The following is a 131,887-nucleotide window of genomic DNA, read 5'->3' as shown; positions in this document are numbered from 1 at the left end:
CCCATTCCTGACGGCCAGGATGAAAGAGGTGTATGGAGAACTGTTCACGGGGAGATTTTGTTGGGACGGGCCTGTAAATGATGCACTCCTATGTAAATGATTTTCACTCCTACGACATTGTTCAGTTTTCGGTCACATTGCCGTAACCGTCTATAAGGGAAGCTGGGAAATATAGCCTCTCTATAGCCCAGAAGGCAGGTGAAATGGAATTTAAGACATGTCGCAGGGCACTTAGTACCATTTCAACCGAAATAGCCAATAAGTTATCGTAAAACAAACAGGTTCCTCCTTTAGAAGCATGGTGTAGCTTGCTTATGTCGCTTGGATAATTTATACATGCTCTTAGATCAGTCTCGAATATCCGTTCTTTTTTTCTATTTCTTCATACACCCTAAAGAGTTCAAGTTCAGCTAAATGTTTCTATCCTCATAACACCATAAATGATCATGCACTGTAGCATTTGCAGCTTCCTCGTGTATATTCCCAGTGCACTTGCTTGTAACTTCCGATTTAGCTCTTACAATATTATGCACTAATTATTTATAGTTATTTGCTCTAGAACTTGGGTGTGCTCTTTGAACTATAAATAATTTTATTAAATTATTCCTCTAAATGATATTGAATCAGCAAACATACTTGATTGGTAGAAGGATCTTATTCAATGAGTGATGAATAATGACTGAGTTATATAAAAATTTTTTCTAGCAATTTCTATTCGAAATCTAAAATATTTGCATTCAAATGAATGGCTCAGGGAAGATGAAAGTAGAAATTAGTGGCAAATAATCTCTCTTATATTTGCAACCTGACTTCATACCTTGCATGTAGTCATTAACACAAATGGGCATTTTCAGCCAGTACCAACGAAAAGTGGACATTGATTAGCATTTACTCTGGGAATTAGATAGTAGCTGACTATAAATAATAACAGGGTTATCTAGGAAGCTTTGTATCTCTTCCTAGAACTGTTTGGTTTAGCACCGGGATATGGTATCAATAGAGTGAACTATTCCTTTGCGAAGATCTCTGAAACTATATCACATAGCAGAATTTTGGCTGTCTTTTCTGGAATAATAATGAAAATAGCTATAAATGGATGTCAACCTGCAACTGTCTAACTAGAAGCTGACAGTGAGGCACCACATCAGAAATATTTTCACGGAAATGTCAGTTGGAATCAGATCTCCTTTCTGATAGGGGCAGCAGAAGTCCTCTCAGGAATGCAGGGAGATGGGTTCATTGGATGGGCAAACGGCACTGAGTGGGTCACAAATGGGAAAGTCTTACCAGCTGATTTCATCCTTTCTAGCTTGGCTATCCTTACCAGCTACCAGAATCACTCAACAGTGGGTCACTGTTTGATTCATTTATGAGGGGGCTGTCTCCACATCCATATGTCACTGGTAAACTAGCTAAAGTGATTACTATTCTTTGGGCACGAACTGATCACTTAGTTACCTGGTTTGCCACCTGCCTAAGCATTTCCTGCTTCCTTAAGGTAGCCAAGTTCGTCCCACTTCTTTTTCATCTGGCTGAAGTGGAGAGAGAACAGAATGGGTCTCGTGCTTTTCCTGGAGCCTTTGTTCTTGTAGTCTGGTAACCTCTTAATGCAGGATGAGTCATGGTGAGTTGTGGATGATCACCTTTAAAGTACATGAACTTGGCATTAAGACATAAGGAAAACTTTCTGTCTTAAATGGCATCTGCTTCCTAACTTGACCTAAGTTATCCCTTTCTCTTGTCCCTGACCTCCTTGCTCCTTTTATTTCCGTTCTTGGTGAGACACTGAGAATTTGCAGCTCAACCTGATGGGCTTGAGGGACTCCAGCAGAGGTCTGTCAAAGGGGCATGAAAATGGTGACAATCTTCTTCCTCCTCTTCATCATTTACTTATTCCCACTCGAACAGCAAGTTGGATCTTTCTTAAGGTGCATAGATATCAATCAGGCCAAGATGTTTGTCGTGGTGATTTCAACTATCTTTCACTCAGGCCGCTCATTCTGATTCAGGGAAACAGCAAGCTGAGACAGATACCCGAGACTACTGTGGCATCTGAAATTCTCTCTGAGAAAACTAATACGTTTAGCTTTATAGATAAGATTGAAAGCAGTTTCTGTATTCTAAGAGAACATACCTTCACAGAAAGACCTAGTAGGTTCATTCTGAATTTCAACATTTCTTTGATCAGGTCCCTTCAGATGTGAAAAAGCACTGAAGTTTCCCTTACACCATGCTGTTACCTAATCCTATTTTCTCAAAGTGATCTGATAGAATGTTTGATTAAAGGAAATATCTCTGCATAGTAACACGTGCTGGTAACAAAAGATGCTTTGAGACACAAGGAAGAAATGTTATAAAACTATATAATGGAATATTAACAAATGTATATCATATACAATGCAATATGAAGAGATATATGTAATCGCAGTCATAGGAAGGGAAAAGAATAACAAAATTTTTTGAACTTCAGATAAATTAAAAATTAGAATAGAAAAAGGATTACAAAATATAAAATGTTAATATAAGCATAATTATAGTTTATATAAATATAAAGGTATAAACATTAGTCTGATGTCACTAATTTTGGAAAGGGTCCGAAGCAATGGGATATTTCACGCAGTATTCATAAGATTATAAACTGGAAACAACCACTTTGTGCGGTAGGGAGGAATTATGTAATCAAAGTGAAGATGCATTTCCTAAGACATATTAATCACACTTCGATTCAAAGCCCCATAATCTTTGGTACTTGTGCACCAGGGTATATATATATGCAAAAATGTACATATTACTATTTTTCTTAATAGCTGAAATTGAGAGGTCATACAAATGTCCATTATGACAAAATGGGTAAATAAATTATGGCATACTGATACAAGAGGATACTATACAACAGGGAAAATGAACAAATTGGATCTATGATGTTTTTAGCTGTTTTTTAGAGCAAAAAAAAGACAGTCCTGAAAAGGTAAATTTGTAAAGCATAATACATATTCAGTGTAGTGTTTGGCTATGTTTGTATGTATGTAGTGCTACTTTGACTGCTGTAATAAAAGAACCTAGATTTAATCACAGTAGCATGCAAACAAGCAGGTGGTAGAATTTTGCTTGCTAATGATGCTATTAAAATATGAAGGAAAGATTGTATGTTGTATTATTATATAGAGGCTATATACGTGTCCATAGGAAAGTGCCATGTTTGTTTTTCCATAATTTTTTCATAGGGCATTTTTCCATAATTTTTAGAAAGAAGTAAAGGAAAAACTAGCAAGCAAATCACCACAAATATGTTTAGTTTTTAGTTATTCTTGATTAAGTAGTAGGTAAAATGTTTTTTCAAACAAGTCTCGATTCTGAGAATGATACAAGAAGTATCATAAGACCATGGAGAATATTGGTAGCACTATCCCATCACACTGAACTCTGTCACTTGGAAAACTGGATGAAGAAGGACCTATCAGTTAGAGTTCTCCCATTTAGCCACCACCACCACCATCGTTATATATCTCATTTAATGACTTGTATTTGACATGTTTACATACGTAAGTTGGATGACGTCTAAGTAATTTCCTAAAGATGGCTGCAGGTAACTTACCTCAGTAAATGGCAAAGTTGAAGTTCAGCTGAATACCTTCATAAATTGAGTGTTCTTTAGTTTAGGTGTATTACTTGAGCAAATTATTTACAGTTGCTTTGAAAACCACAGAGTAAATGCACAGAGACCTATTTCTAACATTAGAAGTAAAAGGACTACTGAAAAATGAAGCCTTGTAAGAGGATGGTGTCCTTGTGACTATGTATTATATTTTGCTTATTTGAGTGGCATTTGGAGATCCAAGTTCTGCTTCTTGACTTTCCTCATAAGGACCGCCTCTGGTGATGACCCAGAAGTAGATAAGCTGCCATCCAAGGAAAGCTACTCACATGATAGTCATTACCAGTTCCTTTCAACTTGGAGAATGACTAGACCACGATTTTATCTATTTTGTGACCAAGGTTTGGGATAATAAGGAATTGTTACCATTTTTCTCTCAACACTACTGAAAAGAAAAACTTTCTTTAAGATCAAAATATTATGAATATTTTATTCAGTTTCCCCATAGAAGATACTTTTAGAAACAGAGCAAGAAATTCTTCTTATCACTAAAACCGTAAGACCGACAAAATGAATAATCAAGACAAAAAATTCAATACACATATTTAACAACCAGTTAAGCACAGTGGAATAGAGAATTAGTGAAAGGGAAGATAATATCCAGTATAGAGCATAAAGGGCCAAATAAATGGAAAATCCAGGCTAGTGGGTGGGTAAGACACAGGAAGGTTACTGTCAGAAAGTCTAACACTGTCTGGAGTTCTGGAATATATAAGAGAGAAAACGGGTGGAAAACAATATTGCTGAGTTTCCCCAAAATGAGTAACATGTTTCAATCCATTGATTAAGAAATCACTGAACCCCGGACAAGACAACAAAAACAATCTAACTTACAAACACCACAAGAATCCAAAGATCAAGAGAAAACCTCATAAAGAGCCAGAGGAAAAGAGTAAATTATATTGAAAGAAACAGCCATTTCAATGATTTTTAAACGAACTCTGTATATATCTGGGGACCAGGTACAGTTTGTTTGGTTGTCAGTTTCGGTTGGATATTGCTGGGAAAATTTGATTCCATGAAGTGTCTCCTCCCGGAACCGGTGCACCAGCCTGTTCATGTTCTTGTGGTGCTTGAACAAGAGCAAGACTGGGCTGGAGCCAGCGTAGGAGCCATTTCAAATCTTTACTGTCTCAATCTATTAATTCTCAATTCATCAAAGCAATTTTCCATGATCAAGCTCCAAGCCAACGGGCAAGGTGGTTCCCTCACTGATAGTAGAAGATACTGCAAAATTACTATCCAAAGGGTATAGCTACAGTGAGGGTTAAATAATTTCTGGAAAATGAGGTAAGCCACCCTGGTTTACCTTGGGTAAATTATTCAGGCTCCTCCCATGTACCATAGAGGCTCATTCCTAACTGACTATTCTCCAAAGTCCAATGCAGTTCAATGCAGTTAGAGCATTATTCTTGAATTCTAGGATCTTATAATCTACATCCTGTTTGGCTATGTCTCTTCTTAATTTGGTAATCAAAGAGTTTAAGAGACAAATTATTTACCTGGTAAAGATGTAACACAGACAGCTGAAATGACAGGATAAGCACGGCAAACAGCCCCGTTCAGATAGAGGAATAATAGAAAACATAGTGCAATTATGGCTCCTAGAAATTTTGAAGTCATGTGTGGAAAATATTTTCATGACCCTTTACTTTTTAAAAAATTTACTGATTGATTTAAATTTGTTTCCAGCTTTATTGAGATCAAGTTGACAAATAAAATAGTAATATGTTTAAGGTATACAACATGATCTTTTTATATACAAAAGAATTCCCACAATCAAGTAAATGAATAGATTCATCATTTCAAATGGTTACCTTTTCTTTGATGAAAAAGTTTAGGATCTATCTTATTAGCGAAATCAATTACACAATACGGTGTTATCAATTCTACAGTTGATACATGTTATATTTTATATCCTCAGAACTTGTTCATCTCATAACTGAAAGTTTGCACCATTTTAGCAACCTGTCCTCATTTCCCCCACCCCCAGGCCCTGCCAACCACTTTTCTGCTTTCTGTTTCAAAGGATTTGCCTTTTCTTTTTAGATTCCTCGTAGAAGTGATAGCATACATCATTTACCTTTGTCTGGCTTATTTCACTTAGCATAATGCCCTCAAGGTCCATCTACATTATGACAATTGGTAGGATTTCTTTCTTTTTAAAGGCAGAGTAATATTCCATTATACATATACTTACCACATTTTCTTTATTCACTGATGTGTTAACAGATGCTTAGGTTATTTCCATACCTTGGCTATTGTGAATAATGTTGCAGTGAATATAAGGATTTTGTTTCCTTTGGATATATACCCAGAAATGAGAATGCTGAATATTATGGTAGTTCCATTTTTAATTTCTTAAAAAAATTTTTTTTAACGTTTTTATTTATTATTGAAAGACAGAAAGACACAGAGCATGCACAGGGGAGGGGTAGAGAGAGGGGGAGACACAGAATCTGAAGTAGGCTCCAGGCTCTGAGCTGTCAGCACAGAGCCCGACGCGGGGCTCAAACTCACCAACTGTGAGATCATGACCTGAGCCGAAGTCGGTCGCTTAACCAACTGAGCCACCCAGGTGCCCCTATTTTTAATTTCTTGAGGAAACTCCATTCTGTTTTACAGTGGTCTGTTTTCCATAGTGGCTGTACCAGTTTACATTTCTACGAAGTATATAAGCATTCCTTTTTCTCTATATTCTTTCCAGAACTTATCTATTGTCACTTTTTAAAGTTTATTTATTTTGAGAGAGAGAGAGCACTCGTGTGCTCACACACGTGGAAGGAGCAGAGAGAGAGGGGGAGAGAGAGAATCCCAAGGAGGCTCCGCGCTGATGTGAGGCTTGAACTCATAAACTGTGAGATCATAACCTGAGCCAAAAGTGAGTCAGATGCTTAACAACTGAGCCACTCGGGCACCCCTCTTGTGATTTTGATAACACTTCTAACAGGTGTGAGGTGATATCTCATTGTGGTTTTGATATGAATTTCCCTATTGATTAGTGATGTTGAGCACCTTTTCAACCTGTTAAAATGGACCTGTTGGCCATTTGTATGTCTTCTTTGGGAACAAAAAAAAGGTTTATTCAAGAGCTTTTTGCATTTTAAAACCAGATTATTGATTTGTATGAGTGCCTTGGATATTTTTGATATTAACTTCTCCTCAGATCTGTGACTTCTCTCATTTCATAGGTTGTCTTTTCATTTGTTGATGGACTCCTCTGCTGTGCAGAAGAGTTTTAGTTTTAGATAGTCTCACTTGTTTCTTTTTGTCTCTGTTGGCTTTGTTTGGTCTCAAATCCAAAAAATCATTTTGCTAAGACCACTGTCAAGGAGGTTATTCTCGATAGTTTTTTTTCTTTTCCCCTCCAGGAGTTTTGTGGTTTCAGAGTTATGTTCAATATTTAAGCCATTTTGAGTTAGTTTTTATGTATGGTGTTAGATTGGAGTCTAATTTTATTCTTTTGCATGGAAATATCCTGTTTTTCCCACGCCATTTGTTGAAGAGACTTTCCTTGCCACATTGTATATTCTTGGTGCCATTGTCCCCAATTAATTCTCCATAGATACATGGGTTCCTTTCTGTGCTCACTATTCTGTTCTGTTGATCTATGTGTCTGTTTTCATGCCAATATCATTCTATTTTGATTACTATCATTTTCTAATCATGTTCATTCCAAGCCCTTGACCACTGAGCCATACCATTGGGCATAGCCCGTGAATGAGTATATAATTGAATATCTGTCCATTTCTCCTTCCAAGCAAAGGTATACATAATCAGATACATTGCTTGGAATCTTCTCACTGGGAGGGTTTCTTTCACTGCAGTCCTTTAGGGATACCAAGAAAAGGGTTGTAGTGTCACAGGTGTCCACTTTTGGGTGGTACCTGCACATCAGATAGAATCATTGGTAAACCAAGCCCAAGTCCTTTCTTCCTCTGGCACCTGATCAGAGAGAACTTCCTATGAGGCCAGAGGTGGAAGCTGGGAGACAGAGGGAGTGTAGCAGAGTGGGGACCATGGGCATTGGCCACTTTTTCCTGTAACTTACTTGTGCCGTTGGGACCTGCTTAGGCCCTGTATCACATATATATCACTTCCATAATATGATGAGTGTCACTGTCCATGGCCAAATTTATGGCCCAGTGGGTCAGATAACACCCATTCATGATAGGAAGCTCAGGTCACATGGTAACTTGGTTGCTCATGGTTAAGCATTCAGTCTGTACTAAGGCCCAGTGGCAGGCCCAGAATTGTTTCTCAGGGCTTACACTATTTCCTCCTATAGGTGGCCTTTCTAAGGCTCCAAATGGCATCTCTATCTTCCCCTGCCACTTCATATAAGAGACTTTATAATCTATTTTATTAACATTCCTAGAGGTAGGTAAACATTTCATACCCATACGAACAAGCAGAGGCTTGTGTCAATTGCAAACAGAGACAGAGGGCTTGTTTCTTGGTACAACATCAGCCCCAGGACAGAATAGATACAGAAGACACAAGCTCACTAGCACAGATTTCAAATTCACTAATACAGACATTCTCCTCTCCTTTATGCAAGATACATTCTTGCATAAACAGACAAAACAGATAGATGAAAAAAAAAAAACCTAGCAAACCAAACCATGGAACCTGTCTCACCCGAGAGAAGAAAGATCTTCTGTATCAAATAGACCAACACACCAAATTCTGAATCACTGTCACTGTATTCACTTGTGAGTTCTGTGCAACAGATGACCGGAAACTTAGTGGCTTGGATTTAAAAAACCACACGTACACACATTTATTATGTCACAGTGTTTTGGGGTCAGGAGTCTGGGCAAAGCGTAGCTGTGTTCTCCGCTTCAAGATCTCACCAAGGTGAAATCAACATTTTGACGATACTGTGTCCTCATCTCCAGGCTTGACTGGAGAATATTCCACTTCCAAGTCCATTCATGTTGTTGGCAGAATACCTTTTTCTTGTGGCCCTTTCCATAAGCACTTCATCACACGGCTGCTTACTTCTTGGAGGCCAGCAAGAGTGTCTCACTCAAGGGAGGCCCAGATAGTCTTTTGAAGCTTAATCTGATGACACCAGGCCCATAAAGGATAGTGTCCATTTCAATCAACTCAAAATCAGTTGATCTGGGAATCTTAAGTATCCACATGTCTTTATGCTTGCCGTATTCTGCAAGCTAGAAATAAGTCACACACTTAAAGCCACACTCAAAAGGAGGGAATTACGCAGGATGCAAACAGGGAAGAGAAATCATGGGGGCCATGTAAGGATCTGCCCACCACGGCTGCCACAAATAAGGAGTAACATATTGGCAGAGCACAAATTGGAACCAGAACCAAATTCGGCCAACATTCAGAATCGTAAATAAGAACACAGATTCAGGAAGAAAAGAGAAATATAGAGTTGTTGGAAATCCAATTCTATTGCCACTCAGGAATTAGGGCCTGGACAAGACATGCCTGGGCTTGAAGAGCCCAAAGCAGACTTTCCTTGGGTCACGTGGTATAGCTCACTGGCTGTAGCCCGTGAGTCCACTTGGGCACCCACTGGCCGTGATGAGTCAAAATTTAACTTTTAAAAAGTTGAAAGCACGACACACCTACAACTATAAAGGTGGAATGACTTATTTAACTCATGGATGGAAAAAAACAGCAGATGGTAAGTCTTGATTCCCTATCTCTGACTTTTTGTCTGGAGTCAGATTCCTTCCGCTTGAGAAGCGCCCTTTATGTATTTATTTATTTCTTTTTAACATTTCCAAAAATATTTACGGAGAGTTCTTTCGTTTGGGAGACAACGACAAAATGAAATGAGCGGCGTAATAGTATTTTTAGAACAGCACAGTGGTAGCAAAAAATCAAACCAGGAACATGAAATGGAGAAAGACAGAGGATCCTTTCTCTAGGGCTGACGTGAGTCCAAGAGAGCCAGAAGCACTGCCACAATTAAAATTTAACCATGTCACAAATATCTGCACGCACTGAGCAAATAACCCTTTTTCACGTAGCCTTAAGTTGCACGCCTGATGCAATACACCAATTAATTTTTTAAAAAGTTCATTACCAAGTTGACTGTATAAAATACAAAGCAGAATGCATATACACAAAATGCTGCTGTTTAAGTAAATAATGGGGGGGGCATCTGGGTGGCTCAGTCTGTTAAGTGTCCAACTTTGGCTCAGGTCAGGATCTCATAGCTCCTGAGATTAAGCCCCCCCCACCCCCCGCGGCCCCCCACCCCCCAGGCCACCTCGGGATCTGAGCTGGAACCTGGAGCCTGGTTTAGATTCTGTGTCTCCCTCTCTGTCAAAAATAAACAAACAAACAAAAAACACATTAAAAAAACAACAGGATCGAGTTCTAGAATAAAATAATTTGGTACCAAAAAAGGATATTGCACTCAGATCACTATCAAAAAAAAAATTTTTTTTTAAAGGATATTGAAATGTCTTGGTTCAGAAGAATAACTATCAAGTGTTTGCTTTTACACCATCGTCAAGTGTCTTGCTGGCCGAACACCAGTTGGCAGATGGACAGTGTCTCGCTTTCCGCCCCCCCCCCCCCCCAGAAGCTTCATGAAAGTCATCGCTGAGACGCATACTTAGAAGCCTAGTCCGGTGGGCCGTGCACTGGCTGGGCAGCCGGAGGCCATGGCATCAATCCAGATATGCTTCTAGGCTGCGTGTGGAAACAAGGTCACCCGGGATGAGGCCGCTCGGCCTTCAGGGAAGAATAGCCAGGGGAAGGGTCTGGAATAGGTGCCAAGTGTACCCTCTGCGTAGCGGAACCAACTTCTTTTTTTTTCAGAAAGGAGGGCATATAGTTTCATTAGTCCACTAGAAGTAGTAGTATTGAATGTATTTTGCTGAATGTGTTTTGCAGAATACTGAATGTATTTTGCTGATAACGGACAACTGTCCCTGAAGATTTTCCGTACAAATCAGAAGTAGACCGTGTCTTCGATGAAATAAAACCCTTGCCTGGATTTGGAAGTATGCCGCTTCTTAGATTTATCCCAGGCGTGGATCCAGACGGCTTCAAGTAGTGCTGCTTGGCATTGGCTCTCAGGGCTGCTGTGTCTCATCTCTGACAGGAGGTCTGGGTAGGGGGCGCCACTTCCAGTACCGGGGCGCAGAGGGCTTCAGGTCCAAACCACTCTCAGTTCTGCAGAGGGTCTCTCTTCACTCTGTCTCTTCCTGTTTTTCAGGGCAATCCTGGTGAGGGATAGACTGTAATCTAAGTCATCCAACCGAGTCAACCCAGTCATCAGATTCCTTTGCTGACCAGGAGGCAAGACCCACCTTCTCCTACTCTTTGGCTTGATCTCACCATTTTTGTGTTCCAGGCCAGCTCGTATTTTTGACTGGGGATTCTTGGTATGGAGGGACAGGAAGAGCAACGGGCTTGGCTTGTCCACCAGAAGGTGGTTCGAGTGATCTGGCCTGGGAGCCTCTGCTTTGTGGGGGGTACATGAAATGCCGAGAAGGCTGGCGGGCTTGATGCTGCCTTGAAGAAATCTGTGCACTTGGCTTGGGTGGGATCTGGGTAGCGTGGACAGGCTTCATGTGAGAAGGTGGGCCTACCTTTTCCAGGACATCCTTCTGTGGTTTTCCCGAATCCTCAAGGTTCTATGCAATGTAGCCCAGTGAATGCCTGGTCCGCAAGTAAGGCTGTTGAAGGGCCTGACTTAGCTGTTGGCTGTTTCTTGGGATCCCTCTGCAGCTTGTCTCTCAGGAGTTGAACGGCTTTGCCGCTAGCATTTGGAATCAAGGTCTTTAAGTTACTGGGTACCTTCTGGGGCCAGTGGAAGTCCATCGCACTTGAAAGTTGGTAGCCTTCGGGCCCATTGGTCTTTTTCCGGGTCCCCAACAGTTGGCAAGTTTTGAAAATTGTGTTGATTTCACTGGCCCCAGCGAAGAGTGGCCTGAGGGTGCACACTTCTGCCATGATGCAGCCCACAGCCCAGATGTCAATGGAGGAGCACAACTGGTAGACCTCAGGAGCACTTCTGGAGCCCTGTACCTTCTGGTAGATACATAGTCTGTGTATGGAGGTCTTGATCGGATTTCTCCCGCCAACCTGAAGTCTGTATTTTCACAAGTTCTGGGCTGGTGCAGAGAAAGTTCTCAGGCTTTAAGTCCCGCTGGAAGAAGCCATGTTTGTGAAGAAATACAAGTCCTTGTAATATCTGATACATGATATTCCTTATAGCTGATTCAGGAAACCACTTATTTCTTTCTTTAATGAGCTGGTAAAGCTACTCCTTCATGTCCTCGAAGATAAAATAAAGATGATCATTTTCCCTGATAACTTCTTTTCATTTAACGACATTGGCATGGTTGAGCTTCTTTGAAGACTTAACCTCCCAAAGGTTCATGCATTCCTTCCTCCCAGGAATAAAACTTTCTTTTCATTTTTTTAAAAATGTTTATTTATTTTTGAGAGAGACAGAGACAGAAAGCGAGTGGGTTGGGGCAGAGAGAGAGGGAGGCACAGAATCCGAAGCAGGCTCCAGGCTCCGAGCTGTCAGCACAGAGCCCAATGTGGGGCTTGAACTCACAAACCATGAGATCATGACCTGAGCCGAAGTTGGACGCTCAACCGACTGAGCCACCCAGGAGCCCCATCTTTTCATTTTTTAAAAAGCAATCAGCTCGGGGCACCTGGGTGTCTCAGTTGGTTAAGCGTCCGACTTGAGCAATCAGCTCCCCGGACTCAATGCTTCCTCCCAGTGGGACAGAACGGTAGGTTGCATCCCTGAGTTGCTTGACTCATGGTGTGTCTGCTCAGGCGGACCCTCATCCTAGGGCCCAGGCGGTGCTGTCCTGCAGAGGCAGCAGGCCAACCCGCAGTGTAACCAGATTTTTTTCACGGCAGCACCAGCACAAAGTATTTAATAGAACGTGACTATCTCCCAAATACGTATTTTCAAAGATCAGTCTTCTACTGGCGCTGCAAACACAGGCGGGGGCCCGCGGTGAGCACTGCACCTCCACGACTGGGGCGCAAGAGCCCCCTCGGGAACTGGGGGTGCAGGTAATCCCTGCTAGGACAGGCCGAGAGGTCCCGCAAGTTTCATGGTGGAGTTGAAAAGTACTCTTTAGAGTTTCCACTGGTGAGGTTTGTTTCTCTGAAAATATCTATTTTGCCCTTATTTTTATCTATTATCTATCTATCTATCTATCTATCTATCATCTATCACATGCTTACTTTATTTATTTGTTTTAAGAGAGAAAAAGAGTGGGCACGATTGGGTGGGGGAGCAGAGACAGAGGGAGAGAGAATTAAAGAGCCCAAGGGTGGGAGTTGGGATGGGGGGTGTGCTTGAACTCACAAACCATGAGATCATGACCTGAGCCCAAATCAAGAATCACAGGCTTAAATGACTGATCCACCCAGGCACCCCTATTTTTTTATTTTTATTTTTAACATTAACCCTAGTGAGGTATAATTACATATAGCATAATATGCTCATTTTACATATGTAATTTGATGACCTTTAACTATTATATACCTCCTTGAAACAATGACCATGATAAAATATGGAACAATTTTACCACCCCCTCAGTTATTTTGTGTCCTTTTTTGGATCAGATTCCAGACAACTACTTTTGTGGTTTTTGCCTTAGTTTTTTGCTTGTTTTAGAAATCATACTATATGCACTCTTTTTTGTCCACCTCTTTTTTTCAATCATAGTTTTTTGAGATACATATCGTTGTGTATACGAGTAGTTTATTTCTTTTATTGCTAAATGGTATTTTATTCTATGAATATGCCACGATTTGTTCATTCATCTCCCTGTTGATGGATATTTAAACTGTTTCCAGTAATGGACTCTATTGGGTAAAGCTGGTATTAACATTCTCGTGAAAGTCGTTTTGTGAACATACGTTTTTATTTATTTTAGGTAAATAAACACACTAGCGGAATAGCTGAATAGTTGGCAATACGTATGTGAGGCTTTGTTAGAAACTGTCAATCAGTTTTCCAAAGTGGCTGTATTATTTTTCAGCAGAAAAATATGAGAGTTCTAGTTGCTTCACATCATTGCCACAATCTAGCGTGCTCAGTTTCTTGAACTGTCACATTCCAGAGGGTTTGAAGTAGTTTTATTTTGCATTTCCCTTATGTGCAATGTTGTTGAACACGTTTTTAGTGGTTTATCACATCTTCTTTTGTTAAGGGTCTTTCGAAGTCTTTTGCTTATTTTCCTTAAATTGAGATGTTTGTTTTCTTAGTATTGAGTTGCAACAATGTTTAGTGTATACACATATATTTAAAAAACAGTCCTTGGTTACATCTATATTATATATATTTCTCCCATTTTATGGCCAACATTTTGATTTTCTTGATAGTGCCTTTTCATTCATCACTTTTATTCTTTTTTGTTTAGCTTTTCGCGTGTGTGTGTTCATGTGACTGTGCATGTATATGTTCTAGCTAAGAAATTCCAAAGTCACAGAAATAGAATCCAATTTTCTTCTAGAATCATTATCTTTTATTTTTTTTAAGATTTAAAAAAATTTTAAAAAATTTGTTTTTAACGTTTATTAATTTTTTGAGAGACAGAGAGGGACAGAGCATGAGCGGAAAGGGGCAGAGAGAGGGAGACAGAGAATCCAAAGCAGGGTCCAGGCCCTGAGCTGTCAGCACAGGGCCCGACGCAGGGCTCGAACTCACAAACTGCGAGATCATGACCTGAGCCGAAGTCAGATGCTCAACCAACTGAGCCACCTGGGCGCCCCTAAAAAATTTTTTAATGTTTATTTTTGAGAGAGAGAGAGAGACAGAGAGCGAGTGGGGGAGGGGCAGAAAGCGAGGGAGACACAGAATCTGAAGCAAGCTCCAGGCACTGAGCTGTCAGCATGGAGCCCCACGCAGGGCTTGAACTCATGAACCATGAGATCATGACCTGAGCAGAAGTCGGATGCTCAACAGGCCGAGCTAGCCAGGCGCCCCTATCTTTTATATTTAAATCTAAGATCACCTCACATTAATTTTTTATATGGTGAGAGGTAAAAATCGAAGTTCATTTTTTTATACTGTTATTCAGTTTTCCAGCATCATTTGTTAAAGAGAATTTTATTTCTCATGAAATGGTTTTGGTTCCCTTGTCAAAATGAACTGACCATGCATGTGTGGGTCTGTCACAAGATACTATTTTCTAATCCACTAATCTGCTTGTATAAGCAAACAACAGTACCACATTGACTTAATTACTGTCGCTCTACAATCATGAAATCAGACTTGTGTTTTATAGAGCAAATATTTTCAATTTTGATGTAGTCCAATATGTTAATATTTAAGTTTTATGCATCATGCTTTTGGTATTGCATCTAAAAGGTCTGCTCAGCTTTCAAAAGTTTCCCCTATATTTTATTCTAAAACTTTCATAGGCTTAGTTCTCACATTTAAGTCTTTCAGCAATTTTAAGTTAATTTTTGCATATGGTATGAAATAAGGGTCTAAACTCAGTTTTATTCATGTGGATATCCAATTTACCCAGCATCATTTGTTAGACAAATGAGACGTAATTTCTCCCATTGAATTTTGAAATCAGTTAACCATAAATATTAGTGCTGATTTCTGAACTTCAGTTGTGTTTCACTGATATATATATATATATATACACACATATATATAATTTTGTGAGTACCACACTATCTTGATTAATGCAGCTTTCTAGCAAGCGTTGAAATCAGGAACTGTAATTTTCCAAATTTGTTCTTTTTTTAAAAAACAAATTCTTTTGGTTATTCTGGGTGCTTTGCATTTCTGTATACATTTTAGGAATAGTTTTTCACTTCCTGCAAGAAATCTTCTAGGAGTTGATAGGGCTTGCATTTGAATACATAGATCATCTCTTCACCTGAAAAGATTCTCCTCTTGATGGATTTTAGTTCGGCTGGTTCTCCTTCCTTGCACAGCTCTGTGATGTATTTGAAACATAATTTTGACAATTGTTTGCCCTAATCCCAGGTGTTACAGGAGGAAATCTGGCCTTTTTCAACCTGCTACATTGTGTTCATAAATGGAAGTTCTTGTCGGCAAACAATGAAGCATCTAATCACACAGGATAAAATGAACCACAGTCCTCCACACTTATTCTGTACCAGAAAGGTTAGAACTGAAAGCACTCTACACAAATAATGTACTAACTCCTCACAAAAACCACCCGAAGAGGATACAATCATCTGCATTTTGGTTGATGATTTTACTGAGGCAGAGAGTAATATTAAAATAGATTAGAAACATATAATGCAAAGAATCTAGGTTTTTCTTTCCTGGCAGTCCGGCTCTAAGATCCTCGGCTAGAAATAATTATAGTACAAAAACTGAAAGCGAAAAAAATCCATGGGTAGAGGCTAATTTTTATATCTATTAATCTTAAAATATTAAGTAGCCCAAAATGAATTAAATGTAAAATGAAACAATATGTATGGATAGAGAAATGCAGACTCTACAATGGAAGACCATGTTCTTTTGAAGTTTTCAAGGGACGTTTAGAAAGTTTCTGAATGTTTTAATTAAATATTTAAATATTAAGTAGGCTCAAAAGAGAAACTTTATTAAAGGCTTAAGCATGAGAGATATGTTTAGTAGCTACTAAAATGGGCTGAAAAACCTCAATGAGAGAAAAGATGAATTTAAAGCTGGATGGTTTTGGGGCGCCTGGGTGGCTCAGTCAGTTAAGTGTCCGACTTCCGCTCAGGTCATGATCTCGTGGTCCATGAGTTCAAGCCACGCGTCAGGCTCTGTGCTGACAGCTTGGAGCCCAGAGCCTGCTTCTGATTCTGTGTCTCCCTTTCTCTCTCTGCTCCTCCCCCACTCACACTCTGTCTCTCTCTCTTAAAAATAAATACATATTAAAAAAATTTTTTTTTAAATTGCTTAAAAAAAAGCTGGATGGTCTCCCTGAGATTCATTTTTTTTCATTTTGAAAATTATAAGACATGCACGGGGTTCCTAACTGGCTCAGTTGGTAGATCATGCCGCTCTTGATATGGGAGTTGTGAGTTTGAGTCCCACGCTGGGCATAGAGCTCACTTAAAAACAAAAGAAAATTATAGGACAATAATTCCTGTATTTATGATGCATGTGTGTTTGTGCACACGCGTGTGTGTTTATGCACTTGTAAACAATAAAAGTGTGCATAAATGTTAGTCATCGAGAACCAGCCTTTGGGGAGTATTGGCACATGACCTCCCCCCGCCCCGCCCCATACCCTGAATGTTTTTGATTGGAAAAGCTTAAATTCTTTCTGCATAATTGCGACATTAAAAAAAAAAAAAATCCAGGACATCTGAGTGACTCAGTGGGTTGAGTGTCTGACTTTAGCTCTGGTCGTGACCACAAGGGTCTTGAGTTCGAGCTCTGCAATGAGCTCACTGCTGTCAGAGCAGAGCCTGCTTTGGATCTTCGGTCCCCCCTCTCTCTGCCCCTTCCCCACTTGCGCTGTCTGTCTCAAAAATAAATCTTAAAAAAAAAAATCCATAATGATGGTAATCTTACTTCCGGCCAAGCTCTACCTAACAATTAAGACACTCTACAGATGTGTTTTGGATTTTTCAATTTTCTGTACAACAAATAAAGTTGATAATACAAATTACGTAGAGGTCAAACAAGGAAAAAATCACAAAACACTGAAAGACAATACGGTTTTATTTGCATGCTAGCAAATGAGAATTCAGCTTTCAATTTCAGCATGTGTGATGAGTATTCTAGCCCACAGCAAGGATATAAAGTCAATGAATAGAAGTTAATTTGAGCTGTTTGAGGAATAACAATGGTTTTCATCAAGACAGCACTGAGCTCATCTACTGGCCTACCCTGGTGCTTTCCTGCTTGACATTGGTCACAGAATTTAAAAGAAATGAGAACTTTACTGCACACTTAGGGATCAGGTGCACAACCAGTGACATCAGACATTAGACTTAGATTTTTTTGTTTGTTTTCCTTTCTAGACATGGTAACCGCACTACCGAGCATTTTTTCCATCGCGGTAATAATAGAATTTCTCCTAGGAAATTTTGCCAATGGCTTCATAGCACTGGTGAACTTCATTGACTGGACCAAGAGACAAAAGATCTCCTCAGTTGATCACATTCTCGCTGCTCTGGCTGTCTCCAGAATTGCTTTGCTCTGGGTAATGATAATAAATTGGTATGCAACTTTGTTCAGTCCAGATTTCTATAGCTTAGAAGTAAGAATTATTTTTCAAATTGCCTGGGCAGTAAGCAATCATTTTAGCATCTGGCTGGCTACTAGCCTCAGCATATTTTATTTGTTCAAAATAGCCAACTTCTCCAGCCTTATTTTCCTTCGCCTCAAGTGGAGAGTTAAAAGCGTCGTGCTTGTGATGCTGCTGGGGTCTTTGTTCTTACTGTTTTCTCATGTTGCGGCAGTGAGCATATATGAGAAAGTGCAGACTAAGGCATATGAAGGGAATGTCACTTGGAGGACCAAATGGACGGACATGGCACACCTCTCAAATATGACTGTATTCACACTAGCAAACTTCATACCCTTTGCTACGTCCCTGATGTCTTTTGTGCTGTTGATCTTTTCCCTCTGGAAACATCTCAAGCGGATGCAGCTCTGTGGCAAGGGATCCCAAGATCCCAGCACCAAGGTCCACATAAGAGCCATGCAGACGGTGGTCTCCTTTCTCTTGTTCTTTGCCGGTTACGTTCTGAATCTAATTGTTACAATTTGGAGTTTTAACGGGCTGCAGAAGGAACTGTTCATGTTTTGCCAGGTACTTGCCTTCGTGTATCCTTCGATCCACTCGCTGATGTTGATTTGGGGAAACAAGAAGCTAAAACAGGCCTTTCTGTCTGTTTTATACCAGGAGAAGTACTGGCTGAAAGAACAGAAACACTCAACTCCATAGATAAATAAGAGCATTGTGTCTTTCTTGGCAGAAAGTTAACTAATGTAGACGGTAACATTATATACCTCCTGCGGGTTTTTCCCTAGTGTGTGTAATTGAATAATTTTCAGTTTCACTTACAGAAGTCTTACCTAAGCCTAGCCCATAAAACTATATACATGTATGTATGAAAAATATAAGGAAGATTGGAAATAATCTACCCTCACCGGTTTTCTTAATCAGGTTAAACAATCTAATTATACATAATATGGAAAGAATTTCCTGAGAATTATGAAGCTGTGTGTATTTCACATATGCTATGTATCATCTTCCAATTAAAAAATTTGTCATCTATATTTATGCATTTTTCAGAACTGACAGGCAATCTCAGGGCATCATTGTTATTTTCCATTGTAATTGGTATTACAGTGTGCTTAGATTTCATTGTTTGAATCTCTAGTCTTTGCATGGTAATGGTATTCAATTCTAAATCACATACTGAGGATGAATGTTTGGGGTAGATAATTATTCCATCATAAATTCTTACTTCACGGTTAATAGAGAGTGATTAGGGCTGTGATGAATAAAGGTGTGCACAATGCAATTCATAAATGACCAACATATTGCATGTAAATTTTATATATGTGTACAATAAACTCTACTGATGAATATTTGATTTAAAGAAGTAGGCAGAAAGCTTAGCAAACACTGAGTTCCACAACAGGGAAAAAGATGAAAGAAACATGATCATGAACTCTTTAGAATGTTGTTGTAAGTTTCCACATGCAGTTAGGAACGTCATTTCTTCTGGTTTTTGAGTTTAGATAGACCATTTTTGAAATTGAGACCTGATTTCAAATATGTCAGTTGTCTCTTAAACCACCTCTGGGCCTCAAATCGCCAAACGTCCGAAACATCTTCCACTTTTAAAATTCTTTCAAAATATAAGGTAAGACTCAAATCTTTTGCATCTAAAAAAAAAATGCTCACTATTAGAATAGTGAAGGAATTATGGTATATAACTCAATAAACCTTTCTGCATACATTGAGTGGCATCTATTACGTCTACACAATAATCATAGGGGATTTCTCAAAGATATATTTTATAATAATCTTTTGATAAGAATGAAATAGAATAATGTGTGTTGGCATATTCATTGATAGCAAGTTCTATTATAGGAAAGAAATGCATAATCTTGTTCAACAACCGAATTCTACGCGACTGTTAATTTTGGTTTTAGGCAATTTAACAATTTTGTAAATCTGAAGGCAATTCATCTCCACACCTGCTGTATTTGTTTATCATCTATCTCTCCCAGTACACTTCAAAGAAGTGAGGATCGTATTTACTGCTGCCTCCCAAAACCTGCAAGCCGGCCATAGAAGAGTTAATAAAAAACAATCTTTTAATGAGTAAGTCAATGCATGAATGAGTGAATGAACTTTTTGAAAGCTGGGAAACCAATGAAAAGAAAATGTATCCCAAAACCTGCAAATTCCATGAATTTCTCAGCTCTGGTTTCACGATGAGGCGACAGGCTTATCCAAGAAGCAGTTCTCAGAGCAAATGTCTGGCTGTTTCCTAATTCTAGGGCAAATATCACTAGAATATAGCCTTGGCACAGCCCTTTCACATGTGTGAAGTGGAAACGGGTGTAACACCAAAGGTAGAAGGCATTTACAACAAAAGTTTTTAAAAAGCATATAAAAGATTTTATTAATTTGTATGTATATATTTTTTCTATTTATTGTAAATGTTATCTTTTTACGTGTGACTTTTTTTTCTAGCTGGGTATTGTAGACACAAAAATTATATTTGATTTATTAAAAAACTGAGTTCATACTGCTTTACTAACTCAGCTGCCTTACTAGAATGTTATTTTTGATATAATATTTTCTGCATCCTTTCCAGGTACAAGTTTTATTGTTATAAACTCACATAAAGTAAATAAATAATAATGGTATAACTCACTGACTATCTTATCCTGGGCCTCTAAAACCTGAATGAAAGTCAGAGCTCAAAATGATGACATTTAGGGGCACCTGGATGGCTCGGGGGGTGGGGTGGGTGGTTAAGCACCAACTCTTGATTTCAGCTCAGGTTATGATCTCACGGTACCTGAGTTTGAGCCCTGCCCGGGGCTCTGTGCTGACATTACAGAGCCTGCTTGGGATTCTCTCTCTCCCCCCTCTCTGCCCCTCTCCTCCCTTTCTTTCTGTCTCTCTCTCTCTCTCTCAAAAATAGATAAATACACTTAACAAAAATAATGACATTTATGTGGGTAGGTTAAGTCTCGGGCAGCAATGGGGAGAACATATAGAAAGGAGGCAAGAGAAGATGTGGAAGGAGGTGCTGTGCTGTGTTACTCTGCTGGCTACCAACTCACAATATGTTGAGAGACAATATAGTAGTCATCCTGTGTGTGCACACAGCACACAGCTTTTCCAGGAGGGTTCCAATGACAAACCACATGTAGCATTAGAACATGGAAGAGAGAGAGGAGGAGGGATGTATCTAATTACCTCCTATCTGTCTTCTAGTTCCCATTGGCCAGGGTTTAGCAAAGTGGGACTAATACCTCTGCTCATCTAGCCCCTTAGTGGTCATTTGGAAAGTGGAATCTCACCCCCCACAGGGTAGGGTTGCTTTCAAGTCCAAAATGGAAGCATAATCTGGCTTATACTTCGTGCTGAATAAAAGAATAGGAGACAGTGAAGGGACTCTGAGGAAGCACACAAATTTGGGTCCAATATAGTCCACCCCTGTGTCACTCATATGTATTCATGCCCTTCAGTCATGGCGGCTCTTTGAACGTGTGACCTGTGCAGTGGCACAGGGCTTCTGGTGAGAGGGGCCCCCTGCCTCGTGTGATGCTGTGCTCTTGCCATTTTTTTTTTTTTTTGCCAACAGATAAATTAAACATTTTTTAGAAGGTTTTCAGAATCATGAAGGTGCTTAATTCAAATGATCCTTTCCATACTATTAATTTCACAATCAAGAGTTCTTGATTACATTTACCATCATTAAAAAAATATATAATTTAAGGGTGCCTGGGTGGCTCATCAGTTAAGCGTCTGACTCTTGGTTTCGGCTCAGGTCATGATCCGATGGTTCGTGAGTTCGAGCCCCACGTTGCGTTCTGCGCTGACAGTGCGGATCCTGCTTGGGATCATCAGTCTGTCTCCCTCCTTCTCTCTGTCTCTCTGTCTCTCTCTCAAAATAAATAGATAAACTTTAAAAAAAGAATATATAATTTATATTTGGAAATAAATTGTATTTGCCAGCATAGTTTTTAAGTATGTAACACAATTCACTTTAATTTTAATGTGTAAGACTGCCAAATCTTGGGGGTGATGATAATCTTTTAACTGTATGTAACTTTCTGGGAGGTTGGTGTTTTTGATCTATTTTATCAAGTACTCCTATTTAGCTGGTGACTGGAAAGCAACCAGATTACAGTACAGAAATTCAGACCAACTTTTCTGAGTAACGAACCCATAATCAGCATGAACGTTGAATATGTGTCTATGTTGTTAATATTGGTTGGATGATAGCAATGACAGCTAAATAAAACAGGTGAAAATTTTAGAATAAATTAAGTTCAATGGGTGGAGTAAAGAGAAGGAATCATGGTCATGCATTCTGTGTGGAATATTGTTAAATCTTGAATTTGATAGAAACTGTATATTTTTAGAAATGTATTCTTTTTTAAGTTTTTCTTTAAATTCCAATAGTTAACATGTAGTGTAATATTAGTTTCAGGTGCACAATTTAGTGGTTCAATACTTGCATACAACACCCAGTGCACATCACAAGTGCCCTCCTTAAACCCCATCACCTATTCAACCTATCCCCCCGCACCTCCCCTCTGGTAACCATCAGTTTGCTGTCTACAACTAAGAGTCTATTTCTTTGTTTGCCTCCTTCTCTCTTTTTCCCTTTGCCTGTTTGTTTTGTTTCTTAAATTCCACATGAGTGAAATCATATGGTAATGGTATTTGTCTTTCTCTGACTTACAGAAATGAAAAATTCTTGACTCATGGCTTACATTCACAACGAAATCTCTTCAAAGTACAGGCTTTGTGTTTGAAATAGATTGTCTTGTTCCCCTAGCATGGGATCATTCAGTCATTCACTTATTGGTTGAACAAGTATGTGTTGGACGTGTTTTCTATATGCATTTTGGAGACGTTTTAATAAGAGACATAAGCTACAAAATAAAATAAACAATGAGCGTATGTAACAGGTACCCACTAAAAAGAAGAAGCTATAATATTCATGTCTCAGTTAATCTGTATACCTCATAACTTGTTAATATTTCCCATGTGCATAATACTGTTTTTCATGTGAAGAAACTGAGGTCCTGACACATTACATGACTTAACCACTTGGTGCTTATATTTAATGTGCTTAATTTTATCTGTGATATTTAGTACTTGCTCAATATGTCTATAAAAAGGTCATTGTTTTTATTTACCTGTTTATTGTGTTAGAAGCCAGTTGCCTTACTAAACGGTCACATGTGTTCTTTTAACGCTTATTCTCTTGTCTTTTGCAGATCAAAAATGATATCTTTTGTATGTAATGATTATTTCACTTCTTCCTTTTAATTATTTATAATAATTTTTTTTTGGTGTTGGTTTGTGTTATAAAATGCCTCAAACCTTCACAATGCTAAATAATTGCAGTGACAACTGGCATCTTTGTGTGTAAATGAGGAGTTTTCTAGTGTTTCACCAAAGCATTACACTGACTTTAGCTTTGGGGTAAAAACTTTAAAAATCATCTCTAAAGACAATCTTTCTCTTCCTATGTTTCTGTGTGTGGTACTCAAATAAAACCTATGTGAGAAGTATCAAACGTGCGTTTGGTTATTTAAGATGATTTGTCGGACCAGTTAAAATAATACATGTGAATAGTGGTCCACAAAACAATGGTACAACTTCCAGTCTATTCTGAATTCAATAGAACATCGCATACGCTGTCACATTTATATGTATTGTAGAAAAATTGCAACCATCAAGGGCAAATTGAAATTCAGAAAGTAATTACCAAGTAATGAGAGGTAATCTCCAAAGGGGAATAGTCAATTTAAATAACATGAAAAATCTCATCCAAAAATAAGATGTCAGAAGGCAACTGATTCCTATTGTCAGAGTGTTGAAAAGTGTAACTGCAATCCTTAATTCTTAGTGAAAACTTTGTCCTGGGGATCTAATTAAATCAATATATTTCCAAGTAAAAAATATTGGGGCTAAAAAAAAAAAAAAAAGAAAAGACAGGCTGTTTACTACACATGTCCTACTAATGGATCTACTTCAGTAAGATTGCTATGGACTGAATTACGTTCCTCCAAAAACCAGATGTTGAAGGCTTAATCCCTAATGTGGTTCTAATGTGGCTGTGTTTGGAGATGAGGTCTTCAAGGAGGTTAAATGAATTCAGGTTGAATGCATGAGGGTGGGGCCTTAATCTAATAGGGTTGGTGTCCTTATAAGAGGAGGAAGAAATGCAGGAGTCTTGGAGGAAAGGCCATATGGAGACACAGTGGGAGGTGGCTGCCTGCAAACGAGGAAGAGAGTTCTCTCCAGAAACCAACCTGATGCTTTCTTAATGTTTATTTACTTTTGAGAGAGAGAGAGAGACAGAGTGCCAGTGGGGGAGGAGAAGAGTGAGAGGGAGACACAGAATCTGAGGCAGGCTCCAGGCTCTGAGCTGTCAGCACAGAGCCTGACATGGGGGCTCGAACTCATAAACCATGATACCTTGACCTACTCATAAACCATGAGACCTTGACCTGAGCCGAAGGCGGATGCTTAACTGGCTGAGCCACCCAAGTGCCCCATGATGGTTTCTTGGTCTTAGACTTCCAGCCTCCTGAGCTGTGAGACAACAAATTTCTGTTATTGAAGCCACCCAGTCCCGTATTTTGTTATGGCAGCCTGAGTAGACTAAAGCAAAGACAAAAAATAAGTTAAAAAGGAAGAACTGGGATGGAAGGAGTAGAGCTGAGCAAACAAAAGGCTAAAATAGGTTAAGAAAAAAAAAAGCACACATTGGCTGTGTATAAGTTATAACAAAATTAATATTCCATAGTTTAAAGCAGGCTGGTATTAAAATTCTAAATAACATGAATTGCATGCTCAAAATTGCAGAATTTTATTCTATATAAATTATACTCAGTAAAGTTGGTTAATAAAACGGAAAGAAACTACATAACAAATCCTGGAAGAAGGGGCACGTGCAAAGAGATTTTAACACATGCCAAGGCTTTTGCCTGTACTAAAAGGAGACAGTGGTTTAAATCAGGTCAGATTAGAAAAGGAAACATGTTACATATATTTAAGTGTGTTTTACTTAACAACAACAACAAAAAAGCAAATGTAAATAAACTCCTGGATCTGTTTATCTGGATAAACAGATAGCTAGGAAAAAGGAATAATAGGTGTCGCATCAACTCAGGACAAAGCAAAGAGAATTAGAAAAGAAAAGAAAAAGCATGGCAGAAGGCCACGAGTCAGACATTAGAAACGAGTCTAAAGTTCTCAGACATCTCACATGATCTCGCGGTCCGTGAGTTCGAGCCCCGCGTCGGGCTCTGTGCTGATGGCTCAGAGCCTGGAGCCTGTTTCGGATTCTTTGTCTCCCTCTCTCTCTGCCCCTCCCCTGTTCATGCTCTGTCTCTGTCTCAAAAATAAACGTTAAAGAAAAATAATTAAAATAAATAAATAAAGTTCTCAGACATCGCTAAACGAATCAAGTTAGTCACTGAAAGGCACACTCAAATTTTAAATTCGCAAACATGTTATATGTATGTACATATAATATTTTATAAAATAAAATCTTAACTATTTCGTATGTTTATATATTTTATATATTTTATCCTACACAAGAGTCGACCCTAAAAGAAATAAATGAAGACTGGTTGAAAATGCATGCGTAAAGATATAAGAATACAAATGGTTAAAGGACTGCCAGATGCTTTGCAATGTTTATGCTTTCCTTCTTGGTTAGCGACAAATCCCTACTATTATCTTGTGCATCTTGATGTGCAAACTATTTAACTTTTCACCACAATGTTAAAACCAAAAACTTTGGGTTGTTATTCAATGAGAAATAGACCAACTTGTAGTTAGATCATTAATACGGTTTTATTTATTTAGCTTTGTAATATGAAGCTGAATTCTGAACTAATGTACCAACCAAGCAAAAGTTGGTGGAACAGTGCTAATATCAATGAAATACTTTTTAAGATGCTAATATCAATGAAATACTTTTTAAGATGAAATTCATCAGTGTTCAAAGAGAAATATGTAGGGGGCGCCTGGGTGGCTCAGTCGGTTAAGCGTCCGACTTCAACTCAGGGCATGACCTCACAGTTCATGAGTTCGAGCCCTGTGCTGACAGCTCAGAGCCTGGAGCCTGCTTCGGATTCTGTGTCTCCCTCTCTCTCTCTGGCCCTCCCCTGCTCGCGCTCTGTCTCTCTCTCTCTCAAAAATAAATAAACATGAAAAAATTTTTTAAAAAGAGAAATATTTAAACTAATAAAAGGAAACAATACAAAAGATAATAATTAGGGACATGAGTGCTTTTAAAAATAAAGATAAATCCAATTTTTTAAAATGAACAAAAATGCTGAGTCAGTATATAGTGAAATATTAAATATTTCAAAAGCTGATAGATCAAGCAGAATTAAGTAACACAATTAAGTTTAATCTGATAGAGTCCTGTCCCGGCAGAGAATACACAATCATTTCAAAGAAACAATTTTCATAAGCATAGATGATGTAATAGGCCCAAAAGTTCTCAATAAATGAAAAAATGGCTATTACACAAAATATATTTTTATCACCACAATTCAAAATTTTAGTAAAAAAATAGTAATAGTAACAAAATATTAATAGTAATGATATTCCATAATTTAGAAAATAAATTACTCACTAATTCAATCATGGGCAAAACAAGACAAAACAAAACAAAACAAAAAACATGTTGAGTTCAATCCAAAATTTAGAACTGACCAACAGCAAAACCACTATCTAAATCAAAGCCTCAAAATTTCAGCCAAATTAGAGTCATCATGAATATATACCCTGAATAATCCTGAAATTATGAACTAATTTTAATAAAGATTAAAAAATGGAGCTTATATTTACCAAAATTCCTGCTTAAGAATATTCATGACAACATTATTGTAAGCATTTATCCCATTGACAGTAGAATGGATAAATGAGCTGTGGTAAATTCATCCAGTTCAATGTTATTCCACAACAAAAATAAATAAACTAATAAACTAATTGTAATTAGATATAACCGCATGGACAATTGTTTCACATAAATATAATTTTAAATAAAAGGAATGAATCCTCACTCCCCCTAACCCCACATAAATGACTTTAATTTCCTAAAGGCCTGTCGTAGACAAAACTAAACTGTAAAATCTAGAAGTCATATTTAGGTAGTAAAACAACAAAGCAAACTTTGGAAATTATTTCCACAAACGGTGGTGATGTCAGTTTGGGAGTAAAACATGTAGTGTAACCAGGAAGGGGCAAATAGTGAACTTTTATTTTTTTACCTGGGTGGTGTTAACACCAGTGTCCAATTTTTAAGAGCTCATTAAACTAAACGTCCTCTTTCTCTTTATCATATACTATTTCAAAAGTATCGTCCCTATTATTAGCCACTTTATTCTAGAAAAATGTGTTCCATATTTTACTTTTTCTTTAAAAAGTTTTTTTAAATGTTTATTTATTTTGAGAGAGAGAGAGACAGAGAGAGACAGAGCTTGAGAGCAGAAGGGCCAGAGAGAGAGGGAGACACAGAATCTGAAGCAGGGTCCAGGCTCCCAGCTGTCAGCATAGAGCCCGACGCAGGGCTCTAACCCACGAACCGTGAGATCATGACCTGAGCGGAAGTCGGGCGCTTAACCAACCGAGCCACCCAGGCGCCCCTATGTATTTTACTTTTGTGTATATTATAAATCCTACCATATGTTGTTTTATTTTTTAAACAATTATCTTTTAAAAAGATTTAACTTAAAAGAAAAATCTTGTTTATTTACCCACATAATTACCACTTCTGATACTCTTTATACCTTTGTATAGATTCTTTGTATAGCTTCTTACTTCCATCTGGTATCATTTTCTTTCTGCCTGGACGATGTCCTTCCTTTAAGATTTCTTGTAGTATTTCTTGTAGGGTCTGCTGGTGATGAGTTCTCTTTGCTTTTTATGTCTGAAAATGTCTTTATTTCTCCTTCAGTTTTGAAAAATATTTTGTCTGGGTAGTCTAGGTTGAGAGGTTTTCTTTTTACCTTTCCAGTACTTTAAAGATGTTGGTAGAGTAGATTCTTATTTACACACTTTCTGAGGAGACATCTCCTATCATCCTTATTTTTTTCCCTCTGAACATAATGCCTTTATCCGGCTGTTATTAATATCTTATCTTTTTTTTTTTTAAAGTTTATTTATTTATTTTGAGAGAAAGAAAGAGGGAGGGGCAAAGAGACAGGGAGAGAGAGGGAATCCCAAGTGGGCTCCACACTGTCAGTGCAGAGCTAGAGGCGGGGCTCAAACTCAGGAACCGTTGAGATCTAGACCTGAGCTGAAACGAAGAGTCAGACACTTAACCTACAGAGCCACCTAGGAGACCCAATATTTTCTCTTTATTTTATTTTTTGATTTTTTAAAATATTTATTCATTTTTGAAAAACAGAGAGAGACAGAACATGAGTGGGGCAGAAACAGAGAGAGGAGACACAGAATCCGAAGCAGGCTCCAGGCCCTGGGTTGCCAGCATAGAGCCTGACACGGGGCTCAAACCTATGAACTCTGAGATCATGACCTGAGCTGAAGTTGGATGCTTAACTGACTGAGCCACCCAGGCACCACCCCCCTCCCCTTTTTTTTCTTTAAAATTTTTGTAACACTCATTTTTGAAAGACAGAAGATTTTCTCTTTAAAACTACTTTTGAGAAATTTAATTATGAGGTGTTTTGGAGTAGTTCTTGAAATCGAAGTATAGTTGACATACAATATTATATATTATATTAGTTTTGAGTGTACAACGTAGTGTTTCAGCTTTTATATACATTACGAAACGATCAACGCAGTAAGTCTAGTTATCATCTGTGACCTTCAAAGCTGTCATAATGGTCCTGACTATACTCTCTATGCTGTACTGTATATCTCTAAGACTTAACTAGAAGTTTGGACTTCCCGATCCTTGTCATTCTTCTTGTAGTTTCTGTTCGTTTCTTATGTGTGGGGTATACTGAGCTTCTTGGGCTGTTTGAGTTTATGGTTTTCATCACATTTGGTCATTGTGCCTTCTACCCAGCCCCACAGCTTAGACCTCTCTGCTTATACATTCGTTAGGCCCCTTGAACTTCTCCAAAGATCAATGATGCTGTTTTTTCCTTTTTCAGTTTCAGAGCCCACTCCATTATCTCATCTTTGTTTACACTTTTGTGTGAATTGGCGTGTTCCTCAAATTCAGCTCAATGTCCTAGAAGATGGCACACTTGTAAGACCCATCCCATGGTGTGTTGGGGCTTCTACCCTTGAGAATTTTTTCTTAAAATTTTCCGTTTTTCCCTTTCACCTCCTTGATCTGGATTCCTCCAAATGGGAGGGCAATATTGACAACGTTACAGTACAGAGTTGGTTTAGTTCATTATGTCAATATTGCTGGAAAAAAAATTTTTTTTAAGTTTATTTCATTTTTGAGAGAGAGAGAGAGACAAACCACGAGGGGAGGAGGGGCAGAAAGAGGGAGACACAGAATGTGAAGCAGAATGTGAAACTCACGAACCGTGAGATCATGACCTGGGCCGAAGTCGGACGCTCAACTGACTGAGCCACCCAGGCGCCCCTCAATCCACCTAAATTTAAATGGCCATGTGTGACATGAGGCTAGTGGCTGTCATATTAGACAGCACAAATTTGGTCTTCTTGGCTCATGTCTGGTAGCTGGGATAAAAAGACTTAAAATCTGGGCTCTGATGGGACTGTTCTCCATCACCGGGACATAGGTAGCCTCTCCATGTGGTTCTGGAATTGTGGCTTCAGTGAGGCTGGATTACTTGTATGTGGCTTAAGGCTCTAAGAGTAAATGTCCCAGTGATGGAGAACAAAGCTGCATGGCTTTTTATGGCTAAGCATCTGAATGACCATAGTGTCGTTTCTGTTATTTATTTATTTTTTTATTAGTTGAAGTAGTCAGAAACCAAGGAGAGAGGACATATACTCCAAATGTTAATAGAAGGAGTGTCAAAGAATTTGTGGCAAATATTAAAACTACCACAGGTTCTAACAAGATTCTGGTATTACATGAAGGAGCAAGGTGTTTGCATTTTCTTAAACCCGGGGTATTTTATAAATACTGGTGAGGTTGCTAACAAAGATATATGTTGATTGTAAAACTTTAGGTATAGCTGCATTCTAGATTGGAGCTTAGGGTTTCTGACCCCAGAATGGGGAATGAGTCAAATGGATAAAGGGATCGAATTGAATTAACTTTTTTTTTTTTAATTTTTTTTCAACGTTTATTTATTTTTGGGACAGAGAGAGACAGAGCATGAACGGGGGAGGGGCAGAGAGAGAGGGAGACACAGAATCGGAAACAGGCTCCAGGCTCTGAGCCATCAGCCCAGAGCCTGACGCGGGGCTCGAACTCACGGACCGCGAGATCGTGACCTGGCTGAAGTCGGACGCTTAACCGACTGCGCCACCCAGGCGCCCCTGAATTAACTTTTAAAGATGACATTGCAAAACTGTAACAGAGAACCTATCTCCATTTTGCATGTTCACAAATGGGGATTTACATTATACAAATTCTAAGGCACAGCTTTACATGTAAAATATAACCTGTGCCCAAAGCAACAGGGAATATAATAATCTCTGTCTTGAAAGTCACTGGCCGATATCTGAGAAAAATGGGTGTAGATTTTACAGTTTAACTGAGAACATTTTTTGGAGTATGCCTTGGGGCTTTCCAGACTCTGGTAGTGGCCATCAATAAAACAGAAATAAGACATTCTGAACACATAAATCTGTAACAGTGCAGTTATAATCAGTCAATGGTTATCTGAAAGCAGAGATTTCCTATCAACAGACATGCCAAGCATGATGGAAACCTTATTTTTAATCATTTCTGCCATAGACTTTATAATATGGATTTTTGGAAATGGACTCATTGTATTGGTAAACACCATTGACTGGATCAGGAGCCAGAAGGTCTCCTGATTGATTTTGTTGTCACCTGCTTGGTCATCTGCTGGATATGTTTCTGTGGGTGTTGACTTTAGCTAGCTCTTTTAATATGATTGATGAGAACATATTTTACTTCAAGAAGCTCGTCAAGTTTTGACATCCTCTGGACAGGATCCAACTATTTCTGCATGATCTGTACTACCTGCCTTGACGTCCTCTATTTCCTGAAGATAGCCAACTTCTCTAATCCCATTTTCCTCTGGAATTAAATAGAAAATTCACAAAGTGCATCCCATTATTGTACTGGAGGCACTGCTCTCTTTCTATATATGTCTTCTTTTTAAAAAAATGTTATTTATTTATTTTTTGAGAGAGAAAGAGCACACACAAGTGGGGGAAGAGCAGAGAGGGAGACACAGAATCCAAAGGAGGCTCCAGGCTCCGAGCTGTCAGCACAGCACCTGACATGGGGCTCGAACTCATGAACTGCAAGATCATGACCTGAGCTGAAGTCTGATGCTTAACCGACTGAGCTACCCAGGTGCCCCTACCTATGTCTCCTTTTGAAGGAAGTATTGATTAATAGACTGATCCAAGAATGTGTAAAAATGAAAAGAAAATCGACATCCAATTTTGTAGAGAATACATATGATTTTTTAACTTCCTGGCTTTCCTTGATATGGTGGTCATCATTTTCTTGTAGTGTCTCTGATCTCCTGACTTCTTTTAATTCTCTCCTTGTGTAGCCAAACTGGGCAAGTGAAGCTACGGGATATGTATTCTAGGGATTTTAGCTCAGAAGCCCGTGTAAGAGCCAGGAATGCTAGAATTTCATTCCTACTCTTCTTTATTATGTACTCTTTGAGCAATACCATGATAATTTTGACATATTTTATTTTATTTTACTTTTGAGTATATTTGACTTATATGCTACCTTAGTTTGAGGTATACAGCATAGTGATTCAACAAGTTTATATGTTATGCTATGCTTACCATCAACAGTTGAGTGGAGAAAGAAGATGTGATATATTGGAATGGAATGGAATGCTCCTTGGCCATGAAAAGGATGAGATCTTTCCACTTGACGATGGAATACTCCTCGGCCACAAAAAGGATGAGATCTTTCCACTTGACCTATTCGATTTTAGACAACGAGGTGGCCAAGGTGTTTGCCAACGTGATTGCACTTTTCTGTCCATCTGACCATTCATTCGTACTGATTTTATGGAATAGCAAACTGAAGCAGGCCTCTCTCTGTGTCCCGAGGAAGCTCAAATGTGCCTGAGAGAAGATAATTCCTTGTTCTCATAAATATATCTGATATGGGGGCGCCTGGGTGGCTCAGTCGGTTAAGCGTTCGACCTCGGCTCAGGTCATGATCTCGCGGTCCGTGAGTTCGAGCCCCGCGTCGGGCTCTGTGCTGACAGCTCAGAGCCTGGAGCCTGTTTCAGATTCTGTGTCTCCCTCTCTCTCTGACCCTCCCCTGTTCATGCTCTGTCTCTCTCTGTCTCAAAAATAAAATAAACGTTAAAAAAAAATTAAAAAAATATATATTGGATATGAGTGATGTTTTGAGGGGAAAAAAAGGAAGAAGAAAAGGAGAACTTCTTCTATGTCCCTTTTGCCCACCTCTTCTTCTCTTTGTGCTCTATGCTTTGTTATTGAGCATTATTGAAAGTACTGCTTGGTTTAAGATGAAAGAAAAAAAGTTGTCACCTTGTTTGCATTCGATATGGAAATTATTTAGTTAATAGGCAAATTACACTATATTGATAATGCATTTTATATTAGGCACTACAGAAGATATCTTAGATTATTCCATTTGTAAATGTTATTAACAGATTGGATACATATAAAATAAGATAGAGTAGAAATACATGAGGGATTGCAATATATATTTGTGTGTCAATGTGTATGTGTAAACAGATTTACACGCACCAGCACCTACAGATTTATTTTCTAAAAATGATGATCAAATAATCACTTAAAACTAGGAAGGAGGGACATCCTGGGTGGCTCAGTCGGTTAAGTGACAGACTTCAGCTCAGGTCATAATCTCGCAGTCCATGAGTTCGAGCCCCGCGTCGGGCTCTGTGCTAACCGCTCAGCACCGGGAGCCTGCTTCCGATTCTGTCTCCCTCGCTCTCTGCCCCTCCTCCTCTCGTGCTCTGTCTCTCTCTGTCTCTCAAAAATGAATAAATGTCAGAAAAAATTTAAAAATAAATAAAACTAGGAAGGAAAACCCCAACACAAATAGCTAATAGGGCTTGCAGTTTAACAAAACTTTGAGAATACAAAACTTAAGTTAATTGAAAGTAACATGTCATTGATGGTTATTTCCAAATACAAGCCTTGTTTTTTTGTTTTTTGGTTTTTTCTGTTTTTTGAGAGAAAGAGTTTTCAAGTGAGCAAGGGGCAGGGAGGTGGGGGGGAGAAAGAGAGAGAAGCAAGGCTCACCTGACGTAGCGCTTGTGTTTTACCCAAAGCGGGACTTGAGCTTGCCTGAAGCGAGGCTCGAGCTCACCTGATGTGGGACTCAAACCCACGAACTGTGAGATCATGACCTGAGCCGACGTCAGATGCTTAACGACTGAGCCACTCAGGTGCCCCAAGCCTTGTTCTTTAAATGTTTTCAGTAAAGAACATTAAGTAACCTTGACTATCAAAAAGTGTTACAACCACCAGATCTAGACTCTGGACTCTGAATCTCTGAAACAAAATTTGAATTTTATTCAACTGGTTGACTGTTTAAGGAAGGCAAGGACTAACATTTGAAAATGAGCAGAATTTTAAGAGACAGTAGTGGTAAAAGACAGAAGCTCATTTGATGACAGCCACTAAGCAAACAGAGAAACATAAATGTTTCAAAGGAAAAACAAATCAGCGGCAACTACTCAGCTCACAGAATTAAATTTAATAAGAAACACACCTGTTAAAAGCAAATACAATTAGGAAGCAAGTAAAAAGTGGCAAGACAAGAAAAAGTATACAGTAACATATTTAGGAAAAACTATAATAAATATTTTTCATGTTTATTTATTTACTTGGAGACAGAAAGAGAGAGCGTGCACATGTGCATGAGCAGGAGAGGGGCAGAGAGAGAGAGAGAGAGAGAGTCCCAATCAGGCTCTGCACTGTCAGTGAAGAACCCCACACAGGGCTCGAACTCACGAACCATGAGATCATGACCAGAGCCGGAATCAAGAGCTGGCTGCTTAACTAACTGAGCCACCCAGGTGCCCCAGGAATACATTTTTTTTTTTTTTAATAAAATAGTCAGGAGTAGAATTTGGACAATAATTACAATGTTTTCTCTACGAAATCAAAGAAGACATTGCAAGGAAATAGTATGCTTCTCAGCAATAAAATTAGTAGACTCATTTTCAACACTGCAGAAAGTAATTTAGAAAGTCAATTAGGGGTGCCTGGGTGGCTCAGTGGTTGAGCGTCTGATTCTTTGTTTCTGCTCAGGTCATGATCTCAGGGTCGTAGGATCAAGCCCCTTGTCGGGTTTTGTGTTGACGGCATGGAACCTGCTTGGGATTCTCTTTCACTCCCTCTTTCTCTCTCCCGCTGCTCCTCGCTCCCATTCCCGCACTCTCTCTCTAAAATAAAATAAAAAATAAAAAATAAAAAACATTTAAAGGTATAAGTCAAGTATATCATCATCAGTATAATGAAAAATGAAGCCTGGAAAAGTGACCTGGATATTGCAGGCCTAAAATAAAGAGATTTTTATTTTTTTTTAATTTTTTTTTCAACGTTTATTTATTTTTTTGGGACAGGGAGAGACAGAGCGTGAACGGGGGAGGGGCAGAGAGAGAGGGAGACACAGAATCGGAAACAGGTTCCAGGCTCCGAGCCATCAGCCCAGAGCCTGACGCGGGGCTCGAACTCACGGACCGCGAGATCGTGACCTGGCTGAAGTCGGACGCTTAACCGACTGCGCCACCCAGGCGCCCCTAAAGAGATTTTTAAAGGGATGTGTAAAAATTAAGTATCTGGAGAATAGTCTATGAGGGCCTCATCTGGAAAGGACACATATAATCTCTTTAGGACAGTGGTTCTCAAAACAGGATGATTTTGCCCCCTAGGAGACATTACAAAATTGGGAACATGCTATTGGCATTTAGTATAAGGTCGCCAGATAATAGCAAATAAAAATACAGGAGGCTCAATTAAATACTAATCAGATTTTTTTTTAAATCTTTTTTTCTGTTAGTTATTTCTTGGGACAGGTCTTTATGAGTACAAGTACACATGCTATGCGGGACCAATTTTGGACCTAGGAAGACACGATAATGAGATAGACAATGCCAATTATTGGTTGCTTATCTGAAATCCAAACGTAACTGAGCATCTGGTATTTTATCTGGTAGCTGTAAGAGGCCAGAGACGTTGGTATATATTCTAGCATGAACATTATGCCCCCCAGCGAAGAATTATCTAGCAGAAAATGTCAATAATGCCGAGGCTGAGAAGCCCTGTTTTTAGAAAGATATACGAGTGAAAAGCACAGACTCGGTAAGAGTGGTTACAGTTGAAAAAATAAAATGAGTACTCAATACAATGCTGTGCATATACTGTAGCCTGACTTCCTCATCTCTGCATTGCCTAACTTACCATCATAGGGCCCTCTAGCTTCTTCACACGCAGCCCCACTCACACTGGCTCCCAACCAGGCCTTGCTTGGAGATAAGAAGGATTTGGGCTGTTCTTTACTAATTGCTGATCCCTGAACCCCTGCGATGGCCTCCAGTTAAAAGATCTGCTGGTGACAGGTGGACAACATAGAGTTTCTCTCTTTGAGGTAAGGAATAGAAATCCCCAAAGCCGTGTCCCTGTTAATAGGGTGCTCTTCATTTCTTAGCCCCCATGATTTTGTAAGCATCTTGTCCTTGGCAGTCTTTTCCTGGGAACTGAACTCTCGTTTGAAATCTCAGGGACATATGGTTATCTCTCGGAAGCTCTCAGTCTGAATTTCCAAATATTGTCTTTCACTCATTAATGTTCTACTTTTCTTCCTTTCTTTTTCCTATCGTGGTGAACGTGAATTTAAGCCGTGAAATGACATAACCTTTAAAAAACAAGAATACTCACTTTCCTTCCAGTCCTTAACACTTGCGTCGGTGATCTCAGACTGCGGGTGTTACCCCATTACAGACCTTCTCCTGCCGGCCCTCTTACCTCTTTGAATTCACCTCTCAATCCAAAACTAGAACATCTCTTCATGTGAGAGAAAGAGACACTGTTTTAAAAGCTACTCTGGATAGATTTCGGGTCCTCCAGCAAGAGATGCTACATCCGTGCTTATCTGTCTTCTTTTAACCGCCAGTAAGTTTGGGCGTAGGGTGAGATATTTGATTTACATGAGTCTGCTTTGACATTTCAATCCTGTATAGTAACATAGATGGGTAGCAGCAGCCAGATTGCCTTTAAGACCCACAGAGTCTTTCCGACAAAAAGAGACAGAGAGAGAGAAATGAAAAAATATAATAAGAATTTGATGCTGGGACGAAAACCTCTATGTCTGTACTATAAAGTAGCTAAAGATTAAGTTTGGGAGGAAATAGATGTAGACTTGGGGTCTTGGATAATTGTGTGGACAGATGATGCCAAGAAGAAGGAAAGCTAGCTGACAACACAATTCCCTACCTGTAATCAGCAACGTTACTGAAAACTAGACATTTAAAGGAGGAAACCAGAATACTGGAAGAGAAAGAACTTACCCCAGTTACCTGAAGTTTTCCCATGCTTTCTTGATTACCTGGTACCATTTTATGTTCACCTTCAAGGTAACTCACTCATGACCAGTAATTGTCCAAAGGATTACACAGGTAGTTCCTAGCAGTGATCAAGTGATCTTGGAATCCAGAGGAAAGACCTGTGATACTTTATGGAGAAACAGGTAGAATCTTGACAAATTCTTGATAGAAAGGATGCTCAAGATAATCTCTAACTCTAGATACTAAATGGAGACACTTGGTTAATAGCTGGTGCCCAGTGCCTCTAGCTGTTGCACGTTTTGTGAGCAGTCTCTTCGAAACTGAATAACTACTCACAACATATAAGGCAGAAGTTAAGCAGAATTATCCTAAACGGGGTAACTGTACCACTCCCTCTCCAAGTAACTAATTTAATACTCCTATGGAAGGAGTATTAGAAGCACTAAAAATATTATGGGTATAGGCAACCCCAGGTTGACTGTATGATGCTCAGAGGGTAGGTAATTTAGCGTCATTGTCACAGATCATGATAGACACCATGATTCAGTAGACTCCACGATGCTGAGCACCTTAGGTCAACGTGATCTTTGTAACATGTGTTGGGAGAAAATCTCCCTGGATGTATTGCACTTCTGCATGGCCTACGTCTTCTTTTCTGTGTAAAGAGTGTGCTTGATTAGCAAATGGCAAGACCTGGGCTAGAGGGAAGTAAGCAAGGTAGTGAGGGGGCAAAATTTAACAAGCTTCAGGGCCCTTTAAAGGTATACCTCCTTCAATGTTTTCTCTCTTGCCTCACTCTAGACCTGGCCCTGGCACGAAGGCTTGGAATTTTACAATGGTGTATCCCTCTTGGTCAGAGGGCAGATTTGTTTAAAGATAGAGTTTCTTTCTCTCCCCAGAGAAATTTGCTTATGCTCCAGTGTCAAGATAAGGTCTCTTTCTTTCCCCAGAAGAGAAGATAGATAAGTCACCCACAGCGATCAGCATTTATAAGATCAGAATTTCCTAATTTCAGCATTCCTCTGGCGTTGCATCTCACTGCATGCACATGTGACATTTGGCTGTCATCTTACCTCCCTGAGGGGATTGAAGCTTGGGGAACCAGTGCTCTCATGTTCCTCTGGGTGCTACTGTTTCTTCTCTTCTCTGAATGACAAATAGTCTAATGTCTTCTGTACTACAAGTGGTGGGCTACTTTACTAGCTTAAAATTATTTTGGCAATAAAGTTGGAGCACTGGCAAAGGCCTTCTAGAGACAAGGTCAAGGGCTCTGCAGACTGATTAATAGTATTTGAGGAAGTCCATAGGAATTGGTAGCTGGCATGTTGGCCAAACTGCATAGTCATTTATTCAACAAACAGTCCTCCATTTTGTGGCTTACTATTGAGTAGGATTGAGAAGTGGTTGAAAGCTGAGTGAGGTGGTAGGATTGAAGTGTGCCACTCAAATGCACTTTTTTTTTGCTCTCTGTGACAGATAGAAAGATTAAGGATTTCCCAAAGCTGGTACAGACCTTTGGGTAGACCTAAAACATTAGCTATTTATTCAGTTGAGCCATGAGCAGCCACTGCAGTGTTTGATTTTGAAAGTAAATGTGGGGGCGCCTGGGTGGCTCATTTGGATAAGCATCTGATTTCAGCTCAGGTCATGATCTCACGGTTCATGGGTTCAAGCCCCGCATTGGGTTCTGTGCTGAAGGCTCAGAGCCTGGAGCCTGCTTCGGATTCTGTGTCTCTCATTCTCTCTGCCCCTCCCCGACTCACACTCTGTTTCTCTTTCCTTCAAAAATAAATAAACATGAAAAAAAAATTTTTTTTAAAAAGAAAGAAACCATGAAGACCAGGGGAGTAGCAGAATACTTTTAAATTATTAAAACAACTATCAATCCAGGATGCTATATCCAGTGAAAACATCCTTCAGTACTGAAGAGGAAGAGGAAATCAATCAGTTCCTCAGATGAAAGAAAGCTAACAGAACTTGATGTCAACAGACTTACCATAAAAGAACAGATGGACTTACAGACATATACAAAACATTCCATCCAAAGGAAACAGAATACACATTCTTCTCAAATGTACATGGAATATTTTCCAGGATAGATCAAATGTGGGGCCACAAACAAGTCTCGATAAAATTAAGAAGATTGAAATCATGTCAAACGTCTTTTCTGACCACAGTGGTATAAACCTAGAAATCAACTGCAAGATGTGCCAATACTTTGGCATAAAAAATAAAGAAACAAAAGCTTGCCATTTGCAACAACCTTGAATACTCTGGGATGGTGGTGGACTCTAGACAAGTGGTGGACTCAGGGGAAGTGGTCAATTCATGGGCGGTGGTTGACTCAGGAGCATTGGTCAACTGAAGAACCGTGGTTGATGCTAAGGTAGTGGTCAACTCTGGAGCAGTGGTTGAGTCTAGAGAAGTGGTCGACTTTAGGGCCGTGGTTGACTCTTGAGAAGTGGTGCATACGGGAGCAGTGGTTGACTGCAGGACAGTGGTGGACTCTGGACATGTGGTCATCTCAGGGGGGGTTGGTCAGCTCTAGATCCATGATCAACTCTGAAGGGCAGTGGTCAGTTCTAAGGCAGTGGTCAACTATAGGGCATTTGTCAACTCTGGGAAGGTTGACTCATGGTCATTGGTTGTCTGTAAAGTGTTGGTGAACTCTGGGCTGGTGGACAGCCCTGGGTCTGTAGTTGGTCCTTGGGTAGTAGTTGGCCTTGTGGTGGTGGTGGGCCCTAGGGCAGTGGTCGATTCTGTGGTTGTGCTCAAGTTCTCACATGTTGATATTTGTTGAGTGATAATAATTTAGTTGTTGATTATGTGTAGATAAGCAAAAAAAAAAAAAAAAAGAACAGGTCAAATTACTTTCTTGCAATAATATCTTCACCATCTTTATATTGTTCCCATTCCAAGCTAAATCTTTTTTAGAGAGGTATATCTGAAACAAAAAGCACACATAGAATCGAATATGCTCTCACCACAAGTCTCTAATCTGCCAAGTGCAGAAAGTCTGGAAGATCTCACAACCAGGAGTATGCTCGGAGCCCCCTACACCACCTTTCTTTGAGGGTGTCAGGGAGAATTCAATACTGTGCCTTTATATGTGAACTGGTCAGACTGGAACAGAATAAAAATTCCAAGGACACTCCCTCTATAAGCCTTCCAGGTCCAAGAAAACTAAAAAGAAAAGCCGAAAGGGGGCAAGGAGCTAGGAAAATAGCTATTTCCAAGGTGCATAAACCAGAATGGAATCAACTCTGAAATGGGCTACTCCTTCGATTTTTTCACTTAATGGGTGAAGTCTAGAACCTGACTTTTCAGTCTCTCCCATAGAATGCACAATCCAGACATTTGGGGGCTTGCTCACCAAAGAACATTATAACCATGTAGACCTGATGAGCATATAACCAGGGTCTTTTTGAGTTACAGTGAAAGATACCCAGTCATTGTGGCTGCCTAGCCTAGGTGACCAGGTTATGGGCATGCTGCCAATGAGGCCAAAATCATTCGCTCTCTATTTTAGCTACTGTGCTTTATCATTCATTCATATGCAGTAAAGAACCTCAAACCTAGCATCTGATAAGTTGAGAGCCAACAGAAGGAGCACTGGGAGGAAGAGAATGGCGGTGGGGGGGGGGAGGGGGGAAGTAAGAAAAGAAGTAAGAAAAAAAATAAAATAAAATCCTGGACCATGCAATGAGATGCCCCTAGAGAGAATGCAAGAAGAAGAAACTGGGAGTGAAGAAGCAAGGAAACATTGAAAAGGTCCTTTGTGAAATTGTGTTGCATGGACTTCTTACCATAAGCACCATTTATCCACCTTTCAGAGGGGGCAGGGGAGAAAATCTAGTTTCACTAGATGGTTGAAGTGACTCCTCTCCTGGCACAAGGTTGCAGGTTTGTCATCTGGGCAAGAGCCAAACAATGCTTTACTGAACCCTCAACACGCTGTTTTGTGTCCGAGCACAGGACTGAATTTCAGACCAAGTATCATGGTGAGTCATGAAGCGTTAGTCCAGGAGACCCCTAACCACGGCTTCAGTTCCTCAAAAGCCCTTTGAGCCTGCTGGCTATTCTGAGTCAAAGGGAGCATCTTTCTGCAAACAGTATCCTAACCCCAGCAGGGTCCTGAAGGAGAATTGTAGGTAATAGTAATAAAATCAACAACTATTACTACTTCTATCTCCTATTACTACTATGAATATCCCAAAGCATAGGGTTTCACATGTGCTACTATCTTGTTTGGTTCTCACCACAATCCTGTGTGTGAGGCATTATTGTCCCCATTTTTTTTTCTGGTGAGGAAAGGAGAGGCTGAGAGACTAGGCGACTCCAGATTCACCTCAAGATATTCATGCTCTGAGGGGTCATTAACACAAAGTACTTCCTGGCAGAGCAGACCTGGTTCCTGCTAGCGACTTCCTCAGTCCTCTAGGGGGCAGTAGTAAGTCGCCATGGGCTCTTGGGTGAAGCGCTGACTGGAACCCTCACAGGAGATGCAAACTAGATAGAGGACGGAGAAGACTGTGGGGCTGGTTTGCATAAACCATCCTGGGTGCTCAATTACTAAAACCAAAAAGCTAATAGATAAAATGGAAGATTAAAAACAATTAATATTTTTAAAGGACAGGAAATGAAGAGCAGTGGAATCAAACCCAGAGGGAATGAATCTGAAAAGTAATAAATTGATATATTTAAAGACTAATATACTGACACATTTAATATAAATGGTCTAAACAAACCAAGAAAGAAAACAGAGATTGTCAGATTGATTAGAGGAAAAACAAGATCCAACTATGAGCAGTCTAAAAAACCTCACTTTAGGGCACCTTTTGGGATGAGCACTGGGTGTTGTATGGAAACCAATTTGACAATAAACTTCATATATTGGGGAAAAAATAAATACAAAAATAAAAAAATAAAAAACCTCACTTTAATATAAATAAGTTGACATACGTAAGTTGACAATAAAAACATGGAAAAGGTGGTACCATGAAAATGTCAATAAAGATAAACTGAAGAAGCTGTACGAATATCACATAACGCAGACTTCTGAATAAGAAAAAATACTAGGGATAGAATATTTAAAAAATGACAAAAAGTCAATTCCTGAGAAGACATAAAGGTCCTAAGTACGTACACATGTAGCTAGAGAATTACACAATACATGAAGTATGAATTGATAGCACTGAAAGGAGAAAAAAAGCAAACCCACAATCTACTTGGAAACTGCAACAGTCTTCATTCAGTAATCAACAGAGTAGGTACACAGAAAATTAGTAAGGACATTAAAGACTGAAACACCACTATTAACTTGGTTTAATGGGCATTAATAAAATATTCTCTCCAACAACAGCAGAATGCATGTTTCATTTGCACATGGAAACTTCACCATGGTAGACATATTCTGGCTCATAAAACAAGCCTTAAAAAGCAAATAAAATAATTAAAATTATACAAAGTATGTTATTTGACTGTAAGATTTAAATGAAAAAATAATAAGACAAAAAGAATCTGGATACCATAAATATTTAAAATAGAACAACATACTTCTAAATACATCAAAGATAAAGACTCAAGGGAAATTATGAACATTTTGAAGTAAAAAAAAAACATATCAAAATTAGAAGGTTGCAGTTAAACTAGTGCTTCGAGGGAAATTTATTGCAGAAAATTCTTATGTTAGAGAAGATGAAAGGTCTCATACCAATAGGCTAAGATTACAACTTAAAAAACAAGTAAATTAAAAGGGCAAATTAAGCCCAAAGAAAGTTGAGGTAGGAAATAATAATCATTTTTTAAAATTTCAGAAATCAATGAAATTGAAAACAGTAAAACAAAAGGAAAAAAACCAATAAAACAAAAAATTAGTTTTTTAGAAAATATCAATATAATTCATAAAATACTAGCTAGATTGATAAAGAAAAAAAAGGAGACACAAGTTATCAATATTAGGAATTAAAAAAGAAGATAACCTCAGACTACTGACATTAAACAGAGTAATACTACAAACAACTCTTGCCCATTATTTGACAACTTAAATGAAATGGGTCAATTCCTTGAGCTATATAAAATATGAAAACTCACTCAAGAAAAAATAGATAACCTGAAAAGACATTTATTAAAGAAGTTAAACTTATAATTTAAAATCTTTTAAAATAGAAAACTCCAAGCCCAGATGATTTCACTCGCAAATTCTGCCAAATATTTGAAAAAGGATAATAATAATTCTACACAATATCTTCCTGAAAATAGAATACAAGGAAGTATTTCCCAACTCACTTTATGAGGCCAACATTACCATTAAAAAAAAAAAAAACAGGGGCGCCTGGGTGGCTTGGTCGGTTAAGCGTCCGACTTCGTCTCAGGTCACAATCTCGCGGTCCGTGAGTTCGAGCCCCGCGTCGGGCTCTGTGCTGACAGTTCAGAGCCTGGAGCCTGTTTCAGATTCTGTGTCTCCCTCTCTCTCTGCCCCTCCCCTGTTCATGCTCTGTCTCTCTCTGTCTCAAAAATAAATAAACGTTTTGAAAAAAAAAAAAAAAACAGACATAGATATCACCAGAAAGAAATTATAGACAACAGTTACTTATGGACATAGATGCAAAAATCCTCAACAAAAAGTAAATCAAATACATCAACATATAAAAAGGATAATATATCAATACATAGTAGAGTTTATCAAAAGATGTAAAGTTAGTTTAATATTAGAAAAGTCAGGGGCGCCTGGGTGGCGCAGTCGGTTAAGCGTCCGACTTCAGCCAGGTCACGATCTCGCGGTCCGGGAGTTCGAGCCCCGCGTCAGGCTCTGGGCGGATGGCTCGGAGCCTGGAGCCTGTTTCGGATTCTGTGTCTCCCTCTCTCTCTGTCCCTCCCCCGTTCATGCTCTGTCTCTCTCTGTCCCAAAAATAAATAAAAACGTTGAAAAAAAAATTAATAAAAAAAGAAAAGTCAATGTATGTCATCATACAAAAGATTAAAGAAGAAAAATCACATGGTTATCTCAATAGGGCAAAAAAATCATTTGATAAAACCCAAGTTCTACTGATAAAAACCTCCCAGTAAACTAGGACGAGATGGACATTTCTAAACTTGATACAGAGCACCAAAGAAAAAGCCAGAGCTAAATGCATATTTAATAGAGGAGAACTGACCACATTGTCCTAATATCCAAACAAAGCAAGAAAATTCACTGTCAATACTTCTAATTAACACTATACTGAAGGTTGTAACCAATGCAATAAGGCAAGAAAAAAAGAAGGAATCCATATTCTACAAGAGGAAATAAAACTGTCTTTACTTACAGATGACATCTAAGTAGAAAATTCCATGGAATCTGCAAAACAAAAAAACAAAAAAGACCTCAAAAAAAAAAAAAACTACTAAAACTAATAAGTGAGTGTGACAAGGTTGTAGGATAAAGGATCAACATGTAAAAATAATTATATTTCTATATACCAGCAACAACAATCAGAAAGTGAAATTGAAAAAAAACAACTATCATTTGCAATATCATAAAAATATGAAATACTTAGACAAACATAATAAAAAGTTAAAAATATGTACACTGAAAATTACAATACACTCAAGTAAGTTAAAAGCTATATATTATTTATCATTGGAAAACACAGTATTTAAAAAAATTTTTTTTTTTACATTTTATTTATTTTTGATAGAGACAGAGCACAAATGGGGGAGGGGCAAAGAGAGACAGAGACACAGAATCCAAAGCAGGCTCCAGGCTCCGAGCTGTCAGCACAGAGCCTGACATGGGGCTTGAACTCACAAACCATGAGATCATGACCTGAGCCGAAGTCGGATGCTTAACTGAGCCACCAGGTGCCCCCACAGTATTTTTTCAGATGTCATTTTTGCTTAAATTGATTCAGTGCAATCCCGATAAAATTCCAGCAGACTTTTCTTGTAGAAATTAACATGCTAGTTCTAAAAAATATATGGGAATGCAAAGAAACAGAATAACAAACACAAACCAACAAACAAAAGAAAAGGTAAAACAAATCTGGAAGACTTACTCTACCTGATGTCAAGACTTACAAATCTACACAGATTGAGACAATGTGGTATTGGTGTAAAAATACACAAACAGAATAGAACAGAATAGACAGCTAAGAAAGAGACTTACATGTATTACCAATTCATTTTCAACAAACATGAAAAGACAATTCAGTGAAGAAAGATTTTCTTTTCAACTAACGTATAAGAACAATTAAATATCCATATGCAAAAGATAAAAAAACAAATGACTACACCTTGCAACATGTACAAAAGTGTACTCTAACTGGATTATAGAACCTGGATTATAGAAACCCTGTTTCAGGCTCTGTGCTGACAGTGCAGAGCCTGCTTGGGATTCCCTCTCTCCTTCTTTCTCTGCCCCTCCCCTGTTCACACACTCTTTCAAAATAAATAAACTTAAAAAAATTAAAAATTAAAAAATAAATGACTGGATTATATAAAACCTAAAATCGTAAAACTTCTAGAAAATATAAGAGAAAATCTTTATGACCTTGGATTAAGCAACCATTTTCTAGATAAATCAAATAAGTGATAATTGAACTTATTTTTAGAAGACGTTGTTAAGGACATCAAAGAGATACTTGTACCCCTTTGTTTATTGCAGCATTATTCACAATAGCTAAGATATGGAAACCTAAGTGTTTACCAACAGATGAATGGATAAAGACATGGTATATACAAATGATGGACTATTATTTAGCTATGAAAAAGAAGGCTGTCTTGTCATTTGCAACTGCATGGATGGACCTTGGAGGTATTATGCTAAGTGAAATAAGCCAGAAAGCAAAGGACAAATACTGCATGAACTTCGAGCTGTAAGATTAATAAGTTCTGGGGATCTAACGTAAAACATGGTGACTATAGTTGATAACACTGTATTGTATCATTGAAATGTGCTGAGCGAGTGGAACTTAAATATTTTCATGAAAAAGCCTCAAAAAATAGAAGTATGTGAGACGATGGATATGTTAATTAATTAGATGGGAGAAATTCTCTCACAATATATATGTATATAAAATCACCATGATGTACAACTGAAATATCTTACAATATTATTTGTCAATTATACTTGAATTGACAAATAAAGTTGAAATTTAAAAATTAAAAAAATAGGGGCACCTGGATGGTTCAGCTGGTTGAGCATCCAACTCCTGATCTTGACCAAGCTCATAATCTCAAGGTTCATGGGTTCAAGCCCTGCTTCAGGCTCTGTGCTGGCAGAGCAGAGCCTGCTTGGGATTCCCTCTCTCCTTCTTTCTCTGCCCCTCCCCTGTTCACACACTCTTTCAAAATAAATAAACTTAAAAAAAATTAAAAATTAAAAAATAAATGACGTTGTTAAGAGAATAAAGAGGCAAGCCAAAAATAGGAATCTATATTCACAATTCACTGTTACCTAAAATATGTAAAGAATTTTTAAAAAACATTTTTTGTGTGTTTATTTATTTTGACAGAGTGTGCGCATGCTAGAGAAAGCAGGGGAGGGGGAAGGGCAGAGATAGAGAAAGAGAATCTCAAGCAGGCCCTATGCTAACATTGAGGAGCCCAACTCAGGGCTTGAACTCACTAACTGCGAGATCATGACCTGAGCCGAGATCAAGAGTTGGAGGCTTGGGGCACCTGGGTGGCTCAGTCGGTTTAGCGTCCAACTCTTGATTTCGGCTCAGGTCATGATCTCATGGTTCTTGGGATTGAGCTCGGAGTTGGGCTCCGCGCTGACAGTGCAGAACCTGCTTGGGATTTTCTCTCAAAACAAATAAATAAATAAAACTTACCAAAAAAAAAAAAAAAAAAAAAAAGAGTTGGAGGCTTAACTGACTGAGCCACCCAGGCATGTCTATAAAGAATTCTTAAAACTCTCTAATAAGAAGGGCACCTGGGTGGCTCAGTAGGTTAAGTCTCCAACTCTTGATTTGTAATCAGGTCGTGATCTCATGATTTGATTCCCATATGACCATTAAGATCATCTCTATTAGAGGAATGTATTAGGAAAACAAAACAAAGAAATGAACATGTCTGAGAACAATAAGGCACAATGAATAAAGATGGTTGTTTATTTTCAGCTAGCCTCTCCCTACGTCACTATTGAGCACTGGATGTGTAGGGTGGAGAGTGGACAAGAACAGGTTATCTGTCGTTTTACTTTATAAATCTCTATATCAAAAGGTGCCAAGTCCAGACCAGAGATGTTAGAATTTGAGCTGTAGGTATTTGAGCTTTGGTCTTTGGGTTATCTTTCTTGGGGAGAGGAGTTAAATGTGCTCTACACCAATGAGGAGGGAGTGAGATTGTATTTTATGACCACAAGTGTGAACCGTGGAAGAGACATTGAACATCTCTGAGCTATCTCAGATTTCCCAGGCCCTTGCAATTAGTATGGGGTTTGCGATTTGTTCAGGCCAATGGGCTTGAAGCAAACTTATATGTCACTTTGGGACTGATTTATTTAAGAGGTTGAGCATGAACTTCCTTGTCCCTCTCTTTCCCAGGAAAGTAATTTGAAGGCCACATGTTGGGTGTTACATTCCAGTAGCCTGCATTTCTGGGAGATTACATGGAGGAGAACTTCCCCTACTCCACCCTGCAATTTTAAACTAAATTGGTTATGGAATGTGAACCCAGAAATGAAACTTGTACGAAACTGACATTTTGGATGTTACAGCATAGCCTATCCTATCATGCTTCATATGAGCAGTAAAAAGCTCCTTCATAATAGAGTCAGCAAAAGAGAAATTAATATGGCTTTTGATATTTTTATTTATAACCCAGAAATAAAGAATTTTTATTTATAGATCAGAATTAAACATAACTAAGCAAATAGGATCACTCCAATGTAGAAGAAAGTTATGAAAAATATACACAGATATTATGCTCATGGTTTATAAGGAAAACATATTATATATCTTTTTTCTTTTTTTTAATGTTTATTTATTTTTGAGAGAGAGAGAGAGAGAGAGAGGGAGAGAGAGAGAATCCGAAGCAGTCTCTGCACTCAGCACAGAGTCCAACGCTGGGTTCAATCTCATGAGCTGTGAGATCATGACTGCAGCAGAAATCAGGAGTTGGACACTCAACCGACTGAGCCCCACCAGGTACCCCTATATCCTTTTTTAAAATCTTTTATTTAGTTTTGAGAGAGAGAGAGACAGAATGTGAGCAGGGGAGGAGCAAAGAGAGACACACACACAAAATCTGAAGCAGGCTGCAGGCTCTGAGCTGCTAGCACAGAGCCTGACATGGGGCTCGAACCCAAAAACCATGAGATCATGACCTGAGCCTAAGTTGGACATGCGAAACCAACTGAGCCACCCAGGCACTCCTGTATCTTTTTTTCTTAAACAGTTTCGTTGAAATATAATTCACATGCCATACAACTCACTCATTTAAGTGTACATTTGAAAGGTTTTAGTAGTCTCACAGATACGTGCAACGCTCACCAGTCAATTTTAGAACATTTTTTCACCTCACAAAGACCTGTACCCTTTAGCTATCATCTCCCTGCCTCTTCATCATCCCACACCCACCCCACCCCAGCTCTAAGCAACCACTAATCTATTCCCTGTAACTATAGATTTTCCTATTTTAAACTTAGTTCATATTAGAATCATATAATATGTGGTCTGTCGTGACTGTTTTCTTCCACTTAGCATAATGCTCTCAAGGTTCATCATGTATCAGTACTCTGCCCCTTCGTATGGCAGAACAATATTCCATTATATGGATAGAGCACATCTGGTTTATGCATTCATCCCCTGATGAACTTTTTGAGTTGTTTCCATCATTTGGCTACTACAAATAATGCTGCTATAAAAATTCATAACACAAGGGCGCCTGGGTGGCTCAGTCGGTTCAGCATCTGACTCTCGACTTCGGCTCAGGTCATGATCTCACAGTTCGTGGCTTCGAGCCCGCATCAAGCTCGGTGTTGACAGGACAGAGACTGTTTGGGATTCTCGTTGTGCCTCTCTGCCTGACCCTCCCCTGCTCATGCTTTGTCTTTCTCTGTCAAAAATAAATAGACATGAAAAAAAATTTTTTTTTTTTTAATTCATACACAAGTGTTTGTGTGAACATGTGTTTTATTTCTCTTGGGTTTATACCTAGGTATGGAATTCCTGGGTCATGGTAACTCTGTGTTTAATCTCTTGAGGAACAGCTAGACTGTCTTCCAAAGCAGCAGGACTATTTTATACTCTCAATATATGAGGTTCTCATCTCTCCACATTCTGGCCAACACTCGCTATTACTTGACTTTTGAATTCTGGTCATTATGGTTTGAATTTGTATTTCCCTGATGACAAGTAACGTATAGTATTTACTCATGTGCTATTGATCATTTGTATGTCTTCCTTGTAGAAATGTCTGTTCAAATCCTTTGCCTATCTTTTAAGCATTGTAATTTTGTCTAACAAAAGTTACGTTATTTGTGTTGGGGGAAAGAGACAGATGGGCAGCTGGAAAAATAAAAGACTTTTTCTATCTATATGCTAAGTCATTTTGTTCTGGATACATATTGCCCTTTAAAATATCCAAAATTCTTGGGGCACCTGCGTGGCTCAGTCGGTTAAGCATCGGGCTCCAGCTCAGGTCATGATCCCGCGGTTCATGGGTTCAGACACTGCACCGGGCTCTGTGCTGACAGCTCGGAGCCTGGAGCCTGCTTCGGATTCTGGGTCTCCCTCTCTCTCTGCCCCTCTCCCACTCACACTCTGTCTCTCTCTCCCAAAATAAATAAACATGAAAAAAATAAAATAAAATATAAATAAATAAATAATAAAATATCCAAAATTTAGTGGTACAAAACAACAACTATCTTATTATGCTCCCAGATGCTGTGAGTCAGGAATTTAGACAGGACACAGCAGGACAGCCTATCTCTGCTCCAAAATGTCTGGGGCTTCAACCTCAGAAGACTCCAGCAGCTGAATGTGACTCAAATGGAAGAGGCCGGAATCGCCAAGCAGATTCTTCACTCACAGATCTGTCACTGCAGTGGGGTGATTAAAAATCCGGGCTCAGTTTGAGTGTTTAACCAGATTACCTACATGTATCCTGTTCGTGTGGGTTGGGTTTCCTCCCTGCAGACTCGTCTCAGATTTGTCAAACTTCTGACAGACCCCTCAGGACTCTCAGAGAAAATGTTCTAGTGATTAAAGCGAAAACTGCATGGCTTTTTTTTCTAGGACAGCCTGAGAGCTCCTATAATGTCATTTCCACTATAATATATTGGGCGAGGCAGTCACAAGCCCACTCAGGTTCAAGGAGAGGGATGGCAGACCCCAGATCTCAGTCAAAGGAGAGAGTTAAAGCACTTGCAGTCACATTTCACAGCTGCCCTAGACTCCGAGAAATCCTGGTGTAACTTTGGACAGCAGATTTTCTGTATTTACGTAAACTTTGAGTAATCTATACATAATATGTATTGGTGAGGTGAGTAGGTGAAGGTAAACTTTGTAAATTAAGATACTTGCTGCCTGTGGTGGTTAGGAAAATGTGCCTCTAAAAAATCTGACTCAGGGGAACCTAACCGGCTACGTAAGGGCAAATACAAATGAAAACAAGTGGCTTAATTCTCCCTATTAGAAATAAGCACCCCTATCTCCCAGTTTCAATGAGAGGACCAGAGCCCGACTTCAGCTAGTGCCTGACTCCACGTTGCAAAACTGCCTCCTGTCATAAATATATGAATTTATTTTTCCTTTGATTAAAGCCAATTAACTAACACAGATGGTCAACCCAATACCAAGTAAATTTAGGACAAACCACCTGTATTAAATAGTGCTGCCCAGGTTTCCTACTGCTGGACTAGTTATTGTTTACCTTGAGAACATGTATGTAATGGATTTTATCTGTTTGCACTATATAAAAGGGTGAGATTTCTTTCTGTTTTTGTAAATTTCCTGTGCGATGATGCATCAGATTCTGGTTTAATGCTTTGTGCGATAATGAAACTCTTTTCTTTCTCTACTTCCTTGGCAGAGAGGTTTTCTGCGTTAGCAGGAGATTTTGCTTTTAATTTTATTTCCCCAACAGCTGGCAGGCTCGTGTCCCTGTGCTCTGCAACCCATCACCCCAACCCTTTCTATGAGCGGCTCGCCGCCCACGATTGATCTGGGCAGAGATTCGATGGCAGGACCACTCCTGGGAGACTCAGGCCACCTCTGATGGGCGCCATGGACTTGCAAATTCCCACCGATTTTCTTGAACCTCTCTTAGGATAGCTCCACTACCCAAGGTCTACCTCCTTTCCTTCCTTCTCCTTCCACAGAACTCAGACTTGCGTATAGTAGAACAACTCCCCCAACCTTCTCCTGCTCACTCCTTCGTTTCCCACTGGGGCATTTCCCCTGGTAATTTGCTTGCCTCTCAGAGCACCCAGACCGAGTCACCATATTTTTTAGATTGGGTTTTCAGGTTTCTCACTCATACCTGAGGTGAGTGAATCAAAAACGTCTGAATCTTAAAAGAAGAAAAGATGTTGTAAAAAATATGTAAAAATCAAGCTCTGGTTTGTGTTTTAACAAACCAGGATTCAAATCTTAATGAATAGCTTTGCATACAAATTACAAGCAGTGCGACAGCAGCAGGTAATATGCTATTTGCCTTGAAAAATCACTAGCTCGGATCTTGAGAGGAATAAAGGTAGTTTTCCAAAAGATAACTAAGACTTTGGGAGCATCCTGGAGGCAATCTTCTCTTTGCCAGTGGATATCAAAGTACAGGAAAAAGAAACTTATTGAACATTAAAGCTTTGGATCCATAAATCCATAACACTTAATTCACAAATCAGAGGAGTATTGAAGAGAGAGCTTGACCATCAGCGGGCATGGCAAGCATATTGAAGAACGTATTTATGATACTGTTTGCTGGAGAATTCATAATGGGGATTTTGGGAAATGGATTCATTATATTGGTTAACTGTATTGACTGGATCAGGAACTGGAAATTCTTCGTAATTGACTTTATTATTACCTGCCTAGCTATTTCCAGAATAGTTCTGTTGTGCATAATAATTTTAGGCATAGGTTTAGATGTACCTTGTGAAGAAATATGGAACAAGAATAATCAACTAATAAGGTTTGAAATCCTCTGGACAGGATCCAATTATTTCTGCACAACCTGTACCACCTGCCTCAGTGTCTTCTATTTCTTCAAGATAGCCAACTTTTCCAACCCTATTTTCCTCTGGATAAAATGGAGAATTCACAAAGTGCTTCTCATGATTGTACTGGCCGCAGTCTTCTCTTTCTGCTTGTCTCTTCCCTTTAAGGATACAGTGTTTATGAGTCTGGTCAAAAACAAGGTAAACGCGGAAAGAAATTGGACAGTGAGTTTCACAATGAGAACATATGAGTTATTTTTGTCTCATATGCTCCTGAACATAATGTTCATCATCCCCTTTGCAGTGTCTCTGGCTTCCTTTGTCCTTTTGATCCGTTCCTTATGGAGCCACACCAGGCAGATGAAGGGCAGAGGTGGGGATCCTATCACAAAAGTTCACGTGAGAGCCATGAAGTCTATGATTTCATTCCTACTCTTCTTCTTTATGTACTATTTGAGCACTATTATGATGAATTTGGCCTACGTCGTCCTAGATAGTTTGGTGGCAAAGATTTTTGCTAATACACTAGTATTTTTATATCCATCTGGCCATACATTTCTTCTGATTTTATGGACCAGCAAATTGAAACAGGCTTCTCTCTGTGTCCTGAAGAAGCTGAAGTACCTGCATCTAAGGAAACCCACACACCCATAAAACATGCCTGAAATGACTGCGATTTTGTCAAGAGTGAAGATAATGAATAGAACTCCATGGGCGTTTCTTTCCTTCCTCTCCACTTCCTTTATTCTGTTTTGCGACAGGGTCATTGCATCTTACTGAAAACGTCTGCCTCAAATAAGTTAAAAGAAAAAGATTTTGCTGTGTTTCCATCGGAATAGTGATGATGTAATTAATTGTAAAATTAAAATATATCACCAAGGCAATGGGAATTTGATGAGAGACGAGAAAAGACTTGGGAAGACAGAAATTTACTTGTGGCTAGATTACAACTGTACAAAATTAAGTGTAGCAAGTCTCAGAGACAGAAAACCCCCAGAATTCATGAAATGAATATTTGGACATTCTAAAACCTTATTACCTGTGGCTGATGGCTAACCATGACTTAAAGTGGTATTTGGGAAAGGATGAACATAGAACGAACTGGCATGATGAATTTTTGGTGATGCATCCACAGCATGTGCCTAGAAGTCCTGTTGGAGAGCCCATGAGAACCCTACTATTTCTTAAATATATGCCAAAGTTGGGGGCGCCTGAGTGTCTCAGTCGTTAAGCGTCTGACTTCAGCTCAGGTCACGATCTCATGGTCCATGGGGTTGAGTCCCACGTCAGGCTCTGTGCTGACAGCTCGGACCCCAAGCCTGCTTCAGATTCCATATCTCCCTCACTCTCTTCCCCGCTCCTGCTCATGCTCTATCTCTCTCTGTCTCTCAAAAGTAAATAAAATGTTAAAAAATTTTAAAAATACATGGCAAAGGTGGTTTCAAATAAATAAATGAATAAGAGAGAAAAACACAAGGCTTAGAAAATACAAGGTGTGTTCACTTGGGCAGCCCATTTACTAGAAATTGGAATGATACAGAGATTAGCACGGCCCCTACCCAAGGTTGACTCACACATTCACGAAGCACTCCGTATTTTTTTTAAACTTCTTTCATTTGTACTGTTCATTCAAATAAAATAGCTTGGTGCCTCTTACCCCCCAAAATACAAGGCTCAAAGTCTAGGGTACTATAGAGGTTATTTTGTGTGAAAAAAATATAGAAAACACAATGCAGAATAGTTTTATATTTTTCTTATTCCCCAGGTATAGTGCCAGTTTCAGTACCAATTATTACTCATTAATTCTGGGTTATCAGGAATCTCATGTTTTGACAGAGGTTGCTTGCTACCCCCAGCCCCCAGTAAATAAAAATTTATTTTATTTATTTCACCTTTCTCTCTCATAGATGTTCTAGTTTTTAAGCAACAGGATTTAAGTTTGCTGTTTGACTTTCCATTGGTGTATGAGAAAAAATGTATTTTTTTAAAAAATAAGTTGTTTTAAAGGCCTATAGAATATATCATAGAAAAATGAATAGGGTAGAACTGATTTTTTTTTTAAAATGGAGATGTAACTGACATGTAACTGACATGTGTAAGTCTGAGGTATACAAAGCGTTGGTTGGATACATTTATATATTGCAATATGATTACCACTGTGGCATTAGCTAACACCTCTATCATGCTACATAATTATCAGTTCTTTTTGGTGTGTTGAGAGCAATTCAGATCTACTCTCTTAGCAAATTTGAAGTTTATAAATTATGCTGTTGGCTATAATCACTATGTCGTACATTAGACTTCCAGAACTTATTTATCTACTAGCTGTAACTTTGTACTCCTAAACAACATCTCCCCAGTATCCTCAACCCCAGCCCCTCTTTTCACATGTTCATCTTTTTCAGATTTTTTGGCTTTTGGTTCCTTCCTTGGGCAGTTTAATTTAGGTATGGGATGCCTACATTTTAAGAGGGTAGAATATTTGAAAAGCTTTATCTAGGTGAGATATAAATGCACCTTATTTTCAAAAAGTTGGACTTCAGTAGCATGAAAGCAGAAAGCAAATTTATTCTTTCCCCCATGGCCCCTACAACCCTATCTTGCTGAGTTCTTCTTTTGCCAGGATAAAACCTTAGGCAGATCCTACAGCAGCTATAGTCACTCACGCATACATCGCGTCCAATCCAGACCAAAACCAAAGTTTAAATCTGTCATTTAATATCCAACTTTTCTCACTTACCTTTTTCAGATCCTATTCAAGCCTGAACACCTGATGTGGGAAAGGTTGTTTCATTGCTGATTCTTGTTCTTCTCCCCAGCATTCCTGATGCTTTTGGTTTCTTTATGATTGCAACAAAGTTAAACAGCCAGTGTCCCCCTCGGGTTCTCTTTTGGCTAAGGAAAGCTGTCAATCATACCAGATATTTTAATGCAGACTCATTTTTTTGTAGGCATCTATGTCAGGGGTCCCCAAGGCCACCCTTATGTTTAATGACTCAGAGAAATGCTCAGGGACCTCAGAAAAAGCTATTATAGTCACAGTTACACTTTATTACAGTGCTACGGCAAAACAAAAAACAAAAAAACAAAAGCATTGATAGATGAATAATTGCATATGCTATGTTGATTTACTCCAATACAGATATGATGTCTGAAACCGTAGCCAGAAACTGGTTGAGAGACTGTGGATGTCTTTTGTAGCAGCCTAAGTTAGGAGTCTGATCCTGAGAATTGTAATTTTTCCTGTGGTATACGAATCAAACAGCGTTTGAAAGTTTGAAGCATTGATCTTTATTGTTGCAATCTATAACTTTCTCCAATATATCTAGCTGTGGGGTTTGCTTATTTGTTTTTTTTTTTATTTTTATTATTACTATAATTATGGGTGTTCTCTTTCTATTAAAACCTCAAGAATGTCCTCAGTTTAGCCCTTGGAATACCCTTTCAATCCAGAGTTTTATTTGGCTAAGAGTTTTCCCCCATTATTTGATTATTTCTTCTCATTTATCTTCTTGTATTTTTCAAATACCAGCAGATAGACATTTATATTATATTATTATTTTACAAGTGTCCTCATTAGTCTGTCAGAATTTTTCTTTCTTATTTCTTCTGAAACATTTTACACAAATTATTAGGCTGGAACTTCCAGCTCACTAATTTGATATTCCGAAGAGTCTCTTCTCTAATTCAGCACGACTATACTAATAATTAAAGAGACAGATGTGATTTTAAGTTCCAAGTATTCTGTTTGCCATTTTACTATGCGATAATATTATCGATATATAGTTATGAAAGCCTCTCAAATTCCTCTGATCTACCAACAGTGCTGGGTGTTATATTGATTTAGTATTCTGTGTCCTTTGCATTCCCTGCATTTTCTTGAAGGTTTGTTCTTTTGTGTGTTCAAGCTAGTATTTCTCTTTCATTGGTGTGATTTGCCTCAATGTGAATTTTTAATATCTATATGTGCAGGTGAAATCAGTGGGCAAGATTTAGCTCATGTATGTGATTTTCATTGTTGTTTTTTGTGTGTTTGTTTTTGTTTTGTTTCTTGTCTTGACTAATATACTTATACTTTCAACTATTGTGTCTCTAATTTTCCACACTTAGAACCTTCAGCAACATTACACCTTTATGTTCCCATCCAGCACATTTGATTTTATGACCTTAATCTAGGATATGCCTTGGTAGGTAGAGGGAACTAAAGTCAATTTTCTCACTCCAAGTTAAAGTCACCAGTTGCCTCATGGGTAGGAGACCCTGGGTCTGGTAATTATGTTGGACAAGGAAGTGGAGCTATGACTTTGCAGAATTTCTGTGGGGGCAGATGGACTGCTTGTTTTGGGGAAAATGGCGTCCTTTACAACTTGAAAGAAACTGAGATACTGCACAATTTTTCTTAATTTAGTTCTTGTCACAAGGTCTTGTCACAAACCTTATCCCTTTTCTAACAAGACTATTTAACTTTTTCTTATGAAACCATAAGACTCCCTTATTAATTATGAATATTATCTCTGTGTGTCACAAATGTTGCAAATATTTTCCAATAAATTATTTCTTTTTAAAAATTTTGCATATGGTATTATTTTTCATGGAATTATTTTACTGTTCTATGTGCTAAATTTCTCCCTTGTTTCTTTTATGGTTCTGAGATTTTGTTCTTTATGTTTTTCTTAATTGAGTATAATTAATATACAGTGTTATATTCGTTTCAGGTGTACAATATAATGATTCAGTATTTCTATACATTATTCAGTGTTCAACACCCTAAGTGTCCTCTTAACCCTCTATTTCATTCATTCCCTACCAACCTCTCCAGTTCTGGAATTTTGAATTCAGCTCGTAAGAGGACTTTCACATTCAATTTTTTTTTAATTTTTTTTTTTAACGTTTATTCATTTTTGAGACAGAGAGAGACGGAGCATGAATGGGGGAAGGTCAGAGAGGGAGGGAGACACAGAATCTGAAACAGGCTCCAGGCTCTGAGCTGTCAGCACAGAGCCCGACGCGGGGCTCAAACTCACAGACCACGAGATCGTGACCTGAGCCGAAGTCGGCCGCTTAACCGACTGAGCCACCCAGGCGCCCCTTTCACATTCAATTTTTAAAAAATATCTCCCTAATTTGTTTGTTTTGTTTTTTTGTTAGTTTTTTTTTTTTTTGTCTTGTACGCATGGTTTTTAACTGTTATATCTTCAATCAAACTCCTAGTTACTTTCATATACTTTGTGAGGTAGGGAATCTGACTAGTTTGAATGGACGGCCAATAAACTTTTAAGTAATGTACCTTTATGTAAAGGTAGCAAACTCCAATGTCCACAGCCGCCAGGAATGGTATAAATGTGTGAAGACATTGGTAGTTAGAGCTAAACGTGATGAACTTTTGTATGTGTTCCACATAATTATGTTCAAATTTATTTTTTAACGTTTATTTATTTTTGGGACAGAGAGAGACAGCATGAATGGGGGAGGGTCAGAGAGAGAGGGAGACACAGAATCGGAAACAGGCTCCAGGCTCTGAGCCATCAGCCCAGAGCCTGACGCGGGGCTCGAACTCACGGACCGCGAGATCGTGACCTGGCTGAAGTCGGACGTTTAACCGACTGCGCCATCCAGGCGCCCCGTTCAAATTTATTTTTTAAACAGTCACTGTCAGATCAGTCTGCCAATGTGTGGCCTCTCATTCTTCTTCAGTTTCTTATCCATTCTGCAACATTTACTCTTCTGAGGGATTTTCATAATCAACTTCTCAAATCCCATAAAATATACTGTTGGGATTCTTACTAGACTTGCACTGAAGTTATAGATTTCTCTAAAACATATTGAATTTCCTTCTCTTTTTAAAAAATGTTTATTATTTTGGAGACAGAGAGAGAGTGGGCAGAAGCTGGGGAGGGGAGAGAGAGAGGGGGTCAGAGGATCCAAAGAGGGCTCTGCACTTCCAGGAGAGAGCCTGGCATGGGGCTCAAACTTGAGAGCTCATGAGATCGTGACCTGAGCTGAAGTCGGACACTTAACCGACCAAGCCACCCAGGCAACCCTGCATTTCCTTCTAAGAATATAACATCCAAATTAGTTTCATTAGCCTTCTTTTAGGTTATTTAATAACATTTCACAGTTATTCTTTCCTTTTAGGTGTTCTGCTTTTTTTTTTATTGACTCTATTCCTAAGTCTCTTTTAAGTGTCCCAGCTAATTTTAAATATGATTTTTTTGTACTGTATTGTACTTGAGATGAGAAAAATAAAACTTTTGTTTAGAAAGCTGTTGTTAATAGATCTATGCAGTTTGATGAGCTAATGAAGAAAGGCAAAATAGTATTAACCTGGAACTAAGTTCCAAGTTATCACAATAGTGGAAATCATGGGGTAAAGAGTTTGGAAGTAAAGATATTAAAGATTTTCTGTCTGGAAGGAGAAGAGTATAGATGTTGATCAATATTCCACTGGTGACTATGAATGAATTTTTGAATGTGAATTAATAACTTCTAAAGTAAGTTAAAAAACAAATGATAACTGAGATTCATTCATTCATTCATTCATTCATTTTTATAGGAAACAGGAAATGTGCTTGCAACTCCAACATAAAAAGAATTGGTGAAAATACATAAGAAAATCACTAACACTCCTCAAATAAACAAGTTATGAATATGAACAGATACTTCACGATGGAAAAATGCCATGTTCCACTTTCCAAATTAAGTATTTTTTTATTAACTAATGGTAGTAACTTTGCACAGGCCAATAACAATTTGGATTGAAAAATATGCATCACGGGCCCGTGGGTGGCTCAGTAGGTTAAGTATCCATCGACTCTTGATTTAGGCTCAGGTCATGATCTCACAGTTCCAGAGTTTGAGCCCGGCATTGGGCTCAGCCCATCGGGCCAGCAGAGCCTGTGTGGGATTCTCTCTGTCCCTCTCTCTCTGCCCCTCCCCCGCTTGTGTTTTCTCTCTCTTTCTCTCTGTGTGTCTCTCTCAAAATACAGATTTAAAAAGAAAAGAAAATATGCATCAGAAAATGTAAAAATGCTTATACATTTAAAATCATAATCTCATGGGCTGAAGTTTCATCTAAGAGTAATATTTACATATACTTAGATAAACATTGCCGTACTGTACATAACAGAGAAAATAAAGTAGAACAAGAAGGAGACAAAAGTACCCTCATAATAAGGGATTACTTGAAATAAAAGTGTTACAGGTCCTGATGTAATGTTAGTAGGCTCTTAGAATCATTGTGGACAATTTATAAAACTCATAAAAGGCCTTAGCTTCTAAAGCTAGTAATTAAAAAGTAGACCTCAGCATTATAAAAATAGTATGATTATAACTGTGTATAATGATAACTCATGAGTAGCTAAATATTAAAATACTGGAAGGAAATCACTATAAATATTAACACATGATTGGTATTTTAATTTTTATCTACTTTTATATATGTCTAAAACTTTCTATGATTGTGCTTATTCTAATCCAGCAAATTTTATTGTTTACTATTTGTCAGGTTTTGCATTTACTGAGAGGATTTTGACAGTGAAACATCAGAATTTTGCTTCTATACAAAAAATGACAGCCCACAAAACAGTAATAATAAAGCACAAAATATACTATAATTAGAGAGATACAGGATGGAAAAAAAAAGGCACCAAATCCAATTTTAGATGAAGAGAAGATTTTTCGAAAAGTCAGTTTCTTTTTTTTTAATGTATGTTTATTTTTGAGAAAGAGAGAGAGAGAGAGAGAGGGAACGAGTGGGGGAGGGGCAGAGAGAGAGGGAGACACAGAATCTGAAGCAGGCTCCAGGCTCATCAGCACAGAGCTCGACGCGGAGCTGGAACTCACGAACTGTGAGATCATGACCTGAGCCAAAGTGGGACGCTCAGCCAACTGAGCCACCCAGGCACCTCAAGAGGGACATTTTTCTAGAAGCAACTGTATCTAAAACAATATTTGCAAGAGTCAGAAGAGGGATGAGTGCCAGGAATAAAGCATGAAAGTATCGATGCATTTGGACTTTATCCTGAAAATAGCGGTCAGGTTTTCGCTAAAGAAGACCATATACACACTTGAGGGAAAGGATTGCTATAAACGGATAAGATTGTAAGTCGAGTGAATGATAAGGAGACTATTCTTCCAGGCTGTGGCAAAAATGATGAGAGTCTGAACTAAGATAGTTGCCACAGGCTTGGCGAAAAAGGATAGATTTGAGAGCTATTAAGAGCATGAAATTAACTGGTTTTGGTAGCGAGTAACGGGGAACTCAGCTTGGCATAGATTTCCGGCTTCTGTGACTAGATGATCTGCAAAGGACTAGGAGCCATAATTGCAGAACCGATATTGGATTTGTCTGAGAAATTAAGAACTAGCCTTTGTGAATTCTCCCTAGTCTATGGAATGACTAATCCAACACAAAACAATAGAATAGAGAAAGAGATTCATTTTGGGTACACTGGAGGGTGGAGGGAGGAAAAGAGGTGTCATTAATCCCCTAAACTCTTATTTCATCCCTGGTCCTCAGGGCATGAAATACGTTCCTCCGAATGTATTTTGCTACCAACAAACAGGATGGTGAAACTCTCCTTGGACCGTGTGTAGATTGTTGGTGAGCCCTCCTTTATGGTAGATTTGTCTGTGTTTAGAGGGTGAAGTGCTAAGGTTCAATTAGTCCCAGAGCATCCTCCAACTAGCAAACTAGCTAACTAACTAGCATCTTCTTTGCACGACTATATTTACACGTCCCTGTCCCCAGGGCAGGATCTCCTCCCTTGGGTTAGTTATGTCATTATTTGAATCTTTCTACTATTAGTTTTCTTGAAAGACCCAGTCAGAAAAGTGGGGGGTGGGAATGATATCTAACTACTTTGGGTTCAACCGCATTGAAGACATTAATAAATCAAATTATTTTTTCTCGTTGAATTCAAATGATCAGAACACACATCCCTCAGGTGTTTTGTACTTAAAGCAGAAATATACACAATAGATAATCCTAAGATAGCTATACATTTTAAGCATTTGTGCCAAGATGCAGTAATCTTCATATCCTCCGGAAAAATTTCCATGCTTTAAAGCGAACATTTCCCTTTTTTTCCCTTGTCCCCCTACTCGCTCAAGAATAAAAAAAAATTGAAGATTCTTCTACACTGTCAAGAAGGCTTTTGAAGAGGGGTGCCTGGGTGGTTCAGTCGGTTAAGCAGCCGACTTCGGCTCAGGTCATGATCTCGCGGTTCGTGAGTTCAAGCCCCGCGTCAGGCTCTGTGCTGATGGCTCAGAGCCTGGAGCCTGCCTCTGATTCTGTGTCTCCCTCTCTCTCTGACCCTCCCCCGTTCATGCTCTGTCTCTCTCTGTCTCAAAAATAAATAAACGTTAAAAAAAAATTAAAAAAAAAAAAAGAAGGCTTTTGAAGAAATTAGAGAAGTTCAGTTTGGGCATGTATAGTTTGGAGTATGTGTGTTTCATTCCAAGAGATGACCAGAAAGGCTTACATTTCCTTGGGAATTATGATACCAAGGTTAGATTTCTATATTGCTTGCCAAGTTTTCTGAAAATTACAAACCCTGTGTTTTACTCTGTAATGCAGTGACCTGCACGATGAGTGTATAGTAATCAGAAATGTAGGGATTGCTAGCTTTACCTGCATGTGGAGATATTTTAATGTGGTGAAAATTAGTGTTGGGGGCATTAAAAAGAAAACCACAGGTCCAAAATGGTATGTCACTTGGGTTAAGGTCCCAAGTCAATAAACCAAGACTTAATACCTAACCTAACTGTAGTTTCAACCCACCCTAAAATATAACCTTTAACCAATCAAAATGGAATCTCCTCATCAGCCCTAGGAAATTTACTGATAGCCCCCTTCCATTCCCCTTAGGAGGGTGACCTTGCCTAAAACAATGGATCTTTGTTAAAATCTTCTTTTTTTCCACTTCCTGTCTACCTTTAAAAACATTTCCTTTTCTGTAACCCTTTGGAGCTCCCCGCTACTTGCTAGGTGGGATGCTGTTTGATTCATGAATTGATTAATAAAGCCAATTCGATTTTTAAGTTTTACTCACTCGGTTGAATTTATGTCATTTGACAGAGGTACCTATTTCACAATTTAGACTTGCAAACCAAACGAAGCAGCTCCTTGAAAGAGGAGAGGGATTTTTATTCAAAAGAGTGAAAGTTAATCCGTGCCTTTATTTACATATTAGCAAATGAGAACCTGGTCTTTCAACCGTCTCTCTACACAGGCTATTTACAGTTTCTGGCTGACATCTGGACCAAGACTGGAAATCCTCAGCAGAGCTGGTTGGAAATGTTCAATGGCTGTTACAGAGAGTGATTCCACAGCTGCATTGCACGTTACTGGGCTGCATAGCAAAAAAGAGCCACGGTAAAAAACAAATAGGATACTATTGCCTAATTAAACATAAACTCCATACCGTTATCTAGTAAATCATGTGGGTATCAGTCAACAAACTGCAGATTAGAGTCTTCCATTTGCAGCCATGTTGAATACATTGGAGAAAGTTCCCATGGGTGTAACAAGTGGGACATAATGGGTATTTTAAGGAATTGGATTCATTGGACTCGCAAGTAACATTTTCTGGCTTAGAAACCAGAAGTTATGCTTGGTTGCGTTTATTCTTATTAGTTCGGACTTTGCTAGGATCTGGGCTAGCTAGGTTGTGGCTAACAATTGTCAATTTGTGTTCAGTGCCGTTGTATGGGAAACTCCCCGATACTATGGAAAGAAACAATGTCCTAACTAGTATCTGGATACTACACAACCTCTTGAGCACTTGTTTTGCTACTTGTCCTGATGTCTTTTTTTTTTTTCCTTCCTGAATGCCTATTTCTCAGATTCACTTTCCCTTTGGCTAAAATGGAGCATTAATGAGGTAGTTTTCATGCTTCTGCTGAAAGCAGTATCTATAACCTTCCTGTTCATGAGCTTTCCTTTGCTACATAGTTTTGATGTCTTCTGATATCATCTACAAAAACAATAACAAAGAGAGAGAGAGAGGGGCGCCTGGGTGGCGCAGTCGGTTAAGCGTCCGACTTCAGCCAGGTCCTGATCTCGCGGTCCGTGAGTTCAAGCCCCGCGTCAGGCTCTGGGCGGATGGCTCGGAGCCTGGAGCCTGTTTCCGATTCTGTGTCTCCCTCTCTCTCTGCCCCTCCCCCGTTCATGCTCTGTCTCTCTCTGTCCCCAAAATAAATAAAAACGTTGAAAAAAAAATTTTTAAAAAAAGAGAGAGAGAGAGAGACTGTGGGTGCACTTGTGAGTGAGGGAGGGGCAGAGAGAGAGAAAGAGAACCCCAAGCAGGCTCCACACTGTCAGCACAGAGCCAGATGCAGGGTTCAAACCCACAGACTGTGAGATCATGACCTGAGCCAAAATCAAGAGTTGGCCTCTCCACCAACTGAGCCACCCAGGCGCCCCCAAGTAACTTTTATTTAAATAATTAGTATGCCAAAGTGGCACATTGTGGGGCGGCCTGCTTTGGGCCCTACAGGTTCCTCTGTCCTGTCTCCCTTTACTTGGTTTTCTTTTTTTCTGCTGCTCGTTTCTTGTTGAAATACATGAAGCACATTGAGCTCATCAGGGATTCCAGAGGCCCCAGCATGGAGGCCTATTTCAGAGTGATAACAACTGTGTTTTAATTTCTTGTGTTCTTTGCACTGCATCAATTTACCTTTTTCATGACACTTGTAGGAGTATTTTTGGTTACAGAACAAGCTGGCTTGGTTTGGATGTTTGGTTACATGATAAGAATTCTATAACTTTCAGGTCGCTCACGTTGTGATTTTTGGAAACAGCCAACGAAGGAAATTCTTCTTGGGGATTCTTTGGCACTTGAAGCATTATCTGAAAGGAAAGGCACTTTCAGCTACACAGGTCGGCCTGTGAGAGAAGGCGGCAAGAATTCTGTGTGATCTTCCTTGATTCACCGGATTCTTCTTTTCGTATCTATACTGTGTCACTGAGTATCATTTCAACTCTTCCTAGATGTGGACCCATTTCACCTTTATGGTTCTGAAGCAATTTCAGGAACTGAGGACAAGAGACTATGAATTATAATGAAAGATGCCTCCGCTGCTCTTATCACTTAGGAAATTCCAAGAGTTTTGGGAACTGTGTGCCAGGAACCATGGATGGAAGACCAAAAGACATATTTATCTTAAATTATATTACAGTACTTTTATATTTTTGGAAGTACATCTTCAGTGCAAATTCAAATAAACCCAAACTGAAACCCCTCCAGAAATAATTACTTTTCATAGTTTTGTGTATCTAGTGTTTCCTTATGCAGACTCCAGCATATACATTTTTAAAACTTTTATTAAAACTTAAAAAAAATATTTGTATTTGAGATAAAGAGACAGAGAACAAGCAGCAGAGGGGGAGAGAGGGAAGGAGACACAGAATCTGAAGCAGGCTCCAGGCTCTGAGCTGTCAGCACAGAGCCCCATGAAGGGCTTGAACTCACAGACTGTGAGATTCTGACCTGAGCTGAGGTCCGATGCTTAACCAACTGAGCCACCCAGGAGCCCCACAAGCAAATACATTTTTGTTTTCCGACATTTTGGCAAGAAAGCTAAATGAAATAATTATCTTATATTCCCCTCTTCTCCCACACACTTACTAGAAAAAAATATATAGGCATAGTATTATGCTACAGTGTGTATTTTATCAAAGAATTTGAGCATCTAACCAAAACAGGTATTTCTGGATTCTGGCATAGTTCATAGAATTCTTGTTGTTATTAATACAATTTGGGGTGGGAGGGAGGGGAGGGTGGGTGATGGGTATTGAAGAGGGCATCTTTTGAGATGAGCACTGGGTGTTGCATGGAAACCAATTTGACAATAAATTTCATATATTAAAAGAAAAAGAATAAAGATATATTGCAAACAGAAAAAAAATTTCATCACACTTATATTAATAATATAATTGTAAATGATGTTTGAGTGGAATTTTTGTTTACCAACCAAGAAATGTTCCACCATCAAGGTCCCTTGAATCTCTTAATGTTCTTTTTTTTTTTTTTTAGCTTTTCTTAATATTTATTTATTAATTTTTGAGCATGGGGAGGGGCAGAGAGAGAGAGAATCCCAAGCAGCCTCCACACTCAGCCCGGAGCCCGATGCGGGGCTTCATCTCACGATGGTAAGGTTATGACCTGAGCTGAAATCAAGAGCTGGATGCTTAACTGCCTGAGCCACCCAGATGCCCTGAATCTATGAATGTTCTTAATTCCCAATGAAAAAAGGACAGTTTAAATTATGACCTAATACATTTGACCTTGTCAAATAATGTAGGAAGCATTCCCATGTGTTAATCACTCTTCTGTACCTGAAAAGGACAGGATTCAGAGTTTGGCAAACACCTGGAGGTTCAGGGGGAGTGGCAGGCTTGGAGAGGTCCCAGAAGCTTGCACCTTTTCCTGCATACCTTGCCCTATCTTGCCCTATGCATCTCTTCCGTCTGGCTGTTTCTGAGGCATATCCTTTTATAATAAATTGATAATGTAGTAAGTAAAATGTTTCTCTGAGTTCTGCGAGCTGCTTAGGAAATTAAGCAAACCCAAAGAGGGATCTCCGATTTATAGTTAGTTCAGAGGTACAGGTAACAGCCTGGGTTAGTGACTGGCATCTGAAATGGGGGCGGAGGGGCGCAGTCATGCAGGACTGAGCCCTTAACCTGTGGAGTCTGATGCTATCTCCCAGTAAATAATGCCAGAACTGAGTTGAATTGTAGAACTGTTGATGCCTGGAGAGCTTCTTGTTGTGAGACCTTCTCAGAACAAGTCCATCCTGGTACTAACAGCATCCCCATAAAGCCCTGGTAATATCAGAACAGTTATAAATATTTGTCAGTAGATTAATTGTTTTCATATTAAGTGCCTTGGAAATTTTCCTGGTAGTTCATATATAATTTTATATAGAACAGAATGTGGGTATAATAAGTTTGAGTCCTGTGTCTTAACTGTGGGTACTTTGATTCATCTAAAAACCAAATCATAACTTGTAGCAATGCTAACTAAAAACAAATTCTCTACTCTTCAGATTTGATTTTGCTTAAAAACCTTTATGGGATTAGTAGTGACATCCCTCTCATTTGTGATATCAGTAATTTGTGTCCTCGCTTTCTTTTCTTTGTTAGTTTAAGAAGCTTATCAATTTTATTGACCAAAGAAGTGGCTTTTTGTTTTATTGATATTTGCCCACTGATTTCCTGTTTTAAATTTCATCATTTTCTGATCAAAGTCTTATTATTTCTTTTCTTTTGTTTATTGGGTTGAATTTGTTCTTCTTTTTCTCATTTCCTCAGGTGGAGGATTAGTTGATCAATTTTAGATCTTTCTTCTTTTCTAATATATGCATTCAATGCTATACATTTCCCTCTAAGCTCTGCTTTCCCTGCATCCCCCAAATTTTGAAAAGTTGTGTTTAGTTCGAAGTATTTTAAATTTCTCTTGAGATTATTTCTTTGAGCTTTAGACACATTTAGAAATGTGTTGTTTAATCTCCCTCTTTGGGGATTTTCCAGTTATCTTTCTCTTATTGACTATTAATCCCATTCTGGTCTGAAGGCAGATATTGTATGACTTCCATTCTTTAGATTTGTGAAGGTGCACTTTGTGGCCCAGAGGGTGGTCTATTTTGATGAATATTCCAGGTGAGCTTGAGGAAAATGTATAATCTACTGTTGTTCGATGAAGAGTCTATATATTTCAATTATATCCTGTTGATCGATGGTGTTATTGAGTTCAACTATGTCCTCACAGATTTTATGCCTGCTAGATTGGTCCATCTTTACTGAAGACTGTTGGAGTATCGAACTATTATTGTGTATTCATCCATCTGTTTCTCCTCGCAGGTCTATCAGCATTTGCCTCGTGTAGTTTGATGCTCTATTTTGGGGCATTAAAGTGTTAAGGATTATTATGTCTCTTTGGAGACTGACCCCTTCATCATTATTTAATGATCTTCCTGATAACTTTCCTTGCTTTGAAAACAGACCAGACTTCAGTACGGCTATTTCTGCTTTCTTTGGATTAGTGTTAGCTTGGTATATTTTTCTCTATTCATTTACATTTAATCTATATGTGTCTTTATATTTAAAGTGTTTTTTTTTTAGACAAACATATTTTAGGTTTTTTAAATCTAATCTAACAGTCTCTATCTTTTAGGTGGTACATTTAGATGATTAACATTCAAAATGATTATCCATACTGTTGGATAATATCTATTATATTTATTACTCCTTTCTATTTGTTGCCCTTGCTCTTTATTCTTATATTTGTCTTCCACTTTTTTCTGCCTTTTGTGGCTTCAACCGAAAATTTTATATAATCCCTTTTCTCTCCTTGCTTAGCATATAAGCTATACTTCTTTTTTTTTATAATTACCTTTTTTAATGGTTGCTTAAGAATTTGCAATATTCACTTGCAATTAATCCAAGTTCACTTTCTTTTTTTTAAGATTAAAAAAGTTTTTTTTTTAATGTTTATTTATTTTTGAGACAGAGAGAGACAGAGCATGAGCAGGGGAGGGGCAGAGAGAGAGGGAGACACAAAATCTGAAGCAGGTTCCAGGCTCTGAGCTGTCTGCACAGAGCCCAGCGCAGGGCTCAAACTCACAGACCGCGAGATCATGACCTGAGCTGAAGCTGGACGCTCAACCGACTGAGCCACCCAGGAGCCCCAAAGATTTTTTTTTTTAATTTTTAAATAATCTCTACACCCGATGTGGGATTTTTGATTTACAACTCTGAGATCAAGAGTCCCACGCTCCACAGACTGAGCCAGCCAAGCTCTCCCCAAGTCTACTTGCAAATAACATGGCATCACTTCGTGGATAATGCAGGTACTTTATAATTACAAAATAATCATAACTCCTTCCATCCCTTGTATTATTGCCTTGTATATGTAAAGTATACATAAGTGTACAAGTATACTTATACTTGAGCAAAATATACACAAGTATACAAGCATACAAGTATACTTATAAGTGCAAAGTATACACAAAAGTGTACATATATATTTACATTAAATATAATGTTCAGTTTTATGCTTGTTAAGGTGGCATAGTGACTTCCAAGCTCCTTACATGTGGAACCAGAAACCGGAAGTCCATTGACAGGTTTTTCAAAGAAGTTCCAAAGAGAAATTATATACTAGTTGAGCATTTCATTTTTGGTAGTCTACTGGGGATATAGCTGTAGACAAATAAACAAAATACCCTCCTCTTTGTACTCATATGTGAGTAATAATAAAAATAAATAAACTATATTCGATATAGATAACTACAATGAAGAAAATAAAGCAGGAGAGTGGAAGTGTTGCAATTTTAAATAGGATGGCCAAGAAAAATATCACTGAGAAGGTAGCATTTGAACAAGGTCATGAATGAATGAAGAGGGAAGCTATGCTAATCTCAATGAAGGTGTTCAAGAGAGAAAGGGGCCGAAGCAAAGGAGGCCTCTGTAGCGGGTCCAGTCTGTGGTGCAAGCTGTCCTGGCACTTGGGCCACATGACCTTGTAGAGTCAATGCTATGAGAGGTAGATAAAGATGTCATGTGAAAGCCCTGATGGAATTGCAGCCCAGAACCCTAAGAATACTGGGATAAGGCCTTGCCTTCTGCAGAGAGAACTACTCATGCTGTGTTACTAAACCCTAGTACAGATTGTACACCTAACCAAGGGATACCCAGTGACTATGAGACCAGAGCTACCCATCATGAAATGAACATTCTCAGTTCCGCCATATCACAAGGTGGATGCGGCAACAATCTGTCATACAATGAAAATGATTTATACAGGATTGGATCTGAGTCAAGGCAGCTGATTTTTCTGACCTCTAAGAGCTCCCTTTAGATGATAGCTTCCTTTGAACCTTGCAGAAGTGATCCAAAGATGCGGGTCCGTTAGAGATTCTTTCGAGTGACTGCAAATGAGTCAAGTGTTCTTTTTTTCATGGCAGTGAATTTAACGATGGCAGGGGTGATGGCTTGGGAAACGTGATCAAAAAAGATGTGACTGCTCTTTCTCTCTCAAAAATAAATAAATGAATAAGTGAATAAATACATAAATACATAAATACATAACCATTAAAAACAAAAAAAGACATGTGACTGCCAATTGACCCAAAAGTTGAACCTGGGTATTTGGAGGCTCCTCACCCTTCCCCTTGTCCTTGGAATATGGGTTCCACTTGCTTTTCTGCTCCCAGAGGCTGCCCCAAGATATGGCCTTGAGATAGTAATGTGATGTTGAAAACAGAGTGAGACACCTGCATGGTGTATGTGACCGAGCCCGGTTAGTGCCTCTTTATAAACTTCTAAGATTTAGAGGGTGGGTGTGGGGATCCATTTGTCTTACTACTGCTCAAGACAAGCCTCGTATTTAAATTCCCTTTGCCGTTATTAAAATGCCACCTACCAACATGGAGAGTGGCCTGCCTCTTTCTTTGGTTTCTCCCTCTCCTCTGCATACAGGAGCCAGTTTCCAGGAAAGCTTCTAAGAGGGTTGTGAGCCTACAATTGGTGAGCCAGGCAGGAGACTAAAGAAATGGGCCTTGGAAAAGAGGCATTCTATGGGGAGATCTCGAATTGGCCATCAACCTCTAGGTGGGGAGAGGTGGCCCATATATCAGATACATATGGACCACCTCATGAGCTAACCTCATGAGCAAAGGGATGCCAGAAAATGCACTTGTTGGTGGAACAGTGCACAGTACATTACTCACTGTGGCAAGGAAGGGAGCACTGTGGTCTGGCCAGTGGCCTGGCCTCCATGATGGGCAGTTCTAGGTGGCCACTGATGCCTGGCTGAAGGCTGAAACTCATGTCTAGAATAAAGACAAGCTAAGATAAGAAAAGGACATGAGAATGTCAACTCTGTATGCAGGAAAGATGTATTACTAAATTCTACTCCTGAAAACAATATTACTCTGTATGCTAACTAACTAGAATTTAAATAAACATTTGAAGAAAAATTAGTGTCCTAACCTGTGTTTTCTCTCACAGCCTCCAAGGCAGCCAGAGAGCTTCCATAAGAACCACATCCATGCTAATATAGCCCCTTGCTGACCACTCAGGGCCCATTGCAAAAGAGGCAGATGTTGGGGCAATGGGTGTCTCAGTTGGTCGAGTGTTCGACTCTTGATTTTGGCTTAGGTCATGATCCGGGGTTGGGGGATTGAGCCCAGGGTGGGGCTCCAGGCTAAGCATGGAGCCTGCTTAAGTTTCTCTCTCCCTCTGCCTCTCTCTCCCACGTGTCCTCTCTCTCTCTCTCAAATTAAAAAAGAGAAAAAAGTTGGGTGTAAAAGATTGTAAGAACTGGTCAGGAGGAGTAGAGTGTTGGGGAAGGTAATGGAGAAAAGATATGACACCAGTTGACCCATGAGCTGAACCCAGACACTTGGAGGCTTCCTCACTCCCTCTCCTGTACTTGGAATGTGGGTTCCACTTGGCTTTTCCACTCCCAGAGGCTGCTCTGGGACAGTCTTGAGATGGTGATATGATGGTGAAAGCAGATGCATGGAGTATGAGCCCCATTAGGGCCTCTTTATAAACTCTTCAGATTTGGAGAGTGGGTACAGGGATTCATTTGTCTTGCTGCTGCCCAAGGCAAGCTTTGTAGGTAAGTTCCCTTTGCTATTATTAAAACTGCCCCTTGTCAACATGGACTGGCCTGCCTCTTTCTTGGGTCTCTCCCTGACTTCTTCATACAGGGGCCAATTTCAGATTGCACCACGAAAGCTCCTGGTGAGAAGGTGGTGAACCTACAGTCACGGCATGAGTGTCCCATGACAGTGGGGAAGGCGACGACCTACAACGACTTCTCGTGGCTGCAGGTTACCTGTATATGCCCTTTCTTGGTTATTGCCTCAGGTTGATTTTCCAGTCTATTTCTCATTTCTGTGAGTTACACATAGGCTTCTAAAAGATTATTTATCCATTTAAATTAAGTTAGTTTCTGATTATGCAACCAAGAACCTTAGTAAGTACGGAAACAATTTGGTGGTGGTTGGGGGGGAACCCCCACCACCCCAACTATTTGGTGGTGGTTGGGAAAAAATAAATTTTTTAAAAATTTATTTAATAAACACTATAAAAGGACTAAAAGAAAATAAAGCTGTACATTTAATCTCAAGAAGGCATTTTGAATCACAGAGGAAGAGCTTGAAATTGTAAGGGGAAAGATAGACGTACCTAACTTTAAAATATATGCAAGATCTGTACCTTCTAGAAAACCATAACAGTGGAGCGCCTGGTGGCTCAGTCCGCTAAGCGTCTGACTCTTGATTTCGGCTCAGGTCATGATCCCGTCGTTCGTGAGATCCAGCCCCCTGTCCAGCTCTGGGCTGACAGCATGGAGCCTGCTTGGGATTCTCTCTCTCCCCTGGTCTCCTGTGTTCTCTCTCTCCCCCTCCCTAAAAATAAATAAATAAACAAATGGTTTTAACAATCCTGGCTGTTAATGTTAGTCTTTTATTTGGAGTATTTAGCACATTTCCATGGAATAGAATTTATTTCACTGAATTTTTTTAAACATTTATTCATTTTTGAGAGAAAGAGAGAGGCAGACAGCAAGTGGGGGGAGGGGCAGAGAGAAGAGGGAGACACAGAATCCAAAGCCCAGGTGCCCCAAATATCATTTATTTTTTATTTCTAAAAGATTTGTCCCCAAATGTTCCCATTTCTTTCTGACAGTATCTTATTTTTGTTGTTCTCTGAAATTGCCTTTGCACCCTTTATTTTTTTTAAAACTTTCCATACATAGCTGTTACATCTGCAGATATCTCATCTGTCAATTCCAATATGTGCAGTCCATGTAAAGCCTAAGTTTGCTGCTTGTTTGTGTTTGTTTTGCTTTCCTAACTCATGCATAGTCTGTTCCTATGCTTGATGGTATTTTATTGTGAGCTCATTGTGAAATTTTCTGCACAGAGTTTGTGCCGAGATGAGTGGGAGTTCTCATCTCTAAAGCTTAGTTTATTCATTTTTAAAATGAAGATAATAGTAGAGCCTATTTTAAAGGCCTGTTTTAGGGGCGCCTGGGTGGCGCGGTCGGTTAAGCGTCCGACTTCAGCCAGGTCACGATCTCGCGGCCCGGGAGTTCGAGCCCCGCGTCAGGCTCTGGGCTGATGGCTCAGAGCCTGGAGCCTGTTTCCGATTCTGTGTCTCCCTCTCTCTCTGCCCCTCCCCCGTTCATGCTCTGTTGCTCTCTGTCCCAAAAATAAATAAACGTTAAAGGCCTGTTTTGTGAAATTGAAACAAGAAAATGACCATAAAGTGCTTAGCACAGCGTTGGGAACATATTAACGTCACAAAAAAATGTCAAGTGTTACCTTTAAAAGTATATAAAAACAATATATTGATTTAAGTAATTGTTTCCTGCTTCCTCCATCAGAATATAAACTCTATGAATCACACAAGCTTTGAGGTCCTGTGTATCATTTTATTTCTTCAGTGTCCAGGAGAGAGCGTAATATATTTAGACACTCAGTAAAATACTCATTGACTAAATGAATGAATGGATGCCATCAAAGTGGAACAGCCTCGATGAAAAGATTATTAATAAAAGCCTTTGAAATCAAAAGCAGTCAACATAATCTTCTGCATTCATAGATGGAATAACTTATGAGACTAAAACCCAGCAACAGGGGTGCCTGGGTGGCTCAGTCGGCTAAGCACCTGACTTCAGCTCAGGTCACGATCTCGCGGTCCGTGAGTTCGAGCCCCGCGTCGGGCTCTGTGCTGACCGCTCAGAGCCTGGAGCCTGTTTCAGATTCTGTGTCTCCCTCTCTCTCTGCCCCTCCCCTGTTCATGCTCTGTCTCTCTCTGTCTCAAAAAAAAATAAACGTTAAAAAAAAAATTAAAAAAAAAAAAACAAAAAAACCCAGCAACAATTTTGTAAGATAATATTTGTGAAATTTAGCATACCCAGAGTTGAGCTTAAGTTTTTAGTAGAGCAGCAAAATTATTAAATTATTATTCAAGTGTATTACATTAATGTTTTAATCGTTTTTAATACCTACTTTAACACAAAGTAACAAGTGTTTAGTGTTTCTATACAATTGAGTTATAACCTATTGTCCTCTTTATATTGAAACTTCAAATGTACCTTACCTAAATTATCAGGAAAATGCCGAAGATATGTTTCTGTATGCCTTTCATTATTCAGAGTAAGTGTCTATACTGGCTAAATTCATTTGTCGCCTCTATCAACTACTTTTTTCCTTTATGTACATCTAAACTGTCATAAACACAACATAAATGATGTTATAGTTGATATAGAAAAAGATGAGGTCCAAGTTTTGTTTCGGTCATGTGTTGTTTCCTGTGGATATACGTTTGCCGCTCCTACTCCACAACTCAGGCTAACAAATGCAAAATAGTCCCGGGAGGACAAGTGAAATCCCCAACACAGAAACTTTCATTTGCATCTTAACAAATTGTAGGTAAGCCTTCAGTTTGGACACACATTCTCCAGGCTGGCTAAGTTTTATAGATGTCCCTGAGGGGGTCTCCATGAAGACGTTTCAGATTCCATCACCAGGCATTATTGGGGCACTTTCAAGTCTTCGTGTAATGAAAGAGAAGAGCATAATTCTTCCATCAAGCAGCCAGCGTTTGTCTCATTCTGCAGCAGGTAATCTAAAACAGATGTAACAGAAGCTATCCTGGGAATCGGCAGATATGCTAAGCATAGTGGAAGGCCTTCTCATTTTTATAGCAGTTAGTGAATCAGTACTGGGGGTTTTAGGGAATGGATTTATTGGACTTGTAAACTGTATGGACTGTGTGAAGAACAAAAAGTTTTCTATGTTTGGCTTCATCCTCACCGGCTTAGCTACTTCCAGAATTTGTCTGATATTGATAGTAATTGTAGATGGATTTATAAAGATATTCTCTCCAGATATGTACTCTTCTGGTCACCTAATTGATTATATTAGTTACTTATGGATAATTATCAATCAATCAAACATCTGGTTTGCCACCAGCCTCAGCACCTTCTACTTCCTGAAGATAGCAAATTTTTCCCACCACATGTTTCTCTGGTTGAAGGGTAGAATCAATTGGGTTCTTCCCCTTCTGATGGGATCCTTGTTTATTTCATGGCTCTTTACGTTCCCTCAAATTGTGAAGATTCTTAGTGACAGTAAAGTGGGGAATGGAAACGCAACCTGGCAGCTCAACATGCCGAAGAGTGAGTTCTTTACTAAGCAGATTTTGGTCAACGTAGGAGTCCTTCTCCTCTTCACGCTATTCCTGATTACATGTTTCCTGTTAATCATTTCCCTTTGGAGACACAGCAGGCGGATGCAATTGAATGTCACTGGATTCCAAGACCCCAGTACAGAAGCGCATATGAAAGCCATGCAAGTTTTGGTATCTTTTATCATCCTCTTTATCTTGCATTTTATAGGCCTGGCCATAGAAATAGCATGCTTCACAATGCCAGAAAAAAAATTGCTGTTTATTTTTGGTATGACGACCACAGTCTTGTACCCCTGGGGTCACTCATTTATCCTCATTCTCGGAAACAGCAAGCTAAAGCAAGCCTCTCTGAGAGCATTGCAGCAGGTCAAGTGCTGTTAAGACAGGGCGACTGCTCCCAGCCGCAGAGACTCGCGTGGGGAGAAATGGATGTTCTAGGAGAATATTCTAGTGAAGAGGAAGCCCCTGCAGTTCTGTTCCACTTGCACGACATACTCGCATCGGTCGTACCTGTGTTATTGAGTGTCACTAAACTCTCCCATAATTATTTTGACTACGTTGTAGGAACTTTCACTATTCACCATGAAAATTCAGTGGCTCGGTCAGTTTCCGTGCACTCACGCCTTTCCACACACCTCTCAGAGGAGAAACAGCTTGGAGACTATTCACTGTAAGGGTTTCACTGGTGGGAATAAGCACCTAAAACTAGAGTTTTCACGGTGCTTGACTTGACTTCCGTGAAGCACTAACAGCCTTTCACCAAGAAGACCCGTAGTAAAAAGAAGGCGAGACGAAGGAAATTATAATCGATCTCGCTGTTTAGAATGTGGATGTGAGAGACAGAGACCGAGATGCAGCTTTTGAGTGTGCATTTTAAAGTTTTTAAAAGATCACTTTTATTTTCACTGTTTAGATCTTAATGTTCTTTTTTTTTTCCTTTTTTTTTTTTTTTAACTGGCATGTGTTTGATGGAGCAGCAGTAGCGACAGCAGCAGGTGTTCTGTAGGAAATAGCTCAGGAAACAGTCTACATGGGGGACAGGGGATCAGAGCACTGATCAAACGAGTCTTTATATTCTTCAAACCCACTCATTTGAGATGAAGCAAAATCATGAACCAACTAGAGTTGAGCTGAGCGAAGATTCTGCCAGAAGTGCAGATCCAAAGGACTCACCAGGGTCACTGAGTTGTGTTGAGGGACACAAGACTGAAGCCAGCATAGAATCAGTGTGAAGTGTGAGATGCTCTGCTCTAGGGTCTTACCCATATTTACATTCATACACACAAACCTGCGCTCACAGACATTTACAATGCTGGTTTTCAATTTTTTTTTTTTTTTAGCGTTTTATTTATTTTTGAGAGAAAGAGAGAGACAGGAGTGTAAGCAGGAGAGGGGAGAGAGAGAGAGGGAGAGGGAGACACAGAATCCAAAGCAGGCTCCGGGCTCCAAGCTGTCAGCACAGAGCCCGACGCGGGGCTTGAACTCACGAACCACGAGATCATGACCTGAGCCGAAGTTGGACGCTCAACTGACTGAGCCACCCAGGTGTCCCTAAAATGCTGATTTTTAAAGTGAATATTTGTATCCAACCCAGAATGCTACCTGAGTAACCTATTTTGGCAACTTGTAAAAGTCCATGGACCCTATACGATGGCCTGGGGCCTAGAAGATATCTAAATATAAGGGCTTAATTCATTTAATAGTTTTTGAACACTAACTCTGCTAGGTGCCGAGGCTATAGTACTGAACAAGAGGCCAATGTAATGAGTAAGATATTCTGGTAGAAAAGCAAATAAATAGCAAATAATAAACAATTCTTTTTATGGTGTTGGGAGAGAAAAAAAACTTAAAGGGTGCTAAGCAAATGGCCTGATTTGGTCCTGCGTGTAGAGAAGGTGTCATTGAGCTTGAAATGTTTTTGTTTTGTTTTGTTTTAGATCTGAATAATGCCTAAGAGTAAGGTGGGCAGAACAGGAGAGATTTGGGGTGGGTGCATAGGTGTCAAAGCAAGAAGGAGTAGAGGGCATTGCAGGAAACGAAAGTCCAGCATGACTAGTATATAGAGAGCGCAGTATTTGAAATCATTTTTTAAAGAAAAATTCCAATATCAGGGCACCTGGGTGGCTCAGTTGGCTAAGTGTCCAACTCTCTGATTCCAGCTCAGGTCATGATCTCATGGGTCGTGCATTCGAGCCCTGTGTGGGCTCTGGGCTGATAGGCAGTAGCCTGCTTGGGATTCTCTCTCTCTCTCTCTGCCCTTCCACTGCTTGCTTCTCGCTCTCTCTCAAAATCAATAAATAGAACATTTTTTAAAATTCCAATATGGAAGAACTTGATAAATTCCTTGCAGTTGCTAAGTTGCCCCGTAGAAACAGCAAGCTAATATTTTGATAACGAGAAACATGACCCACCTTATTTTAATCTCAAAATCATTCAAGATTATTATTTTTCAAGTTATTACTTTGACCACAAAACATCTTTGTAATTTGCATATATTTGATCACTAACTAAGTTAAGCACTTGTACAGAATTATTAACCAACGGCATATAATTCAGGAGAATTGTTCATTTGTTTTCCTTCTGTTTTTTTTATTCACGCCTTGTAATGTTTCTTACCAAGTTGACAATATATATATTAACATTATGCCATATATGTTATGATCTTTTTTCTTAATTTGCTGTTCAGTAAATACCTTAATTTGTGGTGTTTGTGGAAATAAGTTTGTAATATATATGAACTCAAATCCCTTTGTTTACATTTACGATTTCTTCCACTGCTATTTTGAAAAACATTTGATTTGTTTTTATTGGCGTACGTTCCTTTCACCCATTTTTTTGTCTGATTATAAAATCAAACTGTTCTGCTGTACCTAAAATTCAAAAACACAGAGTACAAAGGAGAAATTAAGACTGTGCATATTTGTAACACTTACCTAACTAGTGTTAACATGTTTCTGTGTGGATTTCAAGACAAATTTCAAAATAGACAGGTATAGATACATAGGTACGTTGCTTGAAAGTTTGTTTTGATTACATTTATATGTAAACTAGATGGATAAGTCCTTTATCCACAAACAGCAGGATTATAGATGATTTTTGTTTTCTTCTTTTAGCGTTTTGTAAATTTCGAAATTTTCTGTAATTTATGCAATAATTGATGTAATCAGGGAAATATAATCAAAGAAAAAACAGGATACATGAATATAAAATCTGTTTGGGGGGCGCCTGGGTGGCTCAGTCGGTTGAGCGTCCGACTTTGGCTCAGGTCGTGATCTCATGGTCTTTGAGTTCGAGCCCCACATTGGGCTCTGTGTTGACAGCTCAGAGCCTGGAGTCTGCTTTGGATTCTGTCTCCTTCTCCCTCTGCCCCTCCCCACTTGTGCTCTCTCTGTCTCTCAAAGATAAATAAATGTAAAAACAAAAATAAAAAAAATCTGTTTGGTTAACTTTCTTTGAGGAATGATAAAAACAGCGTTCTCCAGAGTTTTCATAAACTGTAAATACCAACTCTAAATGTCTACTACCTTGGCAGGTCTGATAATTTAGTTAATTGTTTGTACTCTTTTTTTTTTTTTACTTTCATTAATTAAAAAGTTTTAGGGGTTCCGGGGTGACTCAGTCAGTGAAGTGACCTACTCTTGGTTTTGGCTCGGGTCATGATGTCATGGGCTGTAGGACAGAGCCCTACCTCGGGCTCGGCACTGACAGTGTAGAGCCTGCTTGGGATTCTCTCTCTGCTCTTCCTCTGCTCATGCTCTCTCTCTCTCAACATAAATAAGTAAATAAAAACTTTTTTAAAAAGTTAAACAAATTTTAACTGCAGTATCATTGATGTATAATATTAAATTAGTTTGGGATGTGGTTCAACAATTGCATACAATATAAAATGCTGACCACCAAAAGCATAAAACCACATTACAGACTATATTCCATACGCTGTGCTTTATCTGCCAGTGACTCATTTATCTTATAACTGGGAGTTTGTACCTCCTCATCCCCTTCACCCATGTTGCCCTCTCCCTTAGCAACCATCAGCTGGTTCTCCGTATTTATGAATCTGTTTCTCTCCTTGTTGCTGTCGTGTACTGGCTTGATTCTGACTCCGGGTCGTCGGATGTTTTGTGATTCTGTTTGGAACTTGGTTTCATTAGAACTGTACCTGTGGGAAGTTTAAAGAACTCCCAGCGGTAAAGTGTCTTTACAGTGCCCTCTGCCAGAAAGGATGTGACTTTGCTTGTGAGGCTGCGGGGGGATACCACCTGTCCTGGACTTCTTTATATTGCATTTTCAGTTCATGATTTTCTAGGCTGCACTGGTGGTACAAATTCTGGTCACAAATATGCTTGTGGGCGAGTTTATTCTCGGAAATTCTCAGAATAACAGATCTATTACATTCTCCCTTCAATTCAGTGCGGTCGAGAAGTAAATACCCCTAATTTTAACCTTTTGTTAGGCATCCAGAGTTTTTTCATTTGCTTTTGAGGGATTGCCTTTCAGGGGTCTTGCTTTATTGATTGCATTCAATCTGACTTCTAACTGTGGAGAGGCCCAAGGTAGGTACCCTACCCACCATGCGCATGGTCCTTTAAAATGTATGTTCTAGGGGCGCCTGGGTGGCTCAGTCGGTTGAGCGTCCGACTTCAGCTCAGGTCATGATCTCACGGTTCGTGAGTTCGAGCCCCGAGTCAGGCTCTGAGCTGATGGCTCCGAGCCTGGAGCCTGCTTCCGATTCTGTGTCTCCCTCTCTCTCTGCCCCTCCCCCATTCATGCTCTCTGTCTCAAAAATAAATAAACATTAAAAAAAATTAAAAAAAAAATAAAATAAAATGTATGTTCTGGTATAAAGGAGGTTGAAAATGCCCTTCCCCCCACTATTCTTAGCCCTTCTTTTTCCCCCTCAAAATTTGCAATTTCTCACCATTTTTGGCATCTGAGAATATTTTTTTAAAAATTTTCCTGGCAGCTGAGCCATGCACTTAATGTAATTATGAACTTGTTTTCCCATATTTTAATGTATTCTGGACTGGAGGGATTTCTCCAGACATCCGGTTTTCTGTACCCTTGAAAGCAAAAGTTGGTTGTTCTTTTCTAGCTTCTTTCTATTTTTTTTTTTTTTAGTAAATGCATTCAAAGCTATATATTTTCTGCATAAATATTGATTTAGATACATTCTGCAATGTTGACACATAGTTTTTATACTGTCAATCAGCTCAAAGAGCTTCAAAATATTCCTTGTAATTTCCTTTTAATTCAAGAGTTAACGGAATGATTCTCTAGCTATATGAGACTTGTAAAGGTAGCTTCTGTGTTGATATTTTATTTTATTGAAGTTGGGTCAGGCAACATATTTGTACGATGCTTGGTCTAGGAATAAGATTTTTTGGGGCACCTGGGTGGCTCAGTCAGTTAAACGTCCGACTTCGGCTCAGGGCATGATCTCGCGGTCTGTGGGTTCGAGCCCCGTGTTGGGCTCTGTGCTGACAGCTCAGAGTCTGGAGCCTGTTTCAGATTCTGTGTCTCCCTCTTTCTCTCTCCTCCCCTGCTCATGCTCTGTCTCTCTCTTCTCAAAAATAAATAAACGTTAAAAAATTTAAAAAAAGAAAAGAAAGATTTATTTGGCCTAATATATGACCTACTTTGGTGAATGTTCCATGTTTTCTTGAAAGGAGATTGATGGTGCTACAGTCAAACTTACATGGATGAGATGAACCATATTAATGATACTGCTTCTTTACACCCATGTTTATTATGTGTTAATTTGAAATTGACGATATGCATTCATTCATGATGACTGAGTGATTGATTGATTGATGAGTCATTTGTAGCTGCATTTAACCTTTTCTTTAAAAAAAATTTTTTTAATGTTTATTTTTGAGACAGAGGGAGACAGAGCATGACTGGGGGAGGGTCAGAGAGAGGGAGACACAGAATCCGAAGCAGGCTCCAGGCTCCGAGCTGTCAGCACAGAGCCCGACTTGGGGCTCAAACTCAGGGACAGCGAGATCATGACCTGAGCCTAAGTCAGACGCTCAGCTGACTGAGCCACCCAGGTGCCCCATGTAGCTGCATTTAACTTGAAGCAATATTAATAATTTTAATTGCATTTGTGGCCGTTACACTTATTTATTTATTTATTGAGAGAGTCGGGGTGGGGGGAAGGGGCAGAGGGAGAGGGAGAGAGAATCTTAATCAGGCTCCACACTCAGCACAGAGCCCAGTGCAGGTCTTGATCTCATGATGTGAGGTCATGACCTGTTCTGAAGTCAAGAGTCAGACACTTAACCAACTGAGCCACCTGAGCATTTCCAGTACTTTCATTATTATTTTGTTTACTTATATTAAAAACCCTGTTTGTCCATTCATGTAGGTTTTTTCTTTAAATTTTCTTTTGTCCATGTTAAAAAATCGCTAATTTTGTTACTTTGCTTCCTATTTAATTACTGTGTGTTCCATCTGTATATTTGCAACATTTCTATATTTTTCTTTTATTGTCTCCTGCAGAAAACAAATATCTGATTTTTGATCCTTTGTTTAATATTAGAATTTCAAAATTATGATCATTGAGTGGACATTTTTACACTTACCCTAATGCGGTTATATGAATTTTCTATCTTCTCATTTCTTTTTTTTTTTTTTAATTTTGCATGCTTCTTCTAATTTTCTTCCCCTCCTTTCCTATATTCTATTGATACCACAGTTTCATGTGCTGGTTTAAAAATATCTTTATCTTCATCCCAAGTAAAAGAAGAAGCTTAGCTTGTCTTATCTATTTCTAGTCTTTCCTATGTTGCTTATTTTTCTGGTCTGCAGTTTCAAGTTTTAAAAGTTTTGTTTTGATTTAAAATGTCTTTTTATTATGGTAAAATAAATACAACAAAAAGTATGCCATTTTAACCACTTTTTTTATTTTAGAGAGAGAGCATGGCAGTGAGGTAGGGGCAGAGAGAGAGAGAGGGAGAGAGGGGATAGCACAGAGCCCGATACGGGGCTCAGTCTCACGAACCGTGAGATCATGATCTGAGCCCAAATCAAGAGTCGTCAGATGCTTAACTGACTGAGTCACCCCAGCACCCCTGCTTTTTCATATTTTTCAAATGGACAATTATGTATATTAGATTGTTATTCTGTTTTTCAGAACTCCAGGTGATCTGTTCAGAGAAGCAGAGGTTTAAAAAAAATGTTTTTTAACATTTATTCATTTTTGAGAGACAGACAGAGACAGAACATGAGCGGGGGAGGGACACAGAGAGAAAGGGTGACCTAGAACCTGAAGCAGGCTCCAGGCTCCAAGCTGCTGTCAGCCCAGAGCCTGACGTGGGGCTTGAATCACAAACTGGGAGATCATGACCTTAGCCGAAGTTGGATGCTTAACCGACTGAGCCACCCAGGCGCCCCCAGAGAAGCAGAGGCTTTAGAAGGACCCTAGAAGTGACAAAAGCCAGATGCCGTCCATAAGGTCCACACCCTGAGAAAAAGATGAGTTAGACTGTGTGCACACTGCACTTGGCTACAGAAGAGTAGCAATGAAGAGGCATGCAAAATGCTTGGGGCATGAGGTCACGGTCAGGAAGGCAGCGCCTCTCAGGGAGACAGCAAGACACAACAGAAAGCTGAAGCAGCATCTCTTTGAGGCACAAGCCAAAACCAAGCAAGACAGGTAAGAGAAACAAGGTAAAACTGGAAAATAAGAGGAAGTCTGTCCATAGAATAATGACATACAATAATGAAAATGTCCAAACTGTAGTAACTCAAGAAGATCCCGGGGGGGCCTGGGTGGCTCAGTCAGTAAAGCATCCGACTTCAGCTCAGGTCGCGATGTCACTGTTCGTTGGTTCGAGCCCTGCATCGGGCTCTGTGCCGACAGCTCAGAGCCTGGAGCCTGCTTCGGATTCTGCATCTCTCTCTCTCTCTCTCTCTCTCTCTCTGTCCCTCCCCCTTTCACACACTGTTTCTCTCTCTCAATAATAAATAAATATTAAAAATAAATTTTTTAGGGGCGCTTGGCTGGCTCAGTCGGTTGAGTGGCTGCCTTCGGCTCAGGTCATGATCTCACGGTCTGTGAGTTTGAGCCCTGCGTCGGGCTCTGGGCTGATGGCTCAGAGCCTGGAGCCTGCTTCCGATTCTGTGTCTCCCTCTCTCTCTGCCCCTCCCCTGCTTGCTCTCTGTCTCTGTCTCTCTCTCAAAAATAATAAACATTAAAAAAAAAATTTTTTTTAAATAAATAAATTTTTTTTTAATTTTTTTTCAACGTTTTTTATTTATTTTTGGGACAGAGAGAGACAGAGCATGAACGGGGGAGGGGCAGAGAGAGAGGGAGACACAGAATCGGAAACAGGCTCTAGGCTCCGAGCCATCAGCCCAGAGCCTGACGCGGGGCTCGAACTCACGGACCGCGAGATCGTGACCTGGCTGAAGTCGGACGCTTAACCGACTGCGCCACCCAGGCGCCCCTAAATAAATTTTTTAAAAAAGAAGATCCCAGAGCTGAGAAATAAAGACCACCCAGCTTCAACCTTAGCCCTTCAACTGTCAAAAAAAAAAATTTGCCTTGCTAGTAGTTGGTGCAGGGATAGCCTTAAAATTCCAAGAACCACCACAACAGTAATCATAACAGCAAAAATAAAATATCTACATACATATAAAACTACGGCAGAAAAAAAAGCAGGTACACACACAAACACACACACACACACACAAAGGGAAAACCAACCTTTTCAGCATTTTCAGTACATGAATATACACTAGAAAAGTAACAACCATGAAACAGGGGGAAATTGACACACATGCTAAGATGAATTCAAGAGAATGAAACAAGTGAAAAACACCCGGGACCATAAATGAAACACTCAAAGAAGAGGTGTTCTAAACAATGGGAAGACATGACACAGAAGCTGATAGAAATAAAACCAAAAATTGAAAGAAAGAAAAACCACCCTAGAAGAGAAATTTTAGCGCACGTAGGAGCACATAGACCTAACAAAGTAGTAAAGGAGATAAAAGATAGACACGAGAAAGGAGGAAGGAACACAGAAATGGTGAAAGACAATAATATGAAAGAGGAAAAGGCAAATATGAAAAAACAGGCCTTGGTAAACAAATAACTGGCTCCCTGAAGAGACAAAACAAAGTAAGGAAATGGGCTAATACTTAAAAAGAGGATTTAAGAAAGCGTTTTAAAAATAAATTTCTTAAAGGGACGCCTGGGTGGCTCAGTGGATTGAGAGTCGGACCTCGGCTCAGGTTACGATCTCTTGGCTTGTGGGTTGGAGCCCCAGATTGGACTTTCTGCCTTCATTGCAGAGCCTGCTTTGGATCCTCTGTCTCCCTCTTTATCCCTCCCCAACTAGCTCTCTCTCAAAAATGAATAAACATTAAAAAAATAAACGAACATTAAAAAAAAAAATTCTTGACGCCATACGTTGGCATGACAGCACACATGGGAATACCATTCCAGAAAGGTAAGCTCAGAGACATACCCCTACTCATCATGCTAGGCTTTAAATGTAAAGATAAACGGCTCTGAGTAAACAGGCAAAGAAAACAAGTCACTCGAAAGGGAAAGAATAAAACCTGATATCTGGCTTCTCAACAGCATTCGTCCACAACAGGAAAAAGAGAGCAAAATTTACACTAAGCGCAAGGAAAAAAGCGTGGGCCAATAATATTCTAACTAGCCACACTGTCTTCCAAGCACCAAGGTTGTTGGGGAAGGGAAGATGCTTTTAACATACAAGGACTCAGGAAATACTGTATCTACTAGCCATTCATGAGAAATAGATTAGAGGCTGACTTTATCTAATTAAGACATGGTTGGGGGAACTTTGGCAGAAGGAATGGTGGTGAAGTCTAATACATTTAACTATAGACCGAAGTCTAAAGTAAAAGGAGGGCTGGTGAATGATTGCAATATTACACTGCAAAAATGTATAGATAGAGGACAGGAGATTCCAAGTTGCTGGGTGATTTGTGAGGAAGTAGGGAGAATGAGCTCTTCAAAGTGACAAAGAAAGGAAACACCCAGGCCAGCTTTGCCTCAGTTGGACGATGGGGTGTGAGAGGGAGAACAGTTACCACTTGAAAGGAACAACAGGTGCCCTCCTCCATGCCCATCACCCACTTTCCCCTCCCTCCCACCCCCCATCAACCCTCAGTTTGTTCTCTGTATTTAAGAGTCTCTTATGGTTTGGCTCTCTCCCTTTCTAACTTTTTTTTTTTCCTTCCCCTCCCTGCTGGTCTTCTGTTAAGTTTCTCAGGATCCACGTATGAGTGAAAACATACAGTATCTGTCTTTCTCTGCCTGACTCATTTCACTGAGCATAATGTGAGGTCTTAAAATAAGGCATCTATGGATAAAATTGAGGGGTCTATGAACTTGTCCGGGCACCCAATTATATCTTCCTTTTCATTAACCTTTAACTTAAACCTAGCATTCTTTCTAGGTATGAATGCAGGTAGCAATCATAGAAACATTAGCCGTACCTGTGATTTTTACTTCTAGAAATCACAAATCACTATTGTTTGAGAGACCTCAAATTATCATTTACCTTTATTACTGCTCTTTCTGCCAGATGAAAAGAGAAGCACAGAAATGACCATATCGCATTAAAAATATACTTTAATTGGGGCACTTGGCTGGCTCAGTTGAAAGAGCATGAGACTTTTGATCTTGGGGTCATAAGTTTGATCCCCACATTGGGTATAAAGATGACTTAAATAGGGGCACCTGGGTGGCTCGGTCGGTTAAGCGTCCGACTTCGGCTCAGGTCATGATCTCACGGTCCGTGAGTTCGAGCCCCGCGTCGGGCTCTGTGCTGACAGCTCAGAGCCTGGAGCCTGTTTCAGATTCTGTGTCTCCCTCTCTCTGCCCCTCCCCTGTTCATGCTCTGCCTCTCTCTGTCTCAAAAATAAATAAACGTTAAAAAAATTAAAAAAAAAAAGATGACTTAAATATACATAAATATATACAATATATATATACTTTAATTTATCTGGATTCCTCTAAAATTCCATGCATTTTCATTTTGTTCACTTAAAAAAATTATTCTGAAGACATCACAGTCTTCACCAATCTGCCAAAGTTTAAGACCTTCTGAGCTCGAAGAAAGAAGGTAAAATGAACTGTCAGAAAAATGAATGAGAACATAAGTTTCTGGCTGATGACGTACTGTGAATTGCAGTGGACATAGTGAGGGATTTGGAGTGTGTGCGGGGGGGGGGGGGGTAGATGAAGTCAGCGAATAATTAAAAATATGAGCTGTCTGAAAATAAGACCAGTATGGCAGCATTCCATTCTTGATACATGTGGAAAATATAGTCATTTGCCTGACTTGACCTGCAATAATCAGTAGCATAATTAAAGAGAAAATGTCAACAGAGAATGTAAGATTCTAAAGAATGGTACAAAGTATTTCAACGAGGAAAAGAAAATGAATTTAAAGGAACATCTGCCTAGCTGTGTTTGTGTTCGAGCGCTTCCGATCGCAAGAGATTTCGAGAAATGACACAAGTGAACATGCTGAACCTAGACTCTATAAAGGGGCAGCTATTATCAATACGTTGCCCCAGATCCAGTGTTGGGATCTATCCTCTTTGATCTGAAATCCTTAGAGTCCGTTCTTACATGTGTGCTTTGACTGTCAGCCAACATAAATGTGTGAAATCTTGCAATTCTTTTGGAGGATAAATGTTTTCCCTCTTGGTCAGATTTTGTAATTATCTTCCCGCTTTGTCCTCTCCCCCACTGCCTGGAGCATGCTGCAGTAGGACCTTGGTTCTGAGTCTAGAGACAAAAATGGTGACTGAGGTGGGTTTTAAGGGAAATAAGCATCGCTTTGCATGGTAACTTTCCCGGGTGAGGTTGCTATACGGTCTTCAAGCAAAACGAGGCAGATTCCCCCTGACATGGGAAGGTGGACTGCCTCCACCAGAAAGGAGTTTGAGATTCTCAGCTTTATTTATCCAAGTGCACCTAGATATCCTCATTCCCAGTTTTAAGGTCCTACTCGTTTCCCATCATTGCTCTAAATTTCATTCGATGAGACTTGATGAGTCTGTGAATACATGTGGTATGGTAAATCTCTTATCTACACAATTAACTTTTAGATCTGACTTACAGCCATAAAAAACAAGTGAATCTTTCAGGGCCACCACAGACCTCTGGTTTTCAGACTGTCAGGAGGTGAAATTTAAAGTCTCAACTTGTTGTAAGTTCTCCTTACGCAGGTGGAAATAGCCATGCCACTCACAGTCCTTTTAGTCATTACTAATGCATTAAAAGACAAGAACAGTAGCCACTTCATCTGCAAATACATAAGGGAAATTATCATTTATCTTATTTTTTATTTTATTAAAACAATTTTTTAAATTGATTTATTTTGGGGAGAGCACAAGCGTAGGAGGGGCAGAGAGAGGGAGACAGAGGATCTGAAACAGGCTCTGTGCTGAAAGACTGATAGCAGTGAGCCTGACGGGGGGCTCCAATTCACAAACTGAGAGATCATGACCGGAGCCAAAGTCAGATCCTCAACTGGTGCCCTGGGAAATTATCATTTAAATAGAGGTGGCATCTCAAGCAGGGGTGCAAGATGGATTGCCAAATCAATATAATTGAAACAAGTGGATAGCCATCTTGGATCCATAAGTCAAGTTGGATCCACACTTGATAATGTAGATATATATACATATATATTCCCAAATTGTTTTTTAAGTGTTGTGTTGTTAAAAAAAAAAAAAAGCAAATCATGAAAATAATGGAGAAAAATATAGGAAAAGTTCAATGGAGAAATTTTCTAACTATAATTCAAAATCCAGAGGTCATAGAGACTGATAAATAGAACTATATGAAATTTGAAAACTTTTGCTTACATTTAAAAAATACATGGAGGGGCGCCTGGGTGGCTCAGTTGGTTGAGCCGACCGACTTTGGCTCAGGTCATGATCTCACGGTTCGTGAGTTCGAGTCCCATATTGGGCTCTTGGTGACTGCTCAGAGCCTGGAGCCTGCTTCCGATTCTGTGTCTCCCTCTCCCTCGGCCCTTCCCCTGCTCATGCTGTGTCACTCTCACTCTCAAAAATAAATAAACATTAAAAAAATAAAAATAAAAAATACACGGAAAGGCTAAATACAAATGGCAAAGTGGGAAATATTGTCGATACAGAACATGGGAAAAGTGCTAATTTCTCTAAGGTATAAACACCATAGAAATTCATTAAAAGGGTAGAAAAATGAGCAAATATGTAAATAGTCCACCAAAAAAAATTCAAATGGCTTTTAAATATGTAAAAAGGTACTTGACTCCTAACCCACCTAATGGGTGGCACTCTTCGTCTCCAGTCCTCAATGTCTCAGACTCAGGGTCTGTTGTCACCAACATACGTAAAACACGTATACAAATGAGGTTGGGCATTTGCTTGAGATCATCACCTCAAGCCCTTTTTCTCTGACAGAGCAGCCCCTCCAGTGATAGCAAAGCCTAGAAGCCTCCAGCTTACATGTTAAGTTGGTGAAACATTAAAGTCAGTGCAAGAGAATATTACTATACTTTGGTTTATTGTTTTGTGGATTTAGATGCTATGTGTCTTAAATCACGAAACAACCAAAAATGCACACAAATACTAGCAATATGATCAAGTATGTTTTGTCTTTGAAATTGGTATCCGTTATTAAAGAGGCATTATAAGGGAGATCGCACTCAGATTTTAACAAAGCATAATCGGCTGCATACAAGTACAGATTGCGAGGTGAAATTCTGTGTTATAACAGGCACAACTCGAATATCTTCGGTGCTCAGTCTTCCCCATTCCCGGGCAAAAGAGCTGGAAATAAAATAACCGTCCTTACAAGAAAATTGAAAACCACAGCTGCCCTACCTGAGTTATTCTAACTAATGAAGTGAATACATTGCTGTAAGGCTGAAATTAGTCACATTAACTATCTACACTCTAAATTAGCAATCTTTTTAATCTCCCAAACATGCATTTTGCACAAAATGGACCATAACGTGGGGGTACTTTGCAAGTCATCAGAGGTGGTCCTGTTGCCACATCCCTGAATTAAATTGGATCCATTGTTTTCCAAGTAATTGATTCTTTCTTGCAGTTCCTGGTCTAAAGCTTAAATTCAAAGACTCCAAAATATACAGAGCTTAAAAGGAGAAAGGTTGTGCAAATCCAAGAAATCAGATCCATTCCTATTTGCATCTTAGAGGCTTGCAATCATCTCTTCACTTGAGAGCCAGGACTGGTCAATCAGTGGAGTCGGCAGGCAGGCCGTTGTCACCCGGGGCAGACCTGGCTATCTCACTGACCTGGATCAATGCGGACAAAGAGGACGGAAAAAGACAACTACCCGGCAGGACGACAGTGGCAGACTTAAACACCATCCTTCGCTGGTCAGCTGAAAGCAGACACCATCATCAGTGATATCCCAGACAGGAACTTTGCTGACATGCCAAGTGCAGTGGAGGTAATATATATCGTCTTGATTGCTGGTGAATTGACTATAGGAATCTGGGGAAATGGATTTATTGTACTGGTTAACTGCACTGGTTGGCTCCAAAGGCGAGATAGCTCCGTGATTGACATCATCCTGGTGAGTCTGGCCATCTCCAGAATCTGTGTGTTGTGTGTGATATCTGCAGATGGCTTTGTTCTGCTGCTCTCTCCACATGCGTATGCTCAAAATGAGACAATAAACACCTTGGATGCTTTCTGGACACTGAGCAACCATTCAAGTGTCTGGTTCACTGCTTGCCTCAGCATTTTCTACTTACTGAAGATAGCCAACATATCCCACCCGGTGTTCCTCTGGCTGAAGCTAAACGTTACCAGAGTCGTCCTGGGGCTTTTTCTGGCGTCCTTCCTCACCTCCATAATTATTAGTGTCTTTTTGAAAGAGGGATCCTGGGGTCATGTCGAAGTCAATCATGAGGAAAACATAACTTGGGAATTCAGAGTGAGTAAAGCCCCAAGCGCTTTCAAACTGATTATCCTGAACCTGGGGACTCTAGTTCCCTTTGCTCTGTGCCTAATCTCCTTTGTCTTGTTACTTTTCTCCCTCTTTAGACACACTAAGCAGATGAAACTTTACGCCACCGGGTCCAGGGACTCTAGCACAGAGGCACACATGAGGGCCATAAAGGCAGTGACCATCTTTCTGCTTCTCTTCATCATGTACTATGCAGTCTTTCTTGTAGTCACTTCTAGCTTCCTGATTCCTCAAGGACGGTTAGTGCTGATGTTTGGTGGCATAGTCACTGTCATTTTCCCATCAAGCCATTCGTTCATCCTGATCATGGGCAACAGCAAGCTGAGGGAGGCCTTTCTGAAGGTGCTAAGGTGTGTGAAGGGCTTCCACAAAAGAAGGAAACCTCTTGTTCCACAGAGAATCCTGAATACGGGGACAAAGAAATCAACAAAAGACTGTCTCCCTTCTCCCCGGGGATTACATTCATTTGCTTAATTGTATGCAGTTAAGAGTCATGCATAGCTATCATTATTCTAAATTTCCCTTTGTGTTCCTTCACATTTCCATCTTGTTTAACTTTAAGTCAACTGTTATCCTTGAGCCCCGTGCATTTCCTTATGTCTGCAGGAAAGATGAGTCTAAGGCAAAGAGGTTCTCCTTTCTGTCATATTCTGGTAAAAACCTTGAGCTCAAAAAGCAGCAGAAGAATTTCAGGCAAACAGGCTGCGGGGAAGAGGTTTTAAAACATATCAGCCCTTCCTATAAAATCGATCCTATAAGAAACTGTACTTCTTCTGAGCCGGAGGAGGTCAGTTCTTATTTTTTCTGCTCTACCCCCTCCATTTCTAGAATGATTTGTCCCATTAAGGAAGGAGATAAAACACTGGGTGAGACCCTGTCTAGGGTGAAATATAATGTACTAAAAGAGATGTGATCTCAAGAAAATGTTTGACTAGGAAAAGGAGTGTGGGGTCTACAGTTAAGGGATATGTATATCAAAACCACCCAGCTTTAGAGTCAATTCTCAAAGATTCTTTGGAATGTTTTCTCTACCCTTCTAGACTCAAGAATCTTTGACATGTTTGTTTGTTTGTTTTTTTTTTCTCTCTTAGCATCATTATCTTTTCTGTTCTGTTTCTGGTAACATTTTACAGATAACTAGGTTTCCTTAAATTATTAATTTCATGCTTTCCTGTAACACATTATGCAATAGAAATAGGAAATATACTACATATGTTATTTACATTATTTAAGTACTTAAATACAAGAAGAAGAACCCTCGTTCTGTGATTTGTATTACTTAGATTTAAATTTATTGTGGAATGGGTCTCCCAAGAAAGAATAAATCAATTTGATAGTAGAATTAGTCTTCTTCCTTGAAAACATTATTCGGTTAACATTTTTAAAAATGTGATTGCCCCATCAGGAGAAATGACTACAATGTAGAATGTAAGGTTGTAAGTCTTATAAAAAGAGTTGATTATAAAGAGAATAAAGTGTGCTTCCTTAATTTTATATGAAAATGTTTATTATCCAAGAGACAACATTTTGGGATGAACATTTCAGACGGGGAGCATTTCCTACATTCAATGAAATGAAACTAGCAAATCTTAATCTAGCATCTTTCACTTCTATTAAAAAACTGCATAGAGGCTAAATTATTGTAAATATTGCCACGTGCCTGCCTGACTAATAACACTATAGCATGTATAATTAGATTGGTATCATATCCTTCTCTGATTAACCATTTATATGAAAATGAAAATTATTATCCTCTGACTGAATGTTAATTTTCTCTAATCCAATTGTACTGATCATTTCCAAAACTAAAATTCATTTCCAAGAGCCAGGAAACCTGACTCTTGATTGGCCTACAATTTATGGTGATGAAAATGAACTTTCATTTTACACATTGTGATTTTTATGGAATACATGTTTTTTTTTTTCTTTGCTTTCTGTGGCTCCCTGTTTGAAACTCAGTTCAACAGGTCAAACGGAGTACTCAAAACTTAATAGCAAGAAGCCTGTTGCAAATTCCTGAAATCGAATCTCTTTTAATGGGTATGAGAGCATTTTCAACCAAACATTTCACTTACCACTCACTAAAAGGGTGATGATTATAATTTGCCCAGGCTCAAAGCTAGTCAAAATGTTTGGAACAACCAGTTGGTTTAGTCCTCACAAATGTAGAAGCCATCCTATTTCCAAAGAGAACTTGGTACTCCTGGAATGATATCAAAATCCAAATAGTGAATGAAAAGAAAACATTATTTCGTGACTTGAAGAACTTATTACCACCCTTCAACTGAGAATCTGTAAATTAGCCCATCTGCAGTGATAATGGAGAGCAGGGTGTTCTCTCTACCAATATGCTCTGTACAGAAGACAACATCTTCATGATCATAATAACTGGAGAGTTCATAATAGGAATTCTGGGGAATGTATACACTGGACTGGTAAACTGGGTTGACTGGATTAAGAAGAAAAAGATCTCCTCAACTGACTATATCCTCCCCAGTCTAACCACCTCCAGAATGTGTTTGCTCTGTATAATGATAGTAAATATCATCATAATGATATCTCTACCTAGATTTTTATGAAAATGCTAAACTAAAAAGCCATCATGCATATCGTCTGGACAGTTGCCAACTACTTAAGTATATGGTTTGCCACCTGCCTCAATGTTTTCTATTTCCTCAAGATAGCCAACTTCTCCCACCCATTTTTTTCTCTGGCTGAAGAGGGAGAATGGACAGTGATTCACTGGATTCTGCTGGGCTGTTTGGCCATCTCCTCCTTGGTCAGCCTTCTACTGGCAATGACACCAAATTATGATCAGGAGTTTCATAAAATTGCAGAACATAAAAGTAACTGCACTGAAATGTTCCATGTGAGTAAGAGTCAATTCTTCAACCCGCTGACCCTCTTTAACCTGTTGGCAATTGTCCCATGGACTGTGTCATTGATCTCACTTTTTCTTTTAATTGTGTCCCTACAGAGACATGTCAAGCAAATGAAACCCAGTGTTACAGGCTGTGGAGGTCCCAGCACAGAGGCCCAAGCAGGAGCCATGAAAACTATGACTTCATTTCTCTTCCTCCTTTTTGTGTGTTATGAGGTTTCCCTTTTGGCGACTTTTAGCCACCTTATGAAAGAAAGCAAGTTCGCTGTGATGTTTGGAGAAGCTATACCAATTCTCTATCCTTCTGGTCATTCACTCATTTTAATTATTGGGAATAACAAGCTGAGGCAGGCATCTATCAGGATGCCAAGGTATGGCAAAACAGCCTGCATGATGTAAAATCTTAGCTTTATATGTAAACTTGAAAACCAAATCTTGTTGCCTAATAAAAAAAATACATTCTTGTTTCGTCCTGTTATCCCATTTATTTTGGGTACACATCTTGAAGTGTTCTTGAGGCTTATTAGCACATGAATGTATATATCCTTTCTGTGTCTTTACACCCCAGATTCTCACCTTCACTCTTTCCTCTGAGAATTTCAGAGCTCACACTTACTCTTTTTGCCGCCTTACTGCAGAGGTTAGGCATGTACTGCCTAGTTACTTTCTTTTAAGATTTTACTTTGGCCCATGGTAGAGTGCACTGAACTGCACTGATTTTTTTTCATTTTTTCCCTATCACATATTTTCATTGCTGACCCTTAATTTTGCCCCCTTGGTGGCTCTGTTGGGTCATTCCCACTTGGATTATTAACTAGGAACTCGGATCTCCCCTGTCCCGTGTCTGGTTCAGTTTCCCAGTTATGTATCTGTCTCCTCCCAAGTGAGTGAGGCTTTAGGTTGTCTCCTACATAATATATTCTGGCGGACCTTATTCTGGAACCTCCTATTCGTTTTCCTTGAAATTAAATTTCTGTACAAACAACTTGCTGTTCAGACAGCAGTAGGATGGGAACAGAACTCATTCAAGCATCTCTCCCTAAGGGTATTCCTAAATGCTCTTCACAATCTCGGTAAAAGGATGGGGGTAAGTAATACCAATCAGACTGCTTTGCTCAGGTTCCTTTTTTAATAAGACCTGCAAGGGCTCTTACCACTCAAGACTCTAGAAAAGCAATTCATTGAGAAGAAATTAGCATACATTGTAGAGTAACTACATTGTAGAGTTACATTGTAGAGTAACTACATGCTATCAGTAAAAAAGCAATGTATGCCCATAACACATACAGAGTAAATTACACGCACACAAAAAGAAGAAAAATAAAGAGTCACTACAAAAACCTAATTCTACCGTGAACAACAAATCCTTCGTTACTAGAGTAGCACTGAAACACTTGATCTGGCACGTCTAAATTCACGTCTGTTCCAATAATGACTGTGCATTTCAGCTCCCGCCATTTGCTATGTCAAATTCTGGTCTATTTCAATCTACTCATTTCCTTTTGTTATAACTAAAATATTAATTGCCTGAAGATTATCAATTTTTCTGCATATGATGATGTAAAATTCACTCCGTAAAGTCCCAATGTTTACAGTCTTATGTATATAAACTTAATCAACTATATTTCTAATATCCTAGCATTTCGGATGCTATTTGTTGTATGAGACAGGAGAACTGATGTTCTCTTGATGGGATAAATTAGTGTATTCTGCATAATATCTGCTAATTCTTCACTGCAACGAACTTTAAATTCTTCTGCAGGTTTAGATGCAATAAATATTTTATAAGATTAGTACTTCTGGGAAGGTTTCCCTCCATTAGTCTGAAGTCCTTTCCTCCATATTTAGTTTTCTGTATCTCCAGTGTTTGAAATACCTCCACTGACCATGACCGGGGTTCAAAGTAGTAAGCTGGTGACCAAACCCCCTCGCACAAATTTCTTTTTTCTGTTTTCTTTACTGTTGTTTTTTTTTTTTTTTATTGTAGTTAGGGCATTTAATATGAGATCTACGTTTTTCACAAATCTTTAAGTGTACAAAGTATGGTTAACAGTTGTTAACTGTAAGCACAATATTGTAGAGCATATCTCTAGAACCTATATTTCTCACATAACTGAAACTTGATACTCATCGGATAGCAAGTCACCATTCTTATGTCCCTTCGGGCCCTGGCAGCCACTGTTTTGCTGTTTGCTTTTATGATTTGACTATTCTAGATACCCATATGAGTGGAACTGGGCAATATTTGTCCTTCTTGTAACTACCTTATTTCACTTAGCCCAATGTCTTCCAGGTCCGCCGGTGTGTTTGCGTATTGCAAGATTTTCTTCTCTTTAAGACTGAATGATAATCCATTGTCTGTATGTAACACATTTTCTTTATTCACTCATATGTGGGCTTATTCACTCATTGTCAGGGGGCAATTAGGGTGCTTCTACATTTAGCTGTCGTGAATAATACTGCAGTAAACATGAGTGCAAATATCACGTTGAGACCCCGATTTCAATTTATTTATTGTTTTAAGTTTATGGATTTTGAGAGAGACAGAGAGAGAGAGAGAGAAAGAGTATGCATGGAGGAGGGACAGAGAGAGAGAGGGAGAGACAGAATCCCAAGCAGGCTCACTGTCAGTGCAGAACCCAATATGGGGCTCGATCTCACAAAATTGTGAGGTCATGACCTGAGCCGAAATCCAGAGTTGGATGGTTAATCAACTGAGCCACCCTAGCACTCCATTATTTAAATTCTTTTAGATAAATACCCAGAATCGGGCTTGCTGGATCGTATGATAGTTGTATTTTTAATCTTTCAAGGAACTTTCATCCTGCTTTCATAGTACCGGCACCATAAATTCCATGCTATACTACACAGCTATGTATAAAATCTACTCTCACTTGCAAACAAACAAAAAACGTATTCTAAAATTTATTTCGGTAAAGGTATGATTATAGTTACTGAAGGCCCTTTATTTACCAGGACACTATGGAAAAGGAAATGATGTACTTGGGTCAGGGATCATTTCTAAGCTCAGAGGAAAGCAGTCATCTGTGAAGATGGCTACAGAATGAGGCATGTTTCCTCCCCCCCCCCCGCCAAATCAGAGCTGCATCTCAGGAATGAAGGTTTGTCCTTTGAGGATGGATAAGATATGTGTTCCCAAAGAAGGTATGAGCACCCCTAGAATTATTCCGTGGAAACACTATGTTGCAAAGTGTTTCTCAGTAACTCTAAATTTAGAGAAGCTGCATAAAGGTAAGAGTTCGTCTGTAGGAATGAGGTAAATTTCACCATCGGTCTCCTGCCGAATAGTCTAGAAGAGCTAAGGATGTAGATTCTCAGATACAATTTGGCATGGCAGAGGGCAGAGAGTAGATCAAAATACAGGATTGTGCCCTCTTCTTTCATGTGTACAACTGCCCTTGAGTACCTTTTAAATGAAAAGGGAAAATATAAAGGTAATCGATATTGTTTTTTATTATGACTCCTTCATCTCATTATATATATATATAGCATCACAGGGGTGCTTGGGTGACTCATTCCGTTAAGCGTCTGACTTCAGCTCAAGTCATGATCTTGTGGTTTGTGAGTTCGAGCCCCACATCAGGCTCTGTGCTGACAGCTCAGAGCCTGGAGCCTACTTCAGATTCTGTCTCCCTCCCTCTCTGCCCCTCCCCTGTTCGTGCTCTGTCTCTCCCTCTCTTTCTCTCAAAAATAAATAAACATTAAAAAAATAAAAATAAATATAGCATCACAAACTAAATGACCATTAAATGTCACTTGACTAATAAGACAATGCATTATGATATGAAACCTTGTGCATGTTCATCTGAACAACCAAGATAAATGAGCTAAAATATTTTTTAGAACCAAATAATCTATATTTAGTGTTAACCTTTTAAATTCCCTGAAAATCTATGGTTTTGAATGTTAACCCAAACTTTAGATTTTTAGTAGTAATCAATATTATCATTTTGCAAAGTGAATTTCGATTTTGGCCCATTTTCTATTTGCTAGAAAATCTTTGGAGGTTAGATTTGCCAGATAAAACACAGGATACCCAATTAAATTTGAACTTCAGCAATCTCATGTGATTAGTACATACACTAAAAAAAAAAAAAAAAAACCCACATTCATTGTTTATTTGAAATTCAAGTTTAACTGGGTGTCCTGTGTTTCTATTTGCTAAATCTAGCAGTCCTACTGAGGTTACTAGTATGTGCCACAGATTAATGAATCCCAAGCTTACAAAAAACATAGCCTTAGAAAGACAGTGCAGGATCATGAAAGGGAATGGGTCTAATTTGCATCCTAAAATGTAGCTCAGCCTAAACTGGCCATGTGTGGAAAAGTAAAACCTGCTGATACAGGTTTTACATACACGTGATACACGAGGTGGCCAGGCCAGGGATTACCAATCACATTAACTTCTCAAGACTGATAAGGATTTAATGATCATAGCTTCAGTCTTTACCTATCATTCCAGTCTCCACCCCAAGAGAGACTACAATAAGAGAGGTAAAGAAAATTACAACAAAGTCCAAGAAGTAGGTGTACCTATCCAACTACATCAGTCCAACTAGGAACGGTTGGAGATTTCTGTATTTTACCATGCTGGATAAAGTGGAGAGCACCTTGATGCTCATAGCAGCTGGAGAATTTGCAATGGGGATTTTAGGGAATGCATTCATTGGATTGGTAAACTGCATGAACTGGATCAAGAATAGGAAGATTGCCTCCATTGACTTAATCCTCACAAGTCTGGCCATATCCAGAATTTGTCTATTATGTATCATACTATTAGACTATTTTATACTGGGGCTGTATCCAGATGTCTATACTACCGGTAAAAAAATGAGAATCATTGACTTCTTCTGGACGCTCACCAACCATCTAAATGTCTGGTTTGCCACCTGCCTCAGCATTTTCTATTTCCTCAAGATCGCGAATTTCTTCCATCCCCTTTTCCTCTGGATGAAGTGGAAAATTGACAGTGCGATTCCTAGGATCCTGCTGGGATGCTTGGCCTTCTCTGTGTTCATTAGCCTTGTTGTCTCTGAGAATCTGAACGATGATTTCAGGTCTTGTGTTAAGGTAAAGAAGAAAACAAACATAACTGTGAAATGCAGAGTAAATAAAGCCCAATATGCTTCCATCAAGATTTGCCTCAACCTGTTGACGCTATTCCCCTTTTCCGTGTCCGTGATCTCATTTCTCCTCTTGCTCCTCTCCCTGTGGAGACATACCAGGCAGATGAAGGTCAGTGCCACGGGGTGCAGGGACCCCAGCATAGAAGCCCATGTGGGAGCCATGAAAGCTGTCATCTCCTTCCTCCTCCTTTTCATTGCTTACTATTTGGCTTTTCTCGTAGCCACCTCCAGCTACTTTATGCCAGAGACTGAATTAGCTGTGATGATTGGTGAGTTGATAGCTCTCATCTATCCAAGCCATTCATTGATTCTAATTCTGGGGAACAATAAATTACGGCAGGCGTCTCTAAGGGTGCTGTGGAAAGCAAAGTGTATCCTAAAAAGAAGAAATCACTAATCACCACAAATGGATCTGAAGGCTAGCATTTACTAGGAAGGAAGACATGATGTTTCTTAGCGGTCTTCAGTTCTTGCATTAATGTTGGTTTCATATGGTTAATTACTCTTAAATATATTTAATGTAACTATAGTTGTAACTTAGGAAATCCCATGTAGAGACGAGTTTGCCTCTTTCTCTTTGTCTCTTGCTCTTCTCTCTCTCTCCCTCTTTCTCCTTCCCTTCAGAGTTGTTTTTTTTTTAAACATGTTTCAGAACATATAAAAGTTAATATCCTAATGTCAACCGTCAGAGGAGAGAGTATTTTCATAGTTAGGTCTAAATCATTTCTCTAGATGCAAAATTGTACAACGAATTCAGAACAACTGTAATAGCATCCCCTTGTTATTTGCATTCTTATGAAAAGCAACTCACTCAGTCCCCATGATCCTAGTTACACTATTTTTCTCAGATCATCTGACTAGTATCCACCTTCGGAAAAAGCTCAATATGGTGACAGCCTTAATCAAATGTTATGTAATTCTAGGAATGCGGCAGAAATTATTACTGGTTATTAACACAAGCAAGATATGTATTGTGATTAAAATAAATACTGTCACAGCAAGTTCAAAAATTATTTTAGACTATAGATGAATGAAAGATTCTCTATCTGTGTGAGAGAAGGAGAGTTTATATAGAAAGTTTCTATAAAACAAGGTTGGCTAAAAAAAGAACTATTTATTGCTTATTGAAGTATATTTCTCCCCCCAAAAAACGCATAAGTTTGCTTTTAGCAGACTAGGACTATAGTGGGAACTGATTGTCGTGATACCCTCATAAGATGAGATCTTCAATCAAAAACTTATGTACTGAGATGTTAAAACGTCAAAACTGTCAAAGGAGACATTGATTCAATATGGAGCATCTCTACATTCCAGAATACTATTTGGATCATACATAAGTTATCTATGAAATGTCTATTTGGGAAACCTCAACAACAGCATGTCATTTATGTTGCGGAAAGGATATTGCGGAGGGATTGACCCTGTTATTAACCAGCCTTGAGTAGCCATAAACTTTGCGCGGAGAAAAGAAAATGTTTATAAATATTCTCATCAATAACTCTGGCAAAAATAAAAATTACTTCCACCTGAGTTTCATATGTTAATCTTTCTTCTCTGAATCTGACAGTGCAAGATACAAATTGATTAAACCGATAGATTTAAAAAGATGTATATTGACTGCCTTGTAAGTTAAAGAAACAATAGACAATTAGATGCATAAACTGAAGCTTACATTCTTTTCAATATTGACTTAAAGAGTACCTGTCCCCACCACCCACCTATGCAGAGACCAATTTATTTAGATTTATTAGGCAAGGGAACAACAACAACAACAACAAAACCCCTGAGGGCTAAAGGAAATCCTGGAAACTTCATGTTTGATGTCTTCATATTGTGGACCCTAGAAACTTGATCATCTATCTACTCACATTACAAAAATAACACCTCAGTATCCAGTTTCTCTGAATAACAGCCAGGCCAAGGATACTAAGGTGGAAATAGAAGCCATATTAGGAATATCTTACTATACATAATTCCACTTACTGGCGTATTGCGGATGAAAATGATGTAGCCAAAACAAGTGGTTTAGCTTCTGAGATTATATTAATTCAGAGAAATCATGCAAAAATGGTAATAACTCTGAGTTGAATGAAGCATCTGTACTACTTCTTTTACTCCTGGTGTTTGGAGTAGAGTTTTTTAGGCTTACTCTAAGAGAACGAACGTAGCCAGCTGGTTACAGAAAGTGCAGACAAATTACTTCTTTTTGTTTGCTTGTTTGTTTGTTTATTCATTTTGGGGGGGAGGGGCAGAGAGAGAGGGAGACACAGAATTGGAAGCAGGCTCCAGGCTCTGAGCTGTCAGCACAGAGCCCCACGCGGGGCTCAAATTCTCAAACCGTGAGATCATGACCTGAGCCAAAATCGGTCGTTTAAGTGGCCGAGCCACCCTGGTGCCCCTTCCTTCTTGTTTTTATTTCTTATTTAATAAGTACATACACACTCACACGTTGAACATCTGCGTGTTAAGCATGACCCTGGGTGCTATAAATACAGATGAAATGAGATAAAGTCCATGCTCTCACGTAATGCATAGTCATGGAAAACATTATGGAAGACTGATAACGATCAAGTAAACAAACTCAGGGTTATAAGTCATGACTGATGCAACTGAGAATAACTGGAGGAGAGGAATTGCTTTACATAGTGTAGTCAGACTAGACCTACCTGAGACACTGAGATTTCAAGCCAAAACTTGAGTCACAATTATAACCCAGTCATGCGCCATCTTGGACAAATAATATCCTGGTGAGTGCCAGTACCCTGAGGAGCAAGTGTTTGAAGAAGTAAGAGCAGAGTAGGACCAGAGCAAGGGGTGACTGGCAGGATTGTAAAAAGCCATGTAGGTCATCAGAGGGAATTTAGATTTAAGTATAATGGGAACGGGCACCTGGGTGGCTCAGTCTTCTGACTTCGGCTCAGGTCATGATCTCATGGTCCGTGAGTTGGAGCCCCGCGCCGGGCTCTGTGCTGATGGCTTAAGGCCTGGAGCCTGCTTCGGATTCTGTGTCTCCCTCTCTCCCTGCCCCTCACCCACTCACGCTCTGTCTCTCTCTATCAAAAAATGAATAAACGTTAAAAAACCTTTTTTTAAGTGTAATGGGAAGACATCGAAGGAATTGAAATTATATGTAATATAATTTCACTTATATGTAGACTTCAGCTTACTTTGGTTATAAGAATAGATATGGTATGTGTTGAATGGGGAGGAGTACAATTAAGGGGACCAACTAGTAAGTTATAGTATAGTAAGCGGTCCCTGTGAGAAATCATAATGGCTCAGATTTGGATGGTGGTAATAGACTTAAGACTCTTTTTTTAAGAGACACACACTTACTTTCCTTTAATTTTAATTTTTTTTTTTGAGAGAGAGAGAGAGAGAGCTTGTGCACAAGTGGGGGAGGGGCAGAGAGAGAAGGAGAGAGAATGTTAAGCAGGCTCCAGGCTTAGCTTGGAGCTCGATGTGGGACTCGATCCCATGACCGTGAGATCATGACCCGAGCCAAAATCAAGAGTCAGGCGCTTAACCCACTGAGCCACCCAGGCACCTCAAGACTTTTTTAAATTTAAATATTTTTATTTTTCTAAGTAATCTCTACACCCCATATGGGACTCTAACTCACAACCCCGAGATCAAGAGTCACAGGGTGCACTGACTGAGCCAGCCAGGCACCCTGAGTTAGGACCTTTTTATTTTTTTATTTTTTTTAATTTTTTTAATGTTTATTTATTTTTGAGACAGAGAGAGACAGAGCATGAATGGGGGAGGGGCAGAGAGAGAGGGAGACACAGAATCGGAAGCAGGCTCCAGGCTCTGAGCCATCAGCCCAGAGCCTGACGCGCGGCTCGAACTCACGAAACGTGAGATCGTGACCTGAGCTGAAGTCAGACGCTCACCCGACTGAGCCACCCAGGCGCCCCGAGTTAGGACCTTTTTAAATGGATGAATTCTATATGTTGTACAGGTAAAGCAGATCAGTCTTATTACTTGGCTAGATGAAGGGAAGGAATTGAAGAAAAAGAATATTCCGAAAACTTTTAGATTGTTTTTACGTTAGCATTTGAGGCGACACTGCCACCTAAAATGGAGTGGCAAATGTTAATAAGGGGTGGGAGGGCAAAAATAAAAAAACTATTTTTTTTAACATTTAACATTTTAGAGGTCTATGAAATAACCAAGTGAAAATGTCAAATAGATAGCTGAATATATGAATCTGTACCTAAGGATTGAAATAACAGATAAATATTTGGACATCATCAACATATAAATGGGATTACCTAAAAAAGTTATAGAGAAGTGACACCAGATCTAAACCCTGAGATATTCAAATCGTTGGAGGTTAAATTACAGAGAAAGGACCAGCAGAAGAAGACAAGAAAGAGCTCCGAGGAAGATGCGAAAAAAAGGACGGAATGTCTGGTTGAACGGAAGCAAGGGATGTCATTGTGTTAGGAGGAGGGAGAAGTCAGCTTTCAAATGATGTTGAGAAAAACGGTAAAATTGGGAAAACAAAGTCACCATTGGTTTTGGCAAGATGCGATGGCAAGAGCAGTATTAGCGAAGCATAGGGACAGAAGCTAGGTTCCGTGGAAAAGGTTTAGAAGGGAATACAATATGAGAGAGCAGAGAGATGGTGAATGTATAACATTTTAGTAAGTTTTGTTATTAAGGAGAGTAGAGAACAGAACATGGGAGCAAGACAAAATTTTCGTGTTTTCACTGGTTTTGTTTTTAAGTTGGATGATACAGTGTGTGCCTGCAAATTGAAATGATTCAATAGAGAAAGGAATAATAATATAGGAGAGGGGTAGTAATTGCTGGGGCAATGATGTTAAAATCATTATCTCTGACGTTAAAAGGTGGAACCCTCAGACCCAAGATCGGGCTCTTTAGGTGGATGAACCTAAAAATATGAAACGTCCAGATTTCCTGGAACCCTCGGCGCCAGCAAGGGCAAACCCTTACCACTTACAAGAGCAGGAGAGCGTCCCCACTCCTGAAAACTGTTCAATTGACTCCATTTGAGCCAAGTTAACATTTATTCTGCTCAAGAAATGCCCTGCCACTCCTCATTACTTCAGGACAAAGTTTCAACACAGCCTAATAAGGTAAGTGCAAACTTACCTAATAAGGTAAGTTCCAAAAGAATATAGCTTCAAGCTAATACTAGCACATGTTGTTAACATTATCAGCAGAAATAATAGAACATACTGGACACGGGTCTTGAGAGTGATGGATCAAAAGGTTCTCTTTATGCCGTCTGGGTATGGAGAATTTGTTGACCTGGGCACCCTCCATAATGATTTAGGGTTCGGATTCTGGCAAGGGCACATAAGTCCAGCCCTAAAATTCTGTTGGGAAAGCTCCATGAAACTTGTACATAATGCTGGCCTCATGTATAAGGTAGAGTTGCTGCAATGCCATTGACACGGTATTAAGAAGGATCGGAAAGTTCAGAGAGATGGTAACGTCAGAAAGGATTAACTACGTAAGACCCAAGAAACCACCGCCTCACTATGTTCCCCAGAAGATCCCTGCAGATATTTTCTTCCTGAGGCAACATGAATGTGCTGGTGAGGGGAACACTGGCATTACTGAGGACTCAATGATGGGATGTCCTCCGCAGGCCAGAATTGGCTGATGGGAGAGGCTGCCAGGAACCCGGGTTCCATGTACCCATGAATACATCGGAATTGCCTGTTGTAACACGGAACCAGCCTCACCATATTGAGCAGCAAGGCCAGCCAGAGTGCTAATCATCATGTATTGATCTGCAGGAATCTGTGGTCAGCGTTAAGAAAAATGATATTCCTCAGATTCAGAGAGATAAACAATCAAGTAAGGTGCTTCTTGGATTATGTAAGAAAAAAAAATGAATGCTAAGAAGTTACTGTAATGGAAAAACATTATTCCTTCTCAAGCTTCCAGCTCTTTGTCACTTCACTTCATTGACTGAAGAAGAGGCTGGGTCCCACCGGGGAATGACGTTGCCAAGTTTCATGGTACGTGCCTTCCCAGTTTCAATCCTCCCCAAAAGGAATTGCATTCAATTGACAGAGTAGTGGGACCCAGGGAAAGAGGTAATTATATTTTTTGAGAGTTGTTAAATATGAGATATGACCAGACGGTCAGATCAGAGCAACTAAAATACCATCATGATCTTTCAGTGAGAGTGGAAGCCCCGGGGGGACAAATCGTTCTGTGGCTCCATTGGGTCTGCATACCCACCCCGTGGTCATCTACCTTGTTCTCAAGAACAGAACTGAGATGGATGTGCTTAGCTTCTATTGGAACACAGTCCTGAAGTTTCTTAAGTTTTGGGTAGATAGAATGTCTCATCGAGTGGATATCAGCAAGCTTTGTTTTGTTTTGTCTTTGTTTTCTTGTTAACCCACTATTTATTTGTCTTCTCGCTGTCAAACCCTGAGCCAACCACTTTCCCTAGGCGGCTTGGGGAGGCATAGAAAAAGGCACATCCAGGGCAGAAGAGACACAGGAAAAAGACCTACGGGAGGCGGAGACAGCTCCTTCACATGACCAAGAGGATGCGAAAGGCCAGCATCAGGCAAAAGAGCCCCAGCGGTTCTGGGAGGGCAAAGCCTGGAAGAGCATAGGAGAAGAGCTGTTGCTTCAGAGAGGGGTTCCTGGCATAACCAGTGATGAGGCTCCCAAACCCAGTCCCAGTTCTGGCCCCACAGCCAGCCACCCCCACCAGAGCAGCCCGGCCCCAGTGAACGTGGCTGCTGTGTCAGTGCCCCCTTGAAATGGTGCTGGTTCAGAAGCTGCGGCTAAGAGTAAGTGAGGTCGGGGACGTGGGGCTGCCAAGCTGCTGAGCCTCTCCTCTGTCGGCCTCTCTGGAATTAGCACCACTGCAGACAGTGTGGGGTTCAACAGCTGAGAGGTCCTCCTGATCAAGAGGAAGAGAGAGACGAACTTTGCACAGGCCTACATTTTCTGGTGATGAGGGCCAGGAGGGCTTCTCCGAGGGCAGAGAAGACGGAGCTGTAAGCTTTTGTCTTCCATCCTTCAAACACACGTACCAATTCGGTGCCAAAGAGGTGGAAATGCACATACATTTGGTTTCTTCGTAAAGCAGCTCTGGCATAGTGAGGTGTGCATGATCGGGTTTTGGATCAGTCTGATTCTTGGCTCACTGAGCAGATGCTGGTGGAGACTGCAGTTTCTCTGCCTGCTTTGGAACCAACCGTATAACTCCATTTTAAAAGACAAAATATTGTACAGGTAACTAATTGTGAGTCTCAGTTCAGGCCCGTGCTCACTGCGTATGGGGAAAATTCTTCCCCAAATGTAATCAGGATTTCCAAGTATCTAGAAAAGAACAAGGTGATTTGGTATTTAACTCCTGTGCGGTAAAATTTACAACATGTAATTAAAGTTTACAGACAAGTACCCACGCCTATCCTTAAAATATGACTGGGCTGTAGAATCCTCTCTGTGACTGGCATTTAAGCGTGGCTGGAAAACAAAAAAAAGCTGTTCTTAAACTGCTTGAATTTGTTGCCTAGAACTCTAAGTAGGGCAGAAGAACTTCATCTTTAGGGAGTGTTTCCTGTTCAGTTAGAATCACATGATTAAGCCCCCAAGGTCAAACGCATGCAAAACAACTTCTGCATTGTCTTCTTCAATGTCCTCAAGTGGTGCTATTCTTGGCACTGAGGATATGAAGGTACGTGAAACACTGTTCCTGTCCTCAAAGAATGCGAGATCTAATGGAAGATTTAGCTTGTACAAAATGATGGTCACTGTCAGCCAAGTGGCAAAAGAACTATGGACGTTGAGAGCAGTGGAGAAAGGAGGGCTTCCTGAAGGAGATGCTTTGTGATCTGGACTTTGGAGAGCAGAGGCAGGGAAGAAGGCGAAGGGAAATGTGTGGCTAAAGCTATGCATATAATGTAGTATTTTCGATGGTTCCGGGACGCTGAACAATCCAGTAAGATTGAAGAGAACACAGGAAGGGAAAGCTGGAGATGTGAATTTCCAGATTGTGAAGAATGTTGCCAGGGACAAGCTGTGATCGATCCTATGGGCAACAAAGAAATTTTTGGAGAGTGGGAGTAGCGTGATCATTCTCTTTGCAAATACCTCAGTCTGGGGTATAAATTTTTATGTAAAATTTGTTGTAGGAGGAGGGGTACCTCCTTATGAAGAGATTTGTTTTAATGTCAGCAGGCTGGAAGTTCCTCCCAGTGGGCTGGGAAACAGCTCTTCTGGACAATGTTGGGAGAGAAGAAATGGGGAAGAGAGCTCTGAACTGAAGATAATATTGCTGGGCATGTGAGTAACTAGGAGAGCCCAGTTTTGGTATCTGTTTCTGAAAACAAAGCAGGGCATTTAATGGGTTATTTGTGAATGTCCTCACCTGTTCAGTCATTTTAAATTATGCAAACCTATTGATTTGGATATAAGACCATGAGCTTTGCTGGCCAGTATTTAGATTGAAATGATAGTAACCCATTATCTAATAAGTTACTGTCAGTTATCTTTAATGACTAGTGTTATTATGAGGCCTGTTCATTTTTATTTTTTATGTTTTTTTCCCCCTATGCTTTCAGTAAGGAATGGAACATTGGAAAAGATCACAGCTGGGATTCCTACCTTGCTGGAATAGTAAAAAGAAACCTCCTGCTTTATTCTTAAATCCTCATCCAGGTCACTTTCAAATGTTTCCACCCTCAGGTTTATATACCTTCATACATTTTGCCTTGGGAAATGTACCCAATCCCATCTGTAGAACGATCCCATTCCTTCAGAAATTGTATGACAAGTCTATCAGGGTACTGAGAACACCAGCACAACCAGAGATTAATTCTGCTTCCAAGGAGAAGGTCAGTTCAAGGTCTGATTTCAGAACTGAACTTGGCAGGGCATGTGGGCATACCCAGAATTAAACATGTTTACTTTGTGTCTGTTCTTTTACCTGTAAATTCTTCATTAATACTAATACTAAAAGCAAATGACTTATATATTCTTGATAGAAATTCTCACTAGAATCTTCATTTTTATCCTCACCCAAATTTTATAGTCTGCCTTTTGAGGCCACGTGCATTTACATACGTGGGTCCCCGTAGGTACACTCAAATGTGGACACTCAGAGAAACAAGATCTTCTAGACAGTTCCTAAACTGTCTACATGGAGCCCAACTGAGAGATGTTTTCCCGTAAAAGCTCTTTCTGTCGATCTCCACTCAGGGGCTTCGGGGGTGGATGGAAGAAGTGTGTTGTAATTAATGTAAGTGCGTTCATTCATTTAAGAAATCTGGTAGGTAAATTTTCATGCTGTATTAGTTTGCTGAGGTTGCTGTAACAACATACTACAAACGGAGGGGCTTAAACAACACAAATCTATTTCCTCACACTTCTGGAGACTGGAAGTCCAAGAACAAAATGTCGGTTCCGTCTGAGGGCTCTGAGGACGATCTGTTCCAGGCATCTCTCTTAGCTTCCGGTGGTTTGCGGGTAATCTTTGGTGCTCCCTAGCTTCTGCTATATCACCCCAACCTCTGCCTTTATCTGCACATGGCATTCTCCCTGTGTACATATGTGTGTCCAAATTTCCCCTATTTATTTATTTTTATTTTTTCTGTCGCTTTTCTCCCCATTTAAAAAAAATCGAGGTGTCGAGGCACCTGGGCGGCTCAGCCAGTTAAGTGTTTGTCTGACTCTTGATTTTGGCTTAGGTCATGATTTCACGGTTCGTGAGTTCGAGCCCCACATTGGGCTCTGTGCTGACAGTGACAGCCTGCTTGGGCTTCTCTCTCTAAATAAATAAATAAATAAACTTTAAAACATTGAAGTGTAGTTGACACACAATATTATATTAGTCTCAAGTGTACAACATGGTGATTCAACATTTATATACATCATGAAGTGATTACTCTGATAAATCTAGCTACCATCTATCAGTATACAAAATTGTTACATATTATTAACTGTATTCCTTCTGTGTACATTATATCCCTGTATTTTATTTATTTTATAAATGTATGTCTGTACCTTTTTAACCTGCTTTTTAATCCTATTTTGCCCCTCCTCTCCCCACCCCCCTCTGGCAACTACTGGATAGTTTTCTGTATCTATGAGTCTGTTTCTGTTTTGTTTCGTTTGTTCATTTGTTTTGTTTCTTAGATTCCACCTATAAGTGAAATCATATGGTATTTGTTCTGTCAGACTTATTTCATTTAGCACAATACTGTCTAAGTCCATCTGTGTTGTCACAAATGGCAAAGTTTCCCTCTTTCTTTATCTCTGAATAATATTCCATTGTCTCCATATACCATATCTTCTCTATCCATTCATTTGCTTCCTTATCTTGGCCACTGTAAATAACACTGCAATGAACATAGGAGTACATGTATGTTTTCAAAATAGTATTTTCATTTTCTTTGGATAAATACCCAGAAGTGGAATTGTTGGATTATATTGTAGTTCTATTTTTAATTTTTTGAGGAACCTTTATGCTGGGTTTTTTTTTTAATGTTTATTTTTGAGAGAGAGAGAGACAGAATGTGAGTGGGGGTGGCTCAGAAAGAGAGAGGGAGACACAGAATCTGAAGCAGGCTCCAGGCTCCAGGCTGTCAGCACAGAGCCTGATGTGGGGCTCGAACTCACGAACTGTGAGATCATGACCTGAGCTGAAGTCGGACACTTAACCGACTGAGCCACCCAGGCTCTCCCTCTATGCTGTTTTTCATAGTGGCTGCACCATTTTGCACTCCCATCAATGGTGCATGAGCATTCCCTTTTCTTCATATCCTCACCAACACTTGAGCCATAATATGGCACACATGTATTAAAGGACTTCCAGAAATCAAGGGAGTTTACAAGGTAATTCTCTCTGTGTTTTGGTTGAGAAAAGGGTATGTATATTGGTAATCTGAATGTGGCAAACTCCATTACTGGTCTTAAGAATAAAATTTTTTGGGGCGCCTGGGTGGCGCAGTCGGTTAAGCGTCCGACTTCAGCCAGGTCATGATCTCGCGGTCCGTGAGTTCCAGCCCCGCGTCAGGCTCTGGGCTGATGGCTCAGAGCCTGGAGCATGTTTCCGATCCTGTGTCTCCCTCTCTCTCTGCCCCTCTCCTGTTCACGCTCTGTCTCTCTCTGTCCCAAAAATAAATAAACGTTGAAAAAAAAATTTTTTTTAAAAAGAATAAAATTTTTTGCTTTGTAATATGGGTGGTAGTTAAGTCCTCACAAAATTATTAAAATCGGAGCTACCTATAAAGCTGCATGACACAGAACATTTGGAGTCCGGTCAGGGCTTTGTATTTCCAAACCTGTCCTTCTTGTCCTCTGACTCAGAACCGTGGCCCTAGAAGGAAAACAAGAGCCAGGGCTTTAATGCTGATGACTTCACTGATGATTTGAAGTTGGAGAAAGGAAAGGCCAAGTATACGCCACTGAAAAGTCCATGGTCACCAGTTGATCGCTATCAATTTCTAAAAGAAAGAGAAGAATTTTAGACAGAAGTATTAAGTTGGCTTGGACATTATCTATGCTGATATTTCTACTAGGGGGGAGTCTCATTACAAGAAATCATGTAAAGAGAGAGAGAGAGGAAGGAGGAGGACATGAGGGGTAGAGGCCAGGAGACAGTAAGGAGAAGGGAAGAGAGGAGAGAAGAGGAAGAGGAGAGGGGAGGTAAATCTTAGGGAGGTTGTAGGTTAATATAAGAAAGACAGAGTCGAAAGAAAGAAAGAAAGAAAGAAAGAAAGAAAGAAAGAAAGAAAAGCTCAGGTGAAAGTAATACCTGCTCTTATGAGAATGGGGGAGACTTTTCTATGGGTAGGATTGAGGCAAGGAGAATTGAGACAAAGATAAGGAGTTTAAGAGGGATTAAAGTCAAGATTTAAATGAGAGAAAGGAACATAAACAAGAAGAGAGAATTAGGAAATTTAAAAAGAGAAATTCACTAGATAAGGGAAGAAGAATACAACTGATACTTAGGGATCACGGGAGGGCCTCTTTAGTTGGTTTTCCTTGTCATTGGCCACCACTCTGACCACGCTGGTTATCCCTTCCATGCTTGCCTCTCTGGCCACGAGGGCCATCACGGCTACCATGGCTACCCTGGCAATCTTGGTTTCTTCAGCCACCTGGGCCACCTGGGCCACTTTGGTCACTTGGGCCACCGGGGCCACCTGGGCCACCTAGGCCACCTCTGCTATATGGGCTTCCCTGGTTGTATGGCCTGTGCTGATGACCATGGCCTTTCTTTCTGTTTTTGCCCATCTTGCCATTCTGATCTCCATTTTCTCCTTGGGGTTTGACTTGTGTTTCTTCTGTGGTTCCTTCAAATACTTCACTATCTGCTTAGGCAGGAGAACACAGATTCAGAAAGGAGCAAGTCAAGAGAAATGTTAGCCACAAACTTAAATGAGGGGAGTTTGGGATCTACGAGAGCCTAACGGTAGTTAGAAGTAACATATTACTGGTTTCAGTGGGACTAGGTCACCTTTCAATCTGTTCTTCATAATCTCCTGGCTGTCATTCTTATAACCATTCTCTTCAGGTTTCAACATACATTTTCTTGCATGCCCATATACTATATTGCACCTCTGTCAGGTGCTAGAATTCCAAGCTTGAAACACACAGTCTGTGCTCTCAGGCTGTGTACTTCTCAGTGTTGTCAGATACACTAAGAACTTGCTGTGTCACTTTCTAGTTCAAAAATCTCTTCGTTGCCCATAGAAAAAATTATAAATTCCGTTCGCCATTTATAACACCATTCACAACATGAAGCTAACCCACATCTCCAGCGCTATATTCCTATATTCACTTCAACCTTACTGATTATTTGGTGTTCCTAGATTATTAAAAATAACATATGCATAGATTTAGCTTTGCATTTCATTCCGCTTTCCCCCACTCCTCCAGTCTCCAGGGTCCGCGACACAAGGTTTCTCCTGTATGAGACTCCCCCTTCTCTCCCCTGTTCTCAGCTTCCCTAGGGCCTTACTTTGCTACTTTTCTGATAGTGATCATTGTTATGTCCAAGTTAACTCTTCCATTAGATCCTGTGTTCCTTAAAGACAGGAACAATGTTTCATTTGCTTTTGCATCCTTGGTACCAAATACAGGATCCTGCCATGGTTCTTGTTAAAGTAGTGGATTTTATTGAATCAATGTTGGGGTAGGGCATGTGGATAATTAAAGCACTTCTTTGAGGAATCCTCAAATAGGCATGCCCTTACAAAGACAACCAAGGCCAGGTATCTGAAGCAAGAAAAAATCAGAAGGAAAGCAGTGACCACATTGTCTAGAATTGAGAGAACTCTTAAAGCAAATCATTTTCCCCCACCCATTTTTTTTCTCTTGGTCTTTTATGCTCCTCCTGCAGTGTGGAACTAACAAGGTTAAACTATAGAGTTGAAAAAGGAAATTTTAAAGGTTAGGCATGATTTTTTTTTAAGTAAAAATCACAGAAACGTTGGATTATTTTTATCACCCAGGGGTTCCTAGAATCTATTTAGAAAAATTCTCAATAAGTTGATTGAATTCGAAATCATTCACCTAATACTTGGGGCATTTCGTCTTCCTCTCGATAGGCTTCTTCAAAGAAAGAACAAAAAAAATGAGGTATGAAACGACATCATAACATGAAAGGAAGGATCATTGACAACCTAGCAACTGGAGAAAAATCATTAAACTTGTAAACGTTTTCATTAAGCCACAAAATTTTGCGTTGACATTTGCTCAATGTTGTCACTTCTTTGGTGGCACGACTTACAATTCCTTAGCTCCCTCCTGTACTCTGGTCCTTTCTTAATCCTCCCTCCTACACACACTCCCACCCACCTTGGACTTGACTTCAAGTTTTTCAATTGACGTGTGTACAACTAACAGCCGTTTCAAATGTCACATAAATGTCACATAAATAAATGTCAAATAAATAAGGTGTAATGGTGAGCTCACAGATGGACCAGCAACAGCACTTTGTTAAATCACATGGTAGCTTTATGATTTAAATTAGTTAAATGTCGATGGAGATAATTCCCTTACAAATGTTAAGGCATTTATGTTATTCAATCATTAGCCATTGGTGGTAGAGGGATTTAGAAAAAAAAATTACAAATGAGTAGGGTGTCAAGTTTTGCAAATGTGCAGCACTATTTAGAGCTCTGGCACAAGAGATTGCAATGTGAAAAAGAAGGAGGCCCTATCTAACAATACCACTGAGGACCACTGAAATTTATGGGCTTGTTGACTCTTTTTGTGTCTCTTTAGATTCAATTTTGAGAGCTTTTCAAGAAGAAAACACTAAGCAGAGAGAAAACATGATAGGTTGTGAGGCAAAAAAGAAAGGAACGTATGCTTGAACAAGGGTTTACCTAGGTCTTCAAAGAATCTTTCCGAAACGGTCCCTAGGATTTAAAAGAAAAAAAAAAAAGATAAAGAAGATAAATTTAAAATATGATGGGCTAAGACTCCAGCTATACATTTGTAGAAAGTCAAGTAAGTTTAGTATAGGAAGTTAAGAAAATGCCTAAGAGAACGCAAAGTATTAATAATAGTAGTAATAAATATGGATGCAAGGGACCAACATTTCCCAAACTGGAACCCTAGTCCTAACTATTGGTTCTGAAGCAGAGTCATATATTTTTACTAATTTGCCTTATACGTAGTGAAAGGAAGAGTCACAATGATTGTAGACCAAACAGAGGTTATGTGACATTTTGCAACAGAAAAAATTTGATACTTGAGGCTGACAGAGTAAAACGTTTCTCCAGGAACTCCCTGCTGTCTTAATGCTAATGCTTTGCTAGAAGGAAAAACAACCTTAGCTTGACAATTAGCTAGGACTCGGGGGTCCGGTGAGTCTTGTTTAACAAATGAAAATCTTATTGGAAACGTCCCCTGGACCTTACCTCCCCAACTCCATAGTATATAACCACTCTCTCCTCATCGTCCCAGGGCAGCTCTTTCTATGGCTCCTGTCCCTGTGCTTTAATAAAATCACCTTTTTGCACACACACACACACAAAGTAGAAAAGAAAAAAAAATTTGAGAACTGACACCATCTACAACCATATAGTTCACTGTCCACAGTAACATGACTTTACTATTTCAAAAACTCTTGCCCAGAAAGATAAATCTTTCCAATATTTATTATTTATTTCAGGAACTTGTCCCAAACTCATTTAAACTAACATTAATCTGTTCAACTTTTTAATGGCATCAACTGCTTAGTCTCCAAGACTCTTTTCACAGCACCTCAGTACATGTGCCTCCTAAACTCTTAAATCATGAGCCTTACTCATTCCTCACAAAGCCCTCCTTGAGCCAGACCCTAAAACCTTATTTTTAAAGATCCCACCTTGAGCCTTTCCTCTCAGAAGCACTCTCCCTTACCAAAGTAAGAACACACTCATCTTTGCCTTAATGACATTATTTTGGTGGTATTCTGGGGCATCCTCCCTTTACCAATTTTTTAAGCTATATTTTACCAGTTAAGTTACTCAATATTTTGGTAAATGTTTTATGCAATACTCAGAGAAACAGAGCACTGCACTTTACTGGACCTTAAGGCTGCCTTTGGGAAGTGGGTGTGTTAACGACAGAAGTCAGGAAACAAATCATTTCCGGAACAAGAAGAGATGGGGAGCAAAGAAATTTATGTGTTGAATAAAGATATTAACTTGAAAATATTCAACACACTTAAGACAATTCAAAGTCATTTCAGATGAAGGAAAAGACAAAAGAGAGGTCACAGGATGAGGTAGAAAGATCGTGGACTTTGAAATCTCACAAGGCTGCGTCTACAATAAAGCTTTGTCACTGTCTAATTATGTAAGTTCTGCTGACTATTTAAGCTCCAAAGTTATGGTTCAAATGTAAACCGTGAGTAATAATATCTACTTCAAATTGTTGGCAGTCAATAATGAGTGACGTAAAATATGTATGAGACTAGACATAAGCTAAACTTTCAGGACACACCATATAATAAAAATCTTTGCTCAGAATTTTACTGTTATTTCCCACCTAATATCCAAAATACAACAAAATATACAGCTTGAAGCTCAAATAATTTGACTGTAAAATATCTTCTTATAGATCCTTATTAAAGTTTGTCTGCCTTTCAGAAAACTCGGAAATTACCATTTTAGAATTTTGGAATGCAACTTTGTCTCAGTAGAGGGCAACAAGTTTAAAGCTCAAATGATCCATTAGAATTTCATGCATTTCGTATTCCTATTTTTTTTTCTGACTTAGGTTGCTTCTATATAATGACAAAACATTTAACAAGAAAATACAATTTTATTTCAATTTCTAATCCTTTATTTTATAAGAGGTCTAATATATGGATGTTTGCAGTCATTTAATAATTATCTGAATTTTTACTTTACATCTGGGTATTTGGTGCCATTAAGATATGCCATTCATCTTCTTTATTTAAAAGCACCACAGATAGATAAAGAATGAGCCTTTCCCTTTTATTATGTATAAATTCCTCTATCATTGCCTGAAATTATCCATTTCTAGGAATTTCTAGATATACTATAAATGCATGCCTGCCAAATGTTCCCTAACCAGATCTATAAGTATTTTTTAAGTAATATAATGGAGACAAGAATTAATAGGGCTGGAAATAAAGAAAATGTAATACAAATAAATTCTCAATATCTTAATTTAATTTTATTTTTTTAATGTTTATTTCAGTTTTGAGAGAGAGAGAGAACACACAAGTGGGGAAGGAGCCGAGAGAGAGGGAGACAGAGAATCTGAAGCAGGTTCTGTGCTAACAGTAGAGCCCAATGTGGCCAGAACCAAAGTCAGACATTTTACCAACTAAGCCACCCAGGCACCCCAATTCGCAATATTTTCTAAGTGGTCAAGTGTTTGATGTCAAGGAAATGAGATATTTAGATGAATTACAGAGTTTTCACGTATTTGGATGACCTATTTCACACAAACGGAGCGAATAAGTGATGAAAGTCCATATTTCTAAACCCAGCAAAGGGTCACATCATGAAGATGTTGGCTTGGGACTTAGGCCCAGGTTTTCTGAGAGCTGTTTTCTCTCTTTAGTTTGTCTATTCTCTGCATATAAAGTACATATTTAGTTTCTGAGAAAGTTGAATTCAACGTCACTCTTTTTCATGAATCTTAACCTCATCCTTAATTGATCACCATTTACCCATCTTACCATCATCAGTGCCCTGAGCAGAACACAAGGCCAGCAAAATCATTGAAAGCAAGAGCAGAAGCATCCTGGTAGAGGTCATGGTGTCTCTCTCTCCCTCTCTGGATGCTGTAGGAAATTCAGACATGCTCCTGTGTAAGACCCAAGAGAACAATATCACCTTTGAAGCCCATGGATTGGACACCTCTCACCAATAACTGATTTGTCATTTTGGGTCTTAGTTGACCTGCTGTGTTCAAGGTCTGGTCAAGTTCTTCACTGGAAAACCATAACTTTTCAGGTTTTTAAAATAGTTGTTCATCATCCTCAACTATTAGTTATAAGCATTAATTGTTGTCTTCCATTTTGTAATATTCAGTTCAGAGCTATGTTTCTGTTTCACTACCCTATTCAACATTGTTGACAATGTCCAAATGTCAATTACTTGAGGCCTCTTTCCTATAGAATGAGCCAACAAAATCATTATGAAATTAAAGGTTAAAATAACAGAAATAAAACCCATAAAATGAAAGAACAACAAAGAGTCAAGAAAGTCTAATATATCTTACATGGCTTGAAAAATGAAAGCAGCTGTCAGTAAGAGACTAAAACCAACTTCAAATTCAGAAAACTACAGTTATTCAGAATACACTTGAGTTCATGATTTCAATGGACTGTGAAATCTTAAAACTAAAAATGCCCAGAATAACGACTTGGTTAGAAAACAATATCATGCAAAAGAATTGTTGAGTGAAGTAGGGTGTTCAGCTTGGAAAGAATATGACAAGTATGATGATTTTATTTACTCACATAGAACAAAGAGTAATCGTATGTGTGTAGTTCTGGAAGGTATACAAAGAAAAGAGCTACAGATTTTAAAAGGAGAATATTTTGAGGATAATATGAAATAATTCCTTAGGTTTGAATTATCTTAGATTTAATTAGAATTTAATTTTAAATAATGTAATTAAAATTTAATTTTAAATTTAAAATTAAATTAATAATTTAATTATTTAAAATTAAATAAATTTTAATGATCTTAGATAACATAAAATAAACTGCTTGGGATTATTAAAACTTGAAACAATAGATTGAGTTCTTCAGGGAAAAAATTAATCTCATCACCCGCTGTGCTCACACACTGAGGGATCTATAACCAGTAGTTTACAAAAAAGGAATCATTTGTGTCCAACTACCTCTGCAAAATAGTATCAGTGGAAAAAAGGCTTCTCCTTTCTTTGAATGAGAAGTCAGGAAGTGACATGAGTCTTCTGATTACTCTTAGAAATTAAAATCTAGTGATCACTTTGTTACAAAACACAGACTCCATTCAATGTTAAAATCTCCAACCCCGTTTAATGGACCTTCATAGAAAGTCACAGCTACTTTTTCTCCACCCAGCTAAGACCTTCTATAGACAAGTTGCCTGTCTCTTGGCCAGAGAGTGTATTTTTTTTTTTTTTGCTTCTTTTTTCCTTCTTTTTTGCTTGCTTACCTAATCCCCCAGTCAGTGGCAGCTCTTTTTGATACCTCTTAGGTTGGAGTGAAGGGAGAGATAATACAAGAAAGGGAACTGAGAAAGCTTTTATTTGACTGGCGTTGTCACAAGCTGGCTCTATATTCTCTAGGCATGGTAGACATATAAAAATGTCTGTCATAGGCGTATATTCATGCCTTCTTTGGAAACCTCTCCATTATTGGTCTAGTGTTACCTCTAAATTTGTTGATGAGAACAAATGTATCTCATATCTAACTAGTTGCAATCCAGCAGTTCAGCTTCTTTGTCCTCAGATTCCACCACTACTTTGGGTGGGGCTATTGGACAGGGTCTAAGATGACCCCTCAGAGTCTCTCCCTCATGCCTACCCCATATCTGGTTGACATCATTTTCCCTGAAAATCTCTGGAGTTCGGGACGATCTCCAGTCAGTCTACCCTCCTTCATTTCACCCATAAGCAGTTACCAGGCTACTGCCAACTTCTAATTAACATCTTGTTGTATGTCTTCCGACTCCACAAAACTCAAGGTAGACAAATAATTTTTCTGTTCCATTTTAGCTGAAGGATCATCCACCAGGGCTCTTCTGCTATTGTATAGGGGAAGGAGTTGCACCCTGGGCTAGACTGATGCCCTCTTAGATTGCCATCTGTCTTAGTCCATTCAGGCTGCTATAGCAAAATACCATCAACTGGGTGGCTTACCAACAACTTATTAATTTCTAACAGTTTTGGAGGCTGAAGACTTTAAGATCAAGGCACGGGCAGATTTGGTGTCTGGTGAGGGACTGTTTCATGGTTCACACCTTCTTCCTGTGACTTCACGTGGTGGAAGGGATAAGCAAGCTCTCTGGGTCTCTTGTAAGGGCACTAATCCCATTCATAAGGGCTCTGTGCTCATGACGTAGTCATCTCCCAAACCCCTCACTTCCTAATACCCTAATACCCTAATACCCCGACAAACAAATTTTGAGGAATGCAAACATTCAGTATATTGCATCATCAAAAAAGTTCTCAACTCCTCCAACAGAAGATTCTGCTGTATCAGGACTTCTCCATGTATAGGAAACAGAGGACGTTCAGTCTGTGAATAAGATATTACACTAGGTGACTTTTTATCTTTCTGAGAGGCCATAGGCGTCAATTTGGAATAGTCAACACTGGACACACACTTTCACTTATTTATTTTTCATTTACCTAATAAGATAAGACAAAGAAAGTAGAGTTCACAAAGCATGGTAAGGACTGATTCCTTTCTTTGGTCTTGCTTTTTTCCTCTGGCTTCTTTTGAGTGTCTAACACAGCATCTGGCATGTGAGTCTCCTCAAGCCCAAGCCTATTCTCAAAAAATTAACTAGCTTCTCATTTCAGTGCCTTCAAGGATGTCAGATAAGAACTTTATGTCTGGGGGCCTGGCTGGCTCAGAAGAGCACACAACTCTTGATCTCAGGGTTGTGAGTTTGCACCCCACGTTGGGTGTAGAGATGACTTAAATGAATTAAAAAAAATATTTTCATCCGGATTTATCTGTCTTTTACTCATCTCTACCTGTCTGCCTCTGCGAAAATGTACTTCCTTATTTCTGAGACTAAGTGTTCAATCATGCTTTCTTTCATTTCCTCTAGTAACTTGGTTCAAAAATGTGTTCTTTGTTTATTCTTGCATCTTTGGCTTTTTATTCCTGTCTGACTTTCCTCTAAAAAGACTCTTTCAGGTTCCTTGGTGGCTCAGTCAGGTAAGCTTCCAAAGCTTGGTTTCGGCTCAGGTCATGCTCTCACAGATCGAGCCCTGCTTTGGGCAAAAGATCCTTAGTCCCTGATAGCATAGCTAAACACCTCTATCAGTCCTGACCTTTAGACACCTTGTCATTTGAAAAAAATAATAATAATTGGTTAAATTGTTATTAGTTGGAAATATAGCAGAATGAATGCCTTTCTAATGGATACACCAAATTTCTAACTTTGATCTTGTCAATAGCAATCATTTCCATCATTTCAACTGTTGCAGTGATAGGGATTATTCTCACAATAGGCCGTTTGTTGGGGTGGAATGTTAAAATTTGTACCAGCTACTTAGATGACTAAAGATTGAGAATTTAAGAAGGCCTGGAGCCATGACTTCTTATTTTATAGGACTAATCACTTGAATAACCTTTCCTAATTAGGTAAAGAGAAGGAAGCCATTCATCAGTTTCTATGAGAAAAGTCTAACAGTCCTCCAGTAACTATAAATAAACAAATAAGCAAACAAACAAACATTAAAAAAGAAGAAGAAGAAGAAAAGAATGACTGGCCTGTGCAGGGTACATCCAGCCTTCAGCAGAGATAGCTGCTAAACCAGTGACCCAGCTTGGCATTCAGGTGCCATCGTTAATCTATCTCCAAACTCTGCGGTGGTAGCATTGTCTATCCTCAAGAACACACCTCTATGGTTCAGCTTCAGTAGAAAGAGACTAAAAGAAAAAGCAAGATATCACCATCCACAGTAACTTTTATCATTGTGGTTCCTAAGAAATAGAAGCTGGATTTTTGCTATCAAACACACGGTGAGTGTTCAAGAATTATATTTCGTTTCAGTACGAAGTAACTATTTTTGCCCTAGATTACAAGACCAGCAACATCGGTGAAATGTTCAGTTCTTTGTAACTGCAGTCCAAAAAAATTTTTTAACGTTTATTATTGAGAGACAGAGAGACACAGAGCATGAGCAGGGGAGGGGGAGAGAGAGGGGAAGACACAGAATCTGAAGCAGGCTCCAGGCTCCAAGCTGTCAGCACAGAGCCTGACACGGGGCTCGAACTCAACGAATGGTGAGATCATGACCCGATCCGAAGTCAGTCGCCTAACCAACTGAGCCACCCAAGCGCCCCAGTACCCTACAGTCTAAATTTCCAAAATTAGATTAGTCATCTTTCCCTCCTAATTTACTCTTTCTTTTCCAACCCATCCTCTATACCTCCACCATCAGGGTCAGTTTTCCCCATCTGTCCCCTTTTATTCTTTCATCGAGTAAGTAATCAAAGTCTTCTTATTTCCAGTCCAATGCTAAGCATTGTGCTGCAAAGTTGAAACATCTGGCCACAACAGGAAGACCACAACCTCGCTTGGAAACATATACAGAGACCGTTATAGTGCAGATATTTCTTGAGGCCAGTGCATACACATAAAAGTGGGAAACTGTAAATGGAACACCTAGGTCTGCTTGTGGAAATCAGGAAATATTTCAACAGATATAGTAAAATCGTAGCTGAATGTCAGGCGGATGGCTGGATAATCAGCACAGTCTACGAAGAAGAAATGTGTGCAAAAACAGAGAAGGGTGAGAAAATGTACCACTTGGGGGACACTGAATGTAGTGTGGTATTTCTGAACTACAGTGTCTTAAGAGAGAAGACATGTGAAGTAGAAGAAGACTGGACGTAGGTCTCTACCTATGATCAGTTTGCCATGCAAAGGAGGTGGTATAAATTATACTTTATCAGTTGGAGACAATGAACAAATATCATACAAAAAGCAAGATCGTTAGATGAGTCTGTTAGAATGATGACATCGCCAACTGTGTGAGAAGAGAATGGTCTATTCTAATTCTCCCAGAAATAGATAGTGAGGGCCTGAGTTGAAACAGTGATAATTGGAATGAAGAAAGAGAAATACTCGAAGAGACATTTCAGAAGTAGAATGACGATGATAGAATTAAAAGTAAAACAAATACGGGGCTCCTGGGTGGCTCCATTGGTTGAGCGCCCGACTTCAGCTCAGGTCATGATCTCACGGTTTGTGAGGTCAAGTACCATGTCAGGCTCTGCACCAACAGCTCAGAGCCTAGAGCCTGCTTCAAATTCTGTGCCTCTCTCTCTCTCTCTCTGACCCTCCCCTGCTCGTGCCCTCTCGCTCTCAAAAATACGTAAACATAAATACATACATACATAAAAGCAAAATAAATAGAATTTTCTGAGGTTAATTTCATTTTTTTTGTGAGGGGCCGGGGGTGCTTATGCAATTAATGACATTAAGGTTAATGCATTAGTGACATTAAGACCAAGAGAGGTAGTCTGAGCAATTTCAGATTCAGAGAAAGATGTGGTAAGAGTAGGATTTAAGATGTTTTAAGACGTTTTAAGATGTAGGCATAAGATCCAGGTGGAAATGTCTAGTGCCTCACATGCATCTGGAAAATAGATGCTCACCAGACATTACTGGAATAAATATACCACCATATAATTCAGGATTAGGAAATATATATTTGGGAGTCACAAATATGTAGATACTTGAAACGATGACAGTGAATGAAGTAGAACCCAATGTGTGTATTAGACAGGAAAGGAAGAAAGAAAACAGCCAAAGACTGCCTAGAGAAAATCAAGAGTTAAGATACAAGGGAGTTCAAGGAGCCTGAGGAGGGAAAGACTGAGAAATCACCAGGAAGCTCTCAGTGATATCAACAGAAGAAGAGAATACCAAGAAGTCACTGAAGGTGAGGAATGAACAATAGTCACTGTGAATGAGTAGCACAAAGGCTTCAGGAGCAAACAGAATGAGATGAGACAGAAGTAGCAGGAAATCAAATTAGAAAAGCTTTTATGGAAAGTAAAAATACAACAGTAAAATTAAAATGCACAGTGGAAGCAGTAAGAAGCAGAAGGGATTCATCAGAAAATCAAATAGCACATGTTGTGGACTATAAATGAAAATGCCTAGGGCGGTTGGGAGTAGAGGGTTGGGTAAAAGTCAGGAATTCACACCCAGATTGCCTGGATTCAAATTTTGATTCTGTCACTTCCTGGTCACATCACTTTGGGAAAATTACTCAATCTCTCTGACCTTATTCTTCTTGTGATGCAATAAAAGAAAAGGATGGAGGCCAGCTAATCCGCACACGGATAATTTGGCATAGAAGCGAAAACCAAAGAGAAATTAGGGGGAATTTTTGGTTTTTCTTATCTGAAAAAGGCCAAGTAGATTGAAAGAGCAAATCAATAAAAATAAAAGTCTAAATTAGTTATAGCACACATATCCCACTTTGAAGGATGGGGGGAGGTGGTAATGTTAGCTTTTACTTTGCTCTTAGCCTGCCTTATGCTCCCTCATCAATATATAGGCTATCAATATATCAGACCAAAGATGGCCTGTTTAAATGATAAATGATTACTTCTGAGTAACTCAGAAGGGGATTTTACTTTATCAATACTTTTTTTTTTAATTTTTTTTTCAACGTTTATTTATTTTTGGGATAGAGAGAGACAGAGCATGAACGGGGGAGGGGCAGAGAGAGAGGGAGACACAGAATCGGAAACTGGCTCCAGGCTCTGAGCCATCAGCCCAGAGCCTGACGCGGGGCTCGAACTCACGGACCGTGAGATCATGAGATCGTGACCTGGCTGAAGTCGGACGCTTAACCGACTGCGCCACCCAGGCGCCCCTATCAATACTTTTTAAATATATGTTTACACTAAGAGTAAATTTGTGTATTATTTGTTGTATTCAAAATACAAGCATTTTATTTTCTTTAAAAAAAATGCTTGTGATTGATAGCTAAATGAAACTTTTCACCAGCACTATCATCAATCTACCCCTCAAAAAAGCCAAGGGGTCTATGGTCTACCATGTCTAGGGTCAATTAGAGACTAGAAGCAATATTAACCCCATCTCGGGACACCTGGGTGGCTCAGTTGCTTGAGCGTCCTACTTCAACTCGGGTCATGACCTCACGGTTTGTGAGTTCGAATCCTGCATTGGTCTCTCTGCTATTAACACAGAGCCAGCTTCGGATCCTCAGTACCCCCCTGTATCTTTCCCTCCCCCATTTGTGTTCTCTCTGTCTCTTTCTCCACCTCCCTCTCTCTCTCTCTCAAAAATAAACATTAAAAAAAAAAAGATTAGCCTCCTCTCATCCCTTGAGCTGTAAACTCACTTTCACTTCCATGCCACAGGAATATCAAAATCTCTTTCCTAATTGACTCAGGAAAGCAGAATCAGAATTGCGGCTTTGCAGAAGTATACAAAATGCACGTCTTGAGCAGCACACCACAATGCTGAGCCACATGCAAAGTGTGGCCACTAACTTTTAGCAAATCTGAATTTCCTTTTCTTTTTCTCTTTCTCCTGTTTTCTTATCTGGAAAATACCCATGAATGTCCTGTTAACCACAGTGAATTATTTTAGGATTCAAAGATGTTTTCCTTGAAAAAGTATACGAGGAACATACTAATAGATATTTATGCGCAATGCCTCTTTCTAGAGGTCATTCTTTCCGTGATGAGGGAGCATAAGTCGGGCTGAGGGCAAAGTACAAGTTGGCATTGTCCACACACTCCCTCCCTGCCCCACCCTCCAGGTGGGACATGTGTGATATTCCTCAGGCACTCCTGGCTGCCCAGGAACAAAGGAAAGGAAAGAAAACAAATGGTTCATTGATAGAGATCACAGTCCTACAGGACATGAGTCTCCATCAGTTTACAAATATCTTAGTAAACTACAAGAAAAAAGCCGTCTTATCAATAGTCTAATCTCCAGAAACCTGTAGACGCGGTTTCCTGGAGCTCCACCATCACCCCTCCATAGTGATATGGGGAACAAAGACAAGAAGGCAATGACAGGTATTTAATTTCCTTATAACCTGCAGCCCATTGACAACTACTTGAGGCTGGCAGAGTAAAGTTTTTCTCCAGGAACTCCCTATGTCTTAATGTTAATGCTTTGCTAGAGGGAAAAACAACCTTAGCTTGACAATAGCCGGACCTCCAGGATCCTGTGAATCTTCTTTAGCATATGAAAAACTCTTTGGAAACATCCCCTGGACTTTACCTCCCCCAAATCCCAAATATAAAACCAGTCTCTCCACAGGGTCAGACGCAGCTCCTTCCTGCCCTTGGGTCCTGTCCTTGTGCTTTAATAAAATCACCTTTTTTGCACCAAAGACGTCTCAAGAATTCTTTCATGGGCATCAGCTCTGGACCCCACGAACCCCACCATCACCCCAAAAACCTCATAACTCACTGCTGGGTAAACTATAAAACAAATTAGAACATTTGCAGAAATAGTCAGCTCTAGCTTTTACCAGAGATCTCTTTGTTATCTGAATTCATACAAGATACTGTCCATATGATTCATACATCTCCATGCCATATTACAGAGCATGGCTATGCAGAAGCTAGGTGTTCATTAAATGTTTCTTAAATTAATGAGTTTCAAATTTTACAAATGGGAACATTCATCATACTGAAATTAACATCATAAGGGATGACTCTCATGGCTCTCACAAGTCTATCACATGCTTTAACTTAGGCAAATTAATTAATGTCCGTGCTTTGGGTTTCTTCCATATATTTCCTACAGCAAACATTAACAGACTAGATCAATATAATATAAAAGATTTAAAAGAACACCACTTGTATCATAAGACAATACAGGAACAAAGAACCTGTACAGCATGTAAACTTTCAGAACTATCTACAGGCATTTCAGTGACCAAACTGAGACGAATGTCTTCTGAAAACATGCCCAAGTCCCTTGGATTTCATATTCAACAGAAACTTTGGTGATTCCCTACTGGTCCTAAGGATTCCCATCTGGACAGAAGAAACCACATGTTTTGCGATCCAGATTCTTCCTTAGAACTCAGAAATAAAGCCACAAAGGTGCCTGGGTGGCTCAGTCGGTTAAGCGTCCAACTTCAGTTGGGTCATGATCTCACGATTTGTCGGTTTGAGTCCCGCGTTGGGCTCTGTGCTGACAGCTCAGAGCCTGGAATCTGCTTCCGATTCTGTGTCTCCCTGTCTCTCTGCTCCTCCCCCCGCTCACGCTCTGTCTCTTTCTCTCTCAAAAATAAGTAAACATTAAAAATAAAAAAAATAAAATAAAAAATAATTAAAGCCACAAATTGGACACAAGGCTGAAACATAGATGACGCTGACCTTTCAATGACACATGGATTTTTAAGAACAACACTTCAGAAAGTAAATTTTGGCATAGATAAATCATTTTCAAAAAGCTCAGTGATATCTCCTTCTGAACCTATTTCTCCATCCAATATGTAGGTAGAAGAAACAGAGAAAGAAATAATTCCACCAACTGTTGAAAACTGACCTCTCACTCACAGATGGGATAGGATTTATGCTGCCTTAGAAAAGAAGAGGGAATAGTAGAGAACATAAAGGAGATGAAAAGTCCTGTTTGCTTAATGAAGGATAAAGAATATTGTTAAAATTATCAGCTGCCCGAATAAAGTGGTTGTATCTGTCCTGCCCATCGCTATATTCTCAGGGCCTAGCATATTGTGGGCATTCAATAAATGTCAGTTGAATGAATATATAAGCATTCAAATATATAAATAAATTGGGGCTCCTGGATGGCTCAGTTGATTAGGTGTGTGACTTCAGCTCAGGTCATGATCTCGCAGTTCACAAGTTCAAACCCCGCATCAGGCTCTGTGTTGACAGCTCAGAGCCTAGAGCCTGCTTCGGATTCTGTGTCCTCCTCTCTCTCTTCTGCCCCTCCCCTGCTCATAACCCCCCTCTCAAAAATAAATAAAACATTAAAAAAATTTTTTTAAACCAAATATATAAATAAACAGATCAGGTAGGATATACATAGAATATTCTTCTGAGATGGAATGCCCTTTCCATCATGGGAAATTATCTCCATATTATTACACATCATGGAGACAGTGCTGTAAATTCTAGACCATTCTAAGTAATCTATGCCTTAGTTATATTTGGATATAAAGTAGGAATCTAAGTAGAAGAATACAAGACAAAAGACATGGAAGGTATTTTAACTTGGAGGAATAGAAGAACAGGGCACCTGGGTGGCTCTGTTGGCTAAACATCAGACTTCAGCTCAGGTCATGATCTCATGGTTTGTGAGTTCGAGCCCCACCTTGGGCTCTCACCTGTCAGCTCAGACCCTGCTTCAGACCTTTTGTTACCTTCTCTCTCTGCCCCTCCCCTGCTTGTTCTCTTTCTCTCTCTCTGTCAAAAATAAATAGATATTTGAAAAAAAGAAAAGGAAAGAATAAAAGAATTGCTGAGGGGGTCATGTTGCCTGACACTTATGCCTTAGATTGTGGAGCTGGATTGAGAATGACAGGGTCACGATAACAGGATGTGTGCACCTCAGGCTACACCCGGAGGTACCATAGCTTTTCATGGCACCCTTGCATCACTATCTGTTGCACAAAGAGTCCCAGAACAATGCTTGAAAAGATTTGATTGTTTTTTAGAGTGCGGTTCTGTTTGCCAGGATGGGGTCTAAATCAGGTTTGACCCAAGTCTTGACTGTCCCTCTGTTGGTTTGTCTCAGAAGATTGTGTATGTACAAGACACATACCTGGCTTTTCCTCACCTGTAAAGGGAAAAAAAGAACAGTGAGAATGTTTACCTTCTCTACATTTGCACAAGGAATTTAATCAAAGATATGCTCATAGTCCCCTCAATTATGCTCCTCTGTTAGCTCATTTCTCTCTCATTTCTCTCCTTAAATCATGTGTTAAACATACTGAAAGTACCACACAAGTATATTTAAGAAATAATTGTAAACAGGCCGTTAGACCAACACCAACTTGGTTATTATGATACTTTGATATGTATGATGTATTTTTGTATATATGGAATATATATTTTGTATATATGGAATATATATTTTGTATACATGGAAAAATATATATGTTCATATATATATTTGAAAAATATATACTCAGAATATATATACATTTAGAATACATGTGTATATTTGGAATACATATCTTTGAAAAAAAATTGGAGGTAAAAAATTACTCACACTAGAGGGAAGGACATTGCAACTTATGTTTGTCTATTTTAATAGAATCTTACAACAGTTCCCCATAGGATTAACAAAATATTTCTGTACAGATACACATTCTTCGTTTAATCACCAGAAGTGTTCACATGTGCACTTACTCAAAATGGGGTGTAGGAAATCCAAATTGAAGATGATCAATAGAGACTTTTAATTCGTTTGTTTACTCATTATTGATTTCTAACAAATATGTATTGAGTGCCTACTGCATATGCTAGAATTGTTAGCACTGGCAATAGAGTAGTGAAGACAATGAAACAAAAGTCCTTCCTTTCATAGAGTGGGTAAGATAGAAATCGAAAAGAAAACATTCGTAAAATACATACTATATCAAACAAAGAATTAATTGCTAAAAAGAATAATGAAACTGGGAAAGGGGATCTCTAAAAGTTCCTTGCAATCCTGAGTATCTGATTCTTTTACCCTAGTTATATAAACATTAATCTATATAACTCAGCTCTTTTCAGGAGTTTTACACACTATTCACACACAGAACCATTCAAGAAGCACCAATCAAACTTTCACCAGGACTAACAGGAATAATGCTTTCTATGTGGTCCATTAGGTTATAGATTTTTTTTCGTTAAAGTGTAAGTAAATTTAAAATAATAAAATGCAATTTTATTATCAGTAATTAATAAATGCCAGTAAGCATTCTCAACTTTCATGATGATTCTTTGGCACTTTGACACTTTATAGTGTCAAATGAAATTTAATCAAAATTTAATGTATGAAAGTAGTAATCCTGGCTGGTCATTGTTCCATAGAATAGGAAACACTGGACCCAAAAGAAACGAGTAAAATATATATTTACAAGTATGTATTTTATATTTATATTTATTTATACATATAAAATTTTAAATTAAATAAAACTTTCTGATGGTGTAAATTGACTTTTCTAAAAGAAAAAGGAAGAAAAATAGAATTAAAGAATCAACGAAATATTAAATATCATTAAATATTATAAATATTAATATTAAATATTAAATCAAATTATAGAAACAACCAAATATTAAACAATATTATTTAATAAATATTAAGTTAAAGTTCACTTTCTCTTCTCTATAACTTTTTTTTTTTTATATGGACAGTAATGACTGGAAAATTTAAAGTTTGGGAGTAGCTTAAAATTCTCTTTACAAAAGACTTAAACTTACTATTATAACTAATAACACTAAGATTTTTTTTCATCAGTCTTCTTAGTTCTGGTAATTCACCTCACCGAACATACAGCATAGAAGTTATAAATGATGTAAATATTATTTTATGTTATTGATCTTTCAAAATCCATAAGGAATATTATTTCATCAATTTTTTCATGCACGTATAACATGGCAGATTCTTTTTTTCACTGTAGTCCCAATAGTCATACTTCTGAGTCAAAGGAAATAAAATAAGATTTAAAAAAAATGTTTATTTTGGAATAATCTTAGATTTCAGAATGGTTGCATAGCACAGAGCCTGCCTGTATATACCCTTCACCTTATTGTCCCTTTAGGTTAACATCTTACATAACCACAGTACAATTATCAAAACTAAGAAGTTAACATTGGTAGAATACTCTTAACCAAACTACAGACTTTATTCAGATTTTTCTAGAATGTTCCACGAATATTGACTTTCTGTTCCATGATCCAGTGCAAGATTGTTCATTGTACTTAGTTGTCATTTTGTCTCTCCTAATATGTGAGTTTCTTGGTCTTTCCTTATCTCTCATGATCTGGATTCTTTAGAAGAGTATGGGTCAGGTATTTTACAGAATGCCTCTCAAATTCTGTTTATCTGATGCTTTCCTGGTTAGATTGGAGTTATGGATATTTGGAAGGAATACCACAGTGCTCTTCTGCTTGCATCATATCCGGGGTACATGGTAGCAGTAAGTTTTTGTGCTGATGATATTAACTGGATCACCTGGTTAAGGTGGTATTGCCAGGTTTCTCCTCTAAAGAGTTGCTACTCGTTTTCCACACTTTTAAAAAAATTTTTTCAACGTTTATTTATTTTTGAGAGACAGAGAGAGACAAAGCATGAGTTGGGGAGGGGCAGAGAGAGAGGGAGACACAGATTCTGAAGCAGGCTCCAGGCTCTGAGCTGTCAGCACAGAGTCCGACACGGGGCTTGAACCCACAAACCGTGAGATCATGACCCGGGCTGAAGTCAGACAGGTGCCCCATCTCGTTTTCCATACGTAAATGGAGTCTTTCAATGTGACTCAATACCAGACAAGGACAGATACTTGTCTAGCCCTAGTGTGTTAGCAAGCATTAATCTTTGTAGTGAAAAGGGATGACGTATTCTCAGAGCCTCCATGCGAAGGCAGGAGGCAGTGAATATTGTAGGTGCCTAGCCCTGAACCCTTTTATGACGGGTGCCCCCATATGAGTAGCTGCTAGTGTTCACAGCTGCCTTTTTCTCCAAATAATTGCCTTCAGCAACAACCCTCTGACATGAGGGTGCAAAAGGCTGGAGTACTTGACCTCAGGTGGGACTAACTCAGTGGAGAAGTTGGTGTTCCCGAGCTTCCTCTGTGGGGTCAGACTAAGCTTGCTTCCATTGTGAGACCACCTTCTTGATTAGTTTTATTCCCTGCCCTACTCTGCTTCTCACACCCACCCCACCCCCCGGAGAAGTCTTCAGTAGATATTTTGAAAACATTCTCAATTCAGGCCTGGCTTCTAAAGAATATGACCTAGGACAATACACTACATTGGGTTCCTTCTACCTCCATTATGTGGGATCCAAGGCCCTTTTTCTCCCTTACCCAACGGCAGAATCTAAAAAAGCAAAAAATGATTGCCCACTCCCAAGATCAGACACAGGGAGAGACAAGGGGTTGCTGTGAAAGAATACAAAGACAGAGGACTGTGGATGGGCCTGAGCCTTGTGCTCTGAGCCCAGGGGATAAAACATTAAATTTTGGATGGAACTGGGGGACAAGATGTTCACTCTCCAAACCCCAATATCTTATGAAATCAGTATAAGCTAGATTGTGTCCCTTGAACTTGAAGTAAAACGTTGACAAAACATATTCTCTGGGTTTCTGTAATAACACTTAGTAGCTGATTGACCTTTTGGTTGCAAAATTCTGTAGGAAGCAAGGGGCTGAGGAAGAGCTGGCAAAACTGAGTAAATAGAAACAACTTAACAAGAAGAAAAGACTTAGAAGAGAGTAATGTTACCACATCAGAATAGAAAAAAGTGTCCAAAAGAAGAGGATGAACAATAGTGTCAAAGACAAACTCATTTTGAGGTTCAATGAAAGTTAGTTTTGTTTGTTTTTTGAAGGAAAGAAAGCATGAGAGTAGGGGAGAAGGGCGGGGGGGGGTGCGGGGGGGGGGGAGAGAGAGAGAGAGAGAGAGAGAGAGAGAGTCTCAAGCAGGCGCTATGCTCAGCACAGAGCCTGATGCAGGGCTCAACCCCACAACCCTGGGATCATGGCCTGAACTGAAACCAAGAGTCAGACACTCAACCGACCGAGCCAGCCAGGCGCTCCTGAAAGCTAGTTTTAATAGAGAGATGGCCCTGGAAACCAGACTGCTATTGGTTGTTGAGTTGTTACAAAGCGGATTCTAGAAATGAAGGATATTTGTTCAAGAAGTTAAAGAGTGAAATGATCCATAGCTAACTTGAGGATCAGGGAGGTTTGACTAGGAGCAAAAGGCAGCTGCCAATGGAAGAGTAAAGCTAGATATGAGTCAGGGAAAATCAAATGTGGGAAGCCAAACATGAAGCTTAAACCCTGGTTCCTCCTGTGACTTCCCTGGCAGGGAACCTCTGGAGTCTTTAGAGCTAGTTTTCATTCTGCTGCCACTAAGCTCCTACTTGTGGTTTTCTGGCGTGGTGCACGATGCTAGGATGCCACACTGTGGTCATTGTTAGCACAGCTTCAATACCATCTGCTTTTATGCACTGTATTTTTAGACATCAATTGCAAGAATTTTCGTGGTCTTTTTATTTTGTTCTTAACATGACTTCCTACTTTAGGCTTCCTTTGGAGAAATACATAACACTAGAGACAAAATATAAGGCCAAACAGACAATGCAATGTACAAAAAAAGATAGGAGGTAAAGTCCTAAGAATCAAACAATGGGTTGCAAGACCTAAATATAAAATATGAACACTTAGTTGAATACTTTGTAGCAACCCCTGAAGTTAACTTGTAAATTAACTTTTAAATTGTTATATTGTTTCTATGTGAAAAAACACATACCCACTTTTATAAATAGTGGCATGCACAAGGATAAAGCAATCCAAATAAGATACAATAGTTATTATCACTTTGATCCAACCACTTTTTTTTTTCATATTCATTCTGATAGCACACACACTACAATCACCGCAAACCTAGCTACGGAAGAGTCATTTAATCAAGTATGCTCCATTTTTGCTCATTTCATCTTGCCCCTTTTAATCAATCTCTTTTTATTTTATTCTAGAAACTTAATAACGGCCTTCGTGCACCAGATCCATAGGATGTGGGTCACTTATTTACATCAGAGTCTTGCAGTAAAATGTTGAATTTATTACTTCTTTATACTCTATTTTCTTTTATGTTTGTTTATTTTTGAGTGAGAGGGGGAGGGGCAGAGAGAGAGAGAGAGAGAGAGAGAGAGAATCCAAAGCAGGCTCCAGGCTCTGAGCTGTCAGCACGGAGCCCGATGTGGAGCTCGAACTCAGAAGCCATAAAATCATGACCTGAGCCAAAGTCAGATGCTTAACCAACTGAGCCATGGAGGTGCCCCAATACTCTACTTCACTAAGTATATTCAAGCCTTATTCACAAAGAAGATTGTTCCTTGAGAGCAATTGGCCATACCACATATTCCCTTTGTATCTTCTATATAAATGCATTTTTAACTTAAACCTAATAGATTGGAGAAGGCTGTATTTCTAAAATTATGTTTAAAAACAATAGTATTTCATCAAATTAATGACTTAAGACTGTAAAACTTTATTATCATTGTCACGATGGTCTTTTGACTGGTTCATTCTATAATTTTATTCAAAGTAAAACAAATCACTCCCTAAAATTTCAGTATCATGTAAGTAAAGTAATAGGGCACAACTCTTGGGAGGCAATAAGAGAAACTTCAGAAATGTTCATCTGTACTAGTGATTGGAATAATTGACATCCTAAAAAAAAAATGGATAGAAGGGTCAGCAGACTTAAAGAACAAAGATGAAGTGAAATCATGGTTAAACAAATTATTTGCTGAAAAAATTATTGCTAGTTAGTTTTGCTTTTGGAATTGGGGCTGATATGAATCTAATTCTGTCACTTCTCGTTCTCTGTTTGCTCTAGGAAAAAGGACAGCAAGAATAATGACTAAGGAGAGACAGTCTTGTCGCTAATATGTTTGCTCATCAAAAGTACCATACTGGTCACCATATCAGACTTACCAGTCTTGGTCTCACACCTTTTGCTAGGCTGTGATCAAAGACAGCAGGATAGTTTAAGAAGGAGGAGGAGAAGAAGAAGAAGAAGAAGAAGAAGAAAGAAAGAAAGAAAGAATTAAATTACAGTTATACTCTTCTTTCTTCTCAAGAAATTTGGAGTTTCTCACTTATAAAGTTCATAAAGAACAATAATACTATTGCTGCTATGCAGCGAGGGCCTCCATTCTTTTATTGGGTTGCTTCAACCAGAACATTTCCTCCATAGGATTTATCACTAATCTCATTGTGTTCTATGTTATTAAATTGTCAAATGATAACATGCCTCCCGCTGTCTTCCTTAACTGTAACCAGAATGACAAACAATGAAAGGTTAAGAAAGTGCAAATGTAATTGCTGGAGGACACGGGAACTACTTTGGGAGAGAATTTAGGATGAATCTTTGAATTTGTCAGTAGAACCAAAGGAATCAATTAAGTAGTGCCAGGGCAAGAGTCTACAAAGGAGACACCTGCATTAGTATTCTATATCTAATTTAGAATTAACTTAGTTCATAGAGAATCAATAAGTGAAAATAGTGTATGACATCAGAGTCCCTTGGCAAAAAATGTTGCAAGTGGGGAGCTGGACTTTGTAGAAGGGTCCAGAGAATCATTTGGTGGGGGATGGCACTTTCCATAACATCTTGGAAGGGAATTAAGGACAAACTAACTTCCATGGAAAAGAATTAGGGAGTTAAAATAAAAAATTGGCTTTCTTGCACAAACATGAAAGGTTAAATCTGATGATTTCCATGAGCTCAGGACTTGGCTCCTCCATTTATTGTCTCTTTGAACTTGAGCATTAAAACCTAAAGAGTTAGGGTGCCTGGGTGGCTCAGTCGGTTAAGCGTCCGACCTCGGCTCAGGTCATGATCTCATGGTTTTTGAGTTTGAGCTCCGTGTCGGGCTCTGTGCTGACAGCTCAGAGCCTGGAGCCTGCCTCGGATTCTGTGTCTCCCTCTCTCTCTGCCCCTCCCCTCCCTCTCTCTCTCTCTCTTTCTCTCAAAAATAAATAAACATTAAAAAAATTAAAAAAAAAAACTAAAGAGTTGATGATGTGGAATGAGAAACAAATGTCAACATAATAATCTCAATTTAAAATATGTTTTAAATCTTAAAAAAAAAAAAAGACCTACACAGCTGAACTAAATACTTTCT

The 131,887-nt window shown here is 39.3% G+C and overlaps 6 protein-coding genes and 3 pseudogenes across 6 annotated transcripts; 7 read left to right on the top strand and 2 right to left on the bottom strand.

Annotated features, from left to right (window-relative positions):
• Positions 1-10,237: 10,237 nt before the first annotated feature.
• LOC124501857 (serine/threonine-protein kinase ICK-like) lies at positions 10,238-16,923 on the bottom strand (annotated as a pseudogene).
• A 699-nt stretch (positions 16,924-17,622) lies between these two features.
• Positions 17,623-18,549, top strand: LOC124501012 (taste receptor type 2 member 46-like). The gene has a single exon (XM_047064904.1). It carries the CDS (start codon positions 17,623-17,625, stop codon positions 18,547-18,549), a length of 927 nt encoding a protein of 308 aa, XP_046920860.1.
• A 32,787-nt stretch (positions 18,550-51,336) lies between these two features.
• Positions 51,337-52,266, top strand: LOC124501443 (taste receptor type 2 member 8-like). Its single transcript, XM_047065627.1, has one exon. It carries the CDS (start codon positions 51,337-51,339, stop codon positions 52,264-52,266), a length of 930 nt encoding a protein of 309 aa, XP_046921583.1.
• An 850-nt stretch (positions 52,267-53,116) lies between these two features.
• LOC124502768 (uncharacterized) lies at positions 53,117-53,212 on the top strand (annotated as a pseudogene).
• Positions 53,213-73,306: 20,094 nt separating this feature from the next.
• Positions 73,307-74,209, top strand: TAS2R10 (taste 2 receptor member 10). The gene has a single exon (XM_047065473.1). The coding sequence runs from the start codon at positions 73,307-73,309 to the stop codon at positions 74,207-74,209; it is 903 nt and encodes a 300-aa protein (XP_046921429.1).
• Positions 74,210-88,274: 14,065 nt separating this feature from the next.
• Positions 88,275-89,288, top strand: TAS2R9 (taste 2 receptor member 9). The gene has a single exon (XM_047064844.1). The coding sequence runs from the start codon at positions 88,275-88,277 to the stop codon at positions 89,286-89,288; it is 1,014 nt and encodes a 337-aa protein (XP_046920800.1).
• Positions 89,289-91,162: 1,874 nt separating this feature from the next.
• On the top strand, positions 91,163-92,229 carry TAS2R8 (taste 2 receptor member 8). The gene is given in 3 exon segments (XM_047066327.1): positions 91,163-91,372; positions 91,374-91,406; positions 91,408-92,229. Coding segments are annotated over 3 exon segments (1,065 nt in total).
• Positions 92,230-96,303: 4,074 nt separating this feature from the next.
• LOC124501855 (taste receptor type 2 member 7-like) lies at positions 96,304-97,239 on the top strand. Its single transcript, XM_047066325.1, has one exon. It carries the CDS (start codon positions 96,304-96,306, stop codon positions 97,237-97,239), a length of 936 nt encoding a protein of 311 aa, XP_046922281.1.
• Positions 97,240-103,371: 6,132 nt separating this feature from the next.
• Positions 103,372-103,793, bottom strand: LOC124501010 (ATP synthase F(0) complex subunit C2, mitochondrial-like; annotated as a pseudogene).
• Between the last annotated feature and the right edge of the window lie 28,094 nt (positions 103,794-131,887).

The sequence above is a fragment of the Lynx rufus genome, unplaced genomic scaffold (genome assembly GCF_022079265.1).
Source record: "Lynx rufus isolate CCGP_SWC_20201006 ecotype Redwood Valley unplaced genomic scaffold, mLynRuf1.p SCAF_7, whole genome shotgun sequence".
Lineage (NCBI taxonomy): Eukaryota > Metazoa > Chordata > Mammalia > Carnivora > Felidae > Lynx > Lynx rufus.
This window is presented reverse-complemented; position numbering and strand designations above follow the sequence as displayed.

Bases quoted from the DNA above. Each gene is read 5' to 3' on its own strand.
- LOC124501012 (XM_047064904.1), top strand. From the start codon at position 17,623: ATGGTAACCGCACTACCGAGCATTTTTTCCATCGCGGTAATAATAGAA.
- LOC124501443 (XM_047065627.1), top strand. From the start codon at position 51,337: ATGGCAAGCATATTGAAGAACGTATTTATGATACTGTTTGCTGGAGAA.
- TAS2R10 (XM_047065473.1), top strand. From the start codon at position 73,307: ATGCTAAGCATAGTGGAAGGCCTTCTCATTTTTATAGCAGTTAGTGAA.
- TAS2R9 (XM_047064844.1), top strand. From the start codon at position 88,275: ATGCCAAGTGCAGTGGAGGTAATATATATCGTCTTGATTGCTGGTGAA.
- LOC124501855 (XM_047066325.1), top strand. From the start codon at position 96,304: ATGCTGGATAAAGTGGAGAGCACCTTGATGCTCATAGCAGCTGGAGAA.